Source organism: Cannabis sativa, unplaced genomic scaffold (assembly GCF_029168945.1).
Source record: "Cannabis sativa cultivar Pink pepper isolate KNU-18-1 unplaced genomic scaffold, ASM2916894v1 Contig3, whole genome shotgun sequence".
Lineage (NCBI taxonomy): Eukaryota > Viridiplantae > Streptophyta > Magnoliopsida > Rosales > Cannabaceae > Cannabis > Cannabis sativa.
The window spans coordinates 904,040-1,048,218 of NW_026870039.1; the positions used below are offsets into that span (position 1 = coordinate 904,040).

The window sequence follows — 144,179 nt, forward strand, 5'->3', positions numbered from 1 at the left end:
GGAGCAAGGCTGGAGGCTTTTGGTGAATGAAACTTCTCTAGTGAGCTCAATCTATAAGGCAAGATACTACTCTTGTGGCTCTATTCTTCAAGCTCAATTAGGCCATAATCCTAGTTTCATTTGGAAGAGTTTCTTTGAAGCTCAACGTTTAATTAAATATAGGTGCTAGAGTAAGTATAGGCTCAAGGTGTAATATTGATATCCTCACGGATCATTGGCTTTCGAACTCATCTTCTCCTTTTATCCAATCCACCCACCTAGGCTAATTTAAAATTTCAAAGTTTTATGAAGATTTGTTGTTGGGAATGGGATGAAGAAGTTATTGGTGACTTGTTTGATGAGAGGGATCGCATTCTCATTCTTGGAATTCCTTTAAGTATCACATGTGTAAGTGATAGTTGGTATTTTATCATTTTCTCCAAGAATAAAAAGCTAATTGGCATTGAGCAATAGAAGAAGATTTTTGGAAGTACCTTTGGAAGCTTAAAGTTCTGCCCAAAATCCAACATTTTTTTATGGAAAACCCTTATGGGTTAGCTTCCTACTTAGCATTTATTATAAAATAAACATGTGTTCATTAATTTGAAATGTTTATTTTATCATCAAGCACCTGAATCGAAATCTCAAATTTTTTTGACTTATCCCTTTGCTGACTCTTGTTGGAATCGTTCTTCTATCGATAAGGGTGGTATTGGCCAAGTTGATTTTTGTAGTTGGTTTCAAGCCATCTAATCTCGGAGACAAAAAAAATTAGTTGAGGAAGTGACAATGATTGCTTGGTCCCTATGGAAAAGATGAAATGATATTTTGTGTCACTCAAAGATTAATTCAACTTTAGTCTTAGTCTTGTTGGCTTGTTTTGTTCTTGATCAATGGAAGTTTTTTCAATCCAAAAAGTTTGATCCACTTTTGCTTGTCCATCATATAGACAGAAGTGTTGAGCGTTGGTTTAAACTAGATAATAATAAGATCAAGATAAATGTCAATGGGGCTATTTTTGAAGCAAAAAATTCTTTAGGATGGGTTTAGTGGCTCGACAATCTAATGGTTTTTTTGCTTTAAGCTTTTACTATTCATCACTTGGGGTGTGTTCAGCCAGTTACTGCTGAAGTAACAGGTATGAAGGAAGCTTTGAGTTAGATTAACAGGAAGAATTTGAATGATGTTGTTATTGAAACTGATAGTTTAGTGATTGTTCAAGCAATTTAAAGTCCTCTCCAAATTCCCTCTACATTTAGTTTATTAAAGTAATTGCAAAGTTTTATTATCTACTCTTCTTAATGTTGAGTTATTTTTGTTTCACGATCTGCAAACAAGGTTGCACATTGTTTAGCACGCTACTCTCATTTTTAATCTGATCGCCTTTTCACTGAGAGAAATATTTCTTTTGCTCTTCAATCCCTTGTAATGGTTGGTATTATTGTTTAATGAAACTATCCAATTTCATTAAAAAAAACAGTTGAAATGAGGCATAAACAGGCATAAGATATAGACAAACCAAACACTAAATCAATACTGCCAACAAATGAATTCTCCTATCCATCACCTCACACCCCAATGTCACCACACCCTAAACCAAGAGTCGCAAGTCAAATACCCACAAGCCCACACCACCCAACTCTCACTAACCAACCCAACATGTTGGTCCAAACCCACAACCAGCCAAAACTAGCGAACAACCCAAATGCTTGCAAGCTTCAAGTCCCTACCAACAAATCTTCCCAAATCCACCACGTATACCACTCCACAACAACAAGCAATGTCAGAGAACAAATGCCAGAAGTTGGTTGGGAGTAGAAGTGTAAGGACAAAAGAAAAGAGCAATCAACAAAGATGGGGAACCTCATGCCCACGATGTCGAGTCGATCACCAACCCTTAACCAAGGCCATGCACAAGGCCAGAAAGGGTTGGCGGGCCTGACCAGGAAAAATTAAGAACTAGTCGCTGCTAGATAGAAAGAAGAAACACTAAGAGAGAATTTTATTCTTTCAAAGCATGTCAACTGAGTTTATTATGTCCTACAAATGAAATAATAATAAGACCTCATCCAAATATAAAAATTTTATACGGTAGATATGATTTTGTTCCACATTTTTGTTGGTAGTAGGTATTTATTTTAGCAAGTAGATAAATTAGAATATAATTTTGTAGAACATTTATATTGTAGTTATTTAGGGTGTGTTTGGAAATGTAATTGGACTTAGGTGTAACTATAGGTAATTATACAATTTGACATGTTTGTCTGATCATATAACTGTATAATGTGAGATAATTGAGTTATTTCAATTATAGTAGGGCCATGAGAATTTGTGTAATGAAACTGTGTAATTACTAAAAAAAATTTATTTTAAATATTAATTACTAAAAATATTAGTTTTGATGTAATTACTAACTATTTTATCAAATAAAATATTAGAAATTCATATATAATTGCCACATTATATCTAAATGCACTTTGTATTTCAAAATAAAAAAAAAAAAATTGTGGCATAGGTTCTCAGAAAGTTTACTTTGATGCAAATAAGTTTCCAAACTTAAAAATTGGTCGTAATAGTTCTCAAGGTCATGTTTATTGTAAGTCCGTTAATCCTCTTTTTTAATAGATTCATTTATTGTTTAAAAATGCCACGTGTTGACATATTATTGGTCCAAATTATAAATTTGACTTAAAAAAAATTAAAATTTAAGAAATTTTTTTTTTATTTTTTCTTCTTCTTCTTTTTGCTACCCAGAAACTGCTTTCCAAAACCCATCACCCACCAACCCCTGGTCCATCTTCTCCATTATGGCACAAGCTCTGGTCGACTCAGAGCTCTATCTCGAGCAGTCGTCCCTGAGCCAAACTCTCACTTCACCACTGGCATCCTTGCTCTGTTTGACACCCTAAACCCCGAGACCCGTCGCGACCCCTCTCCATCACTAAAACCCAGGTCTGTTTATGTGTTACTCATTTCTGCCTATTCAGAAATGTAAAAAATTGCTCCGCCTCTTCGATTGAAACTAAGAAGCTATCCGAGAAACCTGCTCCACTCAGTCCACCCAAAGCTTAGTCGCATTACCGCCTGTTAGAATATTAGTTGCAAAGAAATTAGGAAAACTTGGAGCTTGTTTGGTTATATTTTCAGTTTTCAGTTTTTAAAATTGTGTTTTTAAAAGTGTAAATAGAAAACAATTTTTTGACATTTTAAAAATTTAACGGTGTTTGGCACAAGTTTTTTAAAACTATTTTTAATTTTTTTCTTACTAAAAAAAATCAATATTTTAACACCATACCATAATATGAACCCATTCGGGTCCGGGTCTAGGATTTGAGTATGTGAGCAAAAATATAAAATGTAATATGTTAGACAAAAAAAAATATTTTTGAAAATTGAAAACAACATTTTGATGTTTTCTATTTTTTAGTTTTTAAAAACTCAGTTTTTAAAAAACTGTTTTTCAAAAATTTTGCCAAACAACCTCTATTAGTTTTTAAAACCTGTTTTCTGTTTTTAAAAACTAAAAACAGTTTTTAAGTTATGAAGTCAAACAACCCCTTGTATTTTAGTAGTTTTCTATTTGTATTTAGTAGTTTCCCTTTTAGTCTCCTAGCTTTATATATAAATATTTACTATTTTATGAAATACATACACAATTCGATTCAAACATCTAGGTTCAAGTTTTTAGGCACACCCCAAATCTGAAGTTTTATATTTAAAAAATTGCAGCACCATTGTACATTTAACGAAATCATTTGTAATGCCTGAATTCTTAAAACTTGCTAAATTGAAAATAATCTAATTATATAATATTTATACAACCTCATAAGCCGGGATCCCGAGTTTAAAACCATGTTGAAAATACATATACAACATATAAAGTTACAATATACTTATTTTTTTTAAAAAAAAATTACAGGGCAATACTAAAATTTAACTCAAAATGTGATAAGATCGAAACCCTTTAGGTTGCGTTGCCGCGATATGTACAATCCTTGCCGAGCCCCAACTCACTACTCCTCCAGCCAAGCTTAACCCTTACCTACACAAGGTAGCAAACTGATGAGTCGACAGACTCAGTAAGATGTGCATATAACAAATTATGAAACCAACTTGTGTCTAGGCGCCCATACACCTATTCACAAGACTAACCAAATGATTAAGAACGTTCTTAATGGTTGGTGCTATTGACCATGATATCACCCACTACCAGCACTATGATCGCACTGCGGGACCGACACTATGTTCGTACCGCTATGATAGCATTAATAGCACCCAAGAGTACAATTGGCCATGATATCACTCTTAACCAGTACTGTGCCCGTACTGTCGAACCGACATAATGGTTGTGCCGCTATGATAGCGCCAATTAATACTCTCTAGGGTGAATATCACTCTTGACCAGTACGATGCCTATACTGTCGAACCGACACAATGGTTATGCCGCTATGATATCACCCAAAACATATACAATCACAAACACAACATGCTTGTATAATATGTTTTATGCTAATCTTACCTCGTTTCCGTGCTTAGATATGTCGATCAGCCTAAGTGGAACAGCAACTCGACGTATTACAGGGCCCTATATCATAACATTCGTAAATTGATGAGAGACACGCTAAAACACTTCCCGAGGACTTAAAGTCAAAACTAGAAATATCCTTATCGATAAATAACGTAATTATCACCTATATATCACAAAAATGGGAAAACTAGGGTTTACAAAATTGTCCCAACCGGCAAACCGGTTCCCCAATCGGAATCCTAGTTTGATAAGGTTTCCTGGGGACCATCCTGTCGACCGGTTGCTACAGGTTCACCTGAACCGGTCGACCGATTTAGTGCAGGAACCACCAAAAATGTCCTAGCACCACAAAACAATCCCAAACTTCCTAATACTTTCCAGAATACCTGTATACGCCAAAACCAACTCAACCCAAGCAATAAAACACAACAAATAACACAGAATATCAAAACACCATTAGAGCACTAAGCTTAAGTTCCCAAACTCCAACTTGGCTCAAACCACACCAAAACCCATCAAACTAGCTTAAAACATCCATCATAAACCTACCTTAACTTCAGAGCACAAAATCATACTACCCTAATACATTCAGCAACCTAAACCCAAAATTATACATTATACTTAACATAAGCTTAAGAAATTGAGATTCGAGAAACTAAGAATGGATACCTTGAATCAAAGCATTCAATTTTTCCACCAAGAATCCTTGATACAGATCAAACAACTCCACCCTAGTTGCTGCCTTGAAGAAGAGAGAGAGAGAGAGAGTTGTGAAGAGAAAGAGATGAGTCTCTTTCTAGATTTCTCTATTTTTCTAACCTTAAGTAAAATCATTTTCTTTTAATTAAATCTAACTTTAATATCAGCCTCTAATGTTCACAAAAGACAAAAAAGGAAAGTTTCTAGTATAATGACTATTTTGCCCTTAACAAAAGACAAGCTTACCAACATAAAAGTATAATTTGGTCATTTCTAAATCCTGACACTTTCCTGATATTTCTAATGCCTAACTATTTTGCCCCGCTATTAACATTCTAAATCATACAAAACGTAACTCTCTAATGGCCCAACATCGCTTTCCACTGCTACCGGACTAAAACACCGAAAATAAGAAATTCACATATTTAGCATAGTTAATACATACTGAACTTAAATAAATCTCCACAATATATAAAAATTATAAATAATAACTCAATCTCATAATTAAACCCTAATAATAAATAATTCATTGTATTAAAGTTAGGCGGTCATTACATTATTTACCTAAAAAACCAATCACAATCCCATTCATTAGCCATGTTTCTTGTTGTCGATGAGATCTAAACAAATCAGATAGTTTTCTCTCTCCCCATGAGGTTTAGCCCTTGTCTGTAGCGTTTTCGAAGTTCGATGAGCTAACACCCAATTTTAGATTTTGGAACGATGGTGGTGGATTGATAATGGTGGTGGCCATGGAAGGTTTGTGATGAAAAAGAACAAGGAGGCATGAATAGAAGAGAGAAAATGAATAAAAAAGAGAAGAAAAATAAAACAAATTAATTTTTTTATTATTTTTTATTAAAATTAATATTTGGATAAATAAACTTTCAACACGTGGCATTCTTGTCAAAATTTAACAAATATGTCAAATTGGGTAGTGACGGACTTACAATAAATGTGACCTTGGGACTATTACCATCAATTTTTGAGGTTAAGGATTTATCTTCATCAAAGTGAACTTTTTGGAGACTTATGCAGTAATTTTTTCTTTAAAATATAGTGTAATTAGTATTTTCTACTAGCTTTCATAAGATTTTAAAATAATTTACCATACTGAAAATTAGGGGTATGCATAAATTGATCCAATCCAATGAGAACCAATTAATTCAATTAAAATTGACCGCCAACATTGGATATCTAATTGTGATTGAATCGAATTGGATGTTAATTTTAAATATCTAATTGGATCGGATTGAATGTTGGATGAAGTGTCTAAAAATTTAATATATCTAATATCCAATCGCACTAATTAGTATTTTCATTTAGTTTGGATGAGTAATCATATTTTATAGGGAAAAAAACAGAAAAATACAAAAAAGGAAAAAAAATTACAAAAATACTTTGAGCCGGCCCATTAAACATTTATACAGTCCCACGTACAAATATTTACAAAAATACCACATGCACTAAGCCTTCAACTGTACAGAGCGAACCATGAAGGTGAAAATACCGCGATCGTTTCAAAACCGCAAAACAACCAAAATGAAACCAAAACGATAAAAATACAACTATTAATTCTGGCGAAATCAATTGGAAAAGAAGACCTGCAATGATCTAAACAGAAAATGACGAAAAAAATCAGAAAAACTGTGAAGAAACTGAAATTACACATTTGTTTTTTGTTTTATTCGATCAAAATAACTCCCCCTAATATCGAAATCTATATTCATGAAATGTAGATCTGTAACAAATAGATCTGGAGCTCCCACCAAATCCAAAACAATGTATGATGTGAAAAATTTTAAAAAAACCTCATGAATAATACATCTACGTTATATACAGTTGCATTTTGATTGATTACTGGTTTCCAATATAAATATATTTTTTTAGAAACACAATAAGAAGAGTAAATTCGAATTAAGGTACAACCAGTTACGTATAAGTTTGTTTATTTTTTGTTTTGGTTGCCTTATAGTTGCATTATCGTTTTATGATAGTTTATATATTATGCAGGAATTTAATTTGACGGGGACTAAGAAATAGTAGTTATACATAGTAAGTTTTGTGCAAAATAGTTGCATATTAGTTTTATAATGAAATAACATATGCAAGTAGCAAAACTATAATAAAACTACAAAACAACTGTATACAAACTAAAATACAGGAAAAACTCTTTGAACATCAACATCCATGATAAATCTCATTGTTACCCATTGATGATATAAAATTGGATAGGAAACAACTAGATAAAAAACATATTAAAAAAAATACATACAGAAGGTGTTTACACTATTAAAAAACTATGAAAAAACTATTACAAAATGAGAAATCAATAAATACAAAACCCACAAAAGTTGAATATGAAAAAATTTCAAAAATAGGGGAAAACCAAAAAGAAACCGAAAACAAACCTGAGATAGAAGACCACCATCAACTTGATTATTTTTTTGAGCATCATCTTGACGAATTTTTTTTTGGGCAGCCACCTTCGATTTCTTCTTTGGAGGAGCTCGCCCACGTTTCGACAATGGAGGAGCAAAATCAGAGTCATCCTCCTGATCAACAACAGGCCGTTTACTCTTGTTTCTATTAGCAAAAGATTTCAACCCAATTTTAGAGCTTTTCTTTTGAACAGGGGAAGGAGTTGATGAAGAACAAGTTACAGCCATATTTATATATGGATTAAGAGAAAAATAAAAAGAGAGAAAACGGTTATGGAATTCGATTAATGGGAGTTGAAAAAAAAATTGAAGAACAAAAAAAAAATGGAAAATGGAGTTGGGATTGTGGAGGGGGAAGTGTTCATCTATGGAGGTTGATATTTAAAATAAAAAAAAATTGAAAAGAAATATAAAATAATAGGAAAAAGAAGAGAAAAAAGAGGGAAATGATGTATAAAGTGATTGATGTAATGATATGTGTCACTCACGTGTCAAAATGCATGATATGTGTGTGCATGTGGTAAAAATGTAAAAAACTTAAGCAAAAGTGTATAAAAGTTATTTTCACCGTGTTGTAGTATATATGTAATAAAGTTAGTCTTTTGTATTTTTAGTGTAAAAATTTCTATTTTATATTGTTATACATAAAATATATATATAAAAATTAACATTAAAATTTTACTCTTTTTTTTTCTTGGATTGGATAGATCCAGCCAATCCAATACATACTGGACCTAAAATATTAGATGGATCTGATCTGATTCAAAAAATACTAGGTCTAAAATATTAGATAAACTCAAATTAAACCAATAAATACATATAAAATACATCCAATAAATAGAACTGATCCAATCTAATATATAATAAATGTTGAATCGATTGGATGATTAAAATTAATTGAATTAGATCGGATTGTAAAATCTAATACTCAATATATAATTAAATTAGATCTGAATAAGCATAATAACATTCGATGTGGTCCAATAAATACTCTTATTTAAAATATATTTCAAAACATTTTATTTCATGAACGTACAAAATAACATGTGTTTATGTTTTGAAATTTATGTATGAAATTGATTATTTTAAAGTTTGTTTCTGATAGCAAAAATTATTTGAAATTTTATTAAAGTTAGTGAAAGATCCTAAAACATTACAATATACATCAACATATAAATAAAAATTAAAAATGAAGTATAATTTATTAAAAATTTCTAGTAGTACACTTTCTTTAAGCATCGTTCTAGTAGAATTTTTATCCATTTTGACATTTAAAAAAGTTATTTCCTTACCTTTTTTTTTCAAAATCGTTATGTTATAGCTATTTAAGATTATTTATAAATTTTTTTAAAAAATCTAAATAGTTTGTAACGTCGAAAATAAGCTAGGTTTAAACAGTTACTTACAAGAAAAAATAGTCGCTTGTGCAACAAAATATTTAAACTTTATTTTCAGCATAGTAAATTATTCAAAAAAATTTTAAAAATTTACATATAATTTTATATAACTATAACATACACGATCATAAAAAATAGACTAAAAAACTCTTCTTAATATCGAAAGTAGGGGTGAAAATCGGTTTTTATAATTTTATAACCGACCAGTCGGTTACGGTTTTTATTTTACGAAAATCGTAACCGATAGTTTAGAAAATATAACCGTATAAAAGTGACCGTACGGTTTTTGACGGTTTTCGGTTTGGCGATTTTGAGCGATTTTGGCAGTTTTTTGGTTAAATTATTTTTTTTTCAAAAATTAAAACCGACCGCCATGTCAAACGAACCGAAACTGAAACCGATCGTCAAATTCGGTGATGACGTGGAACTGAAAATTCGGTTACGGTCTGGTCGATTTGATTGTCAGTTTTGGTTTTTCGATTTTTATGAACACTCCTAATCGAAAGTGTCTACTAAAATATCATTTTAAGAGGTGTACTATAATTTTATCTTAATTTATTTACGTACTAAAAACAAAAATGAATAAAGACAAAAAATTATACCCCTAGGCCCTAGCAATAATTTTTAAAGAAATAAGATATAGTTTCTTAAACAAGAAAAAAAAAAGAATAGGCATGTGCGATGTAAGACACACCACAACACCATTTGATCATTGTGTTCTTTATTAACATAAGATTGAATTGAAAGCACTTTTTAATTATTTTCAGAGTAGATTGAAAACACTTTACAAAAGAAAAAATGTTCAATCGAAAGCATTTTGGATAATTCTTTTTTCCAAAATATCTAAGGAATAAAAAATTAATTGGATTCTCAATACAAGTTGCATGGAATAAACTGCTTATGTAAGAAAATAGAAAACAAAAACAAATTTCTGCCTACACCATTAAATTCTAATTACATTGTAGTATTAAGCTGTATAAATTTCAAAAACCACAGATATATAATATTGGCATGGTATGATCTAGGGGTGTTGAGGGAGGGTTAAAGCCCAATCTAAGATTAAAATAAATTAATATACAATTATTACTTTTATATATACACATAGTATTTAAATAGAATAATTGGTTAAGATGTTTTAAATTTTCTCTGTATCTACATTTTATTTATTAAAAAAACAAATAAAGTATAAGGTTCAAACTTATGACCACTAGAATAGGAGGATGCTGCTAAAACATCATTCCACTTAAATTTAGCTAGTTATTTTTTAGGAGTTTTTTCATTTTTACACTTCAAAAGATATATTTTTTTTTTTGCTTTTTTACGGAATTCTATATAGAAATCTCTATTGCAACTAGCGCTGTAACCTGAATAGCAACAAAAAATTGTATAGAAACCCTGTTGCAACTAGCGCTGCAACCACTTTAGAAACTCAAACCGTAAATTTTAAAAAAAAATTAAAAAAATAGTATATAAAGTAATTTTTCTATTTTTTATTTTAAATTATATTAATTAAATGTATAACTAAGTTTACTTTACAAATTAATTTTGGGACCACCACTAGCAATCAAGTCAGCTGAATAGTAAAGGAATGAAAGTGGCATTTTTTAGTTAGGCAGGGTTGGTGGTTGGTAACTTGGTTGGTATGGTATTCCTGAATAACACATCAAAACTAAAAATAAGGTGTATATTTCATAAAATAATACCTATGGCTAGTTTGATAGGTCTTATAAAACTCTCATTGTATTAAATAATAATATATAATATATTTAAATAAAATTTTATATTGTATTACTTAATACGATTACAAATTTTAACAGTGTGAATCGTATTATTTAATACATAACAAATAATTTATATTAACATATATTATTATATTTAAAAAGGGTTTGGGGTTAGAAACTCAGACCCTAGATCTTGAATCCTGACCCGAATCCCTGACCAAGAATTGAATTCTAGCCCTGAACTAGGACTCCAAACCCAAAGTGGCTTTGGACTCCCAAACCTAACTCTAGATCGAGACCCAAACCCCAAACGAAGACCTAGGTCTGAGGTCAAGATTTGGGGATGGGTCTGGGTTTGAGTCTAGACCAGGGTTTGTGGCTTAGGGCGAGAGATGGGGTTTGGTTTTTCAAGACTGAGGTCAGGTTGAGGCCGAGTTTATAGTAAAAATAAGGCTTATTTGTACTGCATGTTCCGAAACTATATAGGTTTTGGCAAGTTGGTATTCAAACTTTATTTTTTGATAAATTGGTCCCCAAACTATATAAGTTTTGGCAAGCTGGTCCTCAAACTTTATTTTTTGGCAATTTAGTCCCCAAACTTTTATTTTCTTGGAAACATAAAGTCCTTTCTTAAATGATGGTATTTTATTTATTTATTTAATTTTGTATTAATTTTAAATATTTTTATGTTGGTATACCTTATCAAATTAAAAAAAAATGCACATTTTTTATTTGTATGTATTTTTTAAAATATTTTAGAGTAAGAAGAAGAAAAAAATAAATCAAGACATATTTTTTTAAATATGCTAAAATAAGAAGAAAAATAAATATTTTTAATTTTTATATATATTTTTTAAATCAAATCAAGACATATTTTGAACATTACAAAACTATATATACAAGTAAACCAATAAATTATTTTCTTATGAACAATACTTACACAAAATATTTTCAAGACCGAATAATTCCTCTACACTGCAAGCAAATATTCGTTATCATCAAATAGCTAATATGCATGCACACAAAAAATAACTATATATAAGTCAATAAAAATTTTTAGATTGTCTAATTATTTTTCCTACCATGAGAGGAAAATCATTTAATATATAAAATATCTTAATATGAAATCTATGTATATATGTAGTAAAATATTATTTTGTAGTCAAAATAATATATATCTATAAAATACCAAGTAACTTATATTATAGAATTTATTTTTAATTATACTCAGAGGCGAACTCATAAATTTTTACCAGCGTTGATGTAAAATTTAAATAATATATATGAATAAAACACATTTTAAATATTTTGATAAAAAATTAAATATTGTATGAATACTTAAAAATAAAAATAAAGAAATAAAATATATTCATGTAATTATTTTATCAAACTATTAAAATTAAAAAAATGAAAATTATTTGAATTTAACACAAAAAGTAAATTAAAATAAGTAAAATAAATAAAAAAAATAATAAAAATATCAATATCTAAGAGTGGGATACTTAATGTTGCTAATAAAATAAAAGTTTAGGGATTAATTTACCAAAAAATAAAGTTTAGGGGTAAACTTGTCAAAATGTATATAGTTTGAGGACTAATTTGTCAAAAAAATAAAGCTTAGAGACCAACTTACTAAAACCTATATTGGAGCGTTTGGTATAAGATTTAGACTTGATGAGAATGAAAATATAAAATTTAAATTAAATTGAATGATAAGGGGTTTGTATTTTTAAGTTAGTTTCACCTTTTAAATTAAAATGGTGGTAATGTTAATCTCCTCAAATATATGAGTTTCATATTCCCTCTAAGTCTACTCCCTCCAACTTTATTTTCTCTAACTCAAACTCACATAACAAACACCTCATTAGCTAGCATTTGGTTAGAAAGAATGAAAGCATAGCTAGAATAAGAATGACATTCTAATACTTTAAAATAAAATCAAAAAAAGAATAGAATAAAAGTTATTTCCTATCTATTCTATTTCATTACCTCTAATCAAACACCACCATATAATTTAGCACCTACGGTACAAATAAATCTAAAAATAAGTATAACTTTTGACAACCAATTAATATAAGTTAAGGGTGTACTCTTAATGGGTATTATCCATGAATTGGTAAAATTAGAAAATTTTGAGTTTTTATGCTTAATTTTTCTATCTAATTAAAAAAATCTCTCATTTTTATATCATATGGGCTGAGATTGTTCCATCGGTAAAAAAAAATTAAAAAAAGTTTTTTAGCAAGAAAAATAAGAAAAGAAAAAGTTGAGTTTGAGTTAAATATTTTTGTATGAACATATTTTTGATATAGTGTAAAAAGAGATATTTTTTGATATTTTTTTAATTAAGTAGTTAAATTAACCATAGAAATTTAAATTTGTGATTTCATTATCCGTTATTAGATCAAAATTCGATAGTTTGATATTTTTAAAATTAATATTTATAGTTAAATTTGTTTAGTAACCATTCATGGGTAATACCCATTAAGAAGTGTTCACTCAACTTTTCCTTTTCTTATTTTTCTTGCTAAAAAACTTTTTTTTTTAAAATTTTTTTTACCGATGGAACAATCTCAGCCCATATTATATAAAAATAAGAGATTTTTTTAATTAGATAGAAAAATTAAGGTGCCGTTTGGAAACACTTTTGTTTTTTAATTTTTTAATCACAAAATGAAAGTAAAATTTTTGTTTTTAAAAAATTTATTTTTGAAAAACAAAAATGCGTTCTGTAACCACTTTTGTTTTTCAATTTTAAAAACAGAAAACAAAAGTGCGTTCTGTAAAGTTCATTTTTATTTTTATTTTTTGATTTTATTTAAGTCGAATCTAGGTCCGGGGTCGGATTCGGGTTCAAGTCAAAAGTCAGGTTCAGCGCCAGGGCCGTGGGGAGGGGATTTGAGTACGGGTCTGGTCGTAATCCAAAAGATTGATTAAGAAAAAAAAACTGTTTAAAAAAATATTGAAAGTAATTTTTTTTTGTTTTTAAAATTTTGATTTCTAATTATAAAATTGAAAAGTAAAAACAGTTTTATAGAACATGTTTTTGAAAAATATTTTCACTTTTCTACTTTTAAAAACAGAAAACTGATTAAAAAAGTGTTACCAAACGCCACCTAAGCATAAAAACTCAAAATTTTCTAATTTTACCTATTCATGGGTAATACACATTAAGAGTGCACACATATATATAGTTAGGTGGCATTTGGTAACACTTTTATTTTTAAACTTTTTAATCACAAAAATATAAGTAAAATTTTGATTTTGAAAAATAAAAATGTGTTCTATAACTACTTTTGTTTTTCAATTTTAAAAAGAGTAAATACTATTTTGGACCTTGTATTTGGCAAAAGTTACTAATTGAACTCTCTGTTTTGTTAAATGACAAAATGGATCCTATATTTTCTAAAATAATAAAATAGGACGCTGAGCTCATTTTTCAACAATTTTATTTTTTAATATAACCAACTTTAAGATAATTTTTAACACGAATAGATACCGAAAATGTAACCAGTTTTGTCACAATATTTCTAGATTAGATTGTTATTAAGTTTTATTTTTACAAAAAATTAGTTCCTAGAATATGGCGCCCTTGGGATTTTCGATACAATCAAATAGAAAGCCCCAACGAATTGGGATTTCCCTATTGGGCCAGGTCATTTCGAGGCAAGCTGATCATTTATGATGAAGAGGATGGGCTTCAACAGAATGATTCGGAGTTCTTGCAGAGTGGAACCATGCAGTACCAGACACGAGATAGATCTTCCAAAGAACAAGGCTTTTTTCAAATAAGCCAATTCATTTTGGATATTTCCCAACAACTCCGGTCCATTTACGGTTATTGCTTCGGTGAACATAGTAGCTAAATAATCCCAACGCGTTACATAAGGGAGATATTGTATAATTGTTCGGTTTTCCGCAATTTTTTCCATTCCTCGGTGTAAATAGCCTAGTATTGGTTCACAGTCAATAACATCTTCACCGTCGAGAGTAACGATGAGTCGAAGAACGCCGTGCATACGACTCAACTCCAACATAATTGCTCTGATATAGCTAGCTCTTTTAGGTACTTGGATATTTCCCAACAACTCCGGTCCATTTACGGTTATTGCTTCGGTGAACATAGTAGCTAAATAATCCCAACGCGTTACATAAAGGAGATATTGTATAATTGTTCGGTTTTCCTATTTGTACAATTTTAAAAAATGCAGGGTTCATTTTGTCATTTAATAAAATAGAGGGTCCAATTGGTAACTTTTGCATAACACAGGGTCTACAAATGATATTTATCCTTTTAAAATTAAAAAAAAAAAATAAAAGGGTGTTTTGTAAATTTTATTTTTTATTTTTATTTGTTTATTTTATTTAAGTCGGGTTTGAGGTCGTGACTGAGAGCGGGTCTAAATTCGAGGTCGAGGTCAGATTCGGTTTCAAAAGTCAAAATTAGGATTCAAGTTCAAAATATTAATTAAAAAAACTTATTTAAAAAAATATTGAAAGTGATTTTTTTAAAAAAGAAAAATTAGATTTTTAATTAAAAAAATTAAAAAATAAAAACAGTTTTATAGCTTAAAAAAATTGAAAAATATTTTATTTTTTTAATTTTAAAAATAAAAAAAATTAATTAAGAAAGTATTAGATTTTTAGTTTTATCTGCCGCAATTTTTTTTATTGAGGGAACCAATGAGTGAATGAGGGATTATGTGACGTGATTGCGTTTTCGACACGACCTTTGAAAGAGAGGAGAGGATATGTGAAATGTCAATTATATCTTACCAAAATTAAACCAAATCACACCCAATCCAAATAAGCCAAAACTACGCCTACGCTAAGCTGAGCTGAGCTGAGCTGAGCTGTAGGAAGAGTTGGAATTATTAGGACTTGGCGCGTTTTCTATTTCATTTTCCAAAAAAAAAAAAACAAATGTATTATATATTTATTTATTTATTTGCCGATTTAAACAAATTGTAAACAAGTATATATATAATTCCCAATGGACTTGTATTTTTTTTTTTTTTTAAATGAGTAAACTTGTATATGATATATATGAAAAAGATAAAGAGTTTTTTTTTTCTTTTTTGAACAAATGAAAAAGATAGAGTTTGAATTTCAAGGACATGCCGTTTCTCAAAAAAAAAAAAAAAATGAAGGAGATGAGTTTCCCAAAAGGTTGGGTGCTATACTCGCAATAGATTTGACTGCCACTTACCGGTGGTATTTGGTTGGTGAGATGACATGTCAGTTCTCACTCGCTGTCCCCAATCCATTTAATAATAATATCAAACTAAAAATTAGGTGGAAATTGGTTTGAATAATTATATTAAGAAAATGTTAATGGAAGTATCTCTAAAAAAGAAATATAATATTTTATTTTATATTATTATTATTATTTAATATATATAAAATAATTAAATTTTTTATTTTAGGACAAAATAATAATAAAAAGATAAAAAAGAGAAAATATATACATTAAAAAATATCAAAAATATATTCATGTTATCAAATATTTTTTAAAGCATCTTCATTAGGAACGAGAATTCCACTAAGACTAACTATTTTTGTTGACTCAGTTAAAATTTAATTTTTTAATAAATTAAAAATTAATTGATGTATCAAACTTAAATTAGTTTAACATGAAAAACTATTTTTTGACAAGGGATGTTGATTTCTCCATTCAAAATACTCTAAGATATTGATATACTTCAATATCAATTCTCACAAAGTCTCGTTTTAGTATAGTATTAGACACTTTTTAATACCAATAACAATCTTCCTTATAATAATATCTACCACTAATGTTGTTTGTTAGACTAATTAAATAATAGGTTGACAAAGTATTCTTATTGGACTTTTTTTTAAGAAAAAAAGTATCCTTATTGGTTGATATATTTACGCCTATACATGTTATTTGTTTGAATTTTACAAATATATAACTTTATTACAATATACTGCACATAAAAAATCATTATTATTTACTCATATATTTTAATTAGTAATAAATATATTATCAGCCCTTCTTCTTTTTTTTAAAGCTTTTGCTCTTTATGGTGGAGTTTTGAGATTTTCTTCTCAAAAATATATTTATAACACCAATATATAAATCAATGTTATAATAAAACAATTACAAACAACTTGTCTTTGTCATTTAGTTTTTTTTTTTTATATATATATATATATATATACTATCTTTTTTTTATTTTTTATATACTATTTTTGGTAAATAATTTTTTGTACATTCTATTAACACCTTAAAGTATTTAAAGTATTCAATATCATACCGATGTGGTACTTAATAATTAGTTAGTAATTTTTTTGTCTTTTGTCTTTTGTGTTTTATTTTTTTTTTATTTTTTATAAATAATTTTTGTACTATTTTTTATAAATAGTTTTTGTACTATTATTATTATGTGGCACTTTAAGGTGCTCAATTCCATACAAATACACATACACAATAATTGATTAGTATTTTTTTAAATCATATTAAATTAAAATTTGTAGGAACTAATATGAAAATGCACCAATAACGATATGTTACCTTTTGTGGTACTTTGCAACTTAATGTGTCCCTTAACATTTTCATTATTAATATGTACATGTATTTATTAACTTTAATTATTATTTTAATTTTTTGTTATTATTATATATAAGTTTGCAAGAGTATTCTTAATAGGATATATATAAATTTTGCTATATTTAACCAAAAAAATTAACTTGTGATACATTTACATCAATTTTTAGTATTATGTTCCAATGCATAACGGCAGAACTTGATGTAATTTTTTTTTTCTTTTATTTTTTTTTTATTATGAATGATTATCAATAAGTGAACTTATACCACACTATGTTCTTATATAAATATAATTTTTTTTCAATAATTGTTTAAATATAATTGATAAAAGTAACATATATGATTATAATATTAGAATATTTTTAATTAAGGAAATAAAATAATATTATTGATTCTGATAAATGAATATTTTATATTCATTGAATCTGGACAGAATCAATTACGTAATATTCTATATATGGTCAGATTTCTATATTCATTACCTGATTTGATTTCCTGAATTAATTGTCAAAATATTCTGACAATTAATGTGGCACAGATACTGATGGAGTATCTCACCTATAAATATAGGGTCTCGGTCCCCGAGCTCCTCACTCATTCTGTTCATAACAGCAAAATCCATCTAAAGAGAGTTGAGAGAGCGAGGAAGCCCGATTACCTACATCAATCGGTTTTCTTTGCAGATCAAGCTTATGTGGGATTAATGCTTAAAGAATCAATGGCTGGAGGTATTTCGATCCTTATATTCATATAGTGTATATATGTTTGATTTAATTTCGCATTTTATACATAAACATATATATTTCAGTTTATACATATAAATGTCTAACAGTTGGTATCAGAGCGGATTATATATCTCTGCCTTGATTTTTTTTTTTTTTGAGTTTCATATATATATATATACATTTAGGGGTTCTTCATTTATAATATAAATTATATATATTTTATATATACTTTTATATTATATAATCCCGATTATATATATATTCATACTCAATTTATTTTTTATATATACATATATATATTCATCTTCATATTTACGTTCATATATATATATATATTATATACATTCATTTATACCGTATAAATATATATATTTCTGGGTATACTTTCATATTATTATTCATTTATTCATTGATTTCTTTCCATATAATTAATTATCATATTCTATTATATATTTGTATGATATTTATATGGTTTAATATGTATATGCAAGTATATATGTATATATATGTATACAGTATTGGTTTTTGTTTATATATATATTTTATATATATATATACATTTTCTTTTCATTTACGTATATATATTCATATTTATATATATACACTTTTATATTCATATTTTATAATCTATATGTTCATATGTATACACACATTCATATTTATATTCATATACTATGTATATACATATAATTTTTCATGTATATATGTTTATATATAATACTCAATGCTTTCATATTTTTATTGCATAAAATTGTATGTAATATTATCTTCCATACATTAATGATGATTTTATGCAGTATATACATTGTATACGAGTATATATATACATGAAGGTTTTATTGTTCGATCTGTAATTTTTTCGTTTTCATTTTTTGGTATTTATTTCGAATCCTCTACTTATTAGTATATTCATATAATATTTTAGATCCATTTTATGAATGAAAAGGATTTGAAAACCATCTGAAAACTGAAAAATTCTCTTAAGAACTCGATCGGACCCGAAAGAATATTTATGAAATTAAAGTCTACATTTTACGTATTTTTTGATGCTTGAAATCAATATGGATCTCTTAATTTATTCATTTAGATCATTTTTGAATTGATTTCATGAATTTTAGTCGTCGGTGTTGTTTTTCAGGGCAGTTTTTTTTCAAAAAAAAAAAAAAGGAAAATTAAGAAAAATTTAAGAAAATTCCAAATTTTTTATTATTTTGATTTATTTTTGGAATTTTACTTTATTTCCTTATTTTTGTTTATTTAGTCAATTAAATTACATTTATTTAAACTTTCCATTCTTATTTAACATATATCTTCATATATTATATGTTATTTAGTAATAAATTATTATGGAAAGTTTTTAATTTGGTAAATTAATTACATGCTTTATTTTTTACATGTAATTACAATAATTGTGATATTTTAAGAATGTGAATATTTAATTATTCTACAATTAAGTGCGCAATTATTATATTTATTTACCAATTAAGTAATTTATTGATTAAATTAATTGATAATCTGCCATTAAGTATATTCTTTAATTTTGCATTTAATTTATTTCATATAATTAATTGTACTAATTTGTATATTTACCTTATTTATACAAACTAATTATTAGTACAAATATTTAAGATATTATATGGTTATAAATGCATAATTAATTACATATCATGGAATTAAGCATTTAATTTATTATCATACAATAATTGTTTTAATTTCTATTTATTTGGAAAATTTATTTTTAATACAATTAATTTTAATTTGTATGATTTAAATGTTATACATAAATTCCTTTTATAGTGCTAGATATATTTAGAAATATTCAAACATTAAGATAGGTTGAATATTTTATATAGCACATTAAGTTTCATAAAACTTCATAAAATTATTCATAAAATATTCATAAAACTTCCTAAAATGAATAAAATATGAATAAAATGTAAGTAATTTTGTGGTTTGACATAAGAAAACATGAATTTGGGACAAATGCTCTTATCTAGAACGGTTTTTAATGATCTTCGGACGACCACACTAGGAGCATTAATCTCAGTGATTGTCTACTATGTTAATAACGAAATTACTTTTAGGTAGAGCCCAATACCTAATGTCAAAGTGAAAATATAATTTTATATAATTAGGGAGTAGCCACAACATCCTTATTTGTATAAAATTATATATTAATTAAAATTCACCTTAATGGACATAACTTGTAATTAATTATATAGGTATAATAATTTTACCCCGCAGGGATTTTATTATATTTGTATAATTAATTAGGATAATATGTTAAATTAAGTTCTCTTAATTAACCCCACAGGGAGTTATGGGGATTTAATTTAATAGTGTTATCACAAATTTAATTAAAGATAGATAATAAACCTTCATTTTCCAAAACTAATTGTTTAATTAAATCTATCATAAAGTTCATCTAATTTTATTAAATTTAAAATTTAGCCCACAGGCAATTTTGGATTTAGTAAAATTTTAATCTTCAGTTTATACTTTGGTGTCTAGTGAACCACATAATTTTAAATAATTAGGGAGTAGCCACAGCATCCTTAATTATATAAAATTATATATATTAAGTGGATTAAGATCACATAATGGACATGAATTATGTGAACATAATAATCTTACCCTACAGGGATTTTATTATATTCACATGATTAATATGTTAAATTAAATTCTCTTAATTTATCCCACAGGAAATTATGTAGATTTAATTTAATAATTTTATCATAAAGTATAAAATTTTGAAACATTTATAAATAATTAAGTGTTTCATACCTTTCATTGAGATAGAAATATTAAACTTTAAGTTTTTCATAAATTGTGTAAATCTATCATAATCTACATCTAAATCTAATCTTATTAAATTAAAAATTTAGCCCACACGCAATTTTTGTTTAATAAGATTTCATATGTAAGCATGTTTATTCATTGGTAAAAACATGATTCATTTAAACCTCAAAACTATATATGTAATTTTATTACATCACTATTCATAAATTTCTTCCATACCAGTAGAAATTTTCAAAAATTTATTCTGATAACTTAATCCAAAATGTACAGTTTTTACTGTATAATTAAGAAAAATAAATCACACTTTATTATCACCAATAAATTTTAATTTATTGTGTATGAATACATTCTAATATAGTTAATGTGATTATTAACACACAGTGTATTATTTTAAATTGTTATTCCACATTCATAATTTCTTGCAAGGTTTACAAATAAACCTGAGAAAGTCAGTAACTGTGAGCAAATCTTATCCACAGACAAGATAAGTTCTCACATTTAGAAGTTTAAGGAACAAGCAATATAGTAGTGACTTTGTTTTAAAATTGACAAAGACCTTTATGTTCCAAGATTCTTTTGAAACTTGATTTAGACACATTTAAAGGTCTTTACTACAAAATGATGTCACTCATAAAGATATGCAAGTTCAATCTGACAATAAAAATTGTGTTGTTAATAAGAATTCTTCTATATTATAGCACCAAAAATTATGGAACATATATCCATTAATAGAATAAATGTTAGTAAATGGTGGGGATATTCATTACACTTGATTTTACTAACTTTATTTAGAACTTGTGTGAATTTCATTAAGAATATGTATTCCAACAAGTCAAAATCGGTGCATACTAGAATTCTATCATATTAGAAATCATACAAGTCAATTAATTTTGAAGACATGGACTCAAATTTTGCATCTCCTTTTTAACGATTACTCACATAAATAATTTTTCTACAAAAGTATAGATTTATATGTTTCAAAGACATTTAAATCTTAAGAAGAGAAATGGTGTATTTTGCATATTAAGATAGTGAGATCAAATATAAAATGGAGAATACTACATTAAAATTCGTGAGTATGGATAAACTCCCAGTCTATTTATAAAGTTTCTTTAAAAGCATGGGTTCATTGCCCGATACATATGCTTGGTACACCCAAATTATAGTGTGTGACAAATTTAAGAAACTAAGCATTTTTTGGACATGGGGTGGAGCCTACATAGCAAACTCCAATCTTTCCTAAGTCTTTGTCTATTGATACTCAACAATGGGGTGTACATATCGAATCGTGTTCTAACCAAAGTTGTTTCTCAAACATATTTTGAGTTGTGATAAGGTTGAAAACCGACTTGATGACATGTACACATTTTATAAATACCCATATATAGTTAGAGTAAAATTGTCAAAGAAAAGATCTGGGCCCAAAACCATAAATGAGCATATTTCATTTGAAAAACTATAAGGTTTAAGGGTTACATATTTTATTCATATAGTGTATATATGTTTGATTTAATTTCGCATTTTATACATAAACATATATATTTCAGTTTATACATATAAATGTCTAACATATAACCCACAAGTTTTGACGGGAATTACGTGCCTGGAGCACATCCTCCACACGTCTAGTATATATATACATATATATTAATATATATCTAAATTTACGTGTACGTATCTATGTGAATAAAAATATTTTTTCTCAATCTTCCATTACAAAACAAATAAAATGCACTAACTCAATCTATTACTAGAAAAGATTAAGAAATTAAAAGTTGGAGCTTTTTTATTTTTACATTCCAGAATAGTTTTTTTTTTGTATTTTTACGAAATTCTACATAGAAACCTCTATTGCAACTAGCGCTGCAACTACTTTAGAAACTCAAACTGTAATTTTTTTTTAAAAAAAAGTTAAAAAACAGTATATGGAGTAATAGTTTGTGTCTTTTTTTTTTTTAATATTACTAAAAAATTAATATATATTATATATTATAATTTTTTAAAAAATATATATAATTAAGTGCAGATTAAGTTTGATCGATTACTTTTTGAGGTCAAACAACATCCAATCCACACAAGTGTGGCTTTTATATTTTTCAATCCAATCCAATCCGCGCAAGTGCGGATATCCGCATTTTGCGAATTGAATTGGATTGAATCGTACAGATTGAATTGGATCAGATATTTTGCGAACAACCCCAATGCCATTATTTGCATTGTTTGGACCTCAAATAGGAAATATTAAATGTTAGGAAGAAAATATTTTTCACAGATTTAGTAAAGACTTCCTTTAGATTTTTATAATTATTCTAAATTGCACAAAATTATACTACACTCAAACTTTAGCTTTCTTAATTTATTGATGCAATCCAAAAAAATAGAATCCTTTGAAATTATTAATTTTTTGGATGAGTAGTTATCCGCATATATAGAAAAGAATAATTTGCGGCAAAACCCCCTCAACTATCAATTTACTTGCAAAAAACCATCCAACCTCATATTTTGGTGGGAAAACCCTCCAAAGTACTGTTTCGTTTACATTTTTAAGGTGTCGTCTATTCAGCCTCGTTAAGTCCTAATTTTGCCCACGTGGCAATGACAGGTCACTAAAAAATTATCCTATGTGGCCATATTTTACAAAATAAAAATTAAAATAAAAAACAAAAAATTTAAGAGTAATTTGCGGCAAAACTCCCTCAACTATCAATTTACTTGCCAAAAACCATCCAACCTTAAAGTTTTTTGGATGGTTTTTTGCAAGTAAATTGATAGTTGGGGGAGTTTTGCCGCAAATTACTCTTAAAATTTTATTTTTATTTTGTAAAATATGGCCACATAGGATAATTTTTTAGTGACATGTCATTGCCACGTAGGCAAAATTAGGAGTTGGACAGACGGCACCTTAAAAATGTTAACGGAACAGTACTTTGGAGGGTTTTCCCACCAAAATATGAGGTTGGATGGTTTTTTGCAAGTAAAGTAATAGTTGGGAGGGTTTTGCCGCAAATTACTCTATAGAAAATAGCAATGCTAATACACACTAATACCTCTTTTTATCTGATGTGCTTAGTACTACACACTAATACAAAACATTTTGTACTAAGTGTCAAAAGGACGCACCTACCTCTTTTTAACATGATTCAAGGTTAACTTCACCAGATCCTATAAAAAAAAATTGGGATTCTATAGCCATGCCCTGCTTCCATTACTCATCAGACAAACTCTTATAATTTCCGTTAAAGCCCTCACTCCCTCAATAAGGATATTACAGAATAAAGATGGCACCAAAGACGAAACCATTAACCATACCACCATTTTATCAAAAATACAGGGCGATCTCTATCAACAGTCTGTTGCAGTGCATAGGAGCAAGGCTTGGAGCTTTGGGAGATAAGGATAACCCAGTTGAGAGGTACCTGAGGCATTTGCAGGCTCAAGGTGAAAGAAGTCGAGAATGGACGGCTTGCCATGTTCTCTGTGTTCGGCTTCATTGTATAGACTTGCTATAGTACTGGAAAAGGTTCCTCTTGAGAATCTTGATTCTTGCCCACCTACTTCATACCTGGGAGGTGAAAACCATCTAGTCACACCTACCAAAAGTAAACATAACATAGAAACAAAAACCTTCCCAACCTCTTATAAAATATGCAATCAAATCCATTGTATAACATGTAAATTGTGGAAAAAAAAAAGATACAATTGGAACCCAAGTTACAGCTAATACAGGCATCCAAAAGTTCTCAATATGGTCAAAATATCAAGATAGTGACTAAGTTTCTATCTGGCAATGAGAAAGAATAAATAAAAGGAACTAATACATATAGATAGAAAATTTCAAGTCACTCGGCAATGAAGAGTACCCAGGAACGAGTATAAAGGAATGACCAAGTGGGCAAAAAGCAAGCCAACCGAATCGCTTCTGCTTTCATGAATTCATTTATGAGTTGCACCAGAACTCAGCTATTTGCATTCCTCTCCCTGCTACTGCAATCTGATAGTATCCCCTGTATGACAAAAACAAATGAGGAACTTTATGTCAAAGAACTAGGTTATTAAAGCAACAAATATTCTTTAAGTAGGACGGCTGTTAAGACAGGTCCTTCTTACCCCTATGTTTTGTATGAAGGAAAGAAAAATGGAAAGAGAGAAATTGTAGGGGAGATAGAAAATTTGGGTGATAGAAAATAAAATATATTTTTCTTTATCTTGTTCGGTACAAGGAAAGAAAAATGATGTAAATTATTTTAAATAAAAAATTAGATTAATTTAGTAATTTGGTTAAATATACATTGTAAACATTCTCTTTACTTTTTTTTTCCATTCATTTTTTTTTATCAAGAAAGAGAATTCATTAATCAACTATCAGATTACCACCAACCAACCAAACAAATTTCTAATTCCATCCACCTTTTTCTCCAAACTTTTCCTTCCCTTTTCTCTTCAACCAAACATAGGGTAAGTACACTGCTTACCTACTGCAGATCCTAGCATCCAATGCTTCTGGCTCTGGCACACTAATGATGACATAGGCCTTCTCTGTTATTTTACCTTGCTCCCCAAGACGCCAACAACGGATTCGCTGATCTAGACCAGTGGAAAACACCCACAAACCGTCTGTCCAGACACCTTCATGAAATTAAATTTAGTGAGTCAAGAAAAAAGAGCATAGAAATTTGTCACATTGATAGTTATACTGCATAAACTAAATTATGTGATGAAAGATGATTTATTATACTACAGTTCAGCCGTTTTCCAATAATCCAATTGGGATGTTGTGAAAGATAATTTATTCAAAGTTTTAAAGCTTTTCAAGAGGAAGGAAGAATCCCATGGAGCATTAACGAGACCTTCTTATGCTTAATCCCAGAAAAGATTGACAGCTGTAAGATCAAAGATTATAGGCCGATAAACCTTATCACTAGTGTTTATAAAATAGTAGCTAAAGTTTTGGCTATTAGACTTCGATTAGTGATGGAAGACACGATTTCAGAGACTCAATCGGCTTTTGTACTTGGAAGACAAATATTGGATTCAGTACAAGTAACAAATGAAGCGGTAGAGGAGTACAGAAGCAGGAATAAAAAGGAATTAGTATTCAAAATTGATTTTGAAAAGGACTATGAGTGGGAATTTCTCGATTTAGTACTGGAACGCAAAGGTTTTGGTGAGAGTTGGCGGAAGTGGATTATGGGATGTATCTCGTCAACCTCTTTCTCCATTTTTGTTAATGGAAAACCTAGGAGAAGAATTCGGGGTCGTAGAGGACTTACAAAGCAATAGACTCAAGGAAGGTGTCTGGTTTCTGGTAGGGAAGGAGAAAGTGCAAGTTAGTCATTTACATTTCGCAGATAACACAATACTTTTTGCAAATGATGAGATGTCGTTGAGAAATGTGGTTGTGGTGGTCAATGCTTTTTGCTCCGTCTCGGGTTTAAAAGTCAACATAAGCAAGAGTCAATTGCTAGGTATTTGCATGGATGAGTCTGTGATTAATAGTTGCGCTTCGTCTATTGGGTGCGAGATAGGAGAATGGCCGATGAAATATCTTGGTATGCCTTTGGGAGGATCCCTGAATAGAATTGATTTTTGGAGGCCAGCCTTATTCTAAGTGTGCTAAAAGGATTGATGGATGGAAATGCTCTTTTCTTTCGGGGAGGAAGACTGACTTTAATCCAATCAGCTCTCTCATCTTTACCCATTTATTATCTTTCCATATTTAAAGCACCAAAGGTGGTGGTGCAATTGATTGAGAAGATGATGGGAGATTTTTCTGGGAAGGAGGTAACCTCTCGGGAGGGGAACATTTGATTGATTGGAAGGAAGTTTGTAGACCGAGAAAGGGCGGGGGTTTGGGAATTGGGAACTTAGAAATGAGGAATAAGAGCCTGTTGACGAAATGGTTGTGGAGATTCCTGTTGGAAACAAAATCGCTCTGGCATAGAGTTATAAAGAGTCGTTATGGAATGTCGGAGAATTTTTAAGATACTAAAACGGGTGAGAGAATGACTTCTCGAGGACCTTGGAAAGGAATTGCATCACTTTATGGTGAATACTTAAACTTGGAAACCTTCAAATTGGGAAATGGGAAATGAATTCGTTTTGGGGAAGATGTGTGGATTGGACAGAATACATTACTTACTTCCTACACGGAGTTAGCCACATTGGTTAGATCAAAGAATATGTGCATCAAAGATATGGAAATTGTGGAGGAAGGTGAATTCAGGGTGGTAAATTGGGACTTCAAATTCAGAAGAAACCTGTTGGACAAGTTCCAAGTATGATGGATTTGTTACAGCAAGTGGAACATGTGAATTTGGCTAACTTATCGGTTGACAGTAGGGGTTGGAATCCAAAATATGGTGGCTCTTTCTCTTGTAAGTCCGCTTTCCTTTGCTTCACTTCAGATAATAGCTCAAAGAACCTAGAGTGGACTAAAACCCTGTGGAAAAGTTGAGTACCAGCAAAAGTTAAAGTGTTTAGATGGTTAGTATTCTTAAGGAAAGCAAGCGTGCATGAAGTATTGCAAAAAAGAAGACCATATATGGCAATCTCTCCGGGCTGGAACATGTGCATCGGAATAGTCGAACTTTTTAGATAAAGTGAAGCGCACAAAGAGAACATAAGCAAACCGATGGGGAAAAAAAGGAAAGTTAAATTATGGAGGACTACGACACTGTTATGGGCGGTGTGGACAGAGAGAAATAGCAGAATTATTTATGGACTGGAAAGGTCTGCGGAGGATGTTTGGGAAAGAATCAAATTCTGGACTGTCACTTGGATCTTAAGAACTAAACATTTCGAGGATCTCTCCTTTCCAGACTTAAGCAGGAATTGGGGTGTGCTGTTGTAATAATCCTGGGATTTTGTGATTGCTGTCACAAATTTTTTCTACAGTTTTTTCATTTTTTATTTTTGCTTCCTGTTTTATTTACTATGGTTTTCCTCCGCCTTAAGTGAGGCTTGCAATATATATCGAGGGAATATCAGTCTAAGACAAGTGATCTCTTTCTCCTTTTTTCAAAAAAATTATGTGATGAAAAATTCTGAATGCTTACTATGGCTCCTGTATGTACCTATGCTGTAAAAATAAAATAAAATAAAAGACCTGTTCGACATGAATGAAATTTATAGTTCAAACACATTACTTACCTTTTACAGCAGAGGAATGAGCAGAAAGAACCTTATCACGATTTAAGAATCTGATCCTATAACCGTGGTTCTGATTTTGGTAAGATTTAACAAAGTTCTTAGCACATCCTTGCCCAGTGATGGGATTTATCACTTCTGGTGTTATTATTTCAGTTTTCCGCTCTGCTGATGAAAATTCTAAATCAAAGCTAAGATAGTGGAGAGCTTGATCATCACCTCCACTAAGTACATTGTAAACAAAACCATTGTCAGGACTTTGACAACCTTTCACATCTGAAACATGAAGACAATTAACACCAGATTGGTGAAGGTTCTTTAAAACATGTGAAGGACATATTTTGCATATTTCAGATGAAGAATCATCTATGTCCAATTCTGACTTATTGGAGGCAACATGAATAGCTTCAAAAGAAGTTGTTGTGCTACTTTCAGAAGCATCTTTCAATGATGGTATTTCATGTTTAACAAAATTTGGGAAATCAAGATTAGCGGCTGGTCCAGCTTTGTCAGTGATTGATTCACTGTCTGTGCTATTTTTCGACATGCTACGGCCAATAGATCTCCACCATCTTCCACCCTGACTTCCCCTTCCAGTACGTGGCCGCTTCTGACAGTCAATGAACTTCTCCACATGAAGAACTGATACCCAACACATAAAAGTTTCAATACTTTCACTTATGTCCCAGAAGGCAACGCTCCCGTCTGTAGCACCACTAATGACAATATACACACTTCTATCCTGAATATTCTCTGTGAATGAAACATTATATAAGAATCAAAGAATCCAAAGAAAGGTAATGTCAAAACTATCAAACTACCATAACTTCAGTATTTTAATATTAAAGAGTGAAAGATTATGTCCTTGACAAATTTCTATGAAGAAATGTGCGTGCCATAGTTTTCCACATGGACAGGCTGTGAGAGTAGGAATAGAAATACCAGAAAAAAACAGGACTCGAGTACATACTTCATTTAGGATGCATAAACAACATCATCATCATCATCAAATTATTATTATTATTATTATTATTATTATTATTATCATCATCAAATTATTATTATCATTATCATTATTATTATACAAAACAAAAAAAATTATAGATAGAAAGCTGAATTAGTGGGTCTTTCAAAGAAAGTCATTTCAAGCTTTCTCTTGGGTAGTGTGTTTGGTTCAGAAATGAAGAATCTGCAGACCACCTAATTTACACTAAGGGATTTTTCCATTTTTTCTCTTAATTTAAGGTTCAGAGTTTTTAGTTGTTCAAAAAAAAAAAGGTTCAGAGTTTTTAGAGGTTCAACCTGTGGAGTGGGCAGTAACAGAGCATTGTAATGAACTGTGGGATTGGGATACAGGTTTCGTTTCAACTAGAAGATTTAAACTAAGAATAGACTAACCTTTAGAAGGCAAACATGTTGGAATGATAACATGCTGCAATGCTAAAACGGGTGATGATAGGGACACCATCAATGCCACATCAAACCTGCAATGTAACAAAGGACAAAAAAAATGCCAGTTAGCGAGAGAAATGCTAGAGAAAATCCTTAAGTAACCAAAACATAGATATTTTTATTAATACCATAATCTATGGGGCAAGACTAGAGCCCGTAACGTCAATGTGGCATCTGAACAAGCGACAACTACAAAACAGACAGTTAACCTGAAACAAATAATTTTTTGGCATCAGATTCAAAAGAAAATTCGGTATGCATGACAAATATATTATAATCTCCAACTACCTGGAACCAGCATATTTCACAAGAAAAGCAGTGACAGCCAGGTATCTCCAATCATCTTCACATTTGTCTCTAGTGCAAGATTTCAGCTCCATTTTCCCATCTTCTGTACCTTCGTTAGCTTTCATACCAGGCACATTCTCTTGTAGACCAGTTTCCTTCCCAATACTTTTGGTATATTTATCTGAACTTGAATATTTGGGTGGCATATCAGTTGAAAGCCACTGGAATGACATAGAAGATGACACTTCAGATGAATTGCCATTTTCTGTAGCATTATGCTGCTCACCAGCCAGTGTACTGTCTTCTGTCTTGTGTAATTTCCTATTCCTCAACAGCCAAGAAGTTAGGACCCGTTTTGCACCAACTGAAATCAGAAGAAATGGATTTTCTATATTCTCTACAAACACATCATCTTTGTTTAGGGCAACAGTACTTTTGGCCAGATCTGATGAAATCACGTGTATCCTTGACGTATAGCATATTGACCTCACAGCTGATCCACCAACATGCTCCCCCAGTAATTTTGATTCAGACCAATTTTCAACACCTGGAGTATATCTAAGTAAAACATATAATAATCAGTTGATTACATAAAATCAGTGCAACACTTTATCAATTTCATGACAAAGAAATTGACAAGTTTTAAAGAAAAGAAAAGAAAAAAAACAGAAAGAGAGGGAAGGTAGTCTACACATTATGAGTATAAGGCTTACATAGAATGTTCTGCAAAATACACACAATCTGCTCTTTTTCTCAAGTCATATAGTACCAAAGCAGAGCTTCTCAATCATTTTTACGTCATATTTTAAAAATTAATTATAGACATACCTAGTCAACCTTACAGTTCCATCTTCACAGCCAGTAGCAATCCAACTAGATCGAGATAAAAGGCTGTGCTTTGCTCCAGGCTGCAATTCTTCTGTGATGAAACATAAGGAGTGCATTTCTCTCCCATGGAATTGCATATGCAGGTTCAGGGGGTATATCTTCCCTAAACCTTCTGGTTCCCAATGTCTATGAATATGGATAACTTCATCCTGAAACAAAATGGTATTATGCAGATAAATTAAGTTTTAAACACATTTCCACCCCCTCAAAAAAAAAAAAAAAAAACCTGCTAATTGAAGGAGAAAAACCAACATTGTCCACTCTATAAAGAATGCAGAACAATTAATGTAGAAACAAAAAGTAAAAATGTAAAATCTTGTACATTTCTTTAGGGAGCGGAATAAGAAAAGAGAAAGATATGTAAAAATACATGGAGCATTTAATGACACAGCATAAAAGCAACAAAAAATTATCTATTAAAAGAATCAATAAGATAAGCAAATTTTGGTTTTATTAAAGTGAGACATAGAATATGTCTTGACCCCCAAAAATCCTTCCTTGTGCAGCCAAGATATCATAGAAATGTCAATGATTAATAATTTTCAATAAAAATAATATGACTAATTGTGTTCTTCACCTACTCCAGGTCAGCATCCAAAGATGATTATTCTAGCTATTAAAACTGTCAATAAACAAGTAGACATAAACAAACCTTTACGTATGCAAAACAGTTCTTTATTTCTGGTTGATCACCAACATAATAGGAATGAGGACGTCGCCATCCACCACAAGGTATTTGCAAGACCTGCTCATATGTGAACTACATTCAGGCACTAATAAAAGTAAAAGTAAAAGTAATTTATGTTTGTTATATATATATATATAATTATATATATAAAAGAGTAAAGTGGCCCAATACTGTGATGAAGTTAGGCTCCTAGATGTGTTGTGCTTGGGATTAGATTGCATCTTATAGGCCATTTGGAAATGTATGATGTATGACCCTCTTGGTGATTTAAGGTTTTCCCCTTAATGAATGAAATTGTTCTCTAAAAACAGGGTAAGTGATAAACAAAAGTATACCTTTGTTTCGTTTTTCAAATTCCATATCATAAAATCAACAGATGCAAAACCAGCTGCAAAGTGGGCAATAGACGAATCACAATCTGATTTATTATCGGAGCAAACAGACTGGATCAAACTCAATTCCTTCACTTGTTTCATCCCGATAAATTCCAAATTCTGCCTATCTATGCCATATTCCAAATAGCATATGCACCCATCTCCACCAGTCTGAAGATGAAGCAATATACATAAACATGTGAGAAGCTTAGTTACTAAAATACTACAGTCTATGCTAGTATTTCTACAAAATATTCTTTTATTGCATCCACAGAAATGTTTATATACTGAAGCGCATGAATTTTCTTTTCCTTTGATTAGAATACACATATCCAGCAGACTTTACAAAAGTTAATCATACCGATCGCATTTCAATCTGATTGGAATTTAGGCTAGAAACAGAAACACTGGTGACACTTGATATTCCATGTGCCCCTTTGAAGTAAGATAATGCAGCTATTTTCATATCTGATACAGCAATTGTGCTCTCCAACACACTTTTTAATAAAGGAAATAAAACAAGATTTCCACGTATATCTCCACATACAAGCACCTACAAAAGTAGAGACAACAATCGTAAAGAAAACTTTATAGAAACAAGATACAATCAGCTTTTTGTCTCACCAAGTTCACTTAATGACTTACAAGCTTATCTATAGCAAGAGCATTTCTCTTTTATAATGATAAACAAGTTTGTAGGTGGTCCTCAGAAGCAGTTAATGTGCTTTAAAACAGTGCTCTATTTATTCTTTCCTCAAAATAAACATAAAGGCTTTTCATCTCACTTCGTCTCACCATCATCTAAAATTATTTATTTACATAACATGATTCAACAAAATTTCCTTTAAAAAGAAAAACAATAAGCATATATGTGCTAGTGATTGTATACGCATTCCAATTACATATCTTATTAATAGGAAAAGAAACACACAATGAATCACATCCAAAATAATTACAAAGGAAAAGTTAACAATGGGATACCTCATCCTCAACTGAGGCGTCCAAACACATTATTCGCATTCCAAAACAAGATGTGAATTCAGCTATAAGAGAGACATTGCTACTGGCCGAAGAATTATAAGGAAAAGGTTGTGAGGTATCCCACAGCCTCCATAGCTTCAATGCTCCTCTGGGGTCAGCCGTGAAAACATAGCTAATGATAAATGGAGAAAAAATAAATCATTAAACCTTACATATCACCATATATTCTTAACACAAGGGAAATTAAATTCACTGACACTTTTAGAGAAGAATAAATAGCCATACTTGTATCCTAATGGCTTACACCAATGTGTACCCAAGAGCTGTCTCTCTTTTTCCGCTGACCAAGTAAGGGTGATGTCTGCATTAGGAGAAGCAACATTACTAACTCTGACAACTGTCATGTTCCCTTTACCATCTCCAACAGCAATCCAATCCTTGTCCTCATAGCAAGGCTTGGATGGTTTTGATAGCAAATCCATACAAACAATGGGCACCTTTTCACTAGCCCGCACAATCTTTGTCCAACATACATCACCATTATCAGATAATTTAGCATGGTAGAGATAACCATTGTTTGTGGAAACATAAAGGGTGTCTTGGTGTGAAAATCGCAAGCAACGAACATACTCACTTTTACTGCAACATGACAGATTAGCAGGTAACACCAATGTAAGCATAACGAGTAAAGTACAGTTGTTAATAACAAAATTTGATGAAGAAAAGAAGGAAACATGTTCAAACTACATAACACCACCAATTGCAGTTTATAATTGAGGCTATTACAGGAATAGCCGTTAAATATATTATTTAAATATATTAGTCATATCAACATCCTACGGCACAACTGATTCTTCATGATCAAAGATTCAAAATAGTTACAAATACAAAACTTTCTTCCAGAAAAGGAGCTTATGTAATTCTTTTTTTAAAAAAGAAAAAAAAAATGGTTGTCTGCGATGTAAACTGGAACCAGGTAATGACTCACAGCAAAAAAGGAGCTTATGTAATTCTGGGCGTAAGATAAATACTTTTTGGAAGTCAAGAATGATTACAGGCACACAAACTCATATTCTCCTATCCGAAAGAACTACCTATCTGTTAGCCCAATATGATCCGAAGATCTAGGAATACAAACAGAGAATTTGTTTGTTCTGTCAATTTCCTTTGCCTCAGCATGTCCCTCCGGACTTCCAGAGAGTGAAGTCTGCAGCTGATGCACTTTGATTGAAGAGTCAAATCCAGCAGTAATGAGTATAGAAAATTTTGGATCATACAAACATCGCCATATTCCCCTTCCTCTGTATAACACCAAATTATGAAGAGAATAAAAAATCATGGTTTTGTACCCCTTTCCAAAAGGTCATAGAAGACTAAAACTATAATGTAATAATCTTCTTCCAATCATGGGAATAAAAATGAAAGCTTAAGTTGTCATAATACTACATCCACAATCTGAATGATCAGTTCCTGGCACAGTTTAATTTACTAATTATGTAATATCATTCCGAATATTTAACAAAAAGAAAAACCATATAAACCACTTACAAGTGCTCCTTGATCATATGGAGTTGTTTTCCATCCAGTCCCCAAACACGGCAAGTGCAATCTTCGCCAGCAGTGACAATCAACTGAGAGAAATAAGAGTTAGAAAATTATAGTTATTACTTTTGTTTCAGAACATCAGTACATATTTTCTATTGTTGTTCTTTACTTGACCCCAAGACATATATGAAAACGAGTGAAATAAAAAATGAAACAAAAAAAAGCTTAAGTGCCCATAAATGGTATAAAGGTTGAGCTCACAGAATCAGATACACAGCAGTCCCAAACTCTTGCACTGTGACCAAAGAGGGAGATGCCAACAGATTCTGATGGTTTATCTTCTATTTCCCAAATACGAGCGCTGCAAGCATAAACAATTAAAAAGAGGATTTCCAATTGAAAAAATACCAGTTATAATTAAGAAGCTATGAATACTTCGCATAATTTTAAACAACCAATTCACCTACGATCATCAGAAACAGAGACCAGCTTCGCTCCATCAGAGGACCATGTCAAACGGAAGATTGAACCTTCATGGCCAACTAGTTTACATATATGAACAGCTTCATAATTATAAAAGTGAGAGCTGGGCATGCCATCATCTCGAGGAACCATTTTCCAAACGATTATCTGTTCAGCATCCATTTTTTTTTTTCAAAAATTGCAGGGGAATTAGAACATAAGAGCAATATCCCTTTACAAATTTAATCAAAAAAAGCATAGGGAGTATAGGCCAAAGGGGATGAGCATACGCTGACTTCTTTAATTTACTGTAAACATTAATTACCAAGATTAAAACTAAGAGTATTGGGTCTCCACCATATCCGCTCACATATGTTTGTGGCATTGAGCTCAACAAGCATGTAAGCGTACATAACAAGTCAAAAGCTACAAGAAACATAGAGGAGTGCTACAATGAAAACAATGCACTCAGAAGAGTGGGAAAACTTAAAAATCTAAGAGCAAGTATTATATTGGAGGAGCTTTCACAGTAAGAATAGATTAAGCACCTCATTATAAATAGTACCAGAGGCAATACGGAGAGCTTCAAGACTGTCAGTGTTACCCCATAAGCGCATTGAATATAAAAGGCTTCTATCTACGATCCAATAAATAATGTGGAAAAAAAAAAGGAAATTCAATGCATATATTAGTAACTTTAAGTACTCGAACATAATTTGATTAGAGAAAGGAACTACTCTAATGTGATGGCTGCAAAAAGACATTACATGATTTACTAACCGGGGGATTGAACATGAAGAACCACGCTAGAGTTTGACATGTCCCATAAAAGAACAGAGTTATCACTGCATCCTACTACGAGATGGGAATTGGCTTCCTGTTCTTGAGATGAACTCCAATGACCCTGCTTTAGATCGATCAAAGGAAAGGGAAATAAATTTTCAATGTCAATTGGACAATGTGCAAAAGAAAAATCGATGAACTTGTTTCGACCTTCAAAAAGCAAACATCCAAAACCCAACTACCAAACTTGGGCAAGGATTGGAGTAGCGTCAAGTCCAGGCCTATCTGGGCAAGACCTAAGCTATATAGCTTGACTCTCTTTTCACCAAAAATGGCAATTTTAGAGGAATGAATGTTGCTAGAAGAAATTCCGTGAACGCGAATGCCATGGAATACGTCGAAAGAGTTTACCATCTTTCCCAGTTCCAAATCATAGACGAGAAGTTGAGAACCAGAGCCTGTTAGATTAAAGAAGAAGAGAAATGAAAGAAAGATGGAGATTGAATTGAGAGGTAATCAGTGTAAGTAAGAAATAAAGAATAATATGAAATTGAAAGCGTACCAGCAAGGAGGTAAGGAAGAGAAGAAAGACGATGCGGGAAGTGGAGAAGAGAAAGTGCTGAAATTTCACCAATGTATTGGCTACTTTGGAGACACCATGAACCGCTCTGCTCTAGCTCTACCGCCATGATTGTCTTCTTTTCGTTACAGTTAACAAACTCTAAAACCCTTCAGTAAAAGAAAACAGCACACATTTCTCTGGGTTTGGACTTCAAATAGCGGAGGGTGAGAGTGAGACTGGGACAAGATCTATTGGTCGTACTCCTCGTGTATGTATGTATGTGGTTTTAGTTAAAACTATTGTCGTTTATAAAGTTTATTTGTAGTGCTAAGTATAAAAATTGCACCAAAAAAGAGAGAAAAAAACGAATGCGGTGAGATCGAACACGCGACCTTCAGATCTTCAGTCTGACGCTCTCCCAACTGAGCTATCCCCGCTTGATGTTAATACCTACTGCAGTTCACTACTAATATTTTTTATTGTTTAATTACAAAAGGGAAATTTGTGTTTTTTTTTTTTATTACAATGACCCAAAACTTTATTGATGGGAAGTAAAAAAAATACATTGGTTATATTAGTATAAATGTGTAAACATAGAAATACACTAAAAGGTACTATAATTCTCTTTTTAGTACTATTTCTCTTCTGCGCTAAAAATTGAAGAGATGTTACAAGCAGTACAACAAGTGGTTATAAATGAGATGAACATGAGTTTGTTGGCCCCTTTCACAATGAAAGAATTTAAAAATGTAGTGTTTAGTATGACTCTTGATAAAAGTCCAAATCCTCATGGTATGAATGCTATGTTTTATGAGCAACATTGGGATGTGGTTGGTCCTTTAATTTTCAAAGCAGTTTTGGATTGTCTTTCTGGGGCTACGGATAAAACACTTATAAACTATTTGCTGAAAATTATTTTACCAGGATCTAAATTTACTAACATATATGTTTGATTGTTAACTATAATCTAACACCCTAAATATGAATATCCTAATACGATAAAATAAAAATATATAAAGTTTGGAAAACCTTAAATGGATGGCAGCGAAATAATATGACTCCTTCCGTTCAGATCTCTAGCCCTTGTTGTTCCTTACTACCACAGAGCATTATTAAGATCTGAACCTAGATCTTCTCTCCTTCAGTTTGGTTAACCACAGTCTTCCACACTATGATTGAGTACTTGACTTACTATGAGTGGACATGGTACTCTATCACTAATGGCTCGAATTGATGAAGAACAATAAAAGGGGTTCAAAATCACTATAGAAGGAGTTCTCATTTACTAGTTGTCTGACAGATAATGAAAATTAGGTTTAGATAGGTTTAGATGAGAAAGAGAGTATCTTATTCCTTTTATAGCATTTATTCTACGGTTTACGAATTAATTATAAAGATTAAAAAAAAAAATTGGAAAAATACACTAAGTGGTCGGTCACACATGTGGGCCTCACTAGTTACAATTTTATCACTTTATTTCATAATTCATCTTTTATTTCAATAATGCCATATTTTTCTATTTCAATCTTATAGATGTCAAAACTATTTATTTAATAATTAGAATTAATTATCAAATAAAATTATCATTTACCTTATTAATTAATTAGGTCTTATAAAGTCTCTTAATTAACAAATAAATTCCAAAAACTTCTTTTCTTCACAATTAAGTCATTGCTTAGTGAAAATTCATAAATAAGACATAATCTAATTTTAGAATTATAATTGATTAATTAAAACCAATTAACTAAGTCTACAAGCAGTATTATCTCAACTAGTGTGGGGATCATGGCCCTATGTAATCAAGCTTACAATAAGTAGATCCGAAATTTATCAAGTAAATGTCCTAACTTATTAATTCCTCCTAAGTCCTCTATAGATTTAGAATGGAACTATTAATTATATAGAACACTCTATTATTAAAAATATATGTGATTTGAATTACTCATTATTTTAATCCAAATAGTCAAAGATCCTCTATAGATGATCTACATCGAATAGGGACAAATTTACTGTTCTACTCTGTATTTTATTTTTAAAATACTTAGCTACCTATAAATGATAATTCAATAAACTAATATAATTATTGAAATAAGATCTCAATCATTTATCTCTATTAAGCCAAGCTCAAAGGAAATTATCGTTTCACTTCTAAATAGTTATAGAAGCTATAGATTACATATATATGATTAGCGTTCCCACTCATTTGAACTACTATATTCTCAAGATGTAAGTATTGAGTCGATCCATAAGTCAGCTTTACCGAACAACTCTAAGATCATAAATAACATAGTTGAGATCGAATCTAACCATATCCGGATTAAGATCTATTGACCTAAGATCAACTAACTGGTAAGTTAATGATATCTTATCTACTGTCAATATTGGTCCAGTCCAATGTATACTCCATACATCCGATCCTAACATATTTTGTCAATGCCCTGGAAAAGACATAACACTTATCCAAGGTGTAAGTAAACTTTATCGATGATTATCATGTCAGTTTAAATCTAGTGTACTGACAAATCAAAAACTATGTACAACATAGTTAGGGGACCAAGGCCCCTGTTAGTTTTTGAGAGAACATATATACAATGTATAATTCAATATATATATATATGCCCCTATGTAATGAGAGTGAAAAAATGAGGATTTTTAGTTGGAATTGATGAATGGAAGTGAATATTAATGAGAGTGGATCCCATAAAAGATAAATAAATAATAAAATATGATGATTATAGCTTATATAATATACAAAGAATAATAAAATAAAATATTTAAAGATACATAATAAAATATAAGTTCGTAAAAAAATCTCCATTATACTGTAAAATATGAATAATATTATTAAGGTGTCTTACTAGAAAATACTAAATCATGTAATTAGTTCATTTCTTTATTAGTTTATCATTATAAAATAAAATATGAATATTTTAAAATAAATATTTCCTTTGATTAGCAATATATTCATATTTTGACTGATTCAGATCATTTTTGTCAAATATATATATATATATATATATGAAACACACTTTGAAATTTTTTTAAGAGTTAGACAATTTATTAAAGTATAATTTTGAATTATTGTTGCAAATATAACATTTTATAGTAAATTAATAGTCTTAAATATGGTATTCAATCACTAACAAATAATCGATCTTCATTAAGATGCACCACCAAAAAAGAGTTTTGGTCACTAAGAGTCTGTTTAGTTGTGTTTTCAGTTTTCATAATTGTATTTTCAAAAGTGAGAATAGAAAATAATTTTTTGTCATTTTAAAAATTTAATGGTGTTTGGCACGAATTTTTTAAAATTATTTTTAGTTTTTTTCTTACTAAAAAAATTAATATTTTAACACCATATCATGACATGAATCCATCCGATTTGGGTTCGGGTTTGGTTCTGGATCTAGAATCCGAGTATGTAAGCAAAAATATAAAAGATAACATATTAGACAAAAAAAATTGTTTTTAAAAACTGTTTTCAATTTTAATAAACAGATAACAGTTTCTAAGTTATGAAGTCAAATAGCCTCTAAAACTCTTAGTCGTGAAACTTCGGCGTTGTAGACATGCTATCATCACTTTGGCCCCCTAACCATCAAAGCCTGGCTCCGTCCCTGTGACAAATTATGAGACAAAAACTTTGAAACATATAATCGTGATTATAATCTATTGTGTTGACAACACTATAATCATGAATAACTATATGTTCTAGATTCAATAGAATTTATACATTAAACTTATAATCATGATAGAAATCATGTGAACTATGCAACATAAAAAGATTTCTGATTTTTTATTAATCAGTAAATCTGATTATATTAAAATGAGTTTTATTTAGGACATAAAATCCAACAAACTCCCACTTGCACTAAGATTTAATTTCAGCACCAACATATTTGATGTCATGCTTTTGAATTCTAGAAGGGCCGAATGAAGAGATTAAAAGTTTGATAGCCTGTGTTGGTGGGGTTCAGTGGATACAGGACAGAGTATCCATTGGAGAGCTTGGCATAAATTGCTACAACCTAAAAGTGATGGTGGATTAGGTTTTTGAAGGTTCAATCAATATAATCAAGCCTTACTGGCAAAATAAGCATGGAGAATTTTAACTAAACTGTCATCTTTATTGGCTCAAGTGCGTAAAGTAAGATACTTTAGAGACTCTTCTATTTTGGAGGTAAGTAAGGGTTATTATCCATCAACGACATGGAGAGGGACTGTATGGGAAGAGACTTGTTACTGAAAGGATTAAGGCATTGTGTATTGGTAATGGTGTTTCTACGAGGGTATTTAATGATCCTTGGTTACAATGACTGACATCTTTTCTTCCTTGTATAAAATCCTCCTTTATTGTGATCACAGTTTCAGAACTTTATTGACCCTCTAGGAGGTTGGGCGTTTGTAAGGTGAATAATACTTTTAATTCACCGAATGCCGAACTCATCTTATCGATCCTATTAAGTCCTTTTGAGCACGAGGATAACTGGTGTTAACATAACACGGAACGGTAATTATTCAATAAAAAGTGGTTATAATTTGGCAATGACCAGAGATGAGGGATTACCTTCTTCTTCTAGTGAGGTGTTCTCAATATGGTGGAGGAAATTCTGCAAAAAATTCTTCATTTTGCATGACGAGGTTTCTATGAGATTTTACCTTCGAATGGTGGCTTGTTTTGGCGTAAGGTTGTTCCTCATAATAACTGTCCTATTTGTGGTTATAGAGGTGATTCAAATTCACATGCAATATTTTGGTGTCCCTAAGCTCAAGGAATTTGGACGTTATTAGATTGCCCTTTCCTTCATGAGGCGAAGGAAGATTTATCTTTTAAGAAAGTAATGATCTATGCATATGAGATTGTGGAGAAAAATTTATTTGAAAGACTAATTATTATTTCATAAGCAATATGGATGGAGAGAAATAATATGACTCACGGAGAACATCAAAAACATCCTGAGGAAATAATTAGTTGGATCTCAAGAATCTGTGACTCTATTAATTTAGCGGATGAACCAATAAATTAAAATCACAATAACATGCCTATTCTAGTAGGACGTTACAGATCATCTTTATTAAATGGATTAAGATCACCACTATATGGATTAAGGTACGCTTCTGCTATTCATATTTTTTTTTTCTTTGAATCAACCAAGGTATTCTTTAGATCTATATTTATATATTTATACTAATATGACCAATATATTTTATTTTACTTTTCATCAATAAAGTTTTGGGTCATTGTAATAAAAAAAAAAGCAAATTTCCCTTTTGTAATTACACAATGAAACTATTAGTCATAAACTGCAGTAAGTATTAGCATCAAGCGGGGATAGCTCAGTTGGGAGAGCGTCAGACTGAAGATCTGAAGGTCGCGTGTTCGATCCACGCTCACCGCAATCGTTTTTTTCTCTTTTTTGTGCAATTATTATATTTATACTTACCACTACAAATAAACTCTATAAACGACAATAGTTTTAACTAAAACTACATACATACACGAGGAGTACGACCAATAGTCCTTGTCCCAGTCTCACTCTCACACACACAGAGAAATGCACAACAGTCAGTCAGTGCTGTTTTCTTTTACCACTGTTTGAAGGGTTTTAGAGTTTGTTAACTGTAACGAAAAGAAGACAATCATGGCGGTAGAGCTACAGCAGAGCGATTCATGCTGTCTCCAAAGTAGCCAATACATTGGTGAAATTTCAGCACTCTCTCTTCTCCTCTTCCCGCATCGTCTTTCTTCTCTTCCTTACCTCCTTGCTGGTACGCTTTCAATTTCACATTATTCTTTATTTCTTACTTAGACTGATTACCTCTCAATTCAATCTCCATCTTTCTTTCATTTCTCTTCTTCTTTAATCTTATAGGCTCTGGTTCCCAACTTCTCGTCTATGATTTGGAACTGGGAAACATGGTAAATTCTTTCGACGTATTCCATGGCATTCGCGTTCACGGAATTTCTTCTAGCAACATTCATTCCTCTAAAATTGCCATCTTTTGTGAAAAGAGAGTCAAGCTATATAGCTTAGGCCTTGCCCAGCTAGGCCTGGACTTGACGCTACTCCAATCCTTGCCCAAGTTCGGTAGTTGGGTTTTGGATGTTTGCTTTTTGAAGGTCAAAACAAGTTCATCGATTTTTCTTTTGCACATTCTCCAATTGACATTGAAAATTTATTTCCCTTTCCTTTGATCCATCTAAAGCAGGGTCATTGGAGTTCATCTCAGGAACAGGAGGCCAATTCCCATCTCGTAGTAGGATGCAGTGATAACTCTGTTCTTTTATGGGACATGTCAAACTCTAGCGTGGTTCTTCATGTTCAATCCCCCGGTTAGTAAATCATATAATGTCTTTTTGCAGCCATCACATTAAAGTAGTTCCTTTCTCTAATCATATAATATATGCATTGAATTTCCTTTTTAATATTAAAGTGTACTTTTAACTTTATGACTGCAAATAAAACTAATATTATAAAATTAACTGCTCTTTGCATGTATTTTTCTATGAACATTTTTTCTTATTTCCCTGAGTTATGCAATCTCGATTAACACCAAAAATATAGGCCATCTTCTAAATCTTTAAAAACAAGTGATTTCTTTTAAATGAAACCACGCAATCCAACTCAAATAAACAATTACAAAATAACTATAATGTAAAGATAATGGTCAACTACTTCTACAGCTATTTAGAATATGATACATCAAACATGGCTGTATCTTCCATCATTTTCATTGACGAGTGTGATAAGTGGGGCATTCCTCAGCAAAGATACAGAATATGTTTGAAAGATAACCAGAGGGGATCATCAAATCAAATCCCAGAAAATCTTCACTTTCTGTTTCTGCTCTCCTCCTTCTCCCTTTCACGCTTCTTGTAAAGCCTCTCAAGAACTCTCTTGGCCTCACACTGAGGAAAATTCTCCAGATCAAAATAGTGTGGTGCTATATCAACTAACCACTCCCCGCGAACATCTGTCACTGTACGTATAAAATTCCGACTTGTTAACACATACTCATTGTAGATGACCCAGTCTGGCTTGTGGTCAAGGCAATTCGAAGGATGCAAATGCACAACTTGGTTGTCTTTCACTGTTAAGTAGTGTCCAGTGCGTTCCATATGAGCCACCTGCATGAAATATCCAGCTAGCATGGCTTTTCTTATGTTAATGTAGTAGTCACGGCTGCTGAAATCAGTACTGCATAGCTTGAGGTTGTATCGTGCCATGATGCGGACTAGCTGTTGCCTGACATTGTCAGCAGATTTCAGCGCCCTAGCGCTGACAAAATTTTCGTAGCACCAAGACTGATCCTCATTGTTTTGCTTGTAGGCATGATACACGTTCAGAAGTGTGAGGTGATCTCCATCGATGTGGCCAAACTTAGCTTTTGCCTCATCCGCAGCTTGTTGAGCCTCCCTAGGCCGGACAAAGCAATTGGGTACTGAAAGCATGGCAGAAATTGATAGAATCTCGTTTGAACAGTTGAACTCAGGGCTAACAACTAGCATCTTGGACATCTGAGGATCTAGTGGAAACTCACTCATAATTTTCCCCAACTTTGTCAAGTTTCCTTCATCGTCCAACGCTCCCAAATAATTCAACACCTCTAGTGCTCGCATTAATGTCTCTGGAGCAGGGGGGTCCATAAAGTCAAAGTGAACCAGATCATCTATTCCCAATTTCTTCAAAGTCAGTACTATATTTGCTAGATTTGACCTCAATATTTCAGGATAGGTCTGTGGCTGAAGATCATCATTAAAACTCCTCTCTGTGTAAAGTCTATAACATTTTCCTGGTTGGGTTCTACCAGCACGCCCTGATCTTTGATGTGCACTGGCCTTTGATATGGGAGAAACCAACAAGGATTCAACTCTTACTCTTGGATTATAAACGTTTTGTTTGGCAAACCCAGGGTCGATAACATAAACTATCCCGTCTATGGTCAAAGAAGTTTCAGCAATGTTAGTTGATACTACAATCTTCCTTCCAGGTGGGCCTCTCTCATTCAGTGGAGGAGGAGCAGGGTCAAATATCTTCTGCTGCATAGCTGGAGGAAGACTTGAATACAGAGGAACTGCTTTCACAGGACCCACCTGATCCCCAAGAATTGCAACCTCCTTGTTTATTTTACGGCAGGCATCTTCTATCTCCTCCTCCCCAGTAAGAAATACAAGAATATCACCAGGAGGCTCACACATATGTATCTGGACAACTGTCCGAATTGCAGCCTCAACGTAGTCCCTTTCTGGTTCTTGGGTGTAAAATATTTCCACAGGGTGAAGCCTACCAGGAACCTTCATAAGAGGTGCACCATTAAAATAGCCCTGAAACTTTTCAGCCTCAAGAGTTGCACTCATCACAACCAACTTCAGGTCAGGTCTATTTCTCAATACTTCCTTTAGCAGTCCAAAAAGAACATCTGTTGCCAAAGTTCTCTCATGAGCCTCATCAAGAATTATCACCTTGTAGCGCTCCAATAGTGGATCTGTCATTGCTTCTCTTAAAAGCATACCATCAGTTAAATACTTCAAGACTGTTTTTGCACTGCTGCAGTCCTCAAAACGAATGCTGTAACCAACCTCTTCTCCAATGGTTACGTCCATCTCTTCAGCAACACGTCGAGAAACAGACATGGCAGCCACTCTACGAGGCTGGGTGCATGCAATCATCATCTTTCTTCTTTTATCTGGAGTTTCAATATCAACAGCTTCCAAAACAAATTGTGGGATCTGAGTTGTTTTACCACTACCGGTCTCACCAACCAAAATCAAAATCTGATTAGCCTTCAATACCTGCAAGAACTCTTCTTTCTGCTGCCAGACAGGCAAGGTCTTCCTCTTCTCAAGTATATGAAAGTACCTCGGCGTGTAGGCCTTGCCGTTCCACCTATTTATCAGACTATTCCCGGTGTTATTACTCATCAAACCACCGTTCGATTTCGTGATCTTTGCTGAGACAGAGGTCTCATCCATCACGTCAAACAAACTCCTCTTCCTCTTCCTCTCCGTACCCATCATTCAACACAACACTGCGAATGAAATCCTTGCAGCTTGAGAAAAGATTAAAGAAGAAGGTCCAGTATTAGGAGAAAACCTATTGAAAAACAGAGAAAAGATTTTATTACTTGGTAAAAATGAACAAAGGCAATTACAATGTATATATAGAGTAGAGAGTCGGTTAGGACTAACTACTAACTATAATAACTAACTTCCTATAATTCAGTAACTAACACAACAGATCCTAATTACTAATCTAATACCCAGGCCTTGAGGTTTGATGTGTGAACGAGTGAGGGAGAGCTTTTTTTGTTATGAACATTCTACATTAACGAAGCGAAATAAATTGGGAACTCTTCAATTGATGTAGTAGCTGAAAGTGAAACCTTAATATATATACACGACTTCTATTGTTTTTCTTTTTGTTTTAGATATTTTTGTTGCTTATTAACATAAATGTTATATATAGATTCTTTTTTAAGGAAAACTCAGCAGATAATTTTGTATTATTTTATTTTATATATTAATAACTAAAAAATAAACATTGGTTATATTTTATTTAATAATTCGGTTATATAAAATTATATTATATTTTTTTTTTCTATAATATGAATAATAAATTTACTAATTTTGTATTTCTTTTATTATTTTTTATGTGTTTGTTTTTTAATTAATTTATTAGACATATTACTATACTTTTTAAAATACTAAGTGAGGCTAGCACGTGCCTAGCTCTCCTTATGTCACTTCATTTATACTTTTATTAGCTTAATTTTTATTTCATAAATAATTATTTTACTTTTTACATATTAGTTATAGTGCAAATTACAAAAATACGTAAGAACTAAAGACTAACTTTTAAAATTGACATTTTAGTTATATATATATATAAGATATTCATTATTTAGATATATTTCACACACTATTTGCATAATTTGACATAAATTTTATAATGACTGGTACTACTTTTTAAATGTAGCATGAGTAAGTATCAATACTATCGGGTATCTGAATCACCAACAAATTTCTTCAGATCTACGTCACTGCTAACTTCATGTAAACAACACCACAATTAAGCTTTTGTTCGTGCTTAATCAAAAACTGGAATACTAAAGGTTTATTATTGTTGCTGAATTTAGGGAAATCAAAGCCCGCATAGCATAGAATCTGTAATCTTCTTGGATATTGTGTCAGTAAAACATGTCTCAGATCATTAGCAAGTGTTTGCATTAATTATAGCAAATTAAGCACATAAAAAACAACAAATAGAAAAACATCATATACCTAACAGTATTAAGAATAGTATATCATCTCAGATTAATTGAGGTACATTTTTCATTAACGTTCTTGTTTCCACTTACCAAAAGTGTAGTAGTTCTACCCCAGCCCAGCCATGTTCTCATCTTTCTTCCAATCAGACTTAACCCAACTGTTCTTCCATTCATTTTTAGTATAAAAGAAAAGTAAATAACAAAATAACTTCAGAAAAATAATTCATCACACAAGTACGTAAAAGTTAGTATTTTACAAAGCACACATTAAGAAATAAATAATAAACTCCACAGGGGAAAATTTGACCCCAACTTCATTTCCATCTTTTGAGAGTAGATTAATTGAAAAGCAAAATATAAAATCAAGAAGGAATTCTTAAGCTTGACATTTAATAAAAAGAAGTAGCCACATCATACCTCTTACACAAGATGCATCAGCAATGATATGTAGTTAAACGAACTTTTTAGTACACATGCTTACTCTAATTAATAGTGTAATAGATGTCCATATAAGTCCTATTCCATTCTAAACAGTAAGTTAGACTCAAAATAAGCATAATCCTAATCCTTTCAATGGGATCAATTAAGTGATTCAACTATCTCTCCACAACAAAATTAGATTCAACTAAACTTAATCACATATTAAGTCTGGCTTAGGATAGTCTTTTGGTACAAAATATCATACCGTCGTATTAATTTAACATCTCTGTCGCTATTTTGAGAATGGAAACTCAATCGAGAAGCATTCAGACTAACTGAATACTCAACTTTTTATTTCTTATGTAGACATAAAAACTTAGTTCTATTAACACTTGAGAAAGCTTATAATTTGTTTGTAAGAATTGATATATTATTAAATTTTTTATCGCAGTACGTCACAAAATAAAATAAAATAATTATCAGTCTTAGGTTAATTTAAGTTATTTTCCTACATCATGTTTAGCTTTGAATAATAATTAAACAAATAATATGCACTACTTTACTAATCAACATCTTCATGACTATTATAAATAAAAGACTTGGTCAACAAGCATTTATTAGAACAAAATCATATATAAACTTTCAATTACAAGTGTACGTACATGATCAAAATATAGATAATACCTCATCATTTCTATTAATTAACTATTTGCTCCGCTCATCTTTATATATGTAATTATTTGTTTCCTCAGAATATATATAATATATGTGTATTAACTAACCTCCACCAATTTTAGCTCACAATTCGAATGCAAGTAATTATAAACTCTATCCCTCTCTCTTTTCAACCATTCCTCAGCCTAAAATTTTCACTATAATTTTTATAATCATGCAATCAACAAAAAAGAATATACATATTGTGCATATGACATGATGAGTAGTGCGATAGAACACCTTTAAAATGTAATTAGGATAAGAATCCTCCAAAATCCAATAAGAGGCTTTAAAAGAATAATACCACTGTCCAGTAGCATTAGTCCCTCAAAATCATGTTCAATACGATTCCATTTGTCTCATTCCAATTTCAACTATCCCTCACACTCTTTGTCCATAACAAGAATAGGAAAGTAGGATTTATTATTTAGTTATTAGACTGTTAATTTCTGTTTGGCACTACCGTTATTTCAGTTGGTAGTTATAACAACTTTCTGTTGTTATCTGCTACTGGTTTTTACGCTGCTTTCTTGTATCTCTGTTCATTAATCAATAAAATCTTTCCTTTTGCTTTCTTTCATTTCCGCAACATGGTATCAGAGCAAGGAAGTTATGCTTCCTTTCGGTCTTGATTACCTCTGTTCCTCCTTCTCGCCGTGTCAATTTTCTTCTTCTCCGGCGACGGTCTGTGTCTGCATTGAAGAATTCATCTCTTCATCGACACAGGTTTCCTTTCGACATTTCTCTTCTCTGTGAATGTTTTGATCTCTCCCTTTTCGTCTTTCTTTTCCTATCATGGCTACAAATGATCAAGGAATAGGGTCAATCGATGGAGATTCATCTCAAATAAACAATGGTGGTAATCAAAATCAAGCTACAAACGCTGGTTTTAATGTTCAGATGGTCAGATCAAGAAGCCCGATCGAGGATCCCTCCGATCCATACTACTTGCATCACGGAGACAACCCTGGTAATGTTTTGGTGTCTCAATTATTGACTGGACAGGACAACTACATTGCTTGGTGCAGAGCTATGGAGCTTGCTATATCTGTCAAGAACAAGTTGGAATTCTTGAATGGAAGAGGTTTCAATGGTTACATTTTTATTGTAACCATCATGGTTACATTTTTTTAAGCCATTGGATTACTATTTAATGGTTGTGATTAATTTGGAAATTAAATAAAAATAAATAAAAAATAACTTGTAACCTGAAAGTAACCTAATCATTTATTTCCTTATAAAACTTTAATTAAGATTAATTATATTTTAAAATTAAATTAATTATAATTATTAATTAATTATTTACAATTTATTACTATATAAGGATTTTTTAGCAATTTATATTTTTATACTTAAATTATTTAAAATTTTATAGCAAAGTTTTTTATAATTTAAAATTATACACATATAATTTCATAATTTAAATTTTATTATACTTGTAATCTTAATTTTAAATTATTACACATAATTATTTAATTTTTTTATTTAAATATTTAAAAAGTAAAAAATGAAATAAGTTGAAGGATTTTTTTTTAAAAAAATGGCTGCACTTGTTATCGATTGATTAGCTTGAGGTCTCGATCATACTTAGTTCATATAATTGTAACAAAATAATTAAATATCATTTAAAAATATTTAATTATTTGAAAATTTATTATAAGAAGAGAATTTTAATTTGTGTCAAAAGAAGTTTAATTTTTGTAAGAAAAATAATTTTTTTTGTAAATATTATAATTAAATGGCTTAATTATTAAAATAATTCAAGTAAGGATTTAAATATAAATATTAATTACTAAAAGAGGTCTTGTTAAATATTTAATTAATTATGTTAAGAAAATAGTTAATTATAATTAAATAATTCTAAAAAAGGAATGTCTATTTAATTAATTATTTTAAGAAAATAGTTAATTATAATTAATTAAATCTAAAAAAGGAAAGTCTACCTATTAGTAACCTGCTATTACAGGTTAAAAAAAAATGTAACCATATGGTTACAATAAAAATGTAACCATTGAATAGTCACCCATTCTTGAATGGGTCTATTTCTAAACCCCCTATCACTGATCACATTCTTTACAATGCTTGGATTCGTAATAACAACATTGTTATTTCTTGGATTATTAACTCTGTTTCAAAAAAAATTTCATCTAGCATATTGTATGATGAGTCTGCTGTAGCAATCTGGAACGATTTGAGGGTTCGTTAACAGCAAAATAATGGAGCACACATCTACAATCTAAGGAAGGACTTAATGAATCTCAGACTAGAAAACCAAACAGCGAGTATGTATTTTACCAAGCTGAAAACTGTTTGGGAACAATTGTCCAATTTCAGGCTAAACTGTACTTGCAATGGGTGTTCTTGTGGAGGAGTCAAGAAATTGCAAGAACATCACAACATGGAGTACATCATGTCCTTTCTCATGGGACTATCCGATCTTTATGCTCAAGTGCGAGGTAATATCCTTGTTATGGATACACTCCCTGAAATTAATAGAGTTTTTCATCTAGTTACGCAGGAAGAAAACCAAAGAGGAGGACAAAACAACACCACGGATCCAAACTCCAATATGGCTTTTGCCTTCCAAGGAGAAAAGAATTCAGGCAAACGTGAATCACAAGGACCACCCAAGACTCAACAACCAAAACGTGGCAGACCTTTTTGTACTCATTGTAACATGCATGGACACACCATCGAGAAGCGTTACAAGATACATGGATATCCACTGGGATACAACAAAGGAGGGAAATCAAAGGATGCTGCTGCAAACCAGTTCCAAACCTCCAATGAAACCAGTTTGGGTCCCAGTGAAAGCAACACTTTGTTGCCACAACTCACACCAAATCAATATCAGCAGCTCTTGAATCTTCTTGCTGCACAAACCATCAATCTGCCCACTACAAATCCGAGTACATCTAATGGGAACTCAGGTATTATCTTAACTAACTATGTTATGCTGTCCAAAGACAAGTCTTGGATCATTGATTCGGGTGCCACTAGGCACATTTGTTCAGACTTGAATCTTTTTTCAAAGCTTTCATTTTATTGCTGAAACTAAATTAATTCTGCCTAATAATAATTGTCTTCTGGCATATCGAAGTGGTACCGTTAGAATTAACAATCATCTTACCCTCCATAATGTTCTCTATGTTCCTTCTTTCCATTGCAACATTATTTCTGTTTAATTGTTTGACAAAAGGGAACGATTACTCTTTGAAATTCCTTGCTGATAATTTCTACATACAGGAAACGCACACCAAGATGATATTTGGCAAAGGTGTATCGGCTAATGGTCTCTACATATTGGACACCACACCCGTTCTCATCAATGCTTTTACATCGGCTGAAACTTGGCACAAGCGTTTAGGTCATTTGTCAAATAAATGTTTAGACTTACTACAAGATTCTTTGAATTGTGAAACTAAAAATTTGCATAGCATTGAACCTTGTTACATTTGTCCTTTAGCCAAGCAAAGAAAATTACCTTTTCCTAATAATAACAGATTTACCAATCATTGTTTTGATCTTACTCATTGTGATATTTGGGGGCCTTATTATGTTACTTCTCACTCTAATCATAAGTACTTTCTTACTTTGGTTGATGATCACTCAAGATTCACATGGATTTACCTTCTTAAACAAAAATCTGATGTTATATCTATTATACCAGAATTTCTTTCTTATATACAAACTCAATATAATTGTATTTTCAATTATTTTAGATCTGACAATGCCCCTGAGCTTATTTTCAAAGATTTGTTCTCCAAAAATGGAATTACACATGATTTCACTTGCATAGAGACACATGAACAAAATGCCGTGGCTGAAAGAAAACATCAACACCTTCTTAATGTCGCAAGAGCTTTATATTTTCAATCCAAAGTTCCTATCAAATACTGGACTGAGTGTCTTATGATAGCTGTGTTCCTTATTAATCGAACACCAACACCTAATCTCAAAAACAAAACTCCCTACGAAATTCTGCTAGGCAAACCACCTAATTACAGTGACCTTCGATGCTTCAGATGTCTTGCCTTTGCTTCCACTATTTCTTCTCATAGAACCAAATTTGCACCACGGGCAAGGACATGTGTGTTCATTGGTTATCCTAGAGGAATAAAGGGCTATAGACTATATGATATTAATACCAGACAATTGTTTATTTCTTGCAATGTTATCTTTCATGAAAATGTTTTCCATTTTCATAAACTTAACTTACACAACCAATCTATAGATCCTTTTTTGCCTCTGGTTTTGCCTTCTCAGCACATCACTAACACACATATAGATGATTATCCTACACAAGACAATTTTGATGTTGCACCTAACCCCATTTTGCAGGATACTAATGATGATGTTGAAGACATTTCCCATGCTGAACATACTGCTACTCCACAGCAGGAAAATCCCACGCCAACACTTGCTGCTCCTAGACGAACCACTCGAGTCTCACAGCCTCCAAGTTACTTTCAAGATTTTTAGTGTTTCAATCTTCTACGGATAAATCTCCTACACCTCATCCTACTTTAAATTCATGTCTTATACAAAATTATCCAAGGCTTACAAAGAATTTATTCTTGATGTCACAGCTGAATTTGAACCACAAAGTTACAAGCAAGCCATACAATTCAAGCAATGGTTGCAAGCGATGGACAATGAGTTACTGGCCCTCATCATCAACAACACTTGGACCGTTGTCCCCCTTCCACCAGGCAAACGCGCAATAGGATGTCGTTGGGTGACAAAATCAAATACAACAGTGATGGTAGTGTGGAACGACTCAAAGCTCGCTTGGTTGCACAAGGATATACACAGCAAGAAGGATTGGATTTCTTCGATACTTTCTTACCAGTTGCAAAAATGGTCACTTTCAAGCTTTTACTTGCCATTGTCAACATCAAGCAATGGCACACATTGTAACTAGACATTAACAATGCCTTTTTGAATGGTGATCTAGAAGAAGAAGTTTATATGCAACTTCCCCAAGGTTTCAAGGTTCCCTCTACTATTACCGGCACTAATCTGGTGTGTAAGCGCAACAAATCTATTTACGGTCTTCGACAATCTTGAAGGCAATCGTACAAAAAACTCACTGATGCTCTTCTCCAAGAATGATTCACTCAATCCCATGTCGATTACACACTGTTTACAAGAGGATCCCAAGCAACTTTTGTTGCCCTCCTCGTATGTTGACGATATCATCCTCGCAGGTCCCAACATCCACACACTCCAGCAATTACAAATCTCCCTTCAGGCCAAATTCAAGTTGAAGACACTCGGGCCTCTCAAGTACTTTCTTGGGTTTGAAATTGCCCGTGCTCAGTACGGCCTCTTCCTCTCACAACGCAAATACACTTTGCAATTGCTTGCTGATACAGGGTACACCAGCAGCAAACCGGCAAAGGCTCCTATGGATCCTTGACTAAGACTCACTGACCAAGAAGGAGACATCTTGGACAATCCATCTCACTACAGACAACTTATTGGCTGACTATTGTACTTGACTCTTTCACGACCAGACATCACCTTTGCCATGAACACACTTAGCCAATTCATGTCTTGTCCACAAACAACTCACTTAATAGCTCTTCATCATCTCTTGCGTTACTTAAAAGGCACACCAGGCTAATAAATATTATATTCAACCTCATCTTCTCTTCACCTCCGAGGTTTTTCAGACTCGGATTGGGCTACATGTCCTATCCCACGACGTTCTACGACGGGTTTTTGCATATTCCTTGGTGATTGTCTCATTTCATGGAAAACCAAGGAGTTTATAGTCTCCAAAAGTTCTGCCGAGGCAGAATATCGCGCCTTGGCTGCCACCACCAGTGACTTAACTTGGTTACAATATCTCCTCAAAGACTTCCAAATACATCAACCTACACCAACCTTCATCTATTGCGACAACCAATCTGCCATTAATATTGCCAACAATCCCACTTTCCACGAACGAACCAAGCACATTGAGTTGGACTGCCATTTCATTCGCGAAAAGATTGCCACTTCTGCCATCCGCCTCATTCCTGTCAGCAACAATCTCCAACTTGCTGATGCATTCACAAAGGCTCTACCCTCAACCACTCTTAATTCTCACTTATCCAAGATGGCCATACATGACATATATGGTCCATCTTGAGGAGGGGGGAACAAGAATAGGAAAGTAGGATTTATTATTTAGTTATTGGACTGTTAATTTCTATTTGGCACTACCGTTATTTCAGCTGGTAGTTGGTAGCTATAACAACTTTTTGTTGTTATCTGCTACTGGTTTTTACGCCTATATAAGGCTTTCTTGTATCTTTGTTCATTAATCAATAAAATCTTTCCTTTTGCTTTCTTTCATTTCCGCAACAGTCCATTTGGTATTCAAACAATTATACTTGAAATCAACAATGTAAGCTCATATATCAATCCCAAAGCTAAAATAAACACATATACCATCAAATCAAAACAAAGAGACATACAAAATTCTCGATTCTTCGCAAAACACATATAGTTTACAAACCTAACAGACGTGTAACCTTAAATTTCCCTAATTCACAAGAAATGAAACCTAAACGGCAAAATTCATAAATTGAAAAGCACGAGCATGTATACATAATTCAAATAAATAGACTCAAGAAGAAATTGAGAGATTACCCACGAATCGCTTTTCGAAGAAAACCTTACCAGCTATGATTGAAAGAAGGCATATAATAGAGAATCAATTAGAGAAAATTAGGGTTCCTAACCCTGAATGCCATAGCTGAAATAATGAGATAGAAAGCTAGAAAGAGACATAAATATTAAAGCAAAGCTACTGAATGAGCATTGAGCTCTTGAAGGAGAAGAGGAAGGACTCGTATTGAGCTATTGACCGAAGACAAAGTATGACAGAACAATTAATCCTTTCAAAAAAAAAAAAACAAATTAACCGATCGACAAAGGGCAAATTGACCGATGACAAAGGACAAAATTATAAATACCTAATTTTACAAAGGGCAAAAATGTCTTCACAACTATCACCTCATTACCACACTTTTATAATAGTAAGAAAGATACATATGGTTTGAATAAATTAAATTAAAATTTAAAAAATATATATAACAATTGATATAAATTCATTGAAAACTCATTGTATGATTTTAAAATTGATGTCATTACTGTATCTTATTTGTAGTTGCTATTATATTTAAAGTCATTATTATCATCGTACCTCACTTTTAGTTGTTACTAAATTCAAAGTCATCATTACCGTATCTCACTTGTAGTTATTGATATATTTTATAATAGGTTTGAATATAAATCTATAAAAAACTCTTTATATAATTTCAAAAACGTAGTACTCTCATTTATAATTATTACTGCATCCATAATTATTATTATCACCGTATCTCACTTGTAACTGTTATTATTGCTAAGATTTAAATAAATAAAATGCTATATTTGCTAAATATGAATATAATAAATTATTAAAATAAATGATAAATATTTTTAAAAACATTAATTAATTATCAATATAATTATATATATTTTAAAACTATTATTGAGGGTAAAATCTACAATTACAAAATTTGGGCATCAGCAACCTGTCAAGAACAAAGAGAGATAAAAGTTCAATTGGGAGCACCGGTGGGGTGTCAACCAAAGGAATTTTGACGCTCAAGTCAGTACTATTGTAGTAAAAAATAACGATAACGGAAAATAAATGAAATGTAAATGGTAGCCAGACGGATGAGTGGACAAACGGACAGACGGACTAAAGGAACAACTACAGTGGTGAGGCTTAAGAGAAAAGTTTAGAAAGGACGACTGTCTGCTTGAGTGAGTAGTGTGAGTATCGAATGTTCGATGCCCTGTGTCTACCGTATGGTTTCTTTTATCATGTGTCTTCAGTACTGTTGCCTTCCGTCCACGTCACCCATTGGACTCATTCAAGTTGGTTGCTTCCCTAATTTTAAGGGAGTAGTATCCGTCTTTCTGAGTTCAATATTTACTTGAGCTTCAATATGTATATTTTTGTTTTGTCTAGCCGGCATTTTGCTTTCTACATGTTTTTGTTTTTGGTGAACTCGCTCTTAGTTCAGTACTTTTGTTCTAGGTGGGTTTTTTGCTATGTCTATCAACAACCATGGTAGTTGTGCCACTTCATCTAATAAGACGACTAGTTCATCTAATGATACTTCAAACATTTCTACTGGTGTGGTAGGTTATGTATTGGATGATGAGTGTGAGGATATGGATGTCCATCGCTATGCATTTGGAGTTGGAGTAGACATCGATCGCACTATGAGTGATAGTGAGTCGGACGATATTCTTTTGGATATTAATCCTAGGTCAGAAATAATCTTGAACAACTTGCCGAAAATTTGTCGTCATTACAATATTCCCATACACATTAGTTTGTATGCTCCGGCTAAACGGGAGAACGAAGTGGTATTTGGAAGATACTGGATTGGACGTGTTTGTACAAGCTTTCATTTAAGTATGGTTTTAGATTTCCTTTCCCTAAGTTAATGTCTGAATTATGCTCCTATCATGGTATCTCTCCTAGTCAGTTAATGCCCAATGCTTGGCGTATTCTTATGGCTATATAAGTGTTGACCGAAAAACATAACATTACATTTACGGTTGTCGAAGTCTTGCGTGTCTACTACTTAAAAGAGCATATACATAATAAGGGTAGGTATCAGCTTACTGTCAAAAACAGTAGTGATCATCTGATTCTTAGCGTTAAAGAAGCTAAGCGATCGAAGGAGGATTTTTCTTTGTTCCTTTTGATGCTCTAGGATTATCAGTTGATCGCGGGATTCCCCATTTGTGGTCTCCTGCTATTGAGTGTCATAGTTTTGATATTGAATTGCGCCCTTATTTGTTATGGTTTATTGATACACGTATAATTGGTTGATTTGTCTTCTTTGTAGGAAGGATTGACCTTCCGTTTAGTTGGGGTTTAGAGTTTAGGATTTAGGGAGAGTTGATCAAGTTCTTCAAATTTCGGAGGAGGAGCGCTATTGAAACATTCTATTGTTTGATTCTTCTCTTCGAGACAACATTTTGTGAGATCACATTCCACGTGAACACGAAGGTATATCTCCTCCTAAGAATCGTGCTAAGTCTCAAGTTGTTATACTCTAAAGAAGTTTTGAGATTTCGGAGTGTGAACCTTTATTTCTACCTGAATTGACGTCAGACGAACGAGATTTTGCAGATCGATTCATGACCCAATCTTCTTTCACTCTTCCTCTGGCTGGTGACGATGCTACGGACTGTTTACGCTCGCGCGAACAGAAGACTGGGACGACTCCCAGTGCTGAGAAGGAGGTTGTTACTATTGTTGCTCCTTCTTGTCCTTCTGTGAGAGCTCAGAAGAAGAATAACAAGAGACCATCTCCGGTTGAATCGACTGACTGGTTGAGTAATACAGTTGATCTTTTTTCTCCATCTTAAATGGCTGCGCATTCTGAGTTTAGTCTACACCTTGGTGAGGCCAGTAAGCTATTATTTCCAGAGGATCGAGCTCGATTTGAGAATATTGGGGAAATAACTTCTATGGAATTGTCCATCTCTCGCTCCTTTCAGGTCTGCATAAATTTTTATGTTACGATTTATGTATGAAAAAACTCATGATATTATTGTGTCTGACCATTTTGATACTTTATATTGTATGATAGGGTATGGAAGGGCTTATGTACGCTTTGGATAAGATCAAGAACATGAATGAGCCAATGAAGGTTATGAGGTCTGAACGTTATGATTTATGCGAGGAGATTAAGGAGCTGAAAGGCTGCAAGAAAGAGCTTGACTGTGTCAAAGAAGAGTTACGAACTTAACTGGATGCTAAGGAACAAGATTCTAGTCGTTTGAAGTCTGCCTTGGCTGGTCTTGCTACTGCCCAAGCTCGTGTGGACATGTTGGAAGGTCGATTAATCGAAATTGGACTGGAGACTGAGATCCATTGTCGTGGAAAAATGGCGATGGAGTATCGAGACAACAAGGCGAGTCTTGGGACATACCCAAGTACATTGCTGATTATGAAGAATTGCTGCAAATGAGGGCCGAGAAAGATGCTCGAACTAGCCAGTTGGCTAACTCGTTTGAAGGGATGACTACGAACGATTTCCCGATGGATGACACACGTCTGTTTTGTGTTAACTATATGTTTGATGTTTTATGTTTTTAATATTGTAATATGAACTTTTGTCTGGTTGGCTGACTTGCATGGGTCTGGTACCCCATTTTCCCCTTAGTCTAAATGTAGGTCAGCCGAGTTGGATTTAGACTTAGTATTTCGGAATGATGTTTGGACTATGTGGTGAGTATCAAATGTTCGATGCCCTGTGTCTACTGTATGGTTTCTTTTATCGTGTGTCTTCAGTACCGTTGCCCTCCGTCCACGTCACCCATTTGACTCGTTCAAGTAAGTTGCTTCCTTAATTCTTAGGGAGTAGTAACTGTCTTTCTGAGTGATTTAATATTTACTTGGTTCCACCCGTTTGGCTGACTGGTTGGGCTCGGACCTGGTTGCAGGGTGATCCGGCTTATGGCCCATAGGCTCATTCGTTAGTTTATTTTCAAGCCTTGTGAGTCTGTCTGACTGCCTTATTGGACCCAATATTATTTGATCCATTATTAATGGGCTCGTCTGACTTGCATACAACGAACCACATAGTCCAAACATCATTCCAAATACTAAGTCTAAATCCAAGTCGGTTGACCTACATTTAGACTAAGGGGAAAATGGGGTACCAAACTCATACAAGTCAGCCAACCAAACAAAAGTTCATATTATAATATTAAAAACATAAAACATTTGACATATAGTTAGCTCAAGATAGACGTGAGTCATTCGTCGGAAAATTGTTCGTAGTCATCCCTTCAAACGAGTTAGTCAGCTGGCTAGTTCGAGCGTCTTCCTCGGCCCTCATCCGCAACAATTCTTCATAATCAGCAATGTACTTGGGTATGTCCTAAGACTTGGCCTTGTTGTCTCGATACTCCATCGCCATTTTTCCACGACACTGGATCTCAGCCTCCAGTCCAATTTCGATCAATCGACTTTCCAACATGTCCACACGAGCTTGGGCAGTAGCAACATCAGCCAAGGCAGACTTCAAACGACTAGACTCTTGTTCCTTAGCGTTGAGTTGAGTTCGTAACTCTTTTTTGACACGGTCAAGCTCTTTCTTGCAGCCCTTCAACTCCTTAATCTCCCCGCGTAAATCATCTCGTTCAGACCTCATAACCTTCATTTGCTCCTTCATGTTCTTGATCTTATCCAAAGCGTACATAAGCCCTTGCATACCCTGTCATACAATATAAAGTACCATAATGGCCAGACACAATGATATTGTGAGTTTTTCCATACATAAATCGTAACATAGAAATTTCTGCATGTAGAAGCCAGAGATGCACAGTTCCATAGAAGCTAGTTCCCCATGTTCTCAAATCGAGCTCGATCCTCTGGGAATAATAGCTTACTAGCCTCACCAAGGTGTAGGCCAAACTCAGAATGCGCAGCCACTGAAGATGGGAAAGAAAGATCAACTGTATTACTCAACCAGTCGGTCGACTCAACCGGAGATGGTCTCTTGTTATTCTTCTTTTGAGCTCTCATAGAAGGACAAGAAGGAGCAACAGTAGTAACAACCTCCTTCTCAGCACTGAGAGTCGTCGCAGTCTTTTGTCTGCGCGAGCGTAAACGATCCATAGCACCGTCAACAGCCAGAGGAAGAGTGAAAGAAGATTGGGCCATGAATCGATTTGCAAAATCTCGTTCGTCTGGCGTTAATTCAGGTAGAAATAAAGGTTCACACCCCAAAATCTCAAAACTTCTTTGGAGTATAGCAACTTGAGACTTAGCACGATTCTTAGGAGGAGATATACCTTCCGGTTGACGTGGAACGTGATCCCACAAAGTGCTGTCTCGAAGAGAAGAATCAGACAATAGAATGTTCCAACAGCGCTCCTCCTCCGAAATCTGAAGAACTTGATCAACTCTCCCTGGTGCTTGACCACACACCCAACTAAACGGAAGGCAAATCCTCCTTACAAAGAAGGCAAATCAACTAGTTAGATGTGTATCAATAAATCATAACACATAAGGGCACAATTCAATATCGAAACTATGACACTCACTAGCAGGAGACCACGAATGGGGAATCCCATGATCAACTAATAATGCTAAAGCATCAAAAGGAACAAAGGGAAAATCCTCCTTCCATCGCTTAGCTGCTTTAATGCCAAGAATCAGATGGTCACTATCGTTTCTGACAGTGAGCTGATACCTACCCTTATCATGTATATGTTCTTTCAAGTAATAGACGTGCAAGACTTCAGCAACCGTGAATGTAATGTTATGCTTTTCAGTCAACACTTGTATAGCCATAGAACACGCCAAGCATTGGGCATTAACTGACTAGGAGAGATACCATGATAGGAGCATAGTTCAGACATTAACTTAGGGAGAGGAAATCTAAAACCATACTTGAATGGAAGCTTGTATAAACACGTCCAACCCGGTGTCTTCCAGTCAGCCCGTTTCCCGCTAGCCGGAGCATACAAACTAATGTGTATGGGAACATTGTAACGACGACGAATTTTTGGCAAGTCGTTGAAGGTTATTTCTGACCTTGGATTAATATCCGAAAGAATATCGCATGACTCACTGTCACTCATAGGGCGATCGGTGTCTACTCCAACCCCAGATGCATAGCGATGGACATCCATATCTTCACACTCATCATCCAGAACATAACCTACCACACAAGTACGAATGTTTGAAGTATCATTAGACGAACTGGTCGCCTTATTAGATGAAGTGGCACAATCACCATGGTTGTTGATAGAATTAGCAAAAAACCCACCTAGAACAAAAGTACTGGACTGAGAGCGAGTTCACCAAAAATATAAACATATAAAAAGCAAAACGCCGACTAGACAAAACAAAAATATATATATCGAAGCTCAAGGTGGCAAAAATAACTAGACATAAAAATGTAGAGCCATAATAATACTCACCAACTAGATATACGTGTTCTAAATAGACCACCAGTTATGATCCTCTAATTAACTAAAGGAAGACAATACTCTAGCTAGCTGGACATTCATAATTCAAATCATACTTACTAATATGCAAAGCCAAATAGTAAAAACGTAAATTTTTACTACCCACAAAGATCAAAACACAAACATACAACAAGTAAAATATATTTACTCATCTACATCACTAAAATAAGTATGAGCATGCAAAAGAACATGAAGAACAACCTAAGAACATTCAAGGGAGAGGATTTAGAAAACTTACCCTCTTGAAAGCCTCTCTCCAAGACTTCAAGCCTCACTTCACCAAGAGCCCCAACAAATGTGAGCAAGAATAATATAACTCTCCATATTTATAGCCAAAAAATAGTGGATGAGTGACAAATGTCACTCATCTAGAAGGTTATAGTAATAGTAATATAGGAGAGGGTAATATTAAATATTGAGTACAAGGTACTATCTTTAATTGTCAAATAGTATATTCATCTATACTTAATGTATGTTCACTAGACATACAATTCGTGGATGGTGGTGCTCCCTTAGTTATAATAATATATATGTTAATTGATATATGTATAGGAGTTAGAGAGCAAACTATTTGGACCTTTTTTTTTGGCCACACATTCAATATATTATTTTTTTTGGCATTGATGTGACTAATAGGTATGGGTGAATCTCACTTTCTTTTGGCTCTGATATGAATAGGTATGAAAGAGTACATAACACTCTATAATATCTATCTATGACAAAATATATCCAAGCAAGTAAAATCTCTTACATGTACATATATACCATGTAGTACCATAGTACTTTGAGACGACCTCTCAAACAACACTTTATGGCATCTCACACGCCACCTATCACACAATAAGTGTGTTTACCTACTTATCTTAATAAATAAATATAAAGAGACTAATTTATATATATGGTTTCTTCAAACGTCTATTGGACAAAAGGAATAAGAAGCACACATCATTTTAACTTTAGAGCAACCTACAAGCTAGATGATGTCAGCTACCAAAAAAAAAAGGATAAGCTGAACTAGACAGACGGACACAAGCCTCATTTATAACATATATATAGTATGTTCTATTTATGCTATTTGTGTGTGTATGTCTACCTACTTATTACATTCGTAAATATATTATGTCTGACTATCTCCTTCCATTATTTACATACATGTCTATCTCAAACATACTATGTCTGTCTATCTCCTTACCTAATATCTATTTCCTCACACCATTTAATGTGTGTATGTCTACCTCCTCTCATTTTTTTAAATGTCTATCTCCCTACACCATATATATATGTCTATCGCCCTACAATATATATGCATATACATATCTATCTTCCTATACCATATATCTATGTCTATCTCCCTACACTATATATATGTCTATCTCCTTACACCATATATATTTATCTCCGTACAACATATGTATATATATTTATTTCTTTACACAACAAAATGTCTTATTTCTTATTACTTATATATATGTACGCCTATCTACTTCTCTCATCTCGTATTTCGAGAAAGACAACCAAATATTTTTATTTGGCCTAACATATGGCTTTTATAAGCAATTTATATCCAGCGTCTGTCTAACTAATTAGACCAAAAAGATGACTTACTCTAGTTAAGAGTCCCTTTGAAGAACTAATTGATCACACAAACATTACTCAACTAAGGTAGCCACATATACGCACGCGACAAGGATTACTCAACCACCATGCTCGAACCATTCAGGCCATTTTCTTGTCTCAAACAGCAAGACACACGTACACCGCTTACTTAGATAGACCTCTTGGCTAGCAGCTAATTTGGTATTAATAACTCTCCAGCTAAAATAAATTCTAGCTAGAGAGTGAGGGACAAACTTTAGAGGTAAAAATTTGCTTGATATTTGCGACATTTTTGAAAAGTCCAATATGCAAGTCAGACGAGCCCATCAATAATGAATCCAATAATACTGGGTCCAATAAGGTAGTTAGACGGATTCACGAGGCCTTGAAATAGACTAACGAGTGAGCCTATGGGCCATTAGCCGAATCACCCCGCAACCGAGTTCGATCCCAGCCAGTCAGCCAAACGGGTGGAACCAAGTAAATATTAAACCAGTCAGAAAGACGGTTACTACTCCCTAAAAATTAGAGACGCAACCAACTTGAATGAGTCCAATGGGTGACGTGGACGGAGGGCAACAGTACTGAAGACAAATGATAAAAGAAACCATACGGTAGACGCAGGGCATCGAACATTCGATACTCACACTACTCACTCAAGCAGACAGTCGTCCTGTCTAAACTTTTCTCTTAAGCCTCACCACCGTAGTTGTTTCTTTAGTCTATCTGTTCGCTTGTCCACTCATTCGTCCGGCTACCATTTAAGTTTCATTTATTAATATATTTATCCAGCAGGGTGGGATAAATAATCCCATGCAGGTGAGATTTTTTTTATCGTTTTTTTAATTTTAATTTTATTAATATATTTTAAATTTAATAAGAATTTAAAGGAAATAATTATCACACATTTATTTATACATTTTTTTTTATCAAAAACTTATTCATTAAAATTAGTGAAAATGTATAATTTTGAATTATTATACATAAGTTTTTAAAATTTAGAATATTATTAATTAAATAATAGTTACTTAAATTTATTCTAAGAAAAAAAAATATGAGAATAAAATTATATATTATTTTTAAATTACTAAAAAATTTATATAAATATTTTTGAAAATTAATATTTATATTAAATTAGTGTTTAAGATAAACAATTTTATATTATTGAAGTATTTTTATTTTACTATTTTAATTATTTATTAAATAAAAAATATGACAAAATATTTTATTATATATTTATGATGTATTCTTAATTATATATAATATATTATTTTTTTTTGCTACGAATTATTTATTTTTATTTATTTATTATTATATATTTTAATTTTAATTTATTATTATATATTTTTATTTAATTTATTTTTTTTTTCTAAAAGGAAATAAATAAAATAGTACAGTCCATTCTTAAACCAAACACAGGATTACTTTCAGCATAATCCAATCTTGTCCAGTCCAGTCCAATCCAGTCCAATCCTGCGTACCAAACGGGCCCGCAATACCCTTTAGCAATTCTTAATTGAGGAGTGCTACCGTTAACTTGTATTACATTTCTTAGTCAACCTCCACGCCCGAAAATATATGTCGGAATATTTTTTTTAATTTTTTTTACGGGGGTGTTCGTTATGCTTATAACATCATCCCTATAAATTTTTGAAAATTTTCAAATAGTTTACCGTGTCGAAAATACGTTTGAAATTTTTTGAACGCGCGAGGTAAATTGGAATATTAGGAACTCTTTTTTTGGTACTGTAAACTATTCGGAATTTTTCAAAAGTTTACATAGATAAACTGTAACTATAACGAATACCGCTATAAAAAAAATTTGAAAAGAATATTTCGATATGTGATTTCGAGCATGAAAATTGATTAAAAAATTATAATAAAAAGATGATAATTAACACTCCTCCTTTTAATTATACGAGGTGATTATTATGGAGAAATAGAGCTAACAAGAATAGAAGTGACCGAAAGATAATTAATTGACTAAAGAAAGCAAAACATATGACACTTATTTATTGGAGGGACTGGGTTGGAATAAGAAAATTGACTAAAGAAAGCAAAACATATGTCCCTTTGCATTTATGGGAGTTCTCCTTTTATTTTGTAATGCCACCTAAGTGGTTATATGCCATCTTATCCATCTTTATATCTCACAAGTTATCCAAAGAGGCTCGTCAAATTCACCCCTAAGCTCATCCCCAACTTGGTCCTCATCATTAACTCCAACGTTAAGACCTCTCGTTGCCACGTCAACACCAGAAATCCACGTAGGCGTCCCATTTTCATAGCCACTACACGTCAGCCTCTTCAACCCACTACCATCCAACCTCATCACGAACAAGTCTCCGTACGGCTGAAATTGATTAGGCCACGACACCGGCTCCGCCGTCACGCCGCTCAAGTTAGCCGCGAACAACAGCCATTCGCCGCTCTCGCTAAAGCACACGTGGTTTATCCTCTCCTTGTCCACCTCACTAGATCCTTCAGGCCCTGCCACGTGGATCCTCCTCAGCTCGGACCCGTCTGGTTTGATGACGTATATGCTGAATGTAGATACGTCACTGGGATTGTGTCTATTAGATGAGAAAGCAATGAGGTCGCCTTTAGGGGACCAGCTAGGCATGGTGTCAATCCATGGACCGTCTGTTAACTGTCGTATACCACCTTCAAACTCACCGTTAACCGCGTCTACGATGTAGAGATTCTTATGGCCAGAACGGCCGGAACGAAAGACGACGGATTTTCCGTCAGGGGAGCAAGAAGGGAAAGCGTTGTTCCCTGTGTGTTCTTCGGTGAGGACTTTCAAATCGCAGGGGATGATTGTGTGTTCACGATAATCACCGTAAAGATCTGAAAGATCAAATGTGATTCGTGCAATCTGGACCGTTACTTTCGCTGACTGAAAGACTGGTCCAATAGAAGTGTATATGACATTCTTCTCAGCTGGACTCCACGAATTGTAGAATACTGTACGCCCTTTGAGTAATGTCCAACGTTTTGAACCGTCCATTTTAACGATCGAAAGGCCACCGCCGTTATCGTTAAACTCGTGGTTGATTGCGACGAGATCACCGTCAGGTGAGACGGAGGGAAACGAACCGTTAACTCTCAACATTCGGAGTTCTTTCACCGCGGACGTCACCTGATCCAAGCGCGGAATCTTTGAAACGCCGTTTGCACACGACTGACCTCGAAACCGGTGGTATCCGAGAGATTGAGAGTCCGGCGAGACGAAAGGGTTGTAATGGTGGATATTCGGGTTGAGTGTCTCGGTAATCGGAGTAAAAGTCTTTGACTCCACATCGAAGATCTCAATGTGGCGGAATTTAGTGCTGCGCCGTCGTGTAGCTACGGCAACTTTTCCGCTGTCGTGCATAGCTGCTGGAGTAAAGCAGTGGAGACCGGATGGCGTGACTCGAATCGGAGCGATTGGAAACTCCGTAGTCGAAGCGAGATTTTCTAGAAAATCAACTCTGAAAATGCTCCACCAACCATCATCGGCTTTACGATGAAAGTAAATGGCGGAATCACCGGACCAAGAAGGCCAACCACCTCGTTCAGAAACGACTACTCTGTTTTTATGATCGGATGAATCGAATACAACAATATCAGTGTTGAGCTCATTAAACTCGCCGCCCCAAGTGCGGGATCCATACGAAGCAACGGCGACGAATTTACCAGAGCTGGAAACAGCAGGGCTGTAATCCACACATCCGTACGGGGTCAATCTGGTAATTTCACCCTTATCTTGAACCAGAGAAGCAGAGTATAAAGCGGACCAGCTTTTAAAAACGGATTCAGGCTTTTCATGAGCAGATATGAAGTAAAGCCTATCTTTCTTGATAATAGGTCGGTCATGGAAGAGGCTATCGGAGACGAAAGGCAATGGTCTGGGGTGAGGAAGTCCCGGACGAGTGAGGTAGATTCGAGGGGAACCTGTTCTCTCGGATACAAAAACGATGGTGTTGGTATCGTCTTCTTCGTCGAGGAATTGAGCGTTGAAGTTGACGGAGTGGCCGTCGGTGAGGCGGCGTTCTGGGCCAGTGAGTTGATGAGATTGGAGCTTGACAGTGAAGATATCGAAGCCGTATTCAGGCCTTCCTACAGTGGTGAAGAGGATGGTGCCATTGGGTTCCATTGAAGTAGCAGCAGCAGAGAGAGAGAGTGGAATAGTAAGAGAAGAGTGTGGTGGTGAGGACTGAGGATTAAGAGGATGAATGTAGTATTTATACATAAATATATAAATATTATATATATCAGATTAAACTTTAAAGAGATATATGGTACGGTGTCGTAAGTGATGACGAAGTTCTGTGTGTGCTTTTAGAATTGCTTTGTTTAAATATTCGATTCACATTAGCTATGTGAGCACTGGCTAGCTTGTTTCTGCAATATGGTGGGAGTTGTTGTGTTAGGAGACACATAATGACAAAAAAAAAAAATTGTTGATAATTACTGAAAGAGAAAGAAGACTGGTTTTTTTTTTTTTTCGGTTTTTAGTACAAAGAAGACTGGTTTTAAACTTTTAATATCTCAATTTATAAAAGTCAAGATATTGTATGTGGCGTGTCGTGGGTTACAAGGAAAGGTGTTCTTGTTTGTGTTCTTTTAAGATTGGAGATGATATAGCAGGGGATGTAGCTCACATGGTAGAGCGCTCGCTTTGCATGCGAGAGGTACGGGGTTCGATACCCCGCATCTCCAAATTTTTACAATTTTTTAATATAATAATTTTAAAAAGAAAAAATGCTTAAGAAGAATTTGCACCACAAATCCTTATTTTATTTGTTTCATTACTAATAATACTAAAAATCAAATATTTAAAACTCAATTTTTTTTTTTTATCATTTTGTTGATACCTACTCAGTTTTTGTTAGTTTAATGGACACATGTAGTATACAAATTAATTACCTTATTTTCTTTCCATTTATTAATTTATAAAAATTAAATAAATTGATTAAACTTGATCTAAACCGAAAGAATCAAGATATCGTCTCACCCTCCAACTTAAAAATTAATCCCCTCAAAAGTGGTGTTATGAGTAAAAATAAAATCTTATATATGTAAAGATTGTTGAGACAGAAAGAAAATGAAGAAAGATAAAAAAAAAAAACAGCATTTCATTGATTGAACAAGATTACAGAGTTCAAGTATATATACAAGAGCTGAAACTAAAAGAGAAGTTGACTAATTGAAAACAGTTAATAACCGAATGAAAAGATATAACTGAAAAATACAATTAGTTTATCACAACTCAACTTCTTTTCCCTTAACAAAACACTTAGGCGTTTGGTTGGGAGGAATGAAAATATAAGAATAAGAATAGGAATGGGAATGAGAATAGGAATGGAATGGAATAAAATTTAAAATGCATAAAAAAAAAATTGATAAAAAAATAATTAAATTTTTTTCTTGTTACATTGGAATGGTCATTCCTTCCTTTTTAAAATGGAATAGCCATTCCACCAAAATGGTGGAAAGAGCATTCCATTGGAATACCATTCCAATACTTTAAAATGCAACCAAACAAAGGAATGGAATGAAAATTATTTCCTTTCCATTCCATTCCATTTCATTACCTCCAACCAAACGCCAATCTAAGCTTTGGAAAGCAATTGTTGAATATAGGTTTGGTGAGGCAGTATGCAACTTGGTGGTCTGCTAGAACATGAGAGATTTGGATTTCTTTGTCGAGGACTTTGACACGAACAAAGTATATGTCAATCTCAATATGCTTTGCTCTAGCATGAAGAACCAGCTTTGCTGCTAACATAACAGAATTGAGATTGTCACACCAAACTGAGGGAGAGAGAGGACATCAATTGAAGTTCTGAGAGAAGAGATGTATCCATGTGATTTCAAAAACAATTGCTGCCATGCTTTTGAATTCAAATCCAGTGGTAGACTTAGAAATGGTGCTTTGTTTCTTTGACAGCCAAGCTACTAAATTTTCTCCCAAAAATACACAATAGTCAGTTGTTAATCTTCTATCATCAAGATCGGCTGCCCAATCAGCATCTTAATAGGCTTGAAGATGAAGAGAAGACACAAAATTCATTTGCAGGACATAATTTAAGGTTCCTGCCAAGTACCTCAGAATCTTTTTTACTGCTATCTAGTGGCTTTTTTTTTGCATAAATTGGCAAACCTTGTTAACACTGAAAGCAATGTCTGGTCTGATTTTGCAAGCATAACGGAGAGCACCAACTATAGATCTTTAAAGAGTTGGGTCTGCCAAAGGGTCACTGCCATAATGAGAGAGCCTTAGTCCATTATTCATGGGAGTGTTTTTTGTCTTTACACCCTGCATTTCAGCTTTACACATAGAATATCTTGAATATATTTTTTGTTCAGAAAGTACAGTCTCTATATCATTTGAAATAGCTTGAATGCCTAGAAAATATGATAAGGATCTAAGATCCTTTAAAACAAAAGTTTTGCTCAAAGCTTTTACGAAAGTGGAGACAACTCTGTCATTATTGCCAGTGATGAGAATATTATCTAAATAGAAAAGAACATAGAGAATGAATGTAGATGAAGTTTTAACAAAGAGAAATGAGTCTGACCTTGCTGAAATAAAATCAAATCAAGCTTAAGTAGAATAGTGAATAATTTTTTAAACCAAGCCCTTAGTGCATGTTTTAAGCCATAGAAGGCTTTGGTAAGTTTGTAAAATTTCTAAGGATGTTCTGGATCTATGAAACTAGGGGGTTGCACCATGTAAATTTTATCTTACAAATCATCATTTAGAAATGCATTATTAACATCCAATTGCCTTATACACCACCTTTTTGGAATAGCAATTGTAAGAACAATCTGAACGATAACTGGTTTTATGACTAGACTAAATGTTTTATTGTAATCAATTCCAGTCTCTTGATGATACCCTTTGGCAATCAATCCAGCCTTTTATTGTGGGATTGTGTCATCTGCATTTTCCTTTATCCTATATACCTATTTACACCCTATAGGAGTTTAACCATCGGGAAGAGGTACTAACACCCAAGTTTTGTTTTTGACTATTGCATAAAACTTAGTGTTCATAGAAGCAATCCACTTGCTATCTTGCATAGATTTGATAGATTCTTGATGCAAAGAAGCCATAAGGACCTTAGGGTTAGTGATACCAGTTGGACCTTGTGCAGTTAGGGTGATTATTAGTTGCTACAGTGATTATTGTAGCAGTAGTAGTGGTGGGAAGTTGTATCTTAGATGTGGTTTGAGGAAGAGACACTTGTTGTGGAGTGGGAGAAGTCGGGAGAGGCTCAGGTTGGGAAGTACCAATGATGAAAACAAGTTCAGTTTGTGGTTGAGGAGGATTTGGTGGTGGTAGCATGGGATGTGGTGGTTGGGTGGATTAGTGGGATTTGAAGGGTGAAAACTAGTACTGAAGGTAAGAATTATGGTAGAGATGTTAAGAGAGGTAGGAGTTGGATTGGTGGACAGAGAAGAGTTGGATTGATCCATAAATGCTGCTTGTGAAAAAAGAAAAATAAATTCATCAAATAAGACATCTCTAGAGATGTATAGTCTTCTATCTTTAGACAGAGATTTCTACCCTTTATGGGAGAGGCTATAGACTAAAAACACACATAGTAAGGACCTGTATTGGAGCTTAACCCAATTATAGGGCCTGATGTTTGGATATCATAGTATAATATTCCAGAAATTTAGATTGTAATTATTTAAAGTATATTATATAAAATATAGAGTAATATGAGTGTTATCCCAATTTTTATCCACATGACATGGCATGTCCACATAGGTAAGATTGATGCCATATGGAGTACAACCTGTAAGTAAGAGGACTAAGTCAACATGCATAACGTACCAGTTGACGAAGAGTCGAAATGATCAAGCAGGACAAAGAGACAACAAAATGGCCAACCAGGAGGGTCTGGCCAGACCACCCCTAGCCGACCATAGTGAAGCATTGGCCAGCGAGCCTCTAGCAAATGGTAGGCAAGCCAGCTTCCTCTCTGGCAAACACAATTGGTGTCTTTGTAACTTTCACCCTGGACAGACAATGCTTCACTCTTAGCTACAAATTCACTCCAACAACTCACGAGAAAGTAGGGGCTCAACTTCAAATATTTACCTATTCTTTAGGAAAGATTAATGAGTTATTTTCTGTGTATTTAATATGTGAAAAGTTGGTGATATCTCCTCATTTTAAGGAATATTAACCTCTTAGATCTTCTGTAAGCTCTCTCCCATATATATAGAGCACTAGGCTAAACCAAAAAGTTCTAAATTCTTCCAAAAAAGGTTCATTTATTAATTAACAAAAATTTGCATTAACAAAGAGATAAACATTTTGAGAGAATACAAACAGAAAATCCTCTCTCGATCGTATTGTACCTAGGTTCTTTTTTTTTTTGGCTGAAAATTGTACTTGTGTTCTTGCTCAATCATAAAGAAGTTTACGGTGGGTTTCCAAAATTGGAGTAGAACCTTATATCAAACCAATATAATTCTTGATATTAATTTTACATTTTTCTTGCTTTATTTGATTTCTCTGTTGTACTTTGTTTTCTCCTCAATTCTTAGATTGTGTTTTGCTGATATATTGTTTCTTAATTTGAATTTGAGTTAGTTTTAATTCTGCACATTAGTTTAAATTTTCCCACAGAACATCAATACGAAAATGAACCAAAACCAAGCTAAGCTCTCAAATCAAAATGAACTCCAATCAAAATCAAAATGAACATTTTAAGATGTAATTTGAACATTTTACAACCTCAAAATGCCATACTCTATTCTTCTATCTCAAGCTCCACAGTTGTAGAATACTATTCCGTAAATTTTTTGAACTCCAATCAAATTCAAAATCTTCCCCTGATAAGGGTACAATGAAAAAATCTCACAACATACCATCGATGCATCCTGCAACAAGTAGATGATTTTCTGGAGAGATGGTAGATGGAACGTATTTGACAAACTGAGTTTCTAATCCGCAATCCTTCAACCACATCATCCTACCCATGTCAATAATTTGCTTGCACTTAAACCCGAGTACCGCTCTTTCAACTGCTTTCATATTCCTAGTCATTTCTTCGACTCCCTTATTCCCACTAAAATTAGCTCCCCTGGAACAATAAGATGTGTAAAACAAATCATTGTTCAGACAATATGAAAGGGAAATGGGCAGTGCCATCCAGAAACATCATTAAGGTTCAAAACATATTAGAAAAAGCATACATGGATTGTGGCTGGAAATTGTAGTTAGTTACATCAGCAAGATCTGAACCATGATCAGCATCGACTGCCCAACTGGTAAACCATGTAATTGCATGGAATTCTTCCTTTGTGATCCCCAAATTTGAAAAGTACATCTTATCTGCAGCGAGCCAAATTTCTCACAACCAGTCAGTTCAAAGCAAAAGAATTCAGATTACTACCCAATAAATATTTGTAATACATGACCAGTTGGTTACTTATGTAGTTTTTCCACTGGCAAAGATGATGGCAACATGTAGCTATAGCTAAGCCTCTCAGTTTTGGGTCCACAGTAGACCCTGCTACGGTTTCTTGGTTAAAGTGCTCCGCAAGGCAACATCTAAGGGTCAAATCTGCAGCAATAGAGTTGCTTTATAATACAACTGAAACAACTATTGTGGACATCACATGTAACTGTTAATGCACATGACTACCTGTTGCAGGTCCACAAAGATGTTTACCAATGGCCAGGTATGGAAACCCCCTTAGAGACTCAACAGCACTCAAGTTTAAATCTTCAACTGCACAAGAAAAGTGGGATGAAGACTACATACAAGCATAGCATCCATCTACAGTCTACAAGCAGGCAAATACGGTTGGCTGAATAATTTCAGAAACCAAAATCACTTCAAAGCTATGTTATCTTCTCCATCATTCACATCACTAAAGTTTGATATTTTACTTAAAATGGGAAGAAAAAAAAGGTAGCAAAGTGAAAAATTCCTTACTTTTCCCAAGAACAGAAAATTATTTGGAAGGAGACTTGACTAAACGAGAGAACAGCTTAATTTGAATAACAGAAGTAGATAATGTACTTTTACAAGTAAATTATTGTTGAGAACAACTCAACAAGCATCCATTCAAACATTTCTGATATATTTTTTTTGACTACACACAACATTTGGAATATCAAAACTTAAATGAAGGTAGGACAGATAATGGGACTTTCCTTTGGAAAAAAAAATGAAAAGAAGAGAGTTAAAGAAAAACTTACTGTCGATTCTCAAACGCTCTAATATTAATTTCTCTTTCTGTCGCAAGGATCGATCAGCCTAGAAATAGCGTTTGACATGAAATAAAACAATAAATAAGGTCTAAACTACAAAACATCTTATAACTTTTATTACAAGGAAATCTAAGCATAGGATGAAGATTGCATTTTATTCATATTCAAACCAACTAACCTTAAGCTTGTATGACTTTCTCTCCACCAAAAACACCTTTTCAATACCGTAACAATCAGCCAGCATTTGTGTCAAGTACCCTCTACCAGCTCCAAACTCAACCACTGCAGGGACAATGCTGCTATCACCTAAAGACCCTTCAAGCTCACACCTCTCACTCCCATTAGAACACTTCAATATTCCAACTTCTTCCAAGTTACCAAGAATCGAAGCCTGTTGTGCAACATGCTTTTCTTGAAATGGCAATTTCCTGCGAAGAAACTAATTTTTCTTTTTCACAAACTAAAAGACCTTAACAAACTCACAAAAACAATAAACTTTCCAACTCATATATACCCATCAAATTCTCTTTTAATCCACTTTTCACAAGCTTCAGGGATTTTGTACGAGTCCCGGATGTCCTTACAAACCGACTCATGAATACACTCAATCTTCTCAATTAGTTTGCAAAATTGAGATACGCTCAAGCTATGAACAGCATTCCTCTTAAGCTCTGAAGTAACATGTTCGGCAACACCAGAATCTAGCTTATCATCATCAGGCAATGCTAAGTTTCCATTTGAAGCTGTGATTGCTCGGTCCTCTCCTGTGGATCCTTCTGTGCCAGAATTTATACCTTTTTGGTAGAACGGTTGGACAGTCAAGGACTGAACTTGTTTCATGTGTGGGCATCTTTTTACATGGCTTTCAAGATTTTCTTTGAGTACGGAGCTGTAAAGGAAAACAAACAAGAGATTTACAAAAAACAATTCAGAGATAGAGAAGAGAGCTGTCAAGATTGAAAGAGCAATAATATTAAAAGGACTTACTGGGAAGGGTCTATAGGGCATGGGATCCACTGGTCTTCGGACCTGGGAGTGTGGTTACCGCAGAACCTATCACATAATCAGAATTTGAGTAAGATGGAATATAAGGAATCAAAGAATGGAGAAGAGAGTGAATAATATCTCACAAGGACTCGTTGAGAAGGGTGTTAGCACAAAATCGATTCTTTTTGGGAAGCCAGAAACTGCAGCGCTTCTTCTCCATTTTTGGTTTGCTGCGAGCTCGCCTGGTTCAGAGTTCACCCCTCCTTGAGTAAACGGCGCTTATTTTCGGGGAGTTTTTCCATAAATACAAATTTTTTTTTTCATGTTTTATTTACAATTTTTTTTTTGACGTAGATGTTTTATTTACATTTTGATGACCTATAAATTTCATTCTTATAAATTTAATTTTTCAAAAATACTATTTTAAAATTTCATGTTTAGTTCATTATAATGGTAACGGTAGCTGTAATTATAATGGTAATGAATAGATCCATTAGATTGTTTGTTTTTCTCTTTTAATTTTTGTAATCCATTACAATGTAATACTTGTCATAAAATAATATAAAATAATATAAAGTAGATGAGAAGAAAGAAGAAGAAGATGAAGAGAGAAAGAGAAAGTGAATGAGAATTTTTGAGTTGTTTATTCCAATGGGGTGAACCCCTATTTATACAAATTGAAATATTAAGAAACTAAGAAAAGGGAAACTAAGAAAAAATGAATATTGATTACAATTAATGGTAATAAATAAAAGATTTGGACATCCACATAATTATTAATATTTATAACACTCCCCCTTAGATGTCCATAATAACTGCCTTATTAAAAATCTTGCTGAAAACTTGATCAAAGGAAAAAGAGTATAGTGTAAACTAACTCCCCCTCATTTAGGCATTTGTGGAGATCTTCTAATCGACGAATTTCGATCTTATCTGCCGTCTTCTCAAATATTGATGTTGGTAATAACTTTGTGAATAAGTTTGTAAGATTGACACTTGATTAAATATGTTGAACACCAATATGTATTTTCTTGAAGCGCATAAAGAAGAATTTGGTGAAATGTGTTCTAAATCAATCTCCTTCAATGTACCATCATTTTAGTTGAGCGATGCAAGCAGTATTATCCATAGAGAATTCCTTGGGTTGGAACTTCTTTATTGAGTGCAATCCACATGTTTCCCGAATATGCTATGTCAATGATCTCACTCACACACATTCTCTACTTGCTTCATAAAATGCAAGTATGTTAACATGATTTATAGTTGTCTCGTTAAAAACCTTGCCAGAAAAACCCAGTGGGACAAAATCTGAGTTAGGAAAAAGAATACAATATATATTTCATATTCATAATTATTTGCAAGTTGCCTCGTTAAAAACCTTGACAGGAAAACTCAGTGGGACAAAACCTGAACTAAGGGAAAAAGAGTGCGACATAAATATGTCTCCCCCTCATGCACATATGATCCATAATTCTTTTGGTGATAATAGATCTCATAAGATTATTGTTATCACTTTTAAAATATCACCATATACAATCTTTGATCATATATTTTCTATAACTCTTCCAGAGTATGTATGGACTTCTAAATTATAGATGAGGGGTTCGTGGAACATTAATCTTATCCAGCTAATTGTATCATTCATATGTATATACAATCTTGTTCATACTAAAATTTAACATCTCAAGTAGATATGAACAAAACACATTAATGATAATATAAATTTTCATTTGTGACAATGATGGTACTCCAAGACCATATATTTGTTCCATCTTGTTGTATGATCTTAATTTCCATATCAAATGATCATATATTTATAATTCTTGATACATATGAAGTACTTCAGGACTTTAATACTAATGAACAAACTTTATACATTTAATATTTCTCGACATCCAAAGAAATAAAAGTTTGCTTTTCAATTAATCAAAAACTCTTCAAGAGTCTATCACAACGTATAATTTGTTAGCCCAAGATATGTTTCCAAGAGGGGGGGTGAATTGGGAATTTATACTAATTTCGGTAAATCAAAACGTTTAACACAAAATTAAGAAATTAGCCACTTAATCAAATAAAAGCAAGTAATATGGCAAGCAATATATTATGACAAATAATCAAACTTGTAAAGTAAAGAGTTTAAGGATTAGAAAATGCAAACTCTCGATTTTTACAAGGTTCGGTAGAACTATGCCACCTACGTCCTTGGTCTTCAAAGCTATCGACCTAGCTTTGAGTTCCAATATCGAGCCAAGTTAACGGGCTTGACTAACCCTTACAACCGGGGAATTTTTCACCAAGGTTTTTCCCAAACCTCTCACAATAGTTTTCTTCCAAGGACTATCAACCTCGCCGGATTGTTGAAGTGCCAATCTCACTTTTCTCGGGTTGTTTACAAAATCGGTGTCAACCTCACCTACAACCGAGTTGTTTTTCTACCGGTGCCAACCTCACCTCTCAATACAATGAATATGTAATTTTGAAATACAAAGCAAACTCTCTCTAATAAGATGGAAAACAAAGTAAAATCCTAGAGAGAATTGCAAGCACACTAGAGAAGAAAAGAACAAGTTTGGCTTAAGTGTGTGTGGTTGGTGTGTTTATGAAAAGATGATAACTCTTTAGTTTAGAACACTTAGAATGATGTTATATGATGAATAGAAGCTCAACCAACCTCCATTTTTAAGTGAAAAACGAGTTTATATAGTGTAGGAATGAAAACTAGCCGTTTATAGCCGTTAGCACATTTTTCGAGGCCACTTCAGCCGTGATCCGGAATTCCGGATTGGTTACAACCGGAATTCCGGTTGGCAACCGGAATTCCGGATGGGAACCGGAATTCCAGATGCAAAAGGTTCATTTTTTCGAACTAAAACGTGCATAACTTTTTACTCGTTTATCGGATTTCAAAAATTCCAGTTGCGTTCTCTTAGTTAAATGATATGTGATCTTAAAAATCAATTTAGAAAATTTAGATATCATTTTTTGTGAAATAACTTGTCGCACAAGTTAGTGAGCCAAACTTTTGAACTTATAAATCCTAGTGTACTATGCAAATCACTTTAACAAGACTAAAGCAAATTTATACCATTTGATTGTTTGTAGTCTTGATGTAGATGAGCTTCCTAGCTTGATTTGCATGTTTTGATCCAAAGCTGACTTTTCCCGAGAGTTGACTTTGACTTTGACTTTGACTTTGACTTTCGGGTTGACTTTTGACTTTGAGCTTTTTGAAGACCTATTTTGAATAGGGTCTTGACTTGTTGATCCCTTGATGAATCTTTTGCTCTTATGAAGTATGAAATAGTTTATATACTTGTTGAATCTACTTCTTTGATTATGTTTGACTTTACCGAGCAAATATAGATACTCTGTGAACTTGCTTGCAAAATGATCAAGAAAAGATTAGTAACAAATAATAATCAAATATTTGTTTATCATCAAAATAAATGAGTGGATGACTTTTGGTCAACATTCTCCCCCTTTTTGATGATATCAAAATATTTGATTATTTTAACGGAAAGAAAAAAGTAAATTGAAACATGTTGAGTTTAGCTCGCCTTTAATGTATGCATATGTTGTTTATACCGTTTTACCTTTGCATATTTATTGTTACCCTTTCTTAACATGACAAAGCTCCCCCTTAATCATATACTCAATAAACTTGTTAATACTTGAAAACATAATATGATTAATGCCAAAATAATCAATTCCAATATTTCTCCCCCTTTTGATTTCATCAAAAAGGGTGGCAGAGGAAGCAAGGTCAAGCTAAATATATATCTCCCCCTTAATCATACAAGATATGACTTGTATCAATGAAGCACAATGGGTAAAGAGAAATTTCAAAATGCATAAAAAGATGAAAGTTCATATAGTCAAAACAGGTTTAAACATTAAATCTACCCAAAAAAATATGTCAAAAACCTTGAAAGTAAGAGATGCAGGTAAATAATGGCATGGTTATGATTTCAAACCTTTTCTCATACCTCAAGTATGATAAAACAAATGTGTTCATGCACTTAAATTAATTAGATGACAAGAGTTGAGACTTTTTGGTAAGTTTTTTAAAAATTTAAGCAAAAACAACATATGTACCAAAAATTAGTTTTATGCATCCTTTTTGAAAAATTCTTTTTGTATCAGCTTAAACATGATTAATATGAAGTGTACAAGCTGGAAAAATAGAAAAAGCTTCAAAAATGAGAGATTTTGACAAGTTTTACTCGTTTTGGTCATATAAGGTCATTTTAAGCAACTTACTTACTAAAAATTGATTTTATGCAAAATTTTCATGCAAAATCTTTTTTGACAGCTGATATATGATAAAACAAACATGCTCAAACAAGAAAATCAGAAAAAAGTCAAAAATCCTAACTTTTCGGTAAGCTTTTCGATTTGCTTCAAAACTAGAAATCTACCAAAAATGAGTTCTATGCAACCAAATTGAAAAATTCTTTTTCCAGTAGGTCAAAAATATCAAATGTGAGGTGTACAAACTTACGGAATTGAAAAATAATGAAAATTGAGCACGTTTGGACAAAAACACTCTTTTAGGTCTTAAAAAGTCAAAATTATGCAAGATAGTACCAAAATAAAGATTTGAGCATTATTTTTGAAAAATTCTTTTTGAGACAGTTTATATATGAGTATTTAGAGATGTACAAGCTTTCAAAACAACAATTTTCTCAACAATATGAAATTTTGGCTAATTTCACCCATTATGGCCTTAAAAAGTTGAAAATAAGTAAATGACATACCAAAATTTTGTTTAAAGTATATTTCAATCAAGAAAAACCTTTAGGCATGCTAAATACACTCATTTGGACATGTTCAAACATATAAACACATATACTAGCCAGATATGTAAAAATTCACATATTCACTAGTTCAAAGGTATGTCCAAAGTTCACCAAAAATTTGTATAATGACCTATAATGTGAATTTTTCACCATGTATAGTTCAAGAATGTCAAAACTCAACTAATCAAAACTTTTATTCATAGAAATAGTATGTGACATACCAATTAAGCATGTATGCATAAGAGAATGAACAAGAAGGATCAAAAGCAAGTCAATTAGCCAAACACTTCAAATTTCATTTTCTTTTTATCTACGCATCTTAATCTCATCAAAATAAGTAGAATGAATAAGAATGATATTACCGATTCCCAAATTTGTTAATTTAGGTTGTGTTCAAGAATTGACACGCTCTTTTTCTATGCTTTTTGAGACTTGTTGGTAATGTAGGAAATTGGCATTCTTCTTTAAGCATCAACACCCAAGAGCCAACTTTGGTTCCTCTTTATTAATACCTACAAAATAAACTTATATCTTTCTTTTTGGTACCCACATGACTTTGGGTCCTTTGATGTTAGTCTTTAAAACCTTTGGTATCCAAATAGCCTTACCAAAATAGGCATTCTTTTTCACATGGCAATAGGATTTAGTATGACCATCTTGGTTACAATAAGTGCAAGTTAAGTTCAAATTACTAGATGATTTGACAAAGAAATTCCTAAGAAATTTTTGTTTCACACTAGTGTTATATCCTATACCACTTTTTGAAAAAGCACATTTTTGACTCCCAAGCATCATTTCAAAATTCTCTTTTCCTTTTGTAAAATTGTAAACCACCTTGTTTAAATCATCAATTTTAGCTTTCAAGTTTACAACATCTTTTTCAAATAAGGAACACTTTTTGCATTGGGTTTCAATCAAAAACTCAACTTCTTTGACTTTCAAAGCCTCGACTTCTTCAAGCAATAAACTTATTTTCTTTCTTTGAGTTGAGTTCTTAGCAAGCAATTTTTCAAAATCAATAAGCAAATCATTGAAGGATTTTGATAATTCATCATAAGACATATCAAGTGCATCATCATCACTTTCACTTTCAAAATCACTTGTATGGTTAGGATTACTTACCTTATCATCAATGGCCATAAAGCAAGTGTTGGCTATCTCATGTTGTTCATCTTCAGAACTTTCTTTCTCACTTTCACTCCAAGTAGCCATCATTGCCCTTCTTCTACTCCTCTTTCTCAAAGGACAATCCGTTTTCATATGACCGGGCTTTTTGCATTCATAGCAAATAATTTGATCATCTTTTCTTGAGCTCTCCCTTGAGTTGTAAAATATATTTGCATTCTTCTTGAACTTCAAAAACTTCTTAAAGTTCTTTGTGAGTAGGGTTATATCCTCCATATCACTATCACCATCCTCATTAGCTTCACTATCATCATGTGAAGTGGATTTGAATGCAATTGTGTTCTTCTTCTTCTTTTTATCAACTTCCTCTTCTTCTTGAGCATTCATGAAAATCTCATGATTCATGAGAGAACCAATGAGCTCTTCCAATGGTAGAGTTGAGAGGTCCTTGGCTTCTTGGATGGCAACTACTTTGCCTTGGTAGGCTTTGGTGAGACTTCTCAAAATTTTGGTCACCATATCCTTTTGTGTAAGTACCTTGCCAAGAGAGTTCAAACCATTAGTAATAGTTGTGAAACGAGTATACATGTTAGCAATGGTATCATGTTGTAACATCTTGAAATTTTCATATTGAGTAACTAAAAGTTGAATTTTAGTTTCTTTCATGGCACTAGTTCCTTGATGAGTTACTTCTAACATTTTCCACATGTCATGAGCCGAGGAGGCATGCTCAATATTTTTAAATATATCTCTATCTAGTCCACATATTAAAGCATACTTAGCCTTAGCATTCTTAGACATCATCTTCTTATCATTTTCATTATATGCATCATATTTCTTTATAGTTTCTACACCATCTACAACATGCATAGGAATGTAAGGACCATAACATACAATATGCCACAAATCATAATCAATGGATTGAAGATACGTTTCCATTCTAATTTTCCAATAAGGAAAGTCTACCCCATCAAAGAATGGTGCTCTACTTGTGCTTAAACCTTCTAGCATGTTATTGTGTGAATTGCTTGGAAACGACATACTCTTAGATTGTGAAATCTACCCAAAAACAAGAGCCCTTGCTCTGATACCAATTGTTAGCCCAAGATATGTTTCCAAGAGGGGGGGTGAATTGGGAATTTATACTAATTTCGGTAAATCAAAACGTTTAACACAAAATTAAGAAATTAGCCACTTAATCAAATAAAAGCAAGTAATATGGCAAGCAATATATTATGACAAATAATCAAACTTGTAAAGTAAAGAGTTTAAGGATTAGAAAATGCAAACTCTCGATTTTTACAAGGTTCGGTAGAACTATGCCACCTACGTCCTTGGTCTTCAAAGCTATCGACCTAGCTTTGAGTTCCAATATCGAGCCAAGTTAACGGACTTGACTAACCCTTACAACCGGAGAATTTTTCACCAAGGTTTTTCCCAAACCTCTCACAATAGTTTTCTTCCAAGGACTATCAACCTCGCCGGATTGTTGAAGTGCCAATCTCACTTTTCTCGGGTTGTTTACAAAATCGGTGTCAACCTCACCTACAACCGAGTTGTTTTTCTACCGGTGCCAACCTCACCTCTCAATACAATGAATATGTAATTTTGAAATACAAAGCAAACTCTCTCTAATAAGATGGAAAACAAAGTAAAATCCTAGAGAGAATTGCAAGCACACTAGAGAAGAAAAGAACAAGTTTGGCTTAAGTGTGTGTGGTTGGTGTGTTTATGAAAAGATGATAACTCTTTAGTTTAGAACACTTAGAATGATGTTATATGATGAATAGAAGCTCAACCAACCTCCATTTTTAAGTGAAAAACGAGTTTATATAGTGTAGGAATGAAAACTAGCCGTTTATAGCCGTTAGCACATTTTTCGAGGCCACTTCAGCCGTGATCCGGAATTCCGGATTGGTTACAACCGGAATTCCGGTTGGCAACCGGAATTCCGGATGGGAACCGGAATTCCAGATGCAAAAGGTTCATTTTTTCGAACTAAAACGTGCATAACTTTTTACTCGTTTATCGGATTTCAAAAATTCCAGTTGCGTTCTCTTAGTTAAATGATATGTGATCTTAAAAATCAATTTAGAAAATTTAGATATCATTTTTTGTGAAATAACTTGTCGCACAAGTTAGTGAGCCAAACTTTTGAACTTATAAATCCTAGTGTACTATGCAAATCACTTTAACAAGACTAAAGCAAATTTATACCATTTGATTGTTTGTAGTCTTGATGTAGATGAGCTTCCTAGCTTGATTTGCATGTTTTGATCCAAAGCTGACTTTTCCCGAGAGTTGACTTTGACTTTGACTTTGACTTTGACTTTCGGGTTGACTTTTGACTTTGAGCTTTTTGAAGACCTATTTTGAATAGGGTCTTGACTTGTTGATCCCTTGATGAATCTTTTGCTCTTATGAAGTATGAAATAGTTTATATACTTGTTGAATCTACTTCTTTGATTATGTTTGACTTTACCGAGCAAATATAGATACTCTGTGAACTTGCTTGCAAAATGATCAAGAAAAGATTAGTAACAAATAATAATCAAATATTTGTTTATCATCAAAATAAATGAGTGGATGACTTTTGGTCAACATAATTTACGTATTTATACTGCATGGACAACCATACGTATTTTTCAAACAATAATTTACAATTACATGTCTTTATTTCATACAAAGATCTTTGTCATATAGTGCGCGCGACTTAGAATTTATATCACTTAAGACATGTATTAAATTCTTCTAGAATTTTTATATAAGGCTTATTTCAAATTCTCACTATATTAGGAGCTCCAAATAAATAACTTTTGTTGCAACATTTATGTGACGCTTATAAATCCTCATAAAATATATTCCAGGCTATAATCAAATCATGATTATATTTTCTCAATATTTAAGCCTTACTTCAATCAATCTCATGTCTATGCAAACTTTGTACAACAATTCATTATGTACAAATACATATATGCAAATTTCTCATTAGAAATATTTATTTGCACACCCTACATGTCTTACTTCACTTTATGCGAGTAAACTTGCCTGGATTGCGTCATAATATTTTGGCCAAAAACAAAATGTATGTCGATGATTCTCGACAAATCTAATATCATGATCCTTGCTATCTCATGTTAGTTTATTGCATATGCAAACATTCAACTTTTGTTGTCGACAAAAATTTCAGTATATGATAATTTCCTCCCATATTGACATAACTTATAGAGATCTCTTTAAATTACATATTTTTCAAATATGTTTATCATTTATAGGTACCTATATAGAATCACTTCAGGGATTCAATTATGATCAAATGTGTTATGTCTAACTTCTCTTGGGAGTCTCTTCAAGAACCGTTTTCATCACGGTTATCATTTTAATCATCAATACTTTATAACATTAAGGTATCTCCATGAGTACCTCTAGATTTAACAACTTCAGGAGAAATCAAATGAACATTTATTAATAATTTCTACATTGTTCATTTACGCTTCAGGCGTTTTCAACTCATTCTATCTCAACTTTGAATAATATTGATTTGCAGTTGGTATATATCATTTTGAACTATATTGTTCTTATATACTTTGTGCAAGGATCATTTTTCAAAAATTATCATCGATCCCAACTGCTTCTCTCCCCCTGATCGAGAGAATTTTAAAAAATTGTGATATCTAATAATATTAATATACCTGTAGGGATTTCAATATATCACAATGAATCAATATTTATTTAAACTCATATATACTATATGACATTGAACTTCAGGTTCAATAAACTTCAGTTTCAAGTTTAATCCTTATGAACTTAATTCATTTCTAAGAATGAGTCATACGTGTATAATTAGAAATACATAAATTTACACATTTTGTAAATGCATGATCATATAATCTTATCACATCGATAAGAAACTATGCAATAAAAATCTAACAATGTCTCAAGATTGTTGAAGAAATATAATTTAAATATTTTCTATGTGCAAATATATGCACATTCTTCTTTTGAGCTTAACAATGAGAAGAATCTTCTGGTTCTTCAACAAAATTTAGTCAAATTCTTTGACAATTTATTGCATATGATTGATCATGTCAAAATAATTCAATTCATGAACTTTAAGTTCACTATAATTTGTATTTCAATAAAACTTTCAAAAGGTAATGTAAATTCATTACAACATAATCATTACAAGTTTCATTTTTATATACACGAATAATATAATTATATTATTCTCCAAAACATATACACTCTTCAGGAGTCACTATTATGTTTATCAATCTTTATATTTCTTCAGGAATCACTATCATCAATTCAATGATGTGTATAATTTAAAAGATACATGACAATTTCATCATGTTATTGTAATGGTCAAATAGATATAACCATAATATATCATTCATTTTTCCTAGTATCTTTTTAACAAGTCGTCTAATTTATTTAGACTATTCATGAGTCTAATTATCATGACTTGATATATTATATATTTAAATGTACAACCAGTACATATAATAAGTTATTTCTTATTACTTTCATAACTAGATAAAAGTTATATATCTAGGTACATACAAATATATTTTACTACTCCAAGTAGCAATTGTATGTAAGACTTCTTCACGAAGCTTTTCAAATAATCATTTTGTGATTCTTTATCACTTTGATTATATTAGATCACTAACAAGTATTAGTAAGTTATTATTCACTTCTGGGAATATGCAAACTGAATTAAATAGTAACTGTATATATATATATCTTGTACCAAGAATAGTTTGAAACTATTGATTTCAAGAAATAATAAAATATGTATATAATAATTTACTTCTGGCATTACCAATATATGTGAAATCTATATTCTTTGAAATAGAATTTCATGTCTATTCATTCTCTTCAGGGAATGATATTTAAATATTCTAAATGTACAATAAATTTATACAATTCACATTCTATTAAATAATCAAATATACTTTTATCTTGATTATAAGTGTGTTCGTACTACAGTCATGCGATCACTATTATTCAATTCCACACATGATATATAGATTTCATGCACTTTGATTGTGTGTGGTATCTCATCTTTTGGTTGTTTCCACTTTCTTCTGGAAATATTTGAGTAGTAAATAATGTCATCGATTATTTAAAATTATTACATTCACTTCAGAGAATGACGTTGAACACATAGAACATTATTATAAATTTCTTAAAAATTTATTACTTGTTCATCCATAAAAATATAAGAAATTATTCAGTAATTTCTTTTACGATATTTCAAAGAATATATTAATGCAATTTTTGCATAGTCTCCCAGATGTATGCAAAATTTAATCTTTAATATATGTCAGATTCAATAATTTCTAACATTGCAAGTAATAACAATGTATAATAACATGACTAATACGAACAATCTTTAAAAGTAAATGACTTCAATTCGTATCATTCTGTGCAGGGAATGATGAACAATAAATACATGCCTCATGTATTTAAATAACATTAGTCATGCTTATTGTTATTCTTATACTTTGATGTTTCAATGCAATTTTCTTAACATTCTTTTTGGGTATTCAAAACACACTATAAAATTACATCAATAATAATCATTTTTAATGATTCTTTAGTTGTATTCACATAAATACAATCATTTTTTTTCCGACAAATATAAAACATTTGTCAAAATCTATATCGATATTAGATTACTTTTCATTGTCCTCAAAGAATACAAGAACATATATATAAATATGTATTCATCTCTTTCATTATATGTCCATCAACTATATAATGAATATTACGTTTGCATAATCTTCAGGATATATGCAAGATTTTATTGAGGACGCATAATCATCAGGATATATGCAATATTTTATCGAGGATGCATAATCTTCAGGATATATGCAATATTTTATCGAGGATGCATAATCTTTAAGATATATGCAATATTTTATCGATGATACATAATTTTTTAGATATATGTATAATTTATATAGATTTTCTCTATCATATCATAAGCACACATATATTGTAAATATTATGAATGATAAGAACATAATATATATATATGAAATCAATAATAAATATATAAAAACATATACATACATATATAATATATAGATATATAGATAAAAAGAAAAAAGAAAACAAATGATTATTGAAATTATTTCAGTCAGATAAGTATATATATAAATATATATTTAGTGTATCGTGACCTTGAAACAATTCAAGAATTTTAACAAAATGCTTACATTGGGGCTTGGGCAGAGACTCATACTTGAAGTTTGGGCAGAAACTCGTGCTAATAACGTGTTATAAAATAATATAAAATAATATAAAGTAGATGAGAAGAAAGAAGAAGAAGATGAAGAGAGAAAAAGAAAGTGAATGAGAATTTCTGAGTTGTTTATTCCAATTGGGTGAACCCCTATTTATACAAATACAAGAGTGAAATATTAAGAAACTAAGAAAAGGGAAACTAAGAAAAAAGGAACATTGATTACAATTAATGGTAATAAATAAAAGATTTGGACATCCACATAATTATTAATATTTATAACAATACTTATTAAATTGAGTATTGTAATGATGATTATATACCAAAATTAATGTAATCTCTATTACAATTACACTTCATTACAAAGAAAAAAAAATATTTTAATAAAAATATAATAAAAAAAAGTCAAAGTCTATATTACTTTTTTTTTTTTTAATATTTTATAATTTTATAATAAAAGCAATAGGATATTTTAGTCAATACATATTTTATTCCATTACATTCTCATACCAAACCAAACACAATAATTTTGATTACAATATTCATTCCAACTACAAACTAAATATTTTAATCAATTTCTATTACCATTCTTATTCCATTCCATTACCATTACTATTACCATTACCATTACATTACATCAAACCAAACACCACCTATGTTCTTTTTAACTGTTTAACTTCATTTTCCAAAAAATTATCTTCTTCTACTACTTCCCTTTTGTTTTCGTTTATTTTCAAAATCTTTTCCTCCATAAGTGTTCTTGTCCCTATGTTTTCTCCAACATTGGCGTGTCTCCTCCACTGAATCCCAATGACTGTTTTATCATGTTTCCTCATCTATCATGTAACCAGTTTCTAATGGAACCTTTCATGAACCATCTGACTTCCATTCTCTCCCTCACTGATGAGGAGAGTTCGATATTAACCCTTCCTGATGTACCAAATTCTTCACCTGCACCATGACTGGTCCATTTGCTACTGGCTCGTGTTCTTACTGAAAAAACAACTTTTAGGTCAGGTTTCTATGATTAAATATCGGGTCACTGGAAGGGACGCTTTCCGTTACAATCACTGACTACAAAACAGACAGATTTCACATTGCATTTGGTTGTGCAGGAGATAAACGTTGAGTCTTTACAAGGAACCATAATCATCTAATCATTTTATATGCGCCAGGTGCTCTGTAAAATATCACAAAGGAAGATATGATCTACAATCCTTTTTCGATTCAAATTTACCACTTGCCTTTCCTTAGCAGGTCTTCTGCTTTGGCTGAGGCTCTTGGCAACACAATTGGAGAATTCATAAAAGTCTTTAAAGATTCTACTAATGAAGGATGTGTTCCTTTTTTGTGTGTTTGAGTCAAACTCTCTATCCTTAAACTACTACCCTGAGGACCAATGATTCACTTACTAAAAATTATGAATGAATTTTGGATCGAATACAACTATAAAAGACTCCCTAAATTTTACTTCAAATGTTTTGAGTAGTGTGTTTCTTTTATGGAGCTTATTGATAGTAGAAATGATGATGACCTCCCTTATGGTCCATGGCTCAAAGGTGCAAAACTCCCAACAAACAGCTACGATCGATACCATGCAGATTTCTCTGAAGGTAATGCGTGGCCTTTTATCACGAGGCTTGCCTACAACGCTCTCACAATTAGTCACCCTGGCTTGCTTGCGCGGGGTATAGCCCAACCACGACCTCTGTTTGAAGGAGAACACTCAATTCCACAACAACCTTCATTTGGATCCCACTCGATCAGTACCAATCTACTCAGTAACCCTCTTCCAAATGCTTTTAATACCAAGTTCTCAATAGCAATAACCACTGCATTTATTTCACCTTTGCTGCCAACCATTAACATAGCTATTTCCACCATTCTACCAATAACACTAACCCTGCGAGGAACACTCGATCTGCACCATTTTTCTCTCCACGATCCCTTACCACTAATTCTCATTTGTGTACTATCTCTTCTATCAATACTATTTCAGCCACTGATAAGACCTCTCCTCACAACACATAATAAACTAAAACACCTTCTGCCCACATAACAATAGCCTCCTCGTGCACCATTTCTCCCATAACTGACCTCTCACATTTACCTACCTGATCTTGGCTCTCAATCATCACCTCTAAACACCTTTGCCACTTATCTTTCAAACAAAAATCCTTTACCCACAAATCCACCCTCCACTGTAATAACTGCAAGCATTCCCTTAGGTCCCCAATGCATTTTCACACCATCAATAATACTTACTTCTGTTGGTTTTCTCCACCCCACTACCACTCTCTCAAATGCCAACAAGAAAAACACATCACCAAACCTTAATGTCAAGAGGCCAAATGATGCTTTCTCAATGAGCAAAATGTTGAAGAGATGTTGTGGTAACCTCTTCCTCACTGTCAAGGGAAGAAAGTTTGGAGACTCTAGTTTCTAACTCTTTGGCTTTTGGTTTCTCAAATGACTCAATTGTGGAGGTTGTTGCGCAACCTCGCAACTCATCATGATGTTAGGTTTTATGCCCTAAATAAAACTCCATTTCAATGTAATCTATTTTATTCAACATCAATAAAGAAACAGAAGTATTTTTCATTCATTTGTGTATGTTTTGGTTCACTTTATCAATTGCTTGTCTATTTGATTTATAAATTCATCTTAAACCCTTTTCACATACTTGATCATGTTTATTGTGCTGTCATCACATTGGAAAGTAAACAGGACTATGTGAATAAAGTTTCCTAGATTTATCAGACACAGGGTTTTACTAATATGATAATCTACAACAAGAGTTTACTTGTATTTGGAGAAATACTATGTTCTTTCCAGAACATTGGTTAAAGTAAAGCTCAGGTTGGATGCATGGAGTATGCATCGGAAGGGACCGATATTGAACTTTGATTTAGATTTAATTAAACTTACCATAAAATCTATTCAAGTCAATATCGCCAAGTTGATCCTAGATCAAATGATCTTAATCCTGTTATGTTTAGGCTCAATCTTGAAAGGCTATTCGTGTTCTTTGATTTGTTAGTTAAGCCTACTTTTAGGTCAGGGTGATACGTACTTTTTGGGAACACGGTAGTGCAATTGAGTGGGAGCGCTAGCATAAACATGGAATCTATAGCTTTTATCTGGCGAATAGTAAGCAAAGGATGATCTCCTTCAAGCTTGACCAAACGAAAATAAATGGTGGAGATCTCATTTCACATAAGCTGAAATATCATTTATACGGGGTCAAGTGTTCTAAGGATAAAATACATAGTAGGGTGTTACGGTAATCTAATCCCTTTACAGTGTAGATCATTCATATAGAGGATCATTGATCAAATTAGGATTATAACAATGGATAACTAATGATGTGTCTATATGGTGGAACATATAGAGCATTCTATATACTGAGAGTGCAATTCTAAGTTCTATGCGTTGATTCAACGAAGAATTAATAAGTTAGTGAATTTTAGTGCTAAATTCTTGATCTACTTATTGGAAGCTCGGTTATATAGACCCATGGTCCCCCCACTAGTTGAGATAATATTGTTTGTAAGACTCATGTAATTGATTTTGATTAATCAATTATAATTCACAAATTAGACTATGTCTATTTGTGAAATTTTCACTAAGTAAGGGCGAAATTGTAAAGAAAGAGTTAATAGGGGCATATTTGTTAATTATGATACTTTATATGGTTCAATTAATAAATATGATAAATGACAATATTATTTAATAATTATTTATAATTATTAAATAGTTAGAATCGGCATTTAAATGGTTGAATTAGGAAATTGGCATTTTTGAGAAAATCAGATACAAAAGGTGTTAAAATTGCAAAATTGCAAAAATCAAGGCCCAGTCCACTAAGCCATGGCCGGCCACCTTTGTAGGCTTTTTAAGTTGATATTTTCATTATTTTAATGCCAAATAATTCAAACCTAACCTTAGTGGAATGCTATAAATAGATAGTGAAGGCTTCAAGAAAATTACACTTTCTGAATGAGAAAAACCTGAGCCTCCTATCTCTCTTCTCTAGCCGCCACTCTCACTCTCTCTTCTTCCTTCATATTTCGAACCTACCTTAGTGATTAGAGTAGTGCCCACACACAGCAAGCAATACCTCAATCATAGTGAGGAAGATCGTGAAGAAAGATCATCAACAAAGGAGATTCAGCATCAAGGATTCAAAGAAAGAGATCCAGGTTCAGATCTTCATAATACTCTGCTACAGAAAGGATTCAAGGGTTAGAGATCTGAACGGAAGGAGTCATTTAATTCCGCTGCACCCAACGCAAGGTTTCTTAAACTTTATATGTGTTTAATTTATCGTTTTAGAAAGTTCTTATTTAGGATGTTAATAAACATACTTGTGAGTAGATCTAAGATCCTGGTAAAATAAATTCCAACACATGAAAATCCTTAGTTGGAATGCACGAGTTTGGGGAACCCGAGTGCATTTAGACATCTATGATTGCTTGTTCAACAACAATCGCCCCATGTTTTGTTTCTCATGGAAATAAAGCTCCGTGTTAATTTGATTTCTTGTCTCCAACAGTCTTTTCATTTCTCGAATGGTATTGAAGCTCCTAGGGTGGGGCTTAGTGGTGGCCTCATGCTCTTATGGAATGATGATATTTATGTTACTTTGTTAAACTATGGCTCCACTTTCTTTGACTGCTATATGATGTTTAATGAAAGCCCGAGCTTCCACTTTACTGGTTTTTAGGGTGCACCCGAAACAAGTAATAAGTCTGCCTCTTGGACTCTTTTTCAATGCTTTGCTGATGTTGATCCACTCTAACCTTGGTTAACTATTGGAGATTTCAATGAAATTCTTTCCAATAATGACAAATTTGGTGGGTGTCTCCAAAATGAGTCTCAAATGGTAGCTTTTCGAACTGTCTTGGATTTCCCCCAAAAGTTAAAATATTTGCTTGGAGGGCTTGTTGGAAGTATTTTACTAGGATCTAGATTTACTAACATGTATGTTTGATTATAATTCTATAATCTAACATACTAAATATGAATTTTCTAAAAACAATGAATTAAACACATAAAGTTGTAGAAAACCTTACATTAATGACATCGGAATAATATGACTCTTTCCGTTCAGATCTCTAACCCTTGATCCTTTCTATTGCAGAGTACGATCAAGATTTGAACTTAGTTTTTCCCTTCAGGTGACAAAAGTCTACACAATCTTCCACACTATCTTGAGTATTGCCTTGAATTTTGTGGGCAATTACCCATTCACTATAGGGTTCAAAATTCTTGAGAAGAAAAAGAGAAGAATTCGAATAATAGAGAGCTCTGTTTATTTTCTCTTTGTCTGACAAAAAGAGTCAATTAATGTTATGAAAATAAGAGCTATAATATTCTAGCTATATGGTAGCTATCAGGGTTATGTTTTGAATTAAAATGGAATAAAAAAAAAAGACAAAATTGACTTTATTTAAACCTCATTGGTTGAATTCTTCATGGGCCCAATGAGTTTCAATTTGGCCATTTTATTGAAACTTATCTTTCTTTTCACAAATACCATCTTTTAATTCTAGCTCTATAAATGTCAATTCTATTTGTTTATTAATTATAATTAATTATCAAATAATTTTTTTTATTTAATTTATTTATTAATTAGACCTTTCAAAGTCTCTTAATTAATAAACAAACCCTAAATTCCCTTTTTCTTCTCAAATAAGCCTATAGATTAATAAAATCAATTAATTGAGTCTACAAGACAATATTATCTCACCTAATGTGAGGACCATGGGCCTATATAATCAAGCTCCCAATAAGTAGTTCTAGAATTTACCGAGTAAATTCTCTATCTTATTAATTCCTCCTGACTCCACTATAGATTCAAAATTGCACTCTTGATTATATAGAACGCTCTATACTAAGTACAGATACACAATAAATTATCCATTGTCTCAATTCAAATAATCAATGATCCTCTATTGATGATTTACATCGAGTAGGGAGAATTTTACTATTTTATCCTTTAATGTATTTTATCCTTAAAATACTTAGCTACTTGTAAATGATATTCCAGTAAACTAATATAATTACTAAAATAAGTAATCCACCATTTAAACTCGTTTAGCCAAGCTCTAAGGAAATCATCATGTCATTTTTATGTATTTATAGAAGCTACAGATTCTATATCTATGATTAGCTCTCCCACTCAATTGCAGTACCGTATTCTTAAGATGTAAGTGTTGGGCCAATCCAATTGGTTAGCTTCAACGAACAAGTCAAAGAATACATGTAATACACTTAAACTTGAACCTAACCATCTTAGGATTGAGATCATTGATATAAGATTAACTAAGTGATATTTACCTAGAAAAGATATTACAGTAAGTTTATGATATCTTTTCCACTGTGAATATCGGTCTAGTCCAATGTATAACCATACATTCAATACAAGCTTACTTTGCTAATGCCTTAGAAAAGACATTCCACTGTACGAGTGTAAGTAAACCAAATTTTTGATTTCTCATATCAGTGTAAATCTAGTGTACTGATAAATCATGAGACTAATTAGTTTAATCACATAATCGTGATTATTTTTCACTGTGTAGACAACACAAATAATCATGAATATCAATGTGATAAGGATTTAATAAAATTTGTATATCAAACATATGATTATAAAATAAAAATGTGAACCAAGCATTACACGAAATAAGTAATAAATAATTTTCGTTCTTTTATTGATAATGAAAATCAAGATTACATTAAAATAGGGTTTTAGTTAGGGCACAAAACCCAACAAACTCTCACTTGCACTAACATAAAACAAACAATACCTTTTAACTAAACCCAAATTTTCTCTGTGCTTCTCAAATGCAGTCTCTGTCAATGTCTTGGTGAATGGGTCAGCTAAGTTGTCTTTAGTATCAACCTTTTCTACCAGCATGTCTCCTCTTGCCACATATTCCTTGATGATGTGGCATTTCCTCTAAATGTGTTTACTCATCTTGTGGCTTTGAGGGTCTTTACTGTTGGCAATTGCACCGGTGTTGTCACAAAGTAACCGCTGTGGTTTTGAGGGTCTTTACTGTTGGTAACCCTCCTTCGGGTTAGTTACCATCGTCTTGCACACTATGACTGAGTACTTGACTTGCTATGTGTGGGCATGGCACTCTATCACTATAGGTCGAATAGGTGAAGAACAATAAAAGAGGGTTTGAAATTCTATAGAAGGTGTCTCTCATCTATTAGTTGTCAGAGAATGAAAACTAGGTTTTATTTGGTTGAATGAATAGTTGGATGAGATGAGAGCATCAAGTTTCTTTTATAGTGTTTCAACTAGGGCTTATGGTTGAATTATATGGATTAACAAAGAATAAAATATTGGGCAAAAAATTACTAGAGTGGTCGGCCAGTGGAAAATTAGAATGGAAATTTATCTTCAATCCATTGATTATGATTTGTGTCATATTGTATGTTATAGTCCTTATATTCTTATGCATGTTGTAGATGGTGTAGAAATTATTATTTAAAATTTATAATCTCTCTCTCTCTCTCTCTCTCTCTCTCTCTGTAACAATCTCTCTTTATCTCTCTCTCAATAACATTTTCTTTCTTTCTCTCTCTCTCTCTCTCTCTCTCTCTCTCTCTCTCTCTCTCTCTCTCTCTCTCTCCCTCTCCCTCTCCCTCTCCCTCTCCCTCTCTCTCTCTCTCTCTCTGTCTCTTTTCTTTGTAGATCTTCAACGACTTGCTTTGGGGTTTGCGAAGTTGGCCGAAGTCCGAGTTGCAGAGGCGATTGGTGAGAAGGTTATAGGATTTACTCGGCTTGAGTTTGGTTTTGATTTTTTTTGTTAATGTTCTCCTGGTTGAGGCTGCCTTGTTCTTTATTTTCTCTACTTTAATTAGTCAATGTTGTATTTTTCATTTTCTCAATAGTATTTAGTTTCTAAGATTGTGTTTTTGCTTAGCACTACAAGAATTATGGGCAATACCAACGCCACTATTACCAACGCCTAAAAGTCCTCATTAAAAATGAAGGTATCAATAACGACATTTTAATGTCGTTGGGAAAGCAATTCAATTTTTTTTTTTTAAAAAAATATTTATTAAAAACGAATCTTTTTTTCAATAACGACAATGTCGTTATTGAAAAACTATTCAATAACGACATTGTCGTTGGGAATGCGGGAGAGGTTTTTGAAAAGAAGCCGTTGAATTAGGCGGCAATTTTCCCCCCAAAACTGTCCCCAACGACATACCCTAACGACTATGTCGTTGGTGGCGTACCGACACGTTGCAGTGTCAGTCTGCCACCAACGACATAGTCGTTGGGGGTATGTCGTTGGGGACAACACTGTATAAAAAAAAATGCAGCTGAAACCCTCATTTCATCAGTCAACCTCTCTTCCCCTAATCAGCCGAAACCCTCATTTCATCACTGCCCTCTTCCCCTAATCAGTCAGCCTCTCCGCCCATCGTCAGCCGCCGTCGTCACCGATCGTCGTTGTCGACTGGAGTGGAGCCGGTCGTCGTCGTCGTCGTCACCACAACCTTCGACTGGAGTGGTATTTTCTTTAATAGTAGTTTTGCTATTATAAATTCACACTGTGTGAAGATAATGGTTTCATAGTGTAAATTTAATGTGGTTTTTCTTTTACTAATTTAATGTATTAATTTGGCAAATTTCTTAAAATTAATATATTATGTTTTTACAAAAAAAATAAATATATTATGTTTTTTATTTTTTTTTAACAGATTATGTTCTTTTTTTTAAATTTATTATTGTGATATGTGTTTGTTTGTGAATGTGGTGGCAGTCCGGCCACCTCCCTCTGCCTGAAGCCACGCGCGTCAGCCCAGCACCATTCGTCAGAACACCTCCGGCAGCCATTTTTGAGGTATACTCCATTTTAAATATGTATAGTTTATTTTATATTTATATATGTGTTTATATGTTTAGATATAATTTTATTGTGTAAATATTTGTATAATGTGTTATGTAATTTAAAATGGCTGCCAATATTCTTTGTTTTTAATCAATAATGTTTTTAATGTCCTATTTGTAATAATGTTTTTAATCAATAAAAATTCTCTCTTTTATATAATATAAGTATGTGAAAAGAAATATGTAATTTAATTTTGTTCCCAATGTTTATTTTATTTTTGCTATTGTATTTATTTCTGCTATTGTATTTATTCTATTTGTTTATGTTTAACTTTTTTTTTTTTGAGATATATGTATGTATTTTTAACAATGTATGTATTTTATTGTTATAAGTGATTGTAACTTTTTTTTTTCTTTTTAATATTTATGTGAATAATCTGAATTTTTTTTTTTAGATAATATTCCGAAAAAAGTATGTGTGTTTATATGTTTTTTTTTTGTTATTTTTTGTATTGTAATAAATTTTTGATTTATTTTGAAAATTAGTAATATTTAAAAATTTGTAATGTATTTAAAAGTTGTTGAGATTGTATAAATTAGGTTATTAAATTTTTGGGTATAGCTTAAAGTATAAATGTTATTCTGCCCAAATTTTAACAAAATTTTGAGATAATAAAAAAAATTAGGTTAACTTAATAAATTAGTCATTTTCTTATAAAAAAATATTAAAGTGATATTTAGAAAGAAAAATTATAAGTTAATAATTATTCATAAAAATTAATGAAATTAATGTTAAAATTAAGTAATTTAAGTAAATGAAATTTGTATTTTGTTTAAAAAATAATAATAAATAATTAAATATTTAATAACTAATTTTTATTAGTTGAGAATAGATAATTAATAATTGAATAAGTAATGAATTTGATATTGAAAAAATTCTTACAATAAAAAATATTAATAAATAATTATATTAATAAAAAAATATAATATTTTATTAAATAAAAATAATTTAAATAAAAGAATTTCGGTAAAATTTTGAGATAATAAAAATTTTGTTATTTTAATAATTTATAATAAGTTAATAGTGTCTTATAAAACTAGTACCAAGTTATTTTTTAAATGGACAATTATTTAAATTAAAATTTATTTAACAAAATTAGTGAAATAAATCCTAAAATTAAGTAATTGAATTTAAAAGATTTTTTGTATATTTATAAAAAATAATAATAAATAATTAAATAATTATAAATAACTTTAATTAGTTGAATATAAATAATTAATAATTGAATAAGTGATAAATTTTATAATTAATAAATCCTTGTAATAAAAAAAATTAACAAATAATTTGATAAATACTATAATATTTAATGTAAGTATAGTTTAATATAAAAGTTAAAAAAAGTTTCATAAAATGACATAAGATTAGCCTTAGTTCAACTACACAGTCAAAATTACCAAATTCGTGTGACGGTAGTCAATTTCATTATAATGTAGTCAACGTAATTTTTTTGGTAGATGGCAATCGATAAGACTTGGGTGACCATGAGAAATCGTAAGGATCCAGCTTACTGGGAAGGTCTCCAAGTCTTTATGGAACTTGTGTCTAAACACAAGGATTGTGACGAAAGAATTTTCTGTCCTTGTGTTAAATGCAAGAATACTAGATTGCATCCTTTGAATACTGTGGAGGCACACATCTTTACAAAGGGTTTCGAGAGCAGCTATGAGAGGTGGATTTACCATGAGGAGCCAGATGAACCTGTCGAGGCTAACATCAATGTCGATGCGGATGAGATGGGTGGTGTCATTGAAGATTTCTTCCCTCCTATAGATGATGACGAAAGAGCTGGTGATGATGAAATGCAGAGGGGTCAGTATTATGATGACATGTTTGAGGAGATTGAGGCACAGTTGTATCCTGGTTGCGATTGGATATCCTCCCTCAACTTTATAACAAAGTTGATGCACTTGAAAAATGTGGGAAAAATACCAAATTATATCTTTGATGAATTGTTGAAGTTGTTGAAGTTTGCATTTCCGAAGGAGAATAAAATTCCTGCAACACACTATGAGGCGAAGAAGAAATTAGGAAAATTAGGATTAGGGTACGAATCAATCCACGTGTGCGTGAACAATTGTTGTTTGTTTCATAATGAGCATGCCTCGAAAGATTTTTGCCTGGTGTGTGGGACCAGTAGATGGATTAATGAGGAGACAAGCGGAAAAAAAGTAGCGCATAAAGTGATGCGCTACTTTCCGCTGACTCCTCGATTGAAAAGATTATACAGTTCAAGACATACATCCAAAGAGATGGTATGGCATCGTACTGGTCGTGTGAGAGAAAATGGTGTTATGCGTCATCCTGTTGATTCTGCCGCGTGGAAAGACTTTGACTCTAGACATCCTGATTTTGCAAGAGATCCTCGGAATGTTCGCCTAGGCTTAGCTGCTGATGGATTTAATCCTTTTGGCAACATGAGCCTCTCGTATAGTATGTGGCCTGTAGTGTTGGTGAATTACAATTTGCCATCTTGGATGTGTATGAAGGATAACAATTTCATGTTGAGTCTCCTTATTCCCGGACCGAAGTCACCTGGTAAGGACATGGATGTCTTTTTAAGGCCATTGGTGGACGAGCTGAACGCATTGTGGACTCAGGGTGTTGAAACAAGAGATGCTACAACCAACTCAATGTTCAACATGCGCGCAGCTCTTCTTTGGACAATTAATGATTTTCCTGCCCGTAGTAGCTTGTCCGGATGGAGTGGACAGGGATATAAAGCCTGTCCTACATGCAACGAGGATACTACTTCTATTCGAGTGATTGGTAAGACATCTTATGTTGGTCATAGACGTTTCTTGCCATCCAATCATCGTATGAGAAAATACCGTGAATTTGATGGAAATTTTGAGAAGAGACCTCCGCCAAGACGATTTACTTGTTCTGAAATATTAGAACAAGTGAATGCTCTATCTGAACGTGCTCCGGGGAAACGAAAAAGAGGCGACACTGAAAATAACTGGAGGAAAAAAAGTATTTTTTATGAACTTGAGTATTGGAGTGCAAATGAGTTGAAACACAACATCGATGTTATGCATGTTGAGAAGAATGTTTGTGATAGTATCCTTGGCACTCTCTTGGATAATGACAAGTCTAAAGACACCACTAATGCAAGACAAGATTTGAAAAATATGAGAATTCGTCAATCCTTATGGATTTTCGAAGATGCTCGTAAAAGATTGCTAAAACCACATGCCCCTTATGTGTTAACTGCTAATGATAAGCAATTGTTTTGTAAATTTTTGAAGGACGTTAAATTGCCAGATGGATTTTGTTCGAACTTGAAGAAGAAAGTAACTAATGACAATATTGTTGGATTGAAATCCCATGATTGTCATGTCATAATGCAAAGGTTACTTCCAGTTTGTATTGGCAAGTTTTTGTCGAAGGAAGTATCAAGCACCATTATAGAATTGTGCAATTTTTTCAGAATTTTATGTTCAAGGACATTGAACGTAAAAGACATGGAGAAGGCCCAGGGAGACCTTATTCACATTTTGTGCAAAATGGAGAGAATTTATCCTCCAGCGTTTTTTGATATCATGATACATTTGGTGATCCATTTACCCGAGGAAGCCATATTGGGCGGGCCAGTTTTTATGAGGTGGATGTACCCTTTTGAGAGGTATATGAAAAAGCTGAAAAATTATGTTAGGAACAAAGCAAGGCCGGAAGAATCTATTGCTGAAGGATACGTTATAGATGAGGCTTTGACATTTTGTTCCATGTACTTCAAAGGTGTGCATACAAAATTCAACTGTCCTGAGCGCAATGAAGATGCTCCTAGTGTATCTCGCTATTTAACAGTGTATAAATCTCAATGTCGTCCACTCGGTGAGCAAACAATAACAACTCTCGATGAGAAGACTCGCAAAAGAGCTGAGTGGTACATATTGCAGAATTCTAGCGAGATCGACCCTTATATGACGTAAGTTAATCAAAATTATTACATAATGCTTAATGAATAATTTATATTATTCTATCTAGCTAAATTTGTAATAATTTTTTTTCTTTTAATAGAGAGCACCTTGAAATAATCTCACAGAGGGACCCGAATGGCAACCATAATCTTTTACACAAAAAAGAATTTCCTTCGTGGTTTCATAAGAAGGTGTGCAAGTATTCCTTTTCGTACTATTTACTTAATCTAAATTATCAACTCTCTCAAATCTTGTTTGTTATGCGTGTTTTTTCAAATTTTTGATTTGTATAAGCTCGGGTCTTTAGAACACAGTGATGAATTGCTAGCTTTAGCAGCTGGCTCTGATCTCGTTGTGTATTCATATCCGGCATGTATAGTGAATGGAGTTCGATTTGTTGTACACAGTCGAGATAAAGACCGTAATACTCAAAATAGTGGGGTGTCCATTGCAGGGACAGAAGGTTTTGACTATTTTGGGGAACTTCAAGAAATATTGCATTTGTCCTTTAGTGGTGCATATTCAGTTGTATTATTTCGGTGTAAGTGGTTCAACACAGATCCGAGAAAGAAAAAAATCATTATCGAAAATAATATCACTAGCATAAATGTTAGTGGTGTATGGTACAAAGATGATCCATACATTCTTGCCAGTCAAGCTAAGCAAGTTTTCTTTGTGGATGATCTAGTTAGAGGTCGTAATTGGAGAGTTGTTCATAATGTCCATCACCGCCAAGTTTGGGAAAATATTTTGGATGCTTCTAATGAGACAGATGATGTTGATGTTGTACATGACACAAACTCATCAAATTTTACACTATCAGTGGATTTGGGGGAGTTGAATGTCCAACGGACTAATGATTCTCCAACAATTGTAGATGTCCCTCAAAGTTCTGAGATGGTTGCAAATGTTGATGATAATAGGGATGATGAAGATGAAGAAATTGCAGAAGACCTGGAGGATGATTTGCTTATTGATCATCTTGAAGATGAAATTGAAGAAGCCCCCGCAGCAAATTTGCATTTCATTCGTGATGATGATTGTGAATAATGGATTTTACTACTGTTTGTATTGATGAGTAGTTATATTTTTTTAATCCTTTTGTCTCAACAAATTATTGTAAAAGAACAAATTTAAGAGTTAATGAGTTGTTCGTATTCTCTTAAGTAAGGACTCATATGATTTTATTATTCTATTTTTAGCATAAAATGTCAGCAGATGTTGCTAACTATCATGGTGGAGATGGTGGCGGGGATGACCCATTAGATCCTACTAGGGTACCGACTGCGTGCGAGGCTTCAGGTATTTTTGTTATTTTTCTATCTAAGTGTTTAATTTTTTAATTCAACTATTCACACATATACATTTTTGATGGCAACATAGGTGGTGACGCGAGAAAAGGCCGTGGGAGGAATGTTTTAGTAAAGTTAGAAGACAGAAGAAAAAACTCTACTGGCCCGTTGCCATTAGAAGTTGACAGTGTCTCGAACAAAATAGTAGGCTTGGAGAGTAAAGCTTTTCCTCGATTGGTAGGGCGAGAGGTTGCACTGCATGTGCCTGGACATCATCCAAGTTGGGCGAATGTCCCGTAGCAGTACGAACACCTCATCTTAACCAAGCTTCGGGTAAATAATTATTAATTTATCTACACTAATAAATGTGATTATTACCATGTTATTTTAATTTATTTTTGTCATATGCAGCATTATTACCAGTTGGACAGTCATCCAAAGTTAGTAGCTATTTCGATAGCTGAGATGGCTGAGAAGTACAAAACACGAAAGAATATTAGATTGCAACACTTCAGAGAATATTACAAAAACCCAGAAGACTTTGAAAATGCAGTGAAGAACCCTCCAAATGAACTTAATGAAGACCAATGGCGACTAATATGTGAATTGTTCACAACTCCTGATTTCATTCAACGGTCGAAGCAAAACTCTATCTGTAACGCCCTAAATAATTAGGCACGCTACCTAAAATACTTATGAAACCCTAATCCACTAAACGGGATTACTAATCAAAATAGCGCAGAATTTAAACTTTTATATTAAACAGAAAGAAAATAAACTTGTAATATATTTAAAACTTTTAAAATAGTTGGGATCCCAAAAATATTTACAAACGCTATTACAAGTCATTTATTTCTAGCCGACCTAAACGGCAAAATAGAATTCAAAAGTTCATCACTGATAGACCCTTAACCCGCTTGGTCTGATATGGCTTGAACATGTACATTCTTCATCTTGCTCCTCAAACTCATGGTTGATCAGCCACTGACTTACCCTTTCCTGCACAGTAGAGCACCCGTGAGCCAAGCCCAGCAAGACAGTATAAAACATATCAATAATATGCTCATCATACAATATAAACAACAATGCTATTCAAATTTGTCTGTGTGACACAGACCTGCATGTTACGCTCACATGCCTATTTATGTCTACGTGGCATAGACTTACGTGTTGCGCTCACACGTCTATTTATGTCTACGTGGCGTAGACCCACGTGTTGCTCTCACACGTCTATTTACAATAAGGCCTTAGATTAGTTCATCTCGGTTCTTGTTACCGAGTCCAACCTGGTTATGCCTTGAGCGCATAACCCTTAGTCTCAACATATATATTTATCATATAATTATTGGTGCCACTGCACTATTTGTCTATTTGCTATAGACCTGCGTGTTACGCTCACACGCCTATATATGTCTATGTAGCATAGACCTACGTGTTGCTCCCACACGTCTATATATGTCTATGTAGCATAGACCTACGTGTTACGCTCACACGTCTATTTACAATAAGGCTTTAGTAAGGTTTATCTCGATTATAATTACCGAGTCTAACCTAGTTATGCCTTGCTCACATAACCCTATTCATATATATTTACGTAATCCATACATTACGTTCTTTCAGTGGTTTCTCCTAGTAATATACTAGGTCTAGCCAAGTTATGTCTTATGCACATAACTCTTGAAATATATGTATGTATTCAATAGATAACAAAACATATAGAATCTTAGGGTAATAACCCTAAATTACATACCAAATAGTCTCTCATATAACATATCATTGCATGCTCAAAATAACACTTATAGAGATTTATAACCCTAATTCATGCTTTCACTTGATTAACAATATTATTGTACATCATGACTTTCTTACCTTCACATAACTTCTAGGGTAATAACCCTAGACCGCATTACTATCAAACTCAAGGTACTAATTTACCGAGTCTAACTTAATTATGCCTTGTGCGCATAATTCTTTATTACAATGTATTTAGCATGGCATAGCATTTACACATTAATAATTACTAGGGTAATAACCCTAGGCCATTAAACCGCTCACGTTAGGGTAATAACCCTAATCTCGGTTTCTAATTATCACCAATATAATATTCAATATAAGCACCACCGTGCATATCTCTACGTGCAACTACTGTCTTACCTGTTGTCCCGCAAAGGCAGAGATTTCGAATCCCCGGGTGCTCCTGACCAGGTGCCGGTAATCCTAGTCACACAATCCGGGATTTTCACAAATAGGGTTAACCCCTGATTTCTTATTCATAAAATAAATTCATGGCATTTCAAATAAAGATAATCACATAGAGCTCAAAAAGAGCTTTCCAACGGTATAAAGAACGTCCCAAACGGAGTCCCGAGTCAAAAGTTATGGCCGAAACAAAATTCAGCATTTCCCGATGAACTCCAACCGGAATTCCGGATGAACCAACCGGAATTCCGGTTGTCTGGGCAGAGAACACGAAATTTCTCAATCTTTAAACCCCCAAAACTCACTCAAATCATCCCCAAACATTCCCAAACTTTCCAGAGCATCAATATATGTCATAATAAACATATTCCACAACTTAAACCCAACAATTGCAATAAAAATCAAAAAGTGCCATTAAAGCACCAAGCTTGAGTTCCATGAACTCAAGCTTGCTTTTCACATCCAAAATCACAATTAATCCATTTACAGCAGCTAGCAAATATTATAGGGTCTAAAACACATAATTATGCATCAAAATCCAACAATAAACCCCGTAATTTCAGATTGCACAATAATCACAAATCATGCTTCAACTAGCAAAACTCCAAGTTCAAGAACTTGAACTTTAACCCAACACATACTTATTCAATTTCCAGCAGTAAAACAATAGATAAAAATTTAGGTTAAGCATGTAGAACATCCTTGAATTGTACTCTAAGCCCAATCAAACACAAATCAAGAGATTAACACACAAATTATCAAGATTAAACATCTATTTCCCTAAACATGCAAACCAAGATCAAACAACTTAAAGCATGCTTTTTCCACAATAATTTCAGCAAGAACTCAACCATAAATTTCACATAAACTTAGCAAGGATCTACCTCAACTCCAAGCTCAAGAATTCACAACTTCAAAGCTCCAAAACAAGCTAAGAACCAAGCTTTTCTTCAAATTCAACTTGAAATAATAAGAGGGTTTGGGAGAGAGAGGGGGTCGGCCAAGAGTGAAAGTAAAACCAGAAATTTGCATTTCATTTCATCAAAAATCAATTTTAATCAAACATAGTAAATAGGGGTCAAATGACCAAAATGCCCTCATGACTTATTATTCACACCTACACCCTCACAAGGGTAAATAAGTCATTTCAATACTCAATTAATTTCAAATAAATTTCAGATTATCATTCATCAAATAAAATGCCAAATTATCAATCCAATTTACATTTCGGGCCCGAACCGGGTTCGGTCCGAAATTCCCGATTGTGACTATACCGCGCTAACCTTTCAGAACACACCTGAAAAGACAACACAGGTATACTATATAATAATATAGTTCCATTAAGCACGTAATCAAATTAATTTCATCATTTTACCCTTCTCGGGTCATAATTACCAAAATGCCCCTGGCTCACCAACGGGGTCTTTAATATATTAAAATTCATATAAATCACATATATTGAACTATATAATAATATAATTCCTCCATTATACATAATTATCTAGTTAGGGTTTTGTTAATCCATTTCTTAATTCCGGGTATTACAATTACCCCCTCCTTATAGAAATTTCGTCCCGAAATTTACCTGAACAACTCCGGATATTTCTGCTGCATATCCGTCTCGAGTTCCTAGGTTGCCTGTTCTACTTTACTGTTCTTCCACAGTACTTTCACCAGTGCCACTGTCTTGCTTCTCAAGACTTTTTCTCTTTTGTCAAGTATCTGCACTGGTTATTCTTCGTATGACAAGTCCGGCTGAAGTTCCAATGCTTCATAACTCAGAACATGGGACGAGTCTGAGACATACTTCCGAAGCATTGAAACATGAAACACATTATGTACAGCTGCCAGCGCTGGGGGAATAACCAACCTGTACGCTACTTGCCTTATCCTCTCAAGGATTTCAAAAGGTCCAATGAACCTCGGGCTAAGCTTTCCTTTCTTCCCAAAGCGTTTTATGCCTTTCATCGGAGATATTCGGAGAAATACCATGTCCCCGACCTGAAAATCAATATCTCTGCGCTTTGGATCGGCATAACTCTTCTGCCTACTCTGAGCCGCGAGCATTCGCGCTCTAATCTTATCAACTGCCTCACTTGTTTTCTGAACAGCTTCGGGACCCAAGAACTTTCTTTCACCCACTTCATCCCAGTGTATGGGTGATCTACATTTTCTTCCCTATAAAAGTTCATAAGGAGCCATCCCGATTGTTGCCTGATAGCTGTTATTATAAGAAAACTCGATCAGGGGAAGGAACTTTACCCATGATCCCTCGAAGTCAAGCACACATGCCCGTAGCATGTCCTCTAAAATCTGAATGGTCCTCTCAGATTGCCCATCCGTCTGAGGATGAAAAGTTGTGCTAAACTTTAACTGAGTTCCCATAGCTCGATGCAGACTTTTCCAGAATCTTGATGTAAACTTCGGATCTCTATCCGACACAATGGACTTTGGGACACCATGCAGACGAACAATTTCTCTAACATACCACTCAGCATACTGGTCAATGGAGAAATTTGTCCGAACAGGTAAAAAGTGAGCAGACTTTGTAAACCTGTCCCCTATGACCCACACAGAGTCAAATTGTCCCGTGGTTCTGGGCATACCTACCACGAAGTCCATAGCAATGTCTTCCCATTTCCACTCTGGTATTTTCAGTGGTTGCAGCAACCCTGCAGGTCGCTGGTGCTCAGCTTTCACTTGTTGACACGTAAGGCACTTTGCAACATACTCAGCGATGTCATTTTTCATGCCTGGCCACCAGAACATGGCTTTCAGGTCTTGATACATCTTTGTCGACCCTGGATGAATTGAATAAGGAGTCGTGTGAGACTCATCCATGATCTCTATCTTGATGTTCTCATCCATGGGCACACAAACTCAATTCCCAAATCTCAACATTCCCGTTTCATCTATTGAGAAGTCACTAGCCTTCCCAGCCGAAACCCTAGCTCGAGCTTTTACTAATTCTGAATCTTGCACTTGTGCTTCATTGATTCGCTCCAAAAGAGTAGATTGCAGGGTAATATTAGCTAATTACCCTACAACCAACTCAATCTTAGCTCGAGTCATCTCATTTGCTAGTTGCTGGGAGATTTGCTTCACCGTATTTAACTGACTCTGACCCTTTCTACTTAAGGCATCAGCAACCACGTTGGCCTTACTAGGGTGATGAAGGATCTCACAATCATAATCCTTCACCAACTCTAGCCAAAGCCTCAGTCTCATATTCAGGTCTTTCTGGGTAAAGAAGTATTTCAGACTTTTATGATCGGTGTATATCTCACATTTCTCGCCATAAAGGTAATGCCGCCAAATCTTTAGCGCAAATACCACTGCTGCGAGTTCTAGATCGTGAGTAGGGTACCTCTACTCGTACTCCTTTAACTGCCGAGAAGCATAAGCTATTACCCTCCCAGCATGCATAAGCACACAGCCGAGACCCTGTCTCGAGGCATCACAATATACCACAAACTTTTCCTTATCTGAAGGAAGAGTTAGTACAGGAGCGGTAATCAAGCGTTGCTTTAACTCCAGAAAACTTTTCTCACCCCGATTAGTCCAAACAAACTTCTGATTCTTTCGGGTCAGCTCCGTTAAGGGTACAACAATCTTTGAAAATCCCTCAACAAACCGACGATAATAACCAGCCAAACCCAGAAAACTTCTGACCTCTGTAGCAGACTTCGGTACTGGCCAATCCCGAACAGCTTCAATTATTGTCGGATCCACTATGATCCCATCTTTATCCACTATGTGCCCCAGAAATAAGACACGGGATAACCAAAACTCACACTTCCTGAATTTAGCATACAGCTTATTGTCCCGTAATCATTGTGAAACTGATCTGAGATGCAACTCATGTTCTTTATCTGTTTCAGATTACACCAAGATGTCATCGATAAACACGATCACACATCTAATCAGGTAATCTTGGAACGTCCGATTCATATAATCTATATCAAGTATACTACGTAGCTTTAGCCCATCTTTCACCCTGATGGTGATTCTTACATTTCGGACATTCAAGATATGACTTGAAAGAGGATTCGTGACCTTGACGGTCACCTCAATTTCCCCGATACTTTCTATTACTCCTTGATACTTCGAAAGGCTCAACCTTCCGTTTGTAATCAGGGTTGCCACTGTCGGTCCCCTTACTGACGTTACCACTAGCAGGCGAATTTGATGTCATGACGGCATCCTTTGCGGTCTGCTCATTTATTACAGATTATTCAGCCTCCTCAACAATTAAGGCTAGCTCTATCACTTTCTTGTACAAAGTGTCATATGAAGTGGTAACCTTCAAGTCTCGACTGATTGTGGCATTCAGTCCTCTCTTCATCCACTGCTTGGCCTTAATTATGTCAATACCTCCTAGAAAAGTCGGAGGCTGCAGCTTCACGAACCGCTCAAACACCGAGTCTCAATGCGGCACAACAAACCCCTGGTTACCCACCACTGCCACAGGTGCTGGTGGTAACACTTGATCAACAGGGGCAGCCGGTTACCTTGATCGTCGCAACTCTTCTTCTTGACGAAGTATGACACTTCGCATTTCTTGAAACATCTGCTGCCATTCAGCAAGAGGATTAGCATTGCCAACCTCCGCATTAATTCCCCGGATTCCGCGGAGGTGGGGGCAGTGCGGTGAATTGGTTTGGTCTACACCAAGCTCTACTAACTCGCCCTTTGGTCTAGATGATTAAAGTCCACTACTAGTAACCGTGTAATCAACAACCCCAGCGAATTAAGCACCAATACCACACTTACGCACTTAATGCCTTAAACCCTAACTCATCTATTTACCTCATACATATGTACATAAACAATTAGCATTTATAGCATGGCATCACATAACACATACATACTCTAAATGCTTGCATACTGCCTAAAATGGAAAGCAGTAACCAGATGATCACACATACAGTCAAGTATTTACTCTCAATACTTACTGCACCATGAGTCGAGCTTATCTCTGACGACGAATGTACATGTTCGGCCGGTCTACAGGAAGTTTAAAAACCTTGGCGCTCTGATACCAAATTGTAACGCCCTAAATAATTAGGCACGCTACCTAAAATACTTATGAAACCCTAATCCACTAAACGGGATTACTAATCAAAATAGCGCAGAATTTAAACTTTTATATTAAACAGAAAGAAAATAAACTTGTAATATATTTAAAACTTTTAAAATAGTTGGGATCCCAAAAATATTTACAAACGCTATTACAAGTCATTTATTTCTAGCCGACCTAAACGGCAAAATAGAATTCAAAAGTTCATCACTGATAGACCCTTAACCCGCTTGGTCTGATATGGCTTGAACATGTACATTCTTCATCTTGCTTCTCAAACTCATGGTTGATCAGCCACTGACTTACCCTTTCCTGCACAGTAGAGCACCCGTGAGCCAAGCCCAGCAAGACAGTATAAAACATATCAATAATATGCTCATCATACAATATAAACAACAATGCTATTCAAATTTGTCTGTGTGACACAGACCTGCATGTTACGCTCACATGCCTATTTATGTCTACGTGGCATAGACTTACGTGTTGCGCTCACACGTCTATTTATGTCTACGTGGCGTAGACCCACGTGTTGCTCTCACACGTCTATTTACAATAAGGCCTTAGATCAGTTCATCTCGGTTCTTGTTACCGAGTCCAACCTGGTTATGCCTTGAGCGCATAACCCTTAGTCTCAACATATATATTTATCATATAATTATTGGTGCCACTGCACTATTTGTCTATTTGTTATAGACCTGCGTGTTACGCTCACACGCCTATATATGTCTATGTAGCATAGACCTACGTGTTGCTCCCACACGTCTATATATGTCTATGTAGCATAGACCTACGTGTTACGCTCACACGTCTATTTACATAAGGCCTTAGTAAGGTTTATCTCGATTATAATTACCGAGTCTAACCTAGTTATGCCTTGCTCACATAACCCTATTCATATATATTTACGTAATCCATACATTACGTTCTTTCAGTGGTTTCTCCTAGTAATATACTAGGTCTAGCCAAGTTATGTCTTATGCACATAACTCTTGAAATATATGTATGTATTCAATAGATAACAAAACATATAGAATCTTAGGGTAATAACCCTAAATTACATACCAAATAGTCTCTCATATAACATACCATTGCATGCTCAAAATAACACTTATAGAGATTTATAACCCTAATTCATGCTTTCACTTGATTAACAATATTATTGTACATCATGACTTTCTTACCTTCACATAACTTCTAGGGTAATAACCCTAGACCGCATTACTATCAAACTCAAGGTACTAATTTACCGAGTCTAACTTAATTATGCCTTGTGCGCATAATTCTTTATTACAATGTATTTAGCATGGCATAGCATTTACACATTAATAATTACTAGGGTAATAACCCTAGGCCATTAAACCGCTCACGTTAGGGTAATAACCCTAATCTCGGTTTCTAATTATCACCAATATAATATTCAATATAAGCACCACCGTGCATATCTCTACATGCAACTACTGTCTTACCTGTTGTCCCGCAAAGGCAGAGATTTCGAATCCCCGGGTGCTCCTGACCAGGTGCCGGTAATCCTAGTCACACAATCCGGGATTTTCACAAATAGGGTTAACCCCTGATTTCATATTCATAAAATAAATTCATGGCATTTCAAATACAGATAATCACATAGAGCTCAAAAAGAGCTTTCCAACGGTATAAAGAACGTCCCAAACGGAGTCCCGAATCAAAAGTTATGGCCGAAACAAAATTCAGCATTTCCCGATGAACTCCAACCGGAATTCCGGATGAACCAACCGGAATTCCGGTTGTCTAGGCAGAGAACACGAAATTTCTCAATCTTTAAACCCCCCAAAACTCACTCAAATCATCCCCAAACATTCCCAAACTTTCTAGAGCATCAATATATGTCATAATAAACATATTCCACAACTTAAACCCAACAATTGCACTAAAAATCAAAAAGTGCCATTAAAGCACCAAGCTTGAGTTCCATGAACTCAAGCTTGCTTTTCACATCCAAAATCACAATTAATCCACTTACAGCAGCTAGCAAATATTATAGGGTCTAAAACACATAATTATGCATCAAAATCCAACAATAAACCCCATAATTTCAGATTGCACAATAATCACAAATCATGCTTCAACTAGCAAAACTCCAAGTTCAAGAACTTGAACTTTAACCCAACACAGACTTATTCAATTTCCAGCAGTAAAACAATAGATAAAAATTTAGGTTAAGCATGTAGAACATCCTTGAATTGTACTCTAAGCCCAATCAAACACAAATCAAGAGATTAACACACAAATTATCAAGATTAAACATCCATTTCCCTAAACATGCAAACCAAGATCAAACAACTTAAAGCATGCTTTTTCCACAATAATTTCAGCAAGAACTCAACCATAAATTTCACATAAACTTAGCAAGGATCTACCTCAACTCCAAGCTCAAGAATTCACAACTTCAAAGCTCCAAAACAAGCTAAGAACCAAGCTTTTCTTCAAATTCAACTTGAAATAATAAGAGGGTTTGGGAGAGAGAGGGGGTCGGCCAAGAGTGAAAGTAAAACCAGAAATTTGCATTTCATTTCATCAAAAATCAATTTTAATCAAACATAGTAAATAGGGGTCAAATGACCAAAATGCCCTCATGACTTATTATTCACACCTACACCCTCACAAGGGTAAATAAGTCATTTCAATACTCAATTAATTTTAAATAAATTTCAGATTATCATTCATCAAATAAAATGCCAAATTATCAATCAAATTTACATTTCGGGCCCGAACCGGGTTCAGTCCGAAATTCTCGGTTGTGACTATACCGCGCTAACCTGTCAGAACACACCTGAAAAGACAACACAGGTATACTATATAATAATATAGTTCCATTAAGCACGTAATCAAATTAATTTCATCATTTTACCCTTCTCGGGTCATAATTACCAAAATGCCCCTGGCTCACCAACGGGGTCTTTCATATATTAAAATTCATATAAATCACATATATTGAACTATATAATAATATAATTCCTCCATTACACATAATTATCTAGTTAGGGTTTTGTTAATCCATTTCTTAATTCCGGGTATTACACTATCAATCGACAGAAGATGAAATTCTCTTCAACAACAAGGTCGGTAACTATGGCTGAGATTCTTCGTCAAAAAGTAAGTTAATATATTAAATTTCTATTTTACAAAGTTTACTTTATATATAATTTTCTAACAAGTTATATTTATCACCAAGGAAAGGGTTACATTGAGACTTGGAAAGAATGTCATACTAAGAAAGACACCAACACCTTCATCAATGAGGCTGCCAAAAATAAATATGTAAGATATGTAAAATAATAACTTTTAAATATTTTCAAATAATTGTAACTTTGCTTGATTTCTAACTTATTTTGTATTACAGGAAGAGATGTTGACAACTCAAAATAGTGCTCCTGAATCTTCACACGTTTCAGAACTTGAGATTCTTCGGAAAACACTTGGAGAGAGGCGTGGCCATCAACGAGGAGTGGGTCGCAAGTTGAAAGGCCAATCATCAGGACGACGCTCACAACCTGCAACTGCTGATCAACCGGACATACGGGAAACAGTTGTTGAGTTACAGAAACAAATACAGACGTTGACTCAACAAATGTCACGTGAACGTCGGGAACCAATGGATGTTGTGTAATATCCAGATTAAAATAGTATTTAATTTTTTTTTTCTCTCCTTGGGATATTAATTGTGTGAGGATAATTATCTTATATATTTGTGTTGTTAGTGAGTTGAGATTGTTGCTTAGATTATTGTACCAATTTTCTAGAGAGAGTTAAAGTTATATTAACTACGAAAGTAAAATATTATGGTATTTTCATCAGTACGTAATCGTTTAATTAAAGCCCGATATGAAAGTCCATTAAGTTTTCTTTATAATATATTTATTTGATTTAAATAATTGTATAAGTGGTATTAAATAATATTATTATTTAATTAATGTGAGAAAATTCGTAAGTTTAGAGAAATTTGCAGATTTAAAAAACTGTTTTACTAAAACGACCATATCTGGAGTTTTATAACTCCGATTGGGGTGATTCCAGTGGCGTTGGAAAGATAATTAAAAGATCTATAAATTTTGTAGAAATAGCTATATCATAATTCGTAATTTTTCTAGGTCAAAATTAAGTCCTAAAATTACGAGATTTAGAGCTTATAATTTAAACTTAAAAGTAGGATATTTATTTATTTAATAATTTATCATATTATTATTGCTATTATGTTAATATTATTATTATTCATAAAACTAAACCTAATAAGAGTCAGAATAGTATATGTTTCATTAACCCTAAAATTATATCGTTCTATTCTCAAGACTAACCCTAAAATTTTCAAGTCATCTTTTCATTACATCCTTAGCCAAATCTATACCACTCTTCACTCTCAACTTTGATCACCATCATCTTATGTCTATTGATCCAAGAAGCTTCATGTATTTGAGGTAAGAAACTCTACATTTACTTATTTATTGATCACAATAGGAGAAAATTCGTAGGTCTCCTTTTCTTATTTTTCAGAATGAAACATATCTCAGTAAAACTGTCATAACTCTTTAAATACTCATCCGATTCTCGCAATCTTGGTGCCTATAGAAAGATTATTAAATTTCCCATAATTCGTATGAAGAAACGTTTTGCTGAATCGAAATTTATCTATGTCAAAAATTATTATTTCTACGCTGTTTCTTATAGATTATTTTTTTATATATTCTATATAAGTTGTCTCAGTAAAACTTGAATATCTCTCTGAATACTTATCCGATTCTAGCGGTCTTGATATCATTGAAAAGCTGATTCAATGACCTATAATTTTTATGAAGAAACCATTCACCATTTCGGTGATATTCTATGTCGAAAATTATCATCTTTCTGATATTATTGTAAATCGTTTTTTTCATATTCCCAGAAAAAGTACTTTCACTTAAAATACCATAACTCTCTCAATTCTTGTCTATTTTTAATGATCTATATATGGTTTCAAAGCTTATTCAATTTTCCATAAGTTTCATGAAGAAACATTTCGTGAATTCGGAGTTATACTATGTCGAAAAGTTAGTTTCCTTCTGTATCATGTAATTCGTTTCTTAAATCTTGTTCTTCCAAAACTGTTTTGGTAAAATTGTAATATCTCTTTGAATATAATTCCAATTTCAGAGATTTTGGTATCATTAGAAAGGGAATTTAATTTCCTAAAACTTTCATGAAGATGTTATCTTCTAGTTCTGAACCTTTCAATGCAAAAAGTTTGTATTTTTGCTAAGTCGTATAATTCGTTACTCCATATTCATTCTCAGAAATAGTTTCAGTAAAACAATCATAACTCTCTGAGTTTTAATCCATTTTTAATTATCTTTATATTATTGGAAAGATAATGGAATTTTCTATAATTTTTATGAAGATAACTTTTACTGAATTCGTGTAGTTGTTGGTCAAAAATAGTAATCTTTCTGCTGTACTGTAAGAGTACGAATTTTAATATTAGGGCCTTGACCCATGTCTTATTATAGGTAGTAGTGACGAGATAACAACTCTTAAGCAGCGGGATTTGAGGTAAGGAAATTAGATAGTGTTATATGTGTTTATCTGCATAAATTTGGATTCTTTGTGTACTGAAATATGAGTTATGATTTGTTATTATAAGTCTGTATATGGTACTGAGAATGTGTGGTATGGACACAATATTCGTAAATTAATATATAAATTATGGTTGTTATGACTTGTATATGTGTATGTTGTATGTTGTGTATTGTATGTTGTATGGTGTATGGTGTATTGTTGTATGTTATATGTTGTATGCTAACGTCTCAGGTAAAGTGAGGGACCATGGTGGGGTATGATACGGGATAAGGCCGTTGAATGTAGAGATACCCTACCCTGCATTTTCCTGAGTCGTGTATGAGATTGTTATGGTGGGTATGATACAGTGATGTTACTGTTGAATATAGAGATACCCTATCCTATAACAATGGTAGGGCTGCATAGGCCCATGTTATTATGTGGGCAGATTAGGCCCAGGATATTGTAGGGTCAGGCTAGGCCCGGGTTATGTAAGTAATGGCTATGATATGCCAATGTTGTGATAATGACATTATTATTTATAGTATTGATATGATTATGTTATGAGTATGATATTGGAGTTATGATCTCTGTATATGTGTACGGTGTGAACAAATAATATAGACTTGTATGATAAAGGTTTCCATATGTACAGTTATTTGGTTATAGTTATAAAAGAGCATGTATGATATTGCTAAAACTTAATAAATACATTAATGGTATGTGTGATATTATATGGTATTGTTTGATAAGCATTTCCTTACTGAGCTTTTAGCTCACCCCCCTTACTTTCCCCCTACAGGTATTAGACAGGGAAGTATGTATAGTGAGCAGGGTCAGTTCTGGTACGTATACTGTGAGCGGCTACGGGCGGACAAACGATCTAGAACGCCGGTGGTGCCTTAGTTTTATTTTAAGCAGTTGATAAATCTAACACAGTGGAAATGCATTATTTAAAATTATTTACTTACAGTATCTTGTTTTACAAATGAAGGATCCTTCTCTGTTGCATTTTGATTTTTTTTTAAATCCACTGTTGTATTTAAATTTTTTTTTTTTTATCTTTTCAAATTATGCATGAAAATAGTATTTTTGTAAAATAAGGCAAAATATCGGGGCGTTACATGTTGAGATGAATGATGCAGCTCCAACCCAACCCATACGTCCTCAACCGTCTCGCTCTCAAATGGGTTTTAACCCAATGGGTTTTCAGCAGCCGCATCAGACTCCTACTTCGTTTCAAAGAATCGCTACAACAGCCTTTGCTACAACAGCCTCTTGTTCCTTCGCCTGGAATGTTAAGTCCTGAGCAATTTCACAGTCAAATGTACCAGTCATACTTGCAGTTTGTGTTTCAGTCGCCAAACAATTCGCAAGTATTGTTGAATATGATGACGCAGTCGCCTCAGACGTCTCATGTGTCAGAGCCTCGGATGCCACAAATGTCACAGATGCCGCAAAATGTTCAGATGTCGACACAAGGGCAGCAATATCAGAACACATCGCAGACGATGCCGACACAACCATGGGAGCAGACATCTCAAATGATGCCGACACATCTAGGACAACAGACTTCTCAGATGATGCCGACACAACAAGGGCAGCAGACATCTCAAATGATGCCGACACTACATGGGCAGCAGACATCTCACATGATGACCAGCTCGCAAATGCCGCCATACTACCCACAGATGCCGGATGTTCCTGGGTCGGATGTTCCTCGAGATGCTAGTGATGAGGACGATGCTACTACAAACTTCTTTTAGAATATCTATTTTAATTTTACGAACTATCGGTCTAATATGTTTGTTAATATTTTATGAACACTAATTTATATTTAGGTAGGCAGTACTATAATGTTTATGACTTACTCTTATTGTAATATTAGTGACTCTAAATGTTTTCTTTTAGTTAAATGATTTTATATCTTAATTAATTCAATAATTTTATATATTAATTATTTAAATAATTAAAAAAAAATTAAAATTAAAATTAATAATTTTAATATAATAATATATATAAATAATTAATTACAAATAATTTAATATAATTTTTTATTTTTTTTCGTAGAAGATCTTCAATAACGACATTGTCGTCATTGATAATAATATCAATAACGACAATATCGTTGTTGATGCACTCAGATCTAAAAAAAAAAAATATTATTCCCAACGACAATGTCGTTGTTGATAATTTTTATTCCCAACGACTTAAAAAGTCGTTGTTGATAATCGTTTTTCCCAACGAAGTATTCCCAACGACTTTTTATCAACGAAATGTCCTCATTGATGCGCAATACTGACGAAAACAGGGGTTTTTACCAACGAAATTTGTCCTCAGTAATGCTCATTTTTCTTGTAGTGTAGTTTGCGGAATAGATCTCAAAAATAATTGTATTTTTTTTTTTTTACATTTTGGTCATGTAATTTGTTTGTAACTTATTCCACATTTAATTTATACTCAATAATTTTGTTAATTTTACCGATGTGGAATGTATAGATTAACTTGTAAAAATATAAATGATAGCTTTTCTATTTTTTTTTTGTACAATTTACCAGACTAAGAATAAATCAGTAACATAATTTGTTTGGAAAAATTGGACTCTTATTTCACCTTTTAGTATCAAAACCAATTTTTTTTATCGAATTCCCTGAATATTATTATTCAAAGTTATTATTTAAAATTTACAATTATTAATTTGATCGAATATATTTTTCAAAAAATAAATTAAAAAATAGATACAGTGACACACTTTGTGTGTAGCTGTTATCTTTAGGTGAGATTATAAAAAGGTACAATGACGCCCATTAAGAAATTCTAAAAGGTTTTAATGACCCGTAATGTAGAGTCACTAAATAATACTTTTTCAGTCACCCACGTAATTAATAGTGAGGGGATGCTAAAAACTTTTAGAGTCCCTCTAAATGGGTAATTAAAGCCGATTTTTGTAGTAGTGAGAAGATGTTTCCAGTCTTGAAGCAAAATCCCTCCTAAAAATTCTATCTTGGTGTCTTGAAGAAGCTTTTTCTCTACACCAGATCGAAACAAATTGTAAATCCATTTCGAACGTCATCGCCTCCAACAAAGAAGATCTCTCTTTATTTGGAGAGTTAATTTCTCAAATCAAGATCACTTTGTCTCATTTTCCCAATTTTTCATTCCAGCATGTGAAGTGTACTACCAATACCTTTGCTCACAAACTTGCAAAACATGCGTTGGGGTTAGATGAAATTTTAGTTTGAATTGGAGATGACCCTGCAACCTTTCAGCCTTCTTTATATAGGGCATCTTTCATCTAAAAAATAAATCTCAAAAAAAGAAAAAAAAAAACTAATGTGAAATTTCTACGAAGCTCACTATTTTGTTTTACTTCTCTGTCTAGCTAGCTCTCTTCAATTACTATGTAAATATACCTGTCACCTCTCTCCGAAAGATTACTTACAAACATATATAACCACTACATATGCTCAATATTAAATATAATATTTGTACTTAATTGTCTTCAACTAATATCTAGACCTTGAAAAAATCTTTACACTTTACTACACGACTTGTTCGCAATATATAGATAAAAATGAAAGCTCATTAGCAATATATATAATAAAGTCAGCTAACGAGACCTGATCAACTAATCATGTGTATACTCATTCAAGCAAATAAACCTAGCCGTCTATGGAAAATGTAGATGAGGTGATGATCTCATGAAAACGAGTTCATATATATAATATACATAATGTCCATGTATATTACTAAATATATTATATTCATCTCTTCTCCATTGGTCAAAAAAGATATAAACCATTTTATTTGAAGCTGCCAGTTGATCTAAGTTTGAAATTTACATATAACAACGGAAATAGTTAATATATAATAAGGTACTAGTAGTGAATTATTATATTATATATACACATGTATACATTAATGAAAATGATTCCAATAAATTAGTATATGTAATAAAGAAATAATAAACACAATAGCTGATGGAAGCCAGGGTGCTAAAATTGGAAAACTTCAACATATAGCTATATATATACACGTTTTCCATTGCAAAACGAAAACCATTTGCGTTTTACACACTACTAATTAATTATAAGTACTATAAATAACCTCATAAACCCTATTCTCATCTTCATCTATATTCATTTCTCTTTGCCCAATTGTATTCATTGATAGTTAATTAACGATCTACATATAATACAAATACTTGTCTCACCTCCAATCTCTTCTACTTGATTTTGTATAATTTCAAATACCGAATACCGTACATAACGTTCAAACTATATATATACGTACGTATTATAGCTAGCAACAACAAAAATGGGTTATGGAAAGTCTGTGTCGACGGTGGTGTATAATTGCATAGTAGTACTAGTGCTGCTATCATCATCTTCAGCCACCTGGGCTGCTTCATCAAGATCGTCTGGTCTGAAAGTGGGGTTTTACAGAAGGAGTTGTCCAGCAGCTGAGTCAATCGTTAGAAGAGCTGTAAACAAAGCTGTGTCACTCAATCCAGGCTTCGCTGCTGGCCTTATTAGATTGCATTTCCACGATTGCTTTGTTAGGGTACGTATTAATTATTACGTACCTCTTCCCTCTCTCATAATAGTTATAGCTAAAAATAATTGGTATTATTATCTAAATATTGAACATATATCATATATGGTTTTGAATTTGATCATATATTTAATATTCAATGCAGGGTTGTGATGGTTCAGTTCTACTGCAATCCACACCAGGAAACACAGCCGAGAGAGATCATCCAGCCAACAACCCAAGCTTGCGTGGTTTCGATGTAATCGAAGAAGCCAAGGCTAAACTCGAATCCATATGCCCCAAAACCGTATCATGTGCAGACATTCTCGCTTTCGCCGCACGTGACAGCGCCAACATAGCGGGACGCATCAACTACGCAGTCCCATCAGGACGCCGTGACGGCCTAGTCTCCCTGAGCGACGAAGCAGGCCAAAACCTACCACCTCCATCACTCAACGCCAAGCAACTCATCGAAAAATTCGCAAAGAAAGGATTGTCCGCCGAAGAAATGGTGACTCTCTCGGGAGCACACTCCATTGGAGTATCCCACTGCTCTTCCTTCTCAGACCGTTTGTACACTTTTAATTCCACTCATCCTCAAGACCCTTCCATGGACCGTAGATACGCAGCCTTTTTGAAGACCAGGTGTCCTCCTCCGATGATGATGACGAGTAACGGCGGTGTTAATCCGACCGTGGCCCTTGAGTCTCGTACTCCTCTTCGTCTTGATAACGTGTACTACGCAGAGTTGAAAAATCATCGAGGGTTGTTTACTTCGGATCAGACACTCAAGAGTAGTGGCTCGACATCGAGAATGGTGTCGTTGAATGCCCGCCATGGCTCGTTGTGGGCTGCTAAGTTTGCCAGGGCGATGGTGCGGATGGGCTCCATTGAGGTTCTTACTGGTCGCAAGGGAGAAGTAAGAAGGTTCTGCAGCGTGGTTAATTAAGCAAACCAAAATATACAAGAGTTGACTATTTGACTAATTTGGCATGCATTCATAGTCCAATGGCAACACGTGGACACATTCATTATTTTGGATTTTCATGATACCCTACATTTAATTTATTTTGTTTTATATATACTCACTTCAATTTAAGTGTAAATTAATTTCCTTTCCATGCATTGCTCATTTTATTAATAACTTGAAATTCTTATAAGTGTAATAATAATTTCTATGATATGAACCTATTGTTTTCAAATGTACATTCTCATCTCATGCTATTGGACTATGTTATGTTATTGCTACAAATACCAAGATATTTACTAGATGTTGCATTCTATAATTAGATAATAATTTTTTATAATTTTGATTAAAGTAAAATAACTATAACTTGAAAAATTGAGGAATTACCTCTTTTTTCAACTTTTTTTTTTTCAAACTTACGGTTTTGATTTCTAAAAGGGTTGCAGCGTTAGTTGCAATATGAATTTTTTATACGATTTTTTATTGCAATTTAGGTTGCAGCGCTAGTTGCAATAGAGGTTTTTATATAGAATTCTGTAAAAATACAAAAAAAAAAAAAAAAAAATCTGTTTTGAGGTGTAAAAATGAAAAAGCCCCTAAACAATTTAATTCAACAAAAAACTAGAAACTTAAACAATCAAAAAATAGCAGAGAAATAATAAATATTTAGAGGTGTGTGTTCTCGTTTTATTTCTCCCATGGCGAAGAAAAGGAAAGTGATCTAAAAGCCCATGACTAGATCGAAACCCCCTTCAATCCTTGAATCTCAAGATCGTGAAGATGATCCAATCTTGGCTATTGGTTTGCAAGCTCCAGTAGCGAAAAAGATGGGAAATTTACACCACATACTGTTTTTTCCTATTTTATTTCAATTTTACTGTTGTAAGGGAAATATTACACTTTTACTTTTTTTTTTTCTATACTATATATGTGTACTGTTTTTTTTTTGTTACTTTTCACAATTGATTATCCACATATTATATATATATAAACTAAACAAAAGTAAAAAACATGTGGGAGTGGTAGATTTTTTTATTTATTTTCTTTTAATTAAAATTATATTATATTTTAAATAATATAAAAGTGTGATGTGACTTGTGTTGTCACTTTAGTGACATATATTTTTTTTTTAATTTTCTTTTAATTAAAATTGATGATAAAAATATGATACCCTAAATTAATACCTAGCTATTTCTTTCATTTAATCTCACTTCCCAATTATTTTGTCTTACTATTCATCATCTTTTTCCTTTTTTTTCACTCTCTACTTCCTCAAGTTCTCCCTATTTTTCTCCATTAACATATAAATTATTTTTTTTTTTTTCTTGTTCAGTTCTTCTTCTTCATCTTCTTTTCATTTTTCTTTTATTTTTTTTGAAATTCTTAGTTACGTTTTTGGAAAATATAAGAGTTAGTGTGATTTTTTTTTTGTTCTAATTTTCCAGAACTTTCTTGCAAATATAGTGGATCTAGTATTGAGGATGTGCATAAGATAGTTAATTTTTTAATCATTTTTTTATTTGTTTTAGTGTTATTTTAGTGTTGTTTTACTGTTGTTTTTCATGATTTATTTATTTGACGCCGATTTCACTGCTCTTGCTCCATCTCGCTGGAATTAATAGTTATTTTCTGGGTATTTTCGTGTTGTTGTGGTGGTTCTGTCCGTGGGTGTGGATGAAGGCTATAAATACATTTCTTCTTCGTTCTCTTTAGTTATTTGTGTGGTCTTTTTATTCTGGTTCTCTATAAATACATTTAACGAGCTCACTGACAAAAGAGTTTTGAGGTGTGTGGTTCTTTTATATTTTTCTAAGTGGTTATATTTTTGTTTCATTTGTTTTTGTGTTGTTTCAGTGTTGTTTTAGTAGTTTTTTTTATTATGATTTTCTAAGAATGAACTTGCAAATATAGTTGATTTTGCATCTAGTGTTGAGGCTCTGCAGCAAATTGTTTGTTTTTTTAAATCATTTTTTTCTTTTATTTTGTTTGATTGTTTTAGTGTTGTTTTACAGTTGTTTTTCCATGATTATTTATTTGATGTTAATTTCACTGCAGTTCCTTTGTAATTTGCATGTTGTTAGGAGTTAATCGTCCTTTCGTGCTATTTGAAGGATTCATAAAGAAAAATTTGGGCATATTTAGATATTACTCAAGTGGTGAGAATTATATCAAGATATACGATAATGAAATTTAATGATGACGCTACTCATGATCATGTTCTTGAAAACGTAATTGTTCAGTTTGATTGAATGTCATTCATTGTGAGGCCTTGGACCACTTATCTGAATATTGTTCGCTTACAGTTCGATTTGTTCCAGTGTGAATCTGATTGCATGATCTTGGATTACAATATTGGGACAAAAAATGCTTAAGTGCTCTTGTAAGTATAATTGGTAAGCCACTAATGGTAGATAAATTGCAAAAGAGCATTCTCAAATTCAAATTGTCAAAGTTTTGGTAGAGATGGATATTAAGGATGATCATCCTCATCTAATTTATTATTAATTACAATGAATTTAGGCAATTGGTGGACCAAGAGGTCGATTATGAATGGCTTTCTGTGTAGTGTAAATCTTGTCAAGGCATTGCCCATAAAATAGTTGAGTGTCGAAAGGGTGAGAAACTTCATTGAGTTAGAAAGGAGGCTAAGAAATCCAGGATAGAGGAGACACATATGGTTCTTGACTCTGCTGCTAGTGGAAATGATGTTCCAAAGCCTACTTTGGAGAAGGATGTGGATGAGCAATATATTAAGAGTGGGGAGAATGGTATGCAATGGAAGACTCGTAAAAGATTAACTCAAAAAAAAGAAAGATATCGAGAGTAACAACTCAAAAGTTCCTATTCTTGCATAGAATAACCAGTCCCAAACTAGCACAAATACTTTTGAGGTACTCCAAGTGTTTGGATCTTATTTTACCTAGATCTTAATTTACTAACATCCTAAAATACAAGTCAGGCCATCCCTATGCCAGCTAGAGAAGGGAAGATCAATATACCTCCCAAGATTGCTCTGTGAGTAACTTCATCAAAAAATACAAGTCTTGAAGAGAACCTAGTCGAGTCATCAACATGCTGATCAGGATAAATGATGCCAAGAATGTCGAGCAAGGCTACACAAGTCTTGATTTCTTCTACAACAACATCCACAAATATCTCTAACTTTATCCTACAGATACGAATTTGACTGATCTATCCAATATAGGGATATTTACTTTCTGGTCACTCCTTTTACGGAACTAATTGTAACAACCTTTCTTCCATAAATAGTGAATGGATTCACAAGGGGAAAGGACCTAAAATCATAATCTTACACTTAAGAGCACTTTGTTGAATATTCTCTGTAAACATCTTGATAACTATAGCTAGAATTCACTCTATCTACCTTAGTGATCTACAGGACATTATCTCATAATTAATACAAAAGAGAGTAGGCCATTACCAATATTTAAGGAGGCTGAACCTCTATAATTCCATATTCTTGTTATTTATTTATTATCTTTAACTCTAGGGGTGTTCACAAAGTATCCAATCCAATCCAATCCGCACGATCCAATCCAATCCAATCCGCAAAATGCGAATATCCGCACTTGTGCGGATTAGATTGGATTGAAAAATCCAAAATCCGCACTTGTGCGGATTGGATGTTGTTTGACCTCAAAAAGTAACCGATCCAATCTAATCCGCACTCAATTATATATATTTTTAAAGAATTATAATATATAATATATATAAAACAAGAAACAAACTTCTAATTTCTTAATCATTTTTAGTAATATATTGAGTTGGTGCATTTTATTTATTTTATAATAAAAAACACAAGAAAAATAATTTTTATTCACGTAGATACATACACATAAATTTAAATATATGTATACTAGCTTATTTATTTTAGTAAGAGATACATATATATTTTAGTGTAAATCTAAGGATAAGTACATATATATTGATATATAAATATATATATTGGTTTGATTTGTATATAAATAGAAATAGAAATAGATTATTATTGGAGATTAAGAAACAATAGTCTTTTTTTAATTTTTTTTTCTATGAAATATTAAATAATTTATTATTAAAAAAATAACCGATTCAATCCGCACTATTGCGGATTGGATTGGATTTAAACTCTTATGCGGATCGGATTGGATCCAAAATATGAAATCCGCACTTAATGCGGATTGGATGTTGTTTGGGCAAAAAAGTGCGAATTGGATCGGATGAACACCCCTACTTAACTCTTTATTGGTGATTAATTAACATTTATTAGACTCCAAATCAGTTGGCAACTTTCTCAGTTAACAATAATAATAATACAAAAAATATTTACCAAAAATAATTATATTATTCAAATTTAACACTCAATGATGCCCACATTGAGTCATTGTCATTGTGGCAGGACTGGCCCTAAGCTAAAGCAAGTTAGGCCTCCACTAGGGCCACTTATCCTAGGAGCTAAATAAAAAAAAATAGATCTTTTAATAAATATGTATATTTTCTTAAGAATTTTTAAAAATACCATTTAAACTTATATCCATTTTATTTCTAAGGTCCAAATCAAATGTTGAAACGGAGGTTGGATGAAAAACAGCTGATACATTCCATACGAACAACAATGACACACTAATTTAGCCTAACAAAAGCTCGTGGAAACAATCTGGGCAGAACATAATTTTTGGCTTTGAAAAGTTGTGTGTATATCCAATAACAGGGAATATGAAATAACGCCACTCCAAAATACCTGCAGCCATGAAAAATCAGTAAGTTCTGCTGCTACGACTAATATTTGTATATGCAAACATTTTGGTACTACTACTATCAGCACTTGTATTTGTATATGCATATGTTTTGGTGAAAGAGTTTTACCAAGGCATAATTTTTTTCTTTTCCCAAATGACCTCTAAAACAGTTTGTTAATTGTGTTAAATAAGGTGTCGAGTTTCTCTAGAATCTAGAAGACCATTTTGCAAATAATTATAATAAACAGGCTTGTGCAAAGTGACTGTATACAAAGCTATTTCATATTCTCATTTCTTAAAACTAAAAAACATACCACAAGGGTGCCCATGGTGTATTGAGCTCGAGAAATGGATACGGCCACCTAGATGATGAAAGAGACAAACATATGATTCGTTATATATATATCTATATATGTCACTAGCCAACTGGGTCTATACAAGTGATTATCTTATTCACTGAAGTTATTGTATTGTATGCTTACCATGTCATAAAACCACAAGCGTGAACGATCCACTGGAAAGTAATATAGAGACAACTCCACAGCACAAAATAGGCAAAGCCAAACCACTTAAATGGCTGCAAAAGAAGAGAGTTACATGATCAATTATAGATGTTCATTAATTCAGTCATATAAGTAGGTGTTAGATATATATATAAGATACTTACAAGGCCATTGAGTGCAGTATCCCCAATAAGGAAGACAACATTGACAGCGTGTAGACACCCTATCAACTGTCAACCAAAGCCCATTATTAATATCTAGTCAGTGATAAGACATATATGCTATTTTTACTTGAGTATTAATAAATCAAATTACAGTTCTCACCAGAGTTAGTTCAAACTGAACATTGGCTAGTAATGGAACTAAAAGGCACCAAAATACCAAATCTGTCAAGATAGAAGCACCCGCACAAGTCTGCCATAGATATATAGTTAAATAGAGAGAGTACTAATTAGAGTTTCTTTCAATAATTTTTTTAAACCGCAAATAAAAATCGTTTAATCTGAAACAACCGAGTGATAATGTACATCAAATGGCGAGGCACGTCGTGTCATTTCACAAACACTGAGATTCTCTAGCTGCCTACATAACAATTGCTATAGTTCTCTGGTTCCATCCCAAATATTGTAGGATTAGAGAGGTTAGTGAAAGAAGAAAAATAAATAATTACAGTTGGTGAAAATAACCTTTTTTTAATATCACTTTGCCAAATGAAATATTTATATATATTAAATAATTTGTCAAGTATGTTCTACAGGATATCGACCATTATTAATTATCTGTAACTACTAATGCCTCATGACCTTTCTGTATCCAAAAGGCCTTTAGGCCATAAAAGGAGAAACAAGTTGGGTTGGACCATATATTGGCCACAAAAATGAGAATTTGATAAACTAACCTGATACATAGCCTGCATTAGATATCCCCATAATCCTGCATTTTGGTTAATCTCTTTTTTCGCATGCGAACTGCTTAACTTGATTTTGTCTTTGAATTCTTCCTCCTCAAAAGTTGTGGTTCCTTCTTCAGATGAGGATTTTTTTGTAGACATCCAACATCCATGAGCAGATATAACAGTCCCCAACTAACAAACAATACATAAACACATCTTTTAATATGAAAAAAAAGGGTTAAGAAACATGTAGAGAATAATAGCATAGAGCTTCGACATACCGCAAAATATAACATAACTAATGAGAAAGTCCACCTGCAAATTGAGTCACAAATATATCATAACATTAGTCTTAACTACTAAAAAAACCATTGTTTGTCCCAAATTGTTATTTTTTTTTTTTCCTTTTTAAAGATAAATTCTTTGAAATTACAAAAAGAAAATAAAAATAAATAATAGAGATGAGAAACTTACTGGGTGTAGAAGAAGAAGACAAAAGGTCCAGTTATTGAGACCGTGCTATAGAGCATCCAAGCCAAGCAAATAAAAGAAAAAGCTCTGTATAATAGAAGCCAAATTGGACTGAGATTTCTCCAACAACAATTCCACAAGTCAAAGGATCTTAAAGGCTCTGCCTTTTCCTTCTTAATGTATCTCACAGCTACCACAGCTGGTATGATGAAGAGCAAAGCACACACCGGAACTTGCCATTGAAACCAGTAATCAAAGCCTTGTTTGGACATTTTCCCAAAGACCCAGATTGGTTCCAAGCCTGTAGAGTAAAAGTTATTCTGAAAAGGATAAAACTTGATGAGGATTCAAGTGTATACGGGGTTAAAGATTCCTCATTTGTCGACAATGGTTTTCTTATCACAAGTATAGAATAGAATTTATGAATCGATTGATAGATGGATAGTAGTCCGATCAAGATAGATGGGAAGGAGGAGGTGGATGACCACTAAAGGTTGTCATCAGAAGACAAGAAAGAAGTGAAGTGGCATAAACAGTTTACATATAAGTTCAATAATGTACCATACTAACCACAATAAGTGACTTGATCGTGAACCTATTAAAGCCCTTCCTCGTTTGATGTGTGTCACGATTCCTTGTAGGCCCACATTTCACCAAGTTCTAAAAAGGCTTGTTTTAAAAAATATGGAAAAAATTATTAAGGTTATGATAAATATGACATAAAAAGTAAATGCCACTAATTATAGTATTATCTAACCAATCAAACTAAAAATATGATTTTTTTATTTTTTTTCTAAAAAAATCATATAAAACATTAAAAAGAAATCTGAATTTAAAATACATAAACAATAAAAACTTAATTAAATTACCATAAAAAATATTAAAATTCTGTTCATATTTATTTTTTAAAAAAATAAAATAAATAAAACTATAGTGATCGCCGAAGTTGTCACTCGTGCCGGAAAAGTTACCGGAGTTTACTGTCGGCACCGGAAAAGTCGTCGGAGCAGCCGCCGGTGCCGAGAAAGTCGCCGGAGTTGCTGTCGGCGCGGAAAAAGTCGTTAGAATTAGCATTGTCGCTGGAAAAGTCACCAAGAAACTCGTTTCTTGATAGAAACCGGTTTCTTGGTGATTTTTCTGGTAATTTTACCGGTGACAATGCCAAGTCTGACGACTATTCTAGAGTTTGATGTCGGTGTCGGAAAAATCGCCGGAGTTAAAAAAATCGTCAGAATTGACATTGTCGCCAGTAAAATTACTAGAAAAATCACCAAGAAAGTAGTTTTTCATCAAGAAACCGGTTTCTTCACCAAGAAAGTGGTTTCTTCATCAAGAAACTAATTTTGTTACAGAACAATAATAAAGATTGTGAAAACAAAACAAAAATGATATACACTGAAAATAATTGAAACCAGTTTCATCAATAAACCAAATAGAGAAAAAAAATACAAAAAAAATTACCAAGAAACTGGTTTCTTCATCAAGAAATTGGTTTCTTGATGAAGAAAAAAAAACAGTTTCTTACTGATTTTTCCGGCGACAATGCCAATTCCGACAAATTTCTAAGAGTTTACTCTCGGTACTAAAAAAGTCACTGGAGTAGCTGCCGGTGTATTAGTCATCAGAGTTGCTACCAACACCAAAAAATTCGTCAGAATTGCCATTGTTGACAGAAAAATCACCGAAAAAATTACCAAAAAACTGGTTTCTTCATCAAGAAACCAGAAACCAGTTTCTTGGTAATTTTTCAGGCGATTATGCCAATTCTGATGACTTTTCCAAAGTTTGTTGTCGGTGTCGGAAAAGTCACCGGAGTAGCTGCTAGCGTCAGAATAGTCGTCAGAATTGGCATTGTCAACGGAAAAATCACCAAGAAACCGGTTTCTTAGTGAAGAAACCGGTTTCTTGGTGATTTTTTCAGTGATTTTTCCGGCGAAAATACCAATTCCGACGAATTTTTCGGCGCTAGCAGCAACTCGGACGACTTTTCCGGCACCGACCGCTACTCCGACGACTTTCTCGGCACCGACAACAACTCCGGTGACTTTTCCAGCATCAATGACCACTAAAATTTCCTAAACAAATAAAAACATTAAATATGGGATTTGAAAACCTAATTACATATATATGACATATCAAATACCATAAAAAGACCTAAAAATAAAAAAAAAAATACCATATAAATTGGTCAAACTTAAATGTGCCATATTTATCATAAGAACTTTTAAAATCCCATAGTAAGTGTAATTTCCTCTTCTAAAAACTAAAATAAAAGGGAAACTTACAAAAATACTGGAATTTGGGTTAACTTTTACAAAAAATACTGCCACACGGAAATTTTTTCAAAAATACTGTGTTTTTATAAAACACCAGTAAAACACAAAGCAGAACAACTCAAAACAACAGTAGAACACCAGTAAAACACTAGTAGAACACCAGTGAAAACTTAACACAGTATACAACAGTATGAAACTTATAAAAAAATACAGTAAAAAAGTAAAAAATACCGCCTTACAGTATTTTTGTAAAAAAATAACAAAAGTTAGTATACCATGTAAATTTCCCAAATAAAAAGTCTGAGTCCTTATAAGCCCATTGTTTTCCACTATATACGTGTTTTCATTTGGGCCAAGACGCAAAATGGTCCTAAATCTAACAATTAAGTTAATAAATATCCATTTTTTAAAAAAATTAACAAAATGTCCTTTTAGTTAAAAATTTGATGATAAAATTACAATTATAACCTTGAATAATTAAGTGATTGATATAGTTATTTTGCACAATAGTATATCGTTTTTATGTGCAATAATATATTAAAAAAACTGAAAGGTAGTATATGTATATTTTGAAATAACTGAAAGGTAGTATATTAGTTTAAGATTGTAGTATATTATTTTAATGTGCTATGGTATATAATGAACGAAAGACGAAAATTAAGAAATATGGAATATTAGTTTAAGTTTGAGGTATAGTTATATTTTACTATGAAATATTGTCTTTATATTCATTAGTATATCATGAAGGAAATAAAAAGAAAAAAAAAACATGTGGAATATTAAATTAAGTTTTTAGTATATATATTTTCCACTATATTGGTAGTATATTAATTTTTCACTATAGTATTAATACTTATGATTGCAGAATATAGTTTTTATATGCTATTATATATCGTGGAAAAAAATCATTTAATAGTATATTAGTTTAAGTTTATGGTATATTTATATTGGTCTAAGGTATATCGTTTGTATATGATATGTATATCGTGAAGGATATAAAGAAAAAAAAAACTATTAAATATTAATTTAAGTATGAGGTATAGTTATATTTGACTGAGGTATATTGATTTTATGTTCATTGGTATTTCATGAAGGAAAGAACAAGAAAAAAAACTTGTGGAATATTAAATTAAGTTTTTGTATAATTTTTTTTTTCACTATGCTGGTGGTATATTAATTTTTGACTGTGGTATATCTGCTTATAATTGTGGTATATAGTTTTTGTATGCTACTGTATATTGTGGAAAACAATTCATTTAATAGTATATTAGTTTAAGTTTGTGATATATGTATATTGGTTTATGGTATATTGTTTGTATATCATACGATATATTAATAAAAAATTAATTATATGGTTAAATAACATATTAGACAACAACAACAACAACAAAATCTAAAAGAATAAAATATATAATACTTTTTATATAATAAAAAAATAATTGACAAAAATTCAGTAGAGAGGTTTTGATTTACTGTTTTTCATAATTTCTATTACAGGAATAAAACATATAATACATTTTATATAATAAAGGGTATTTTAGGTATTAAAAAGTAAAAAAGGACATTTGCTTTATTATTTTAAAATGAGTAATTTGCGGCAAAACCCCCTCAACTATCAATTTACTTGCAAAAAATCATCCAACCTCATATTTTGTTAGGAAAATCCTCTAAAGTACTGTTTCGTTTACATTTTTAAGGTGTCGTCTGTCCAGCCTCGTTAAATCCTAATTTTTCCCACGTGACAATGACATGTCACTAAAAAATTATCCTACGTGGTCATATTTTACAAAATAAAAATTAAAATAAAAATAAAAAATTTAAGAGTAATTTGTGGCAAAACTCCCCCAACTATTAATTTACTTGCAAAAAACCATCCAACCTTAAAGTATTTTGGATGGTTTTTTGCAAGTAAATTGATAGTTGGGGGGTTTCGCCGCAAATTACTCTTAAAGTTTTTATTTTTATTTTGTAAAATATGACTACATAGGATAATTTCTTAGTGACCTGTCATTCCCACGTGGGAAAAATTAGGACTTAACGAGGCTGGACAGACGACACCTTAAAAATGTAAACGGAACAGTACTTTGGAGGGTTTTCCCACCAAAATATGAGGTTGGATGGTTTTTTGTAAGTAAATTGATAGTTGAGAGAGTTTTGCCGCAAATTTCTACTGGAAAGATTATTACAAACACAAATCTGTTACATTCAATAAGCAAAGGCTCAAAATTTTACAACTAACTTTTACACAAAATTTCGTTTTTATGATTATCAAATTAATTAATTAAATATTATACTATTTTCAAGATGTTTAAAGAGGCATAGAAACTGTTTGAACAAAAGAGATATGTTTAAATAGAAAGTTTATAGAGAGCAAAAACAAACATGAAATAAAGAATACACGAGATTATACGTGGTATTAATAATCTTTTTAAATTACTACTAGCCCATGGGGCTACACCTAGAAAATGAAATTTATTAGATGATTAATCTCAAGTGATTACAAAATCAAATTGACTTATATAAATAAAGACTCCCTCTTTGAATTTGCCACACCTTTAGTAATCTATTATTCTAATTAAAGACCTTGAACTCCCTTCAAATCATAGCACTTGCACACTTCCTTCCAAAGAGTACTCACTTGCACTTTTATGCTCGAAAAGTGACTCACGAAAAGTCTTCTCCTGATGCTTGATGAACAATATCTAAAGTGTTCAACCTACATAATTTCAATAAGAAACAATACAGAATAACACAATAACAAAATACTAAGAACTCGTTGGACTCAAGTTCTTCACACAATAAAAAAACTCTCTCTAAATTTGGGAAATGATTTAGAAAATGATGCACCAAGAGAGCTACTAAAAACTAATGACCTACGAATGTCTTTATAAATTTTAAAAACTCTTTAGGTCATGAAAGAAGAATCAAGAAACTACTAGCAATTAAATGAAAAATCTTTCAAAAAAGGAAAGTCAAAGATTTTGTTCAAACAGACAAAAGTCTGTTCAAACAGATACATTGAATATTGAAAGTTTTTATTTGGTGTCAGGTGGTCCCCAGTCGCAGTGGTGGTCCCCAGTCGCAGAGGTGGTCCCTAGTCTAGTCGTAGAGGTGGTCCTCGCTCACAAAGGTGTTACTACAGTGTACCCTCGCAGGTGTGTTGTCTCTACTACTCGTACCTCCTTGCTTTCAGAGCTTTTAGAGGTCATGGTTGTACGCTTCTCCTTTGCACGCCTTGTCCTTTGATTCCCCTCTAACAATATTCTCTTTGGTGTGCATTCAAATTTCACCTTCACTCCTCTTCACAAAAACAACACACTTGGCAATAAACAACACCTTCACACTAACGGACTTGCATGCATACAAACACACACATACACATGCTCGCTTGCGAGCACCTCGTCTCACACCCTTGTAGTCGCACACACACACGCACGCTCGCATGCGAGCCCCTCGTCTCGCACCCTTGCAACCGTACACACATGCACACTCGCATGCGAGCCCCCCACGGGCTCACATGCGAGCCCCTCGTCTCGCACCCTTGCTCTCGGACGCGCGCGCACACACACACATGCACACAATCGCATGCACCTAATGCACACACACATGCATGCAAGACTTCACCTACTTACATCCTTGCTTTTTGTTGTTCTCTCGTTTGTAAATTACCATAGGGTTAGTCATGAATCACTTGGATGTATCCTGAGAACTGTGAGTATCGACGACGACTTTATAAAATACATAATGGGTAGGTAAGCTTGTTGAATGCACTTTCGTTAGTCCCTTGGTCATTAGTTAACTAATTTCAAAAGTTAGCAACGCTAATTTTTGGGGTTAACACATATCATTGTAAATGCTCCTTCCAAAAAAGGCTCATTAAATTTACATAATAGACTAAAATTAATTAGAAAAATCCATCTACAGGGAAAAAAATTCATTTCTACTCCTTAAAATTTCTTAATTATAAAAATATCTCTTCAGTAAAAATAATAAACTGTTTTTTTATTATTTTATAGTTTATTTATAGTTGTTGTAAGGTTGATTCTCGTTGTTTTTTAGTTTTTTTTTTAACATTTTACTGAGCAAAGTATATTTTTGTAATTTTAAAACATTACAAGTTTATTTTTATAATTAAAAATTTTAGACTATAAAATTACAAATAAAATATAAAATAATAATATTTTTGAAAATTCCTTTTCTTTTTTTCTAGAAAGATGTAATTTTCTAAAAAAAGCAAAAAAAAAAAAAAAAAAGATAATTACATAAGGTACCATTTTTTTTTTCTTAAAAAAAATACATTTTTACGTTTAAAGATTTTTTTTTTTTTTACATTTTTACGGTTTTTCATAAAAACAACAAGAAAACTACAGAAAAGTAACATGAAAATAACATCTAAATAACATCAAAACAACAACAAAAAATAATATACAAATAACAAAAAATCAACAACAAATTAACAAGAGTACAACATAAAAAGACTGTATTTTCCGTAAATAAAATAAAAAAAATCGTAAAAAATATTTAAAATTCCGTAAAACATTATTTTTGTAATTTTTTTGTTGTGTTTGTGTATTTGTAAAATAATCCCGAAAAAAAGGTCTAATTTTTTGGCTCAATGCCCTCATGTCACACATATCTATTGTTACTAGTAATGAGCGTTGCTATTTGGCACTAGTGGTACCCAACACCTTTTATAGGTGACGCCTAACAGTTTGTTAGCGATATTTCCTAAAAGCTATTTTCTTAAATTATATAGAACGAGATACTTAATTACAGCAATAATAGTATAACACCAAGGAAAATATTAGGTAGTGGCCTTTTAACAATTCTCTACTAGTAATACATGTGCACATACATTTTACCTCAAAGTACTACACACATTTATGTGGTAAATTTATCCCATCAATTATATAGGGGCTCACTCAATTAATTAAGGAAATTATATTGTATACCTATTTTATTTTATTTATTTTAATATTAACCTTTATTTTCATATTTTTTTAAATATACCCACTTTTATAAATGATTTTCCAATTATAGCCTTAAGCTGATGTAAATTATGTGCTAGACTTAAGTAGAGAGTGAAGGTACAGTAGAACCTCTATCCAAGAATACAATTGGGACCAAGAAAATAATATTATAATTGAGAGGTTATAACTAAATAGAGTTACACTTGAAAAAAAAAATCAAAATATCAAAAAATATCAATGTAACAAAAATTCCAATAAACAATTTTTAATACTATATTGTTGACCGAGATTTTCGGCAACTATTAAAATATGATTATAGTAAAGAGCTGTAAGAAAGTGAGATGAGGATTTTTACGTGGTTGGGGCGTTAATGAGCCTTAGTCCACGAGTCTTTGTTATTAATGGATGTATTTAATACAGATTCCACACTTGAGAGAATGTTTTTCTCATAAATACAGAGAATGTTCTTGGTGAGTATTTTCTCTTCTTGCTCTTATGCAACCCAAGATTCTCGACCCCATTAAATGAGCTTTGAGGGGGTATTTATAGTGTTTTGGTGGGGTGATCCCTAGGATTGTTCTTACACACGTATCTGCAAATATCCATAAAGTTGGACATTTCCAATGAATATACCATGGGTGATGCATGGTCAAATCCCTAGGTGCTGTAGGGTTTTTATGAGGAATGTCCTTTTTGCCTTGTGATTGACGTGACTCTTCGCAGAATAGCCGTCGCTAGACTTAAATGATCATTCTTGTAGCTTCTTGTTTGGGGGTTGTGCCGTCAGACTTTATTGCGTGTTACAGTCCCAACACGCTTCCTCCCATGCGGCATTAAATGCGACTTGATTGCTCAGGAGAGGCCTGACACATCCCGGAGAGGCTTCATGCTATGCGAGCTTCCGGGAGCACCTTACACTCCGGGTGCCTCCTCCGGGACCTATGCCCAGGGTGCTTCCTTATGGCATACAAAGACTTATCAAATATTTACAAGTTATCTGATCCACGTGTCCCTTTTCGACTGGTCCACGTATATTGGGCGAATTCAGGGGCAACATTTACCCCCCAAGCCTTGTTTACTTGGAAAAATAAACCAAGGCTTGCTTAAGTGCCTCTGGTTGACTCCTCGTTTCCCTGGCTCAAGCCCAGAGCGCGTGAGGGCACATTTAATGATGGTATTTAATGCAGCGATTCGCTTTTTTGCAGGGACGTCTCCGGCCGCCTCCTCGGTTTCCCAACACGAGCTTGGGGCGCGTGAAAATGTGCCTAATGACGGCATTAAATGCAGCGATTCACTTTTTGCAGAGGTCGATTCGTTTCGCGCCCTTTGATTGATGCGGCGCATTAATGGTGTCAGACGGATACTCAAACGTTTCCACCGCCTTTATGGCAGCTTGATCTGATCCGTTGATTTTCGGGAATTCGAATCGTGCATCTCCCCCACCGTACGATTGGTAGGTGGTGACGCCTGTTCCTCATGCACTTTTGCCTATAAAAGCCACCATCTTTCCTTCATTTCGGCTACTTTCCATTCCTTGCCATTTTTGCTCGAATTTCTCAGAGAGAAAATTTCTTCAAAACAGCACGAACTGTCTTAGCACTTAGACATTTCTTCCACTTTTCCAGTGTCTGTTTTCACCAGTTCTTCTCAACTTTACTTGACCACATTCAGGACCCCCAGTTCAACAACTTACTGTAAGTCTTTTGCATCCTTTGATAATGACATGCTTTAACTTGCTTTGTTTGTTTTTCTGGGTTCGTATTCTGAGATTTCTGGGTATGCGAGTGTTGAGGTTCTTCAAGTGTTCTGTTTTATGTCTACTGCTTTAGTTGTAGGATCGCCATTATCATGCCTCTGTTATAATGTGTATTTTTGTTGAAGAGAGCCACGTGTTCTTCGTTCAACAGTTGCTTAGGGCATAGAATGGGTTTTTTTTTTCTTTTTGTAAAACCACTTTCTGCGATTTCACTGCACCCGACACTTGTTCAGGGAATCTTTCTAGGGTTTCCCATGTGACACGTGTCCGGAGGGGGCCTCTTTCCAGCGGTTAGGGGACCCCCACTCCCTTTTTCTTGACTTAGGGTTTGGTATGGGACCTAACTGCTGGAATTTTCTTTTTCCCTTTTTGTCTTTCGCAGAACACAAAATGTCTGCTTCTGGTTCGAAATCTTCGAAGAAGAGTGGAAAAGACATGGCCACGTTGGAGGAGGTTTCCCTGGGGCCTGTTGCCCAGGAGGGGTACAAATCCCGTGCGACTGGGTGGGAAGCGGCTGAGCTTCGATCCACCTTGACTTGTCCTCACCAGCTGGAGAATATTATAGAAGTCGCTGGGATCAAACCCTCCACTTCAGGGACCTATCACCGGCCTCCTCACGACTCGGATACGCCTAATCATAACTATGACGGCTTCGGGGCTTGGAGCCAGACTCATTTGATGACCGGTGCCATGCTCCCACTTCAAGATTATTTTGTTAATTTCCTTGTATTTGTCGGCCTTGCGCCATACCAACTCATTCCTCAAGCTTACCGTCTGCTCTCAGGCTTATTTATTTTTTATACCGCCCGCGGCTGGGGGTCTCCCAGCCCGGCGGAAATTTTGTATTTTTACGAACTTGTATCCGTCCCCAAGAAAGGGGACAAACTTAAGGACGGTTTTTATGGGTTCCGGATCCATCCTGCTAACGAGGGGGTGGTTCCGTATAATAGGCAGACTCACGTTAAGGAGTATCGCCATCGCTTTTTCTTCTCCTCGGGTTCGTGAGTGTGGACCACCCGGAGCTCCTTACGGAGTGGGTGCCGATCCCACCTTACCAACGGACGCCCCCTACTCAGGCTTTCCTCCGAAGGGCCCAAGCCTTTGCTTCCTATGACCGCGCCGATCTCGACGTTGGGGGCTTAGTCACCACGGAGAATTGTAGGAAGGCCAAACTTATCCTTCCACACCAATCCGTGGAGGACTCCAACCTCTCCCGGGTCATCTGCCCCAATGTGAGGGCGCCGGTTGCGGAGAAGGCCTTCTGGGATGAACTCATTGCCACGGCAGAGAAAAAATACCAAGATTATCTCTACCGGAAGGCCCAGGAGAAAGCATACTCTCAGGCCCAGGCCGCCTCTGGGAGAGGACTTCGCGTGGGGAGTCCGGTGGTGCGACGGAGCCAAGCCATTGCTGGGAAGTCCGAGGCTAAATTTTTTGACAAGATTCTTCAAGAAGAGATTAGAGGTCGTCCTGCCCGGAGGCCCCTTCGCATTGAAGATTCTTCCGAGAAGAAAACTCCCCGGCCACAGCCTCCGGTCCCCGAACCAAACTCGGGGGCTCCTGGTGCTAGCACCTCCGGTGCCGGCGGTAAGTCTCCCTTGATAATTCGTTATGTTCCTTCCGTTGATGAATACACCAGTCGTAGGCCCGTAGGGTTCGACGAGCGTCTTCGTAGATTTAAGATGCCGTCGACCCGGTGGGGGGATCGTTTGAAGGAATTTTATTTTTCGAACTTAGGAGATTACCTAGGTCGGTCCCGGATGGGCTCCGGCCCTCCGGAACCTATTCCCTTAGGTCCTTCAGCTTACATAACGTCCAGCTGGTTCCGGCCCTCGGACAGTTATCTTGGAGATGACGCTGCCAGCATTAAAGTTCAGGACTTTGCTAGGGCCGAATTAGGAAGTTCGGGTAGGAGTAGCTTATTTGTTATATCTTGTATAAGTGGTTCCTCACAGACTCCTAACACTTGCTTATGTTGTGAAGCAGGTATCTCCATGGATGCCAACCTGGACCAGCTTGCCGGAGTTCATACTCCCGTGGCTCCTCCGGCCTTTACCTCTTCTCCCCCGGCCCCTTCCTTGAAGGTTTCTTCCAGCGCTCCCCCCGACACTATTGACTTAGTGGATGACGAGGAGGTGCTTCCGGGAGAAGGCCAAGGGAAGGGATGGAACTTCGCGGAGGAAGCCGCTGAGGGTGCGGGAGAGCCCCGAGCCCTTCCGGAGGAAGCTGAGGAGGGCGAAGAGGAGCCTGAGGTGGCTCTGATTCGTAAGCGCAAGGGCAAGATGATTGCCCAGGATGAGCCCAAGAAGCCTCAGAGGGCCGACAATCCTGCTCATGGTCTGGACGGCGGGGTCTCCCCCATGGAGGAAAATCCTGCTCCTCCCAACATCGTGCTTACCCTGATTCCGGGGGACGAGGTGAGACAGGAGCTTCGAATAGCCAAGCATAACTATGCTATGGATGAGTACTCCCGGGGGTACGCCGAAGTGGAAGCCCTTAGGAGGATTCTGCGGGCGGAGGTCGAGGCGAGCATCAACCACCCGGATTACCAGGATCCGTGGGACCTTAATCTGGACCCCTTGTCGGACTGGTTCCGTCGTTTCCTAGGGCCCACTTTGGCTCCTTTTGCCGCAGAGATGACCGGCGAGTTCTCTTCTCAGCTCACCCGTTGCGCGCCTAAGCGGTTTGCCACTTGCGCTTCTCTGAACTCCATCTTCCAGGTCCAGGACCTCAGCCATTCTCTCACGGTGGTAAGTACTTTGCAATTTTCGCTTTTCCTTTTATTGTTTATATTTTATTTTTTCCTTTGAGAAACTTCTCCTTATCCTTGCATTATTGTTTCAGCTTGCTGCTGAGGCTGGCCGCCTCTCCAAGAACATCATAAATCATGGCTTCGTTCTGTCCGACTTTGGGGACATGAACGATGTCAGGAAGGTCCTTCAGGACCTCACAGCGGAGAGGCAGATCTACTAGGAGGCTGCCGAGCGCCAGGAGGCGGCTGCCAAGGCCAAAGAAGAGGAGGCCAGACGGAGGGAGGCTCAGACGGAGGCCATGATCCGGGACGAGGCCCAGCGGAGGGACAGGATGGAAGCCCAACACCAGGAGGAACTAAGGGCTCAAACCGAGGCTGCTGACAAGGCCAGGCGAGATCTCCGGGAGGCCAGGGAGGCTTTGGATGAAATGGTCGCCAAGGTGAGATCTTTAGAGGAAACTCACCAGTCAGACATTGAGTCCAAGGCCGCTCTAGCTGCGGAGTTGAAGGAGCTTAGGGATTTCAAAGAACAATCCACCAGGAAGGCCAAGAGGGCCGAGCTCCTCTCTCCTGTTTCCTGCGCCCGGTGTCCGAAGCGCTTCGACGATGGTGTGTACATGGCTTGGTCCACCAATGATCAGAATATCAAGCTTACTTTTTATCCCAAACTCGAGGAAATGATTGCCAAATTTCGAGAAAAGAAGAAGAAGCTTGATGCTGCGCTAGAGGCGCGTATTGGACCTCGCCTTCCTCCGCGGGCTGACTGAGCTGCCGTACAACTGACCAAGATTCCACCCATTTCTTTTATAACTCCTCTTTCTTTTTCTTTTTTTGTTTGTACATATTTGCTGCTGCCTTAGAACAATTTACATATAGGTAGCAGCTTTCATTTGAAGGGGAGACAATTATATTTTAAGGCCTGTCCCCGGGCCATTTATATGTATATGACCTGCCCTTTGGGCCAGGATGTTTTTTATGTGATCTTTTCTTTTGTCACACTTACGTTTTTGAACCTGTCCTTTGGATCAGGGTTTTTATACTTATGCTTTTTATTTTTGTGCATACTTTCTGACCTGCCCTTTGGGTCAGGATATTTTACTTAGTTTGTTTTTCTGTTTGTCCGTGCGGTATACCCTAGTACCCCCCTAAGTGGCATAGAAACTTTGTTTTTAAGGCACTCAGTTTTATTTAATATAGAGGAGGTATACATTTGGACGGTACAAACCCTTTTAACAAATTCTAAGTTTTATTTCACTACTGGTAATATTTTCTGAGGTGATCGGCATTCCAGGCTCTTGGGACGGTGGTTCCGTCCATTCTTTTTAGTTTATAAGTACCGGAGCCGATCTCGTCCTCGATCTCATATGGTCCTTCCCAATTTGGTCCAAGTACCCCCACTCCGGGTTCTTGGGTGGCTGGGAAAACCCTTCTTAGGACCATATCTCCAATAGCGAATTTTCTGTTTTTAACCTTAGAGTTAAAATACTTTGTCACCTTCTTTTGATAAGCGGCCATCCGTATTTGAGACTCATCCCGGAGTTCTTCGACTTGATCCAAAGCTTCTTGGAGCAGTGCCTGATTAGTGGCAGGATCGTAAGTCGTCCTCCTGTGGGATGGGAATAATGTTTCTACCGGGACCATTGCTTCACAACCGTACGCCATTGAGAAGGGCGAGTGGCCGGTTGTGGTAGGCCCATAATACCCTTGGCAATTCTTCAGGCCAGTTATTTTTACAGGCCAGCAGCTTCTTTTTCAAGGTGACCTTTAGGATTTTATTGACCGCTTTCGCCTGGCCATTTGTTTGAGGCCTGGCTACCGCGGAGAAGCTTTTCACTACTCCGTGTTGGCTGCAGAAGTCAGTAAATTCCTCGCAATCAACTTGCTTTCCATTGTCTGAGACTATTTTGTGAGGCAAGCCGTATCGACACACTATGTTTTTGATAACAAAGTCCAATGCCTTTTTGGCCGTTATTGTCTTCATAGGCTCGGCCTCTGTCCATTTGGTGAAGTAGTCTACTGCTACTATTGCATACTTTACTCCTCCTTTTCCCGTAGGTAGAGACCCGATGAGATCTATTCCCCAGACCGTGAAGGGCCAGGGGCTGGTCATCAAGGTGATCTCATTTGGAGGAGCTCTCGGTATTCTCGCGTACCTTTGGCACGAGTCACACTTTTGGACATAGTCTATACAATCTTTTTTCATTGTTGGCCAGAAGTACCCTTGCCTCAATATTTTCTTTGAGAGGCTGGGTCCTCCCGTATGATCTCCACAGAACCCTTCATGGACCTCTAGCATGATTTGTCTAGCTTCAGGGTCCGATACACACCTTAAATAAGGCATGCTGAGTCCTCTCCGGTAGAGAATTTGATCCATCAATACGTAACGATGAGCCCGATGCGAATCTTTCGAGACGGTGCCCTCTCTTGGGGCAACTCACCTGTGGTTATGTATTTTATGATGGGGACCATCCAGCTGGGTTCTTGCCCAACCGTTAGCGTGGTCTCTTTTATTTTGATGCTTGGCTCTGCCAAGCGTTCCACTGGTACTACCCCCAGCTCTTCGATTTCGCTGTCCGAGGCTAACTTAGCCAGACAGTCCGCGTGAGCGTTCTTCTCTCGGGGGATTCTTTCTATTTTATAGTCCGTGAACTCGTGGAGTAGTTCTCGGACTATTGTTACGTACGCGGCCATCCGCTCGCCGCGAGTTGGGTATTCTCCGGACACCTGGTTTACGACCAGTTGAGAGTCACTGTAGACTTCCACTCTTTTGGCCCCTACGGCTTTCGCCAATTTTAGCCCTGCTATCAAGGCTTCATATTGAGCCTCGTTGTTTGAAGCTGTGAAGTTAAATTGGAGTGCTGCCTGGAGCCGTAGTCCAGTTGGTGAGATCATAGCCACTCCGGCTCCCGAACCGTTCTCATTAGAAGCTCCGTCTACAAACACCCTCCAGGTGGGGATTGGTGGTACCGGCGTATTAGCTGTTGCCTCGGCTTCATTGCATTCGGTAATGAAGTCTGCCAAGGCTTGGCCTTTTATGGAAATCCGGGGTACGTAGTGTAAGTCAAATTGACTTAGCTCCATTGCCCACTTGAGGAGTCTTCCGGATGCTTCAGGCTTCTGGAGAACTTGCCGGAGCGGATGATTGGTCAAGATTTTGATCGGATGGGCTTGGAAGTATGGCCTCAGCTTCCTTGATGCCACCAGGAGGCAGAATACTAATTTTTCAATGACCGGGTATCTTGTCTCGGCCCCTATCATGCGCTTACTAACATAATACACCGGGTGCTGAATTTTTTCTTCCTCCCGGACCAGGGCAGCGCTAACCGCGTGCTCGGAGACGGCCAAGTAAAGGAACAAGTCTTCTCCAAGGACGGGTTTTGATAGGATAGGAGGTTTGGCCATGTGGTCTTTTAACCTCTTGAATGCCTCCTCGCATTCATCCGACCATTCGAACTTTTGGCATTTCTTCAGTACGTTGAAGAAGGGTATGCACTTGTCCGTGGAGCGTGAGATAAAGCGGCTCAGTGCGGCTACCTTTCCGGTCAAGCTCTGCACGTCTTTATGCTTCTTGGGGGATGGCATGTCCAGGAGAGCTTGGATTTTCTCCGGGTTTGCTTCGATCCCCCTTTGGCTGACTATGAAGCCCAGGAATTTTCCTGACTTGACCCCAAAGGTGCACTTTTTCGGGTTGAGCTTCATACCGTATCTCCGGACGACTTCGAAACATTCTTCTAAGTCGCTTGCATGGCTGTTGCATGCTTTGGATTTGACGAGCATGTCGTCTACATATACCTCCATGTTTCGTCCCAGGAGGCTTTTAAACATCCGGTTAACCATTCTTTGATAGGTTGCTCCGGCGTTTTTCAGTCCGAAAGGCATGACTAGGTAGCAGTATACCCCCTTATCGGTCCTGAAGCTAGTGCATTCCTGGTCTGCCGTATGCATTTTTATTTGGTTGTACCCGGCATAGGCATCCATGAAGGACAAGCGGCTTAAATCCGGACGTGGCGTCTACCATCTGGTCGATCCTGGGTAGCGGGAAGCAGTCCTTTGGGCAGGCTTTGTTTAGATCTGTGAAATCTATACAAACTCGCCAAGTCTCGTTCGGCTTGGGCACCAGGACCGGATTGGCCAGCCATTCCGGATAGTACACGTCACGGATCATGCCACTGGACAAAAGTTTGTCCACCTCTTTCTCTAAGGCCTCGGCTTTCACCGAGTCGAGCGGGCGTCTCTTTTGCTGTACAGGAGGCATGTCCGGATTGACATTGAGTACATGGGTGATGACATGAGGGCTTATGCCGGTCATGTCTTCTTGGCGCCATGCAAAGATGTCGATGGCGCCCTTCAGTGTTTTTATTATTTTGTCTTTTTCCTCCGGATCCAGGCTCTTCCCTATCCGGAGTACTTTAGTAGAGTCGTCGTCGCACACTGGTATTTCTTCGACGTCCTCCATTGGTTCCACGACCCTTTCGGGTCCTATGCGAGGATCCAACTCATCCTCTTCAGCCTTCTCTATTTCAGGGGACTCCCGGACCATGAGTACAGGTAGGTGGGTGGCAACATTGTAACACTGCCTGGCCTCTCCCTGATTTCCCCTCACAGTTCCGACTCCGGCTTCCTGGGTAGGGAATTTTAGGCACAAGTGTCAGATTGAAGTAATTGCACCAAAGTCCACTAGGGCCGGCCGGCCAAGGATCGCGTTGTAGGCTGTTGGACAGTCTACCACCACGAAGGTGCAATATTTGAATGTGCTCTGGGGGGTATCCGGGCACAGGGTAACCGGGAGCCTTACTTTTCCCATCGGGATGAGCGTCGTCCCGTTAAATCCCGTGAGCTGTGACCCACTAGGCGAGAGGTCCCGGTCGGTCAATCCTATCGCCCTGAAGGCTTCTTTGAAGAGCAGGTTCACGGAACTCCCATTGTCAATCAAGACCCTAGCCACCACTTTGTTTGCGACGGGGGTCTCTATGACCAGTGGGTCGTGGTGAGGGAAACGCACCGTCTTGGCGTCTTCTTCCGTGAATGTTACGGGTTGGTCCATTAGCCGAGGCCTTTGAGCTGGGAGTTGAGTAACCTCCCATACCTCATTGTGTTTCGCGGCCTCGGCATATCGTTTTCGCTCCTTGCGAGTGTTTCCTCCGATATGGGGACCTCCGGAGATCATGGCTACCCGTCCATTAGGCCGGGGTGGTAGCCTGGGAATATGTCGGGTGTCACATGCGGGAGCAGCTGGAGGCAATACTCCTGCTGTACCCCCTGGTGTTCCCGGAGGTATACCCCCGGCCACCTGCCCTGGACTAAGGTGGGGCAACCTATTTTTGATCCACTCGTAGAGGTGGCCCAAGCGGATTAGATTTTCAATCTCGTCTTTGAGATTCTTACATTCATTGGTGCTATGACCAATGTCGTTGTGGTACTCGCATCTTTTGCTCGGATCTCTCCGGGAGCTGTCTTTGTACAATGGCTGTGGTCTCCGGTAGTGCGTATTTTGCCTAGTGGCAAAATACACACGTTCCTGGGAGTCCGTGAGCTCCGTGTACTGAGTGTATTGGGGTGTGTACCCCTTCTTCTGGCGCTTCTCTCCCGTTCGGGTGCTGCCCTTGGAGGACCTTTTGCTCCTCGACCCCTGGGTGGGGCCTGTTAAGCTAGCAGTCGGGGCAGCCTGTGAAGGAGCTCGTCCATTCACCCCGGACGGGTTGCCGTAATGGGAAGATGCCGGTGCCAAAGCTTGGCCCCCGCCGTATCCGGAGTAGCGAGAGAACCGTATGCCACTTACTTGTGGAGTCGCTGGTCGGGCGGTGCAGGGGCGACACTCACGGCATGTATCCCGCTATCCGGTGGGATAGTAGCCTCCGTAAGCCACGATCTGGGCTTCTTCGAGGTTAATATATTTTTGGACCCTCTTCTGGAAGTCCTGGAGGCTAGCAGCGCCTTCTTGCTGCAACTCATTCCAGAAGGGAGTCCCAGTGCGGATTCCTGCTTGGAGAAGCGCAAGCTGTTGTCCGTCATCGACCTTCTTGGTCTTCGAGGCTTCCTCTCGGAATCTCTTGATGTAATTCTTCAAGGTCTCGGTGGGCAGTTGCTTGATGTTGGTCAAGGCACTAACCTCCAAGTTAACCTTCTTGGCGGCGACAAACTGTCTCTGGAAGTTTGTTTGGAGTTTGTTCCAACAACCCACGAATCCTGGTTCCAGCTTTCTGAACCATTCCTCCGCTGATCCGCTCAGAGTGAGGGGGAAGCACAAGCATTTGGCGTCATTGCTGACCCGCATGACTGTCATGACACAGTTGAACCGTGACAGGTGGTCACTGGGATCGGAGTTCCCAGTATATGCCGCCATTTCGGGCATCTTGAAGTTTTTAGGGAGCTCCGCCTCCAGGATATGCTTGGCACACGGCTCCCGATCCTCGCTGTCCGAGTCGGAGTCGTCTCCCTTCTGCCTCCGGGAGACTCGAGCAATGTCTTTTCGAAGTATGGCAAGTTCCGCCATAATCTCTTCGTTTAACGTACCCGAGGAAACCACGGGCCTGTATCTTTTTGGTCGAGGTGATCCCACGAGGTCACCTTGATTCCCATTGATTTGATTTCTCGCATCAATGGGAGGACATCTCTTTCCTCTTCTTCCTCTACCCCACAGTTCCCGGTGCACGTAAACGCTTTTCGGTCCCCTCGATCCCGAGGGCCAAGACTCCTCTGCGGGGCTTGCCCTGCGGACCTTTCCCTTTAGGGAAATCTGAGCGGACCCTTCGCGGATCCTGCACCTTTTTCTTTCGCCCGGGGGTAGAAGTAGGGTTTTTTGTTTGATTTTCCTCGAGCGGGGTGCCTTATAGGGCTAGGTTCCCTAGGTCTTTGCTGCTGGGAATTAGGCGAAGACGTCGCTGGCTCTCCGTCGAGCCCAGCGGCCATTGCCTTGGGATGCACGTGAATACCAGCTGCCTCCATGGCTTTCTGCATGGCTAGCATCACTTCCTGCATTTTTTGGTTTTGCGCTTTCTGAGCTTCGATCTCGGCTTCATGATCGATAGCTTTTTGTCTGAGAAGCACCAGCTCTGAGTAACTTCCTCCGTCGTAGGCATACTCGTCGAGGTTTTCCTCGTAGTTCTCGTCGGGGACTATTTCTTCTTCTTCTTCCTCGGACTCCTCTGCCGCTCTTGAGGCCACATCTTCCTCATTTGGCTCTTGAGCATCTTCCAGAGGACGAGGATGACGTGTACTTCTTGTCTCCACCATTCTTGTGAAGTCAAATGCTTGTTATGTAGCAGCTTTCCTCAGCTCTCAATGAAAGCACCAAAATGTTGACCGAGATTTTCGGCAACTATTAAAATATGATTATAGTAAAGAGCTGTAAGAAAGTGAGATGAGGATTTTTACGTGGTTGGGGCGTTAATGAGCCTTAGTCCACGAGTCTTTGTTATTAATGGATGTATTTAATACAGATTCCACACTTGAGAGAATGTTTTTCTCATAAATACAGAGAATGTTCTTGGTGAGTATTTTCTCTTCTTGCTCTTATGCAACCCAAGATTCTCGACCCCATTAAATGAGCTTTGAGGGGGTATTTATAGTGTTTTGGTGGGGTGATCCCTAGGATTGTTCTTACACACGTATCTGCAAATATCCATAAAGTTGGACATTTCCAATGAATATACCATGGGTGATGCATGGTCAAATCCCTAGGTGCTGTAGGGTTTTTATGAGGAATGTCCTTTTTGCCTTGTGATTGACGTGACTCTTCGCAGAGTAGCCGTCGCTAGACTTAAATGATCATTACTGTAGCGCTGCTGTTTGGGGGTTGTGCCGTCAGACTTTATTGCGTGTTACAGTCCCAACACGCTTCCTCCCATGCGGCATTAAATGCGACTTGATTGCTCAGGAG

General features: G+C 34.4%; 7 protein-coding genes, 1 long non-coding RNA gene and 2 other non-coding genes across 17 annotated transcripts; 4 read left to right on the top strand and 6 right to left on the bottom strand.

Annotated features, from left to right (window-relative positions):
• Positions 1-23,852: 23,852 nt before the first annotated feature.
• Positions 23,853-36,301, bottom strand: LOC133033200 (tRNA (34-2'-O)-methyltransferase regulator trm734-like). 4 transcript variants are annotated; one of them, XR_009685544.1, is made up of 21 exons: positions 36,027-36,291; positions 35,675-35,922; positions 35,462-35,585; positions 35,230-35,318; positions 34,683-34,849; positions 34,481-34,580; positions 34,223-34,305; positions 33,769-33,975; positions 32,960-33,313; positions 32,675-32,846; positions 32,055-32,246; positions 31,655-31,864; positions 31,284-31,376; positions 30,572-30,780; positions 29,744-30,301; positions 29,584-29,664; positions 29,402-29,487; positions 28,007-28,756; positions 25,330-25,483; positions 24,718-24,861; positions 23,853-24,419 (listed from the first exon to the last, which is right to left on the bottom strand). XR_009685544.1 is itself a non-coding variant. In XM_061107842.1 (20 exons), exons 1-20 carry the CDS (start codon positions 36,151-36,153, stop codon positions 24,795-24,797), a joined length of 4,071 nt encoding a protein of 1,356 aa, XP_060963825.1. In that variant the 5' UTR covers positions 36,154-36,301; the 3' UTR covers positions 24,471-24,794. The 4 variants fall into 4 exon arrangements, 3 of the variants coding, with proteins under 3 accessions (XP_060963825.1, XP_060963826.1, XP_060963827.1); XM_061107842.1 differs by lacking the exon at positions 23,853-24,419 and having other exon boundaries at positions 24,471-24,861; positions 36,027-36,301; XM_061107843.1 differs by lacking the exons at positions 23,853-24,419; positions 36,027-36,291 and having other exon boundaries at positions 24,471-24,861; positions 35,449-35,585; positions 35,675-35,814.
• A 5,051-nt stretch (positions 36,302-41,352) lies between these two features.
• Positions 41,353-41,425, top strand: TRNAF-GAA (transfer RNA phenylalanine (anticodon GAA)). The gene has a single exon. It is a non-coding gene; the product is annotated as a tRNA-Phe (tRNA).
• A 96-nt stretch (positions 41,426-41,521) lies between these two features.
• Positions 41,522-53,774, top strand: LOC133033153 (uncharacterized). Of its 3 annotated transcripts, none has more exons than XM_061107770.1 (4): positions 41,522-41,795; positions 41,900-42,147; positions 42,237-42,360; positions 50,676-50,944. In XM_061107770.1, exons 1-4 carry the CDS (start codon positions 41,669-41,671, stop codon positions 50,717-50,719), a joined length of 543 nt encoding a protein of 180 aa, XP_060963753.1. In that variant the 5' UTR covers positions 41,522-41,668; the 3' UTR covers positions 50,720-50,944. The 3 variants fall into 3 exon arrangements, with proteins under 3 accessions (XP_060963753.1, XP_060963754.1, XP_060963752.1); XM_061107771.1 differs by lacking the exon at positions 50,676-50,944 and adding an exon at positions 51,771-53,774 and having other exon boundaries at positions 41,524-41,795; XM_061107769.1 differs by lacking the exons at positions 41,522-41,795; positions 41,900-42,147; positions 42,237-42,360 and adding an exon at positions 45,433-50,359 and having other exon boundaries at positions 50,676-51,031.
• LOC133033152 (probable pre-mRNA-splicing factor ATP-dependent RNA helicase DEAH2) lies at positions 42,608-45,463 on the bottom strand. Its single transcript, XM_061107768.1, has 2 exons — positions 45,288-45,463; positions 42,608-45,121 (listed from the first exon to the last, which is right to left on the bottom strand). Exon 2 carries the CDS (start codon positions 45,043-45,045, stop codon positions 42,859-42,861), a length of 2,187 nt encoding a protein of 728 aa, XP_060963751.1. The 5' UTR covers positions 45,046-45,121; positions 45,288-45,463; the 3' UTR covers positions 42,608-42,858.
• Positions 53,775-63,922: 10,148 nt separating the features above from the next.
• LOC133033201 (uncharacterized) lies at positions 63,923-66,583 on the bottom strand. Its single transcript, XM_061107845.1, has one exon. The coding sequence runs from the start codon at positions 66,307-66,309 to the stop codon at positions 64,219-64,221; it is 2,091 nt and encodes a 696-aa protein (XP_060963828.1). The 5' UTR covers positions 66,310-66,583; the 3' UTR covers positions 63,923-64,218.
• A 123-nt stretch (positions 66,584-66,706) lies between these two features.
• Positions 66,707-66,779, top strand: TRNAA-UGC (transfer RNA alanine (anticodon UGC)). Its single transcript has one exon. It is a non-coding gene; the product is annotated as a tRNA-Ala (tRNA).
• A 3,960-nt stretch (positions 66,780-70,739) lies between these two features.
• LOC115707541 (tRNA:m(4)X modification enzyme TRM13) lies at positions 70,740-73,638 on the bottom strand. Of its 3 annotated transcripts, none has more exons than XM_030635546.2 (9): positions 73,431-73,638; positions 73,288-73,353; positions 72,815-73,189; positions 72,479-72,728; positions 72,289-72,346; positions 71,729-71,815; positions 71,513-71,647; positions 71,277-71,415; positions 70,740-71,164 (listed from the first exon to the last, which is right to left on the bottom strand). In XM_030635546.2, the coding sequence occupies exons 1-9, from the start codon at positions 73,505-73,507 to the stop codon at positions 70,939-70,941; spliced, it is 1,413 nt and encodes a 470-aa protein (XP_030491406.1). In that variant the 5' UTR covers positions 73,508-73,638; the 3' UTR covers positions 70,740-70,938. The 3 variants fall into 3 exon arrangements, with proteins under 3 accessions (XP_030491406.1, XP_060963829.1, XP_030491407.1); XM_030635547.2 differs by having other exon boundaries at positions 71,154-71,164; positions 71,502-71,647; positions 73,431-73,633; XM_061107846.1 differs by having other exon boundaries at positions 70,740-71,415; positions 71,502-71,647; positions 73,431-73,633.
• A 26,693-nt stretch (positions 73,639-100,331) lies between these two features.
• On the bottom strand, positions 100,332-102,812 carry LOC133033241 (uncharacterized). Its single transcript, XR_009685553.1, has 3 exons — positions 102,681-102,812; positions 101,752-101,814; positions 100,332-100,596 (listed from the first exon to the last, which is right to left on the bottom strand). It is a non-coding gene; the product is annotated as an uncharacterized LOC133033241 (long non-coding RNA).
• Positions 102,813-116,483: 13,671 nt separating this feature from the next.
• Positions 116,484-118,206, top strand: LOC115706102 (peroxidase 5). The gene is made up of 2 exons (XM_030633632.2): positions 116,484-117,004; positions 117,141-118,206. Exons 1-2 carry the CDS (start codon positions 116,759-116,761, stop codon positions 117,921-117,923), a joined length of 1,029 nt encoding a protein of 342 aa, XP_030489492.1. The 5' UTR covers positions 116,484-116,758; the 3' UTR covers positions 117,924-118,206.
• A 4,241-nt stretch (positions 118,207-122,447) lies between these two features.
• LOC115711120 (uncharacterized) lies at positions 122,448-125,196 on the bottom strand. Its single transcript, XM_030639485.2, has 8 exons — positions 124,550-125,196; positions 124,357-124,390; positions 124,082-124,267; positions 123,508-123,597; positions 123,348-123,413; positions 123,163-123,257; positions 122,995-123,042; positions 122,448-122,682 (listed from the first exon to the last, which is right to left on the bottom strand). Exons 1-8 carry the CDS (start codon positions 124,816-124,818, stop codon positions 122,565-122,567), a joined length of 906 nt encoding a protein of 301 aa, XP_030495345.1. The 5' UTR covers positions 124,819-125,196; the 3' UTR covers positions 122,448-122,564.
• Between the last annotated feature and the right edge of the window lie 18,983 nt (positions 125,197-144,179).

Bases quoted from the DNA above. Each gene is read 5' to 3' on its own strand.
- LOC133033200 (XM_061107842.1), bottom strand. From the start codon at position 36,153: ATGGCGGTAGAGCTAGAGCAGAGCGGTTCATGGTGTCTCCAAAGTAGC. The intron at 34,850-35,229 runs GTGCTTAATCTA...GATGCTGAACAG, and splicing joins CTGGTACTATTTATAATGAG to ATAATCGTTTGGAAAATGGT. The intron at 31,377-31,654 runs GTATACTTTTGT...ACATATGAGCAG, and splicing joins ATTTGAAAAACGAAACAAAG to GTCTTGCAAATACCTTGTGG.
- LOC133033152 (XM_061107768.1), bottom strand. From the start codon at position 45,045: ATGATGGGTACGGAGAGGAAGAGGAAGAGGAGTTTGTTTGACGTGATG.
- LOC133033153 (XM_061107769.1), top strand. From the start codon at position 49,681: ATGAATCTCAGACTAGAAAACCAAACAGCGAGTATGTATTTTACCAAG. The intron at 50,360-50,675 runs GTATTATCTTAA...TTCTACATACAG, and splicing joins TACATCTAATGGGAACTCAG to GAAACGCACACCAAGATGAT.
- LOC133033201 (XM_061107845.1), bottom strand. From the start codon at position 66,309: ATGTATAAATACTACATTCATCCTCTTAATCCTCAGTCCTCACCACCA.
- LOC115707541 (XM_030635546.2), bottom strand. From the start codon at position 73,507: ATGGAGAAGAAGCGCTGCAGTTTCTGGCTTCCCAAAAAGAATCGATTT. The intron at 71,648-71,728 runs GTAGTCATGTGC...CTATTGCTGCAG, and splicing joins TCTTTGTGGACCTGCAACAG to ATTTGACCCTTAGATGTTGC. The intron at 71,416-71,512 runs GTAACCAACTGG...GGCTCGCTGCAG, and splicing joins CCAGTGGAAAAACTACATAA to ATAAGATGTACTTTTCAAAT.
- LOC115706102 (XM_030633632.2), top strand. From the start codon at position 116,759: ATGGGTTATGGAAAGTCTGTGTCGACGGTGGTGTATAATTGCATAGTA. The intron at 117,005-117,140 runs GTACGTATTAAT...TATTCAATGCAG, and splicing joins TCCACGATTGCTTTGTTAGG to GGTTGTGATGGTTCAGTTCT.
- LOC115711120 (XM_030639485.2), bottom strand. From the start codon at position 124,818: ATGTCCAAACAAGGCTTTGATTACTGGTTTCAATGGCAAGTTCCGGTG. The intron at 123,414-123,507 runs GTGAGAACTGTA...TTTGGTTGACAG, and splicing joins TTCAGTTTGAACTAACTCTG to TTGATAGGGTGTCTACACGC. The intron at 123,043-123,162 runs GTAAGCATACAA...TTCATCATCTAG, and splicing joins GCTTGTGGTTTTATGACATG to GTGGCCGTATCCATTTCTCG.